Genomic DNA, 112,284 nt, shown 5'->3' with positions numbered 1-112,284 from the left:
CACCGACTACGTGGGTGCTTCGGGGCTTAAGCACCCACAGAAAAAGTTATGTGGGTGCATCGCACCCACAGAATTTTCCGGTTGATATTTGTCTATTTAGGTCTTTTTTCTCGATAGTTACTAAACACGAAGAAATTTAGATGTATTTTTTTACTTTACTCACACGAAATGGCAGGAAAGATTTCTATAAATATTTTCCGTACGGCGTACAGACTACAGTAGTTGTTGAATTTGAATGTGACTACATTTGTAGAATCTGTACAGATCGTACAGCATTTTTATGATATCGAATTATCACATATAATTGCACAAGAGGTTTGTATTTTACCGAGTAAATTTGGGTTGTTTAGGTAATGAAAATCTGTTGCCTAGCAATTAGACGAGAAAAACTGTCAACTAATAAAAATGCGACACCGAAGGTGGAGCATTTTTAGGTTGACAGTTTTTCGAGTTCAATTGCTAAAAGGCAACAGATTTGAATTGCAACAACACAAATTTACTCGGTTTAAATACAAACCTCGAGTGTAATTCGGCAGGACAATTTAACGAACAAGAAATTCACATAACTAATCAATTACTGACAGACGTCAAACTAGTCATATGGGAAAGGATAATGCGATAATTGGTTCGAAAATGAATAAGTGAAAAAACCACTAGTGCATTTGTCGCTGGAAAAGTTGCAGGTAACTTTTGCCGCTGTCAAAGTGACAATTCACTGCGGCTTATGCGATTTTTTTATACATGAGTTGAATTGTCGAAATGAAATTACATCCGTCATCCGTTACATACATCGTCGATCGCCATCGTTAATTCTTATGAAAAATGAAATAATAGGTACCTATGTATTCGGTACATGAAGTTTTCAAAGCCGCAGTCCCAGGCCAGGTCCCAGTCCGGGGTTCCCAACGTGGGCGATTTATCGCAAAATGGGCGATACAACATTCATAATTGCTCCTATTTTTTCACATTTACGATATATCGCAAATTGGGCGATTTTGAAAACGCTTATGCGACTTCTTAAATTTAATTCCTTAGTTTATTTTTAATGACAAAGATTAACAGTACCTACCTACCTATAACTACACACATTTAATAATTGTCATGTGTAGGTATAGTACTACCTATTGTAAAACAGAGGATATGAAAACTGAGAAGCTGTTGCAAATTAAGATTAACGGTATCAAATGCTTGACGCATCAACGAAGGTGTCGCATGCATATGCAGATTATTTTTTGCTTACTCGCTTACGTTCCCCTTTTTTTCTCTTATGTAATAGAAATTTGATTTTATTTTGTCGTTTTATTTGCGATTTTGGTCGATTTTAAGCAGCCGCAATTATTGCGATTTTGGGCGATTTTCAGGGCCAGTAGACGCAGCAGATATTCGCATCTGTGGACATAATATGTGAGGCTTCTGGCTTGGTGAGCACCCACATAAATTTTGATAAGTCGGCGCCCCTGATTAATGATGTACGTTCTGACTCACTTAAAGTTACACGGGGAGTCCCACAAGGTTCCGTATTAGGGCCGACGTTATTTCTACTCTACATAAACGATTTGGTTTGTAAACTGACTGTCTCTAACACAATCTTGTATGCGGACGACACAACTCTGATATCCAAGGAAATTCATCATGAACGTCTGGTCCAAGTAATGGCTTCAACTTTAAAAGACATGGAAGATTGGCTCAATCTAAATAAAATAAAGCTAAATAATTCAAAAACCAAGACCCTCCATTTTCATGTTCGTAACAAAACATGTTTGTCGGATAAATCAGCAACCAATGCTCCGGTCAAATTCCTCGGAGTGTACATAGATGAAAATTTAAACTGGGATAAACAAATGCAATATGTGTCACATAAAATATCGAAGAACATTTATTTAATAAGAAACTTAAAACAATACGTCTCTAACAAAGTGGTCTGGACCTGCTACCATAGTCTGATTGCAACGCACATGTCATATGCGATTACAGCTTGGGGTTTTTCTAGTAATGCCAAATTACTCTTCAAACTTCAACGAAGGATTATTAGAATTATCACTGGCCTCGGGTATACAGAAAACGTACGGCAGAAGTTTATTGAACATAACTTATTGACACTTCCGTGTATTTACATCTACCATGCACTAATACAAGTTAAAACCGACATCGATGCCTATATAACTCAAGAAGAGACACAACCACAATACCCGTAATAAATATTTATTAAATTTAAAACGTTTACGTCTAAACAAGAGTCGAAACACCATGAACTACTACGGACCTAAAATGTATAATCACCTCCCTCTGTGTCTCAGAATTGCACCTTTGAATGAATTCAAGAAAAAACTCAAACCAGTATTGATTAGCAAAGCGTTTTACTCAATTGAAGAATTCATGTCTTTCAATCATTTTAATATGTAATTGTAAGTGTGTTTTTAAATGTTTTTGTTTTGACAAGTGTAAAATACTACCTGTATTACAAACACGAAATACATATTATTATTATTATTATTATTATAAATCTAATTTGAAATAAAATAGGTGATACACAAATAAGACGTTCAATCTGCAATAGAGTCGAGATGAGGGTATACTCAAATGGCAAAGGAGATGAAAGAATCCAGCACGTCACTAAAGTTTTTGGGCATCAACCTCCCCAAGTAGTACGTGAGAAACAAATATAACGTTATTTTAATAAGCTAGTAGAATATCCGGTAATTCGTTACCAACTGTAATGATTGAAAATATACTGTAGGTAATAAGACATGCAAGCAGACGATACCAGAAGAGGATTCAAGGGCGCTCGCTACAATCCCTCCTAAGAATGTTATATGTAGCAATAACAATAACAGTGGGCAAACGCATCAATAGCTATTTATATAAAAGTTAGGAAAATGACCCATTTCTGGCGAGGAAATATTGAAGTACGAGGCCACCTTGGGGCCGAATACTTTAATTTTCGAGTCAAGTAGTAGTGTCTTATTACTGACGAGTTTTGTATTAAATTTTACCAGAAATCGTATTTTAATATAGCTCTAACTTTGACTACAAGGGTCCTGGGTTCAAATCCCAGGTGAGGCATGGCTGTTTGTGACTGTATAGTGGGTTGAGTGTGAAGAGAAGCAAATTGCTAACACTCCGCCCACTATAAAATAAAGACAATAAAAAAAATATAGGCATATAACGTTTCAATTTTCATACAGGACTTTTGATTAATATCAATCTGCCAGTGATGACAGGAGTCGATTATAAACATGTAGCACAGCCGTCTATAATTGCAAGACATACTGAGAAGTTTGGCAACGTTGTCCGAAAGTCAATCGTAAGGCCGATCAAAGTTTTAATGGCGTCTTGTTGCTCTTGAAAAATGGCATTTTTCCTCTTTTCTGTGTTTCGCCTTGGTGGTTTTAATACCGAAGAAAGATACTTAGGCAGCTTACAATTGTACATACAGGGTGTTTTTTTAAGATGGGCCATACGACAATTTAAAGGCTCCGTTGATGCAGTTTGAAGGATTGAGGTCGAGAACTGTCAGTGCGCAAGGAATTGAGAACAATTTGCGCAATGTAAATTTCCCTGTGGCCCATTTTAAATAACCCAACGCCTTTACATTGCGTTATGTTAGGTGTGTACTTTCTATGCCCCATCTTTAAAAAAACACCCTAGATATTTTCATTTCATTTACAAAAATTAATAATATTTTTATTTTACTTTAAAATGCCGAACGCTGTAAATTGGTAACTGCATCCTAATGTGTTTTCCGAGATCTCAGAAACTGGTGAACTTCTGTCGAAAGAGTTCGAGGTGAAGCACACGCTTGGGCAGTAGTTGTTTGGGGCTATACCTATGCCTTAAATTATAGTAATAATTGTAGGCCGTTACTAACTACACATTACTTGGCTGTGCAACAGAAACATTAACATAAATAAAAACTTATGTAGAGTGTTCCCAATCGCTTAATGAGCTCGAAAGGTATGGATATTCTTTGAACTTGTAAAGAAAGCGTTGGGGTAGGTAGTCAAGTAAACCCTTGAAAATGTGCAACTTACACGAGCAACTTACTTAGTAAAAGAGTGCAATTTGGTGGTTCAACAAGAGTTACTAAACATGTATTCAATGGATGAAATTGAATCGTAGAAGTGAAATGTGAAATGTAATCAGACATCGGTAATTATATTCACTTTGAACCCATTATAGGAATACTGCAAAGGTAATACTTATCTTCTCATGGATAATGAATAATTTTATACGAAAGTTAATATCGCTTTTGTTTATAAATCGCGAAACTTAGTGGTTTAATTGCCTCGAAATGGTAAAAATTGCCGCCAATGGGAGCATGGTTCGACAACTGACTTAATTAAATTTAACGTCGAAATTATGAATTGTACTTAATTATGACCCATATTTCTAACTGTAATGAAGTATGGGCAAAATGAGGCAAACACCAGTATATCGCTTATTTAATACCTGGTGCAATAAAAAGTAGTAATGAATGCAGAAAAAATAAAAACGCTCGTTTGGCTTAAAACGATATGATACTGGATAGGACATGTATTAAGAAGCATCTATTTGGAGAAGGAAGTAGTCGAGGGAACTGTTACTGTTCAGAGAGAAAGGAAGAGGAGACGAAGAAGGGAATTGCTTGACGACCTGAAGAGGAGAGAAGAATGATATGAAGGAGTAAAGAAAAGAGCAGAGGATAGAGAGTCGTGAAGAAGAGTCACTAGGGATCTGCATCAGCAGAGAACTACTGTACCTACACTAATACTTTTCCTTCCTTTCACCATCTGTTATGAGGAAATTCTGTTTTTGCTTAATAAACAGCCCTTTGTTTTGTACTGTTCTCGCGAGCCTAACAATCTACATATTACGCAAATGTACAGTCAAATTGTGCCAAAGCGCCACAACTCTTCGTATGCTTTTTCTGTTTCTTTCAAAAAAAATCCTTTGTATATTTGATGGGCTTGAATTTCATATTTTAAAATTGGTCTTCTTTATCTTTTTCCTAATTTCTATAAAGGTTTCAATACACCACCTTACACTTTGCAGCACGCCGCCCTATTTTGTTTGGAGATCGTTAGTGTTTCATAATGGACTTAAAGCCGCGTAGGTATTTCTACGTTAAATCACACTCAACGATAATGTATGCATTTGTTTATTTTGACCAACATTGCAATATTCACTTTACTCAATTACAATATGGCTTCATTGTTACCAGTAATCTCTTTTTGTTTCTTAATTATTTTCGTTTAACCGTGGATAATCTCACAACCATTCCGTCCGATGCCTTCCAAAGGAAGGGCTGGACAGTACACCCGTTTCGTTGCCCGAAAATGCTTGATTTCGTTCCACGATATATGAATTCTGAGTGAAGATACAGAAGGGGTCGAATATTCCTATGAAAGGTAAATGCTTTAGTTAGACAATAACGCCGGGATTTCTTAAAATGTTTTCAAATAATCTTTTTTTTAGGGGTAACGTCGAGGGCTGTTAGGGTCGAGGTTAGGGTGCCATATTTTGTAAAAGAAAAAAGGAAACAAATTTTCCTGACGTTGTTGCCTAGATATTAACCTTACGAGCTTATAGCAATTTTGGAAATTGTTCTAACTTCATTTATAGATAAGTTATCTTGGAAAAATGACTAAAAGTTTACCTCGAGAGAGCGAAAATATAGATTCCGCCGCGCGACTTGTTTTATACAGATAGGAAATTTGCATCAGGTATAATTGGACTAAGTTTTATGTTTCTACTATCGAACACAAATTAATATTATACCAAATTTGGGGATTGACAATAGGCAGCTTTACATACTCCGTTCTGTATGTACTGTCCAGCCTTAATGGCACCTAATCCAGTTCGTATCGTCCCTCTGCACTAACCAACCCCTTATAAGGACGACGACTGCCGATGTACGAAATCTGTTTCTATAAATAAACTGTAACCATTGCTAATTGTACGAGTACGTCCGAAATTATAGCTACAATCGCGACCCAAAGGGCAAAGTCCTTTCCTCGGAATACGTATCTTATCACTACAATGATATTTCAAGTCATGTAGATATTTTTCACACTCCTTTACCTATCATTCTTAATTGTATTACTTAGTTATTATTTTTTTTTACGATTTAGTTACTTCATTAATTTTTACTCGCTCACTTCTAATTTTGTCCTATTCTAGGGTTTCGTTATTACACATCTTTGGACAATAAAGATTATTATTATTATTATTTTTTAGGTTTTCTATTAACCGAGCGGAGGCGGCGTCTACAACGCAGGTAATTGGCTCACCACCACTAAGTTTGTAAGTATTATTTTATAATGTTTACTAATATTTAGTACATTTCACACTATATTTCTTTGTATAGGTTTGTATCTCTCAGGAATTTTATAATATTTTATATTATTTAATTTATTATTATGGTCGGTGTTTCTTGTGAGAACTCAGGTCTAGCCTGGTTAACTAATCGCACGGATTAAAATCAAGTAACGATTAGTGTCCGTGTCTGTGTCTGGTGAATTTATGTAGGGTTCTAAAGAAAAATAAAAATAAAAATAAAATAAATATTCACACACTCACATTGGAAATCTAGGGATAGTATGTAATTCATACTTACCAACATAGCTATTAATGGCCACAATAGTCAACGCTATCAGGAAAGAAGAAAACAAAACAAAAATATCATTATAATAATTCCTGTAATTTTATTACATAGAGTTTATTGTGTAAGTGTTTCTTTGGCTTTGCGTTTGGGTTGAATACGAGTGGGTTGTGATAACGTGGTGTGTTTATGTGAAGAAGGAGTTTTGTGTTTTTTAACTGTGCTAGGACGTGTAACTTTATTGGGTGGACCTGTCTTTGTAGTGCATGTTGCGTTACTTGTATTTATGGTGTTTCTTTGTTCTTGAGGTTGTATTTGTGTGGTTGCTTGGGTTTTTGGTGGAGATATTGCAGTATTTTGTGAGCCTGTGGTGCTGTTAAGGTTTTTGCGCTTCGGTTGTATACGAGTGGGTTGTTTCTGAGAAGGAGTATTGCGTTTTTTAACCGTGCTAGGACGTGTAACTTTATTGGGTGGACCTGTCTTTGTAGTGCATGTTGCGTTACTTTATTTATTATTATTATTATTATGCGAGATTTCTTTTATTTTTTTCCGTGTTGGGACAAAGTTCGGGTTTGGGCCCCTCCCTTTACCAAATCCTGGGACCGCCACTGTAGGCGACCCACATAGATTTCATTTATGGAGCGTTGGGAAAGCGTTTACCTATGAACCAAACAAATTTTAAGTTTATTTTTAATTTGTGTAAGTCGAATGGTTGACTGTATGACTGTAATAATAAATTAAATTTTAATTTAAAATCTAGTCTCTGTGGGCTTTTGAAGTCATTTTCCGTGACGAATTATGGGCTGGCTCATTTATTTTGGTAATCAGTAACCCTGAAATTCTACGTGACATTTTAATATTTTGTACTTTTGTGTTGGTCATACTGGCAGCCAGGTGAATTACACAGCAATTATATCTCTATTTCTTATAAATACAACATTTGTTGGTGTAAAGCTACAAGTAAAAAATAAAATGAGAGAACCTTGCATTAAAAGGGGACTTGACGGAAATGAACAAAAAGGCAGTTATAAAATTGCGAGAAGAGTGAGGAGAAACGCGTCATTATTGGCTGACATCGTCCCTTCTGTTTTATGATAAGTCAAGTCGACATAACTGACCAGCGCAAAGGAAGTGATATTTTAACGACTTCCGTCGCGTGTTATGCTATTTCCCACCACCGTTATATTCTCTCCTCTTATTTTTTACTCGTAGGTGTAAAGTAATAATTAAGCTCTTAATGGTGCCCTTCAAGTTCTCCTTCAACCTATAGTTGAAGTATTGAAAGATTTTTACATGTTCCATTACCACTAAAACCTACGAGTCAATGTATATCGCATACATTTTCCTAAATTTATCCGAAAGTTCAAGCTCTCCTCGTTGAAGTAATTCCTATGTCGTTAGTACAAATCGAGTAACAGCTAACTTTGTAAAATTGTGAAAACATGTTCATTTTCGTAAAACATCAAGACAATCTTTCATAAATCAAATAGAACTTATCTTCACCCTTGCATCTATCAAGCGTCAACGATTGAAGCAAGCGATCCTCGAACTTGTGCATAACCACGCACTTTCTGCACGTTGCATAGAAGGGATGTCGATAGCAAATCAGTTCGCATTTAAGCTGAAACTGGTTACTGATGATATGAACTTCATTCCGAAGTGTTTTTCACGTAATTGTGCCGCTAAACCTCTTATCAACTATCACACCACACGACTATACGAGCTGCATTTGTGTGTTCCCCCACCTAACCAACTGGAAACAACGCGCCTCACCTCGTTTGTCAAAATTCTACTAATTCCAGTCCAGTTAGGGAGTGTGTAGTGTGCGGACTCTTATTTATAGGTACATTGCATAATCTAATCAGCTGGCGATTCGTTGTTAAGACGTGAACTCACAGATCTATTAATAATCATACAAATAACATTAACCGTGTGTTTTCGTCACATGGACCGTTGGAAAGGAAAGGTAGCCGTTGTAACGGGTGCAAGTTCAGGAATCGGACATGCGATAACTAAGTCTTTAGTAGAAAAAGGTCTATTGGTAACACATCCCAAATTTTTAATTAAGTGCACCTGAAATGCATTTTTAGGTGGTTGGATTGGCGCGCCGCAAAGAAAAGGTGGATGAATTAAGTAATGAGTTACGAAATGCACCTGGGAAACTATATGGTGTGCGTGCCGATGTTACTAACGAAACAGATATAATCGACGCTTTTAACTGGATAAAAGATAATGTTGGCATTGTTCACATATTAATAAATAACGCCGGTATATTGAGAATGACGAATCTGATAGAAGGTCAAACAGCACTATGGCAAAATATGATCGACACCAACGTGCTTGGGTTGTGTATTGCTACCAGGGAAGCTGTGAAGCAGATGCGTGCCCATAATGTAGATGGCCATATAGTTCACATAAACAGTATCTCTGGGCACAAAGTCGTGTATCATCCCCTCATGAATTTATATCCAGCCACAAAACATGCGGTGACGGCTTTAACCGAAACTTTGCGACAAGAATTGAATTCCTTGCGAAGTAGAATAAAGATTAGCGTAGGTTGACCCTCAACTTTTCGCCTTAAATAGCTACTCGTTTGTCGTTTATTGCAGAGTGTCAGCCCAGGATTCGTCGAAACCAACATTGGCGCAGCTGCAGCCGTTGGTAGCGGAAATCCCGAACGAACTACTGAAATGGAAAACGCCATTAGATGCGATGCTGCTTTGCAACCTTCGGATGTTGCAGATGCAGTGATGTATGTCTTGTCTACTCCGGCGCATGTACAGGTAACCGATTCCGATTAATGCACAAGCGTAGGTTTGAGAAGCAAATATGGTTACATCATGGTAAAATATACTTCATATTCCTAACTCGCGATGGAATGTAACCGGCGGTCAAAAATGAGCTGCGCTCGAGTCGCCTTTAGAAGTTCAAATCTAAACAAAAATTCTAAAGGTGACTCGACGGCAACTCATTTTGATCACATAGTATCCCAAAAAAATCACCCTCTTTGGGGAAAACGGTAATAGTAAAAGGGGGCTGATTGGTCGAATATGGTGGCAGTAGGATACACACAGAAATTCTGAGACACGGGAAATAAATAGCATTCTCACCATTGATTTACCAATTGGAGTTCAATAAAAAATGGTTGTTAAATCAACCATTATCAAGTCAAAGTATCCTCGCAAATCTGGTCTGATTTCTCATACTACTAGTACTGATTTTTCTTAAATTATCAAAGAGAAACCTAGATAAACCAATGTCGAAATATTGGTTACTTAAACATGTAGTTTCATTCAAAATAATTATTTGTTCTCTGCACCTGCAAATTACGTTAAACCAACGACATTTTAAGCTGTGGAAAGGAGTATGTAGGTATGCCATTTTGGCTCATTTATAGAAGCGTTACCAGTGTCTTTCATTATCTCAAGAAAGGGTGTAGCATGTATGGTGTATGTTTTTTATACACCATGGCAACATGTTACTAGATTTTTTTGGTTTCAGGTTCATGAATTGATGCTAAAACCTCTACATGAAACATTTTGACGCCTGAGAAATAGCATATTTACGTCTGGAGGTTTGACATTATTTACTAAAGTGTTCTTCATTGTATGGAAATACGAGTAAATAAACAAAATAAATCGTAATGCTTCATGTTGTACCTATCATTTTTTAGACAAAAGCTTGTAATGTACTCAAATGTAATTTGAAACAAAATAGGTGATACACAAGACGTTCAATCTGCAATAGAGTCGAAATGAGGGTAAGTACATGAAGGTATACTCAAAAGACAAAGGAGATAAAACAATCCAGCATGTCACTAAAGTTTTCGGGCATAAACCTCCCCAAGTACGCCGCGCCGTGAGAAACAAATATAACGTTAGCTATTAGAATATCCGGTAATTCGTTTACAACTGTAATGATTGAAAATATACTGTAGGTAATAAGACATGCAAGCAAAGGATACCAGAAGAGGATCCAAGGGCGCTCGCTACAATCCCTCCTAAGAATGTTATATGTAGCAATAACAATAACAGTGGGCAAACGCATTAATAGATATTTATATAAAAGTTTCCAGTCAAGTAGTAGTGTCTTATTACTGACGAGTTTTGTATTAAATTTTACCAGAAATTGTATTTTAATATAGCTCTAACTTTGACTATACAAGGGTCCTGGGTCCCAGGTAAGGCATGGCTGTTTGTGATTGTATAGTGGGTTGAGTGGGAAGAGTAGCAAATTGCTAACACCCCGCCCACTATAAAATAAAGACCATAAAAAAATAGATACCTATGTAACGTTTCAATTTTCATATAGTAGATTAATATCAATCTGCCAGTGATGACAGGAGTCGATTATAGACATTTAGCACAGCCGTCTATAATTGCAAGCCATACTGAGAAGTTTGGCAACGTTGTCCGAAAGTCAATCGTAAGGCCGATAAAAGTTTTAATGGCGTCTTGTTTCTCTTGAAGAATGGCATTTTTCCCCTTTTCTGTGTTTCGCCTTGGTGGTTTTAATACCGAAGAAAGATACTTAGGCAGCTTACAATTGTACATACAGGGTGTTTTTTTAAGATGGGCCATCCGACAATGTAAAGGCTCCGTTGATGCAGTTTGAAGGATTGAGATCGAGAACTGTCCGTGAAATAACTAAGCGCAAGGCCAAGAATTGAGAACAATTTGCGCAATGTAAATTTCCCTGTCGCCCATTTTAAATAACCCAACACCTTTACATTGCGTTATGCTGGGTGTGTACTTTCTATGCCCCATCTTTAAAAAAACACCCTGTATATTTTCATTTCATTTACAAAAATTGATAATATTTTTATTGTTCTAAAATGCGGAACGCTGTAAATTGGTAACTGCATCCTAATGTGTTTTCCGAGATCTCAGAAACTGGTGAACTTCTGTCGAAAGAGTTCGAGGTGAAGCACACGCTTGGGCAGTGGTTGTTTGGGGCTATACCTATATAGTAATAATTGTAGGGCGTTACTAACTACACATTAATTGGTTGTGCAACAGAAACATTAACAGAAATAAAAACTTACGTAGAGTGTTCCCAATCGCTTAATGAGCTCGAAAGGTATAGATATTCTTTGAACTTGTAAAGAAAGCGTTCGGGTAGGTAAACCCTTGAAAATGTGCAACTTACACGAGCAACTTACTTAGTAAAAGAGTGCAATTTGATGGTTCAGCAAGAGTTACTAAATATGTATTCAATGGATGAAATTGAATCGTAGAAGTGAAATGTAATCAGACATTTGTTAATTATATTCAGTTTAAACCCATTATAGGAATACTGCAAAGGTAATCTTCTCATTTATAATGAAGAATATAATTTTATACGTAATTTAATATCGCTTTTTGTTTATAAATCGCGAAACGTAGTGGTTTAATTGCCTCGAAATGGTGGAAAAATGGGAGCATGGTTCGACGACTAGACTTAATTAAGTTTAACGTCGAAATTATGCATTGTAGTTAATTATGATTAATTACAATTTAGCCCATATTTCTAACTGTAATGAAGTTTGCCACTTCTGGTAAGTAGAAGTTATAAATAAAATTACGACTATGGGCAAAATGAGGCAAACACCAGTATATCGCTTATTTAATACCTGGTGTAATAATAGTATATTAAGTATGGAGAACGGTAAGGGATTTTTACCGTTCGAAGACAATTGTTTGGAGGAGGAGCGAAGCGACGACTCCAATTATTGTCTGAGAACGGTAACCCTTAACGTTCGACGTGCTTATAACATTTTTTGCGCGATCGAAATTAAAATTATGCAACCAATATAAATATGCACTAAGAAATTAACGAACAGAATAAACCGAAATGATCGAAGTGGTATGGTGTACATCACTAGGTAACCAGTTTATTTGTCAAAATTGAAATTAATAATTTCATAAAACTGTGCATGTGTCTGATGTAGTTTACTAGCTTTGCACTTCCTTTATGACTTTATGAGCGTCTTGCTATAGGAAACAACAGCACAAATTGCACGTTTAATGTACCTAACAATAATTAAAGATTAAATGTAATGTAAGACTGTTGATTTTTAAAAAGGCGTCGGTAAGTATTTTTGCTGTTCTGTTTTTAGATCGGTAAGTAATTTTGACGTCGTCGTAATCATAGCAACTGGTAAATTCTACGTACTGTCATGGAAACACCCATGGTAAATAGTCAGAAATGATCGATCGCGCAAAAAAAGTATTTAGTCATGAATGCAGAGAAAACAAAAACGGTCGTTTGGCTTAAATCGGTATGATACTGGATTGGCCATGGATTAAGAAGGATCTATTTGTGGAAGGAAGTAGTCGAGGGAACTGTTACTGTTCAGAGAGAAAAGAAGAGAGGACGAAGAAGGGAATTGCTTGAAGACCTGAAGGAGAGAAAAGAAAGATATGAAGGAGTAAAGAAAAGAGCAGGGCATAGAGAGTCGTGGAGAAGAGTCACCAGTGATCTGCATTAGCAGAGAACTACCGATGATTCTTTCTGTGCCTACACTAAGACGTTTCCTTCCTTTCATCATCTGTTATGAGGAATCCTGTTTCTGCTTAATAAACAGCCCTTTGTTTTGTACTGTTCTCGTGAGCCTAACAATCTACATATTACGCAAATGTAAAGTCAAATTGTGCCAAAGCGGCCACAACTGTTAAGATATGCTTTTCTTTTTCTTTCAAAGAAAATTTCCTTCGTATTTCGTGGGCTTGAATTTCAGATTTTAAAATTGGTCTTCTTTGTCCTTTTCCTAATTTCTATAAAGGTTTCGATACACCATCTTACACTTTGCAGCACGCTCCCCTATTTTATTTGGAGATCGTTGTGTTGAATAATGGACTTACAGCCGCGTAGGTTAAATCGTTGAGTGAGCTCCACGATAATCCTTCCCTCAACGGTTAAATTGAGGAAGAGTTGTATGCACAGCATTTGTTTATTTTGGTCAACATTGCAATATTCACTTTACTCAATTACAATATCGCTTGTTACCACTAATCTCTTTTTGTTTCTTAATTATTTTTTTGGATATTTTCGTTTAACCGTGGGTAATCTCACAACCATTCCTCCAAAGGAAGCTTTAATCCAGTTTGTATCGTACCCTCTGCACTAACCAACCCCTTAGTAAGGACGACGACTGCCGATGTACGAAATCCGTTTCTGTAAATAAACTGTCACCAGTGCTAATTGTACGCGTACTTTCGAAATTATTGCTACATACCTACATAAAAACCGAACGCGACCCAAAGGGCAAAGCACTTTCCTAGGAATACTTAAGACTTACTGCTGGCTCACTTTGTTGGACAAGTTATGTATGGTAATATATTCTCTGGATTTAGAGAAGGTATTTGAGAAAACTAGGATTTGATTAAATAGTTACAGGGTTTACATCTGAAAGAGCTTCTCAACTGAACAAATTTAAATCTCTTAATGGTAAAGGTAAAATTTGCATAGGTTTGTTGTTAACCCAAAATGGCGGTAAGTAGATACGCCACCCGTCAATTATGCTTGCCATAAAACGCTGTAAACTTCCTTACATGTACTTTCTAACTTTATTATTCCTATTTACAATCAAAAGCTCTATGACTATCAGTCTACATTATTTAAGTAGGTTCCTAAATTAGGAAGGCAGTCATTTGAGCTTTCTATATTAGTAATTAAATCTGTAGGAAATACCTAGCGTCTGTGTACAGTGTTTCTACATAAACGTTCGGCATTTGTGAATAGGTAGGTACATGTTATGACATTGCGCTGAGTTTCTATGACACGAATAGAATATAATCAAGCGAAGCATAACTTGAAAACGTTATAACGAATAATTACATTACCTATAATAGATTTTGTCCCATGTTACACCTTCTATACATAATAATTTTGTCATATTTTCAATTACGTTTTACTATACGACTTTTAATTAAAAGTTGCTTTGAAAACTGCGTTCCAAAAATGCATAATTGCTCTGACGCTCACTCAAGATTAATTGCACAACGTTGTGCATGCAAACTGAACATATTACCTTACATTTTCCGGAATAGATTAGTACAACTACATGCTTTTTAATGTGTAGGAATGTAAGTTATTTCTCGCCCGTGCATGGTGACTTTTGTGTTAGTTCAGTTGCCAAACGCTACAAATGCTATACAATACAGAATAAGTACCTTTTTTAAACTCCAAATGTCTATAGTTGTCTCTATGAACGGAAGCAATATAATATAACGTAAATTTAATTACGTCGTTTATTTATTTACAAATAATTAGCAAAATAGATTTATAACAATCTTAAAATAGGTTAATTTATAACAGTAATTATTATTTATAACATAAGTCAAACGCGTCGACGGGACTGATTGAAATACGCTACGATTTGCTTGTATAGTAAACGACAATTGTTTTAGAACGTTTCGGAATGTTCTACAATAAACACGTCATTTTTCCCGGAAGGACTGCAGGGCGTAGAGAAAATTATAGTGCGGAAGGACTAACGAAAAATAAGAGCAAACAATAAGTAAAAAAATTATCAAAGTACTCGTGTGAGATCGAAGGGACTTCAGCGCATTTTTGTGTGGCAGATCAGTATTCTATTAGCCACTTTTGACTCAACCATCAATAAAAGATCTTGTCGAAGGCTACTACATTCCCTTTGACGGTACCCACTTTCCGCGTGCACCCGCAATTCGCGTTTAAAGTGTTGACTCCACCCTCAATAAAATCTTGTCGGGGGCTACCATATTCCCTTTGTCGGTATCCACTTACGATGTCCCGTTCCCTTCCAATGCGCGTTTGAAGATTTGACTTGACTCCACCATCAGTAAGATCGTGTCGCGGGCTACCACATTCCCTTTTTCGGTGCATACTTATATTACACTCACATTTTGGTGGATTTCGCTAAAAACGTTCCACAAGATAGTACTTATTTTTGGGGCACTTCTCATTGTTCGAGCTTCTATTGGCGACACGAGAAAGGGAGACAGCGATTCGAGATTTACGAAATGTTAAACCGCGTGACAAAATTCGCAACGGAACGTAAAAGGCGCCCGAAGTAGACTACCTCTCGAAGACGCGCGCGCGCGCGCGCCTTGCAAAAGGTCGTTAATTTCGCGCCTAGGACAAAAAACAAAATTCCGCCACACAGGAGTTGTGCGCGTTTACATCTTTCCGACGACACCAAATTGAAAAGAATCGGACCAAAACTGTAGTAGAAGATAGGAAAAAACTGAAAAACCTTCACGTTAGTAAACTACGCTCGAGGATGACGTCCAAAAGTCGCCAACCCCACATCATGTAGCCCCGTCCCTAACGTTGACAAGTTATACGGCCTTGTAGATGCACGTACACCCGTTTAAAAGCTACTTTTTACAAATAAATTTGCAAAAATGTGCTAAAAAAATTTTGTACATTCATTACGATAGCCATCCGTATTTTAAGTAGTAGCTAATAAGGTAAGATAAATTTATTTAAAATCTTAACGAGAGCGAAGATATGAAGTTCATTTTTAGTCGAATGTTCTCATTCTTATCTTACAATAACGCAGAATCCTGAATCGCAGCACTTGAACCTGCGGTAGTTTGCTAGGGAGTTAGGTACATTTTGTCGAACAAGGAGTTAGCAACGTTCTGTCTACTTTCCGATATTTACCATTTTCAGTACAGGGCCAGCTGTAGAGTAGAAGGCATTTCCGATTCACGAAGACAGATATTATGACTCGGAATCACATTTGCCACCCCACCACGTAGTTATTAATCTTTGGTAGTGGCACAGACAACATATACTATGTCTGTGGTAGTGGTTATTAACAACTTCCATTTATAAATAGTTTGTTTTGAAAAACAAGGTAAATTCTTTAAACTACGGAGGATTAGTATAACGGCATTTTGTAATTTGCAAAACCAAAAGATATGCACGGACTCCTTGGACCGAGCCCTTTCAAATGAGCCCCATATCGCCCAAATCGGTTCAGTGGTGTAGAAGGAGTATGTGTCGGACGCACGGACGAACGAACAGACGGACGAACGAACGAACGGACCGACGGACGAACGGACGGACGACAAAGTGCAACCAATAGCGATTTTTCACTTTGAGGAAAATATGTACGCTAAAAACAATAACCGAAGCATTTTAGCGTCCAACTTCCGTTGCAACAGGAAAGTACGGGGCGGGTTTTAAAAAGGAAAAGTAAGAGAAGAAGAAGCGCGAGAGGGGGCGATGGGGGAAAGACGTGGAAGAAGGATGGGACGGAAATGGAGAATAGAGGAAAGGAAAAAATGGACACAACAGAGAAAAAAGACAAAAATTTATATTTCGGAATGTAACGGAGGGTCGCAAGCAACGATATTGCAAAGGTCCTTTTTTTTTTGTTAAGGTTGCCCCTTACATGGAGGACACCGTCTTCCTATGCAACTACTTACAAGTTGTAAATATTTTAAATCGGACGAAATTGTTATCAAGATTTCACACAGAAGCAAAAAGTATTCTTGTATATGAAGCCTAAGTTTTTTCCTCTATGGTTTTACGAACAGAAATGTCAGTGTAAGACAATGTGAGGTGAAAAAACTTGTACTTGAACATATTTTAACATAAAATTTATATTCAACGCTCAACAAGTAGGTAACTATAATGAACGTAACGCCTTCATGCTCTGTCGACTCAAAATGTAATTACTTCTTGCCACATTTAGACATTGTCTGTTGGAATGTATCTTCAAAGCAAGAACCATAGACTACTGTTTAAAAAAATGACCACACAAATTGTTATCCATGAATGATTGTCTTAAGACTATAGAAGTGAAAGTGCCGCGTTCATACACCCTTTGGAAACGTAGACTTTCGCGTTTTCCCTTCTTAATCAATACGTAGGGCTTGTTTAATTGAGTTAAATAGATCCTCTAATATCGTGCAACCGAGTGATTTCAAACTAAATGTAAATCGTCCATTCCCAAAATTGTAACTGCCATTTTCAATACCTACTCTTCTTTAATAAATTACCACATGTGGAATGTTACAATAGGAACAGCTCTGAGCGTCACCATTGATTACATGGCTCATTTGCATGGTGACTTATACGATTTATGTTAGCACTAAATTTCCCGTCCAAAATAGCAACCTCTTGCTACATGAAATGAAACCAAATTGCATGTATTCTGTTCTAATGTGCTTACCTTTCGGCTTCCTCTACTTAAAATTTTAAATTTGGCAGCTTATATATAGGTACCTACATTTTTAAATTAGCTAACATTTTGAGTGTTCGATTAGGTAACTATAGTTTTAAAAAAAATCGAAATGGATTAGATCTAAAACGCTTTCAGTAAATGACAATCATTCCAAATGTAAAAGGCGAGGTAAAAGGTGAGCGACCTACTTGCAATTCAAAAGCTAATCGAATTATACTTTATAATTTTTTTATTATTGAAAGATTTCTTTCACCGCCATCTAAAAATCTTTGAACTAAACCCTTCGGCGATTTCTTTGTAAATGGCTTCCAATCAAAACTATCTTATTTAGTTTTACAGTACGAGTGTAAAAGTTTAGAACTATCGCAATAAATCCTTTAGGAGGTAAACGTTTTCGAAAAAATCCTCGAACACGTCCATTTTTCCACATTTTGCTGTAATTGTCACTTAATGATGGTTTTTTGTCATTCGAGATTTGACATAAGTGATAATTTTTTAAATAGAAATCCTATATTTTATTCTGAATTTGGAAAGAGCATGAAATTCTAAGACCAAATACCCAACTGATGTTGAAGGACCTTCGCAATTTCTTGGTTGTACGACCCCGTTATTAAGTCGTCTATGTAGAAGTCCCGTTTCACTATTGCCGATGCTTCTGGAATTGTAGGATGATTCGCCCTCGAAAATTCGCCCCGGTAAATTCGCCCCTGAAAATTCGCCCCCGGACTATTTGCCTCCGTAAGATTCGCCCCGGAAAATTCGCTCTCGACAAGTTCGCCCCCCGATAAATTCGTTTTGGAAGATTCGCCCCCGGTGATTCCGCTCCCGTAGGATTCGCTCCATAAGATTTACTAATTCTCGGAGGTAAAAGGGCCAGCAGTTCATAAAATGAATTTTGTTTAATTTTAATTTTTTTTGTAATGACCGTGTACCTACATACTTAAAGGAGGTAGAATAAAATAGCACTCAAATACCTGTTAACTAAAATATGAATAGGTAATTAGGATAAGGTTGAATAAAGTAGTAAAGGGTGATTTGTAAAGGATTTGACATCCAAAGTGTGATAAATGTAGGTAGGTACCTGTATACGTTATCATTATCATGTACATAGGTGGGTATCCTTGAATATAGAAATATAAAGGCAGTATGCAAATAGAGCGCAATCCGATGAGTTTTATTTCCTCCAAGTTACAACAGTGGCGACGAGGATTAAAGTAAATTAAATATCCTAAATTAAATTAAGGTAAACACGTTTGATAAATACCTAAAAGTAAATTAATATTAAATCCAAATAAATATACCTATTAAAATAAAATGGCCGCGCTTCTCGGTAGAATTCAAGAATACAAAATCGAAGATAAAAACTGGTCGTCATATATCGCGCGATTAAAACAGTATTTTAAGGTGAACGAAATTGAGGCTAGCAAGCATACGCCAATATTAATTACCGTCATCAGAGGGGAAGCGTTTGACTTAATGGTGGATTTGTGCAACCCCGCCAATCCAGAAGATAATAAGTTTGAAGATCTAGTCAAGCTGATGCAAAACCATCTCCAGCCGCAACCATCCGAAATAGCGGAAAGATATAAATTTCGCCAACGCAAGCAGGACGTTGGGAAGTCAGTGGCAGTGTACATGGCTAATTTAAAAAAATTAGCTAAAGATTGCAAATTTGGAGAAAAATTGGAGGAAAATCTGCGAGACCAATTAGTCTTCGGGCTCAAGAGTGAAACCACCCGACAGCGATTGTTCGTGGAGAAGTCACTCACGTTCCAAAAAGCACAGGAAATTGCTGTGGGGATGGAAGCAGCAGAGACCAACTCCCATTTGATCGCCGGAACTTCGTCAGTAGCGGCGGTTCATAAATTGCAGGCGACGAGGAGAAGGGTAGCGTGCAAGGAAAAGTCCAAAGAAAAGGGTCAGCGCAGTGGATACCGAAGGAGCAGGTGCAATCACTGTGGTAAATCTAATCATGTAGACGATAGTTGTTTTTTTCGTAATGCGCAGTGCCATCTGTGCCAAAAAAAGGGACACATCGCTTCATTTTGTAAGGGTAAATCACGAGCGAATAGCAATTATCATAAATATGTTAATGATTCATTAGAGGAGTCGGATTTAGATTTAAATGATTTAAACATTTTCACGATTGCCTCGATAAATAACCAGCCTATAAAAATGTGCATACAGGTAAATAATAAATCAATCACAATGGAAGTTGACACAGGGTCAGGAATTTCGGCGATTTCTGATAAATTTTATTTGCAACATTTTTCGCAATGTAATCTTATAAATTCAGATATCCATTTAAGGCTGGGATTGCCTGAAAAGAGAAGTACCCATAGTAAAGGACAAAGTTTTTTTCGTTAAAATGTGCTGGTACCTAATAATGAATAGCGTAACTACAGCAGTTTTCTATACAAATATTTAAATAATTATACTCTCTTTAAGTGGGCCCCAAACAACACAGAGGGTGCTTTAAAAAAAATGCAATTTGATTTGCATAACCACACGACAGTCGACAAGAAGCATTGAATTTAAATTCAATGGTATGATTTTTAAATTTTATTCTATTGTTTTTTGGCCACTTAGCTGCCATCTAGTAACGCTACATTCGATCATATTTGTACTGCACTTTCCTGTATATAATCTAGGATAGTTTCCTATAATATACGTTGAAAGATACCTAACACAGTTGATTGCGTTAGTTTTTTGTATTTGGTCTATGGTTTTTTACAGTGTACTGACAGACTGACTACATTATACAGATCTCTGTGTACAGATCTGGGCAGATCACATACACCAAAGACCATTCTTTGCATACACGAAGGCGAAGTGTTTGCCGTTGTCGCTACTGCATAATATGAAATGAATCAATTGAATTTGAAATGAAAAGGTGTTTTGAAAATCCCACTATACATTATTTGTGAATAATTGTACACTTTTTGTAAGCCGTCGTAATTTACCATTGCTCTATGCGCTGCGCATTTAAATTACGTTACCCATTCTGCTTTTCGCCCGATTTCCATATACCTAGCTACCTACTTTAACTTTTGAGGTCAAGCCACTTATCTCGTAAAAAGTAATGAGTAAAAACATCTTCTTGCACGTAAATATTCTTCCTGAATATGTAATTATTTGAAACCAAATTGACGTAAAATTACGAGTGGTACTACGAGAGATAGCCATTCGCACTCGGTAATTTATTACGTCCATCGCAACACTTTTGGTCAAAGTACGTAAATGTGTCCATTTAGATCGTGTTAACGTAAAAACATGAGTGCATGAAGAATCCATTTCATCGCCTACGTTTTTTTTTAGTTGTTCAATTACAATTTTTGACTAAAATGAAGGTGTACTATAAAGGTTAGTTTTAGGTTATGTGGTGCAGTAGTGCTGGTGTGGTGCTTCTTCGTATCACAAGCACCTTTAAGTGCTCACGTTGCCCGCTCAGGCAGACAAAAGTGCTCTTAATTTCACACATTATAAAAGTCTATAATTTATGCAGCACTATTCTTTGACTTGGTTTATGTTTATAACTTAAGGTCAGGGTCAAAGCAATAGTAAGTAAGCTAAAAATGTTCTCTTATATTCTTGAATTATCGCACTGGTTAAATGTTATCTTAAAGTCATCCTTATGGTAATGTTTTTCATTTCTTTGTAGAAAGATGTGTTTGTAATGGCTCCGAGAACTTTTAAAAATCGTGTCCGAAAACAATCAAAAATGGCTGAATCTGCGATGGGAGAGGTTGTGAATGGTTTTCCGGCCGAAACTGAAAGTGGAACTCGTAAGTTTGTCAATTTTCATTCATTAGTATTGAAATCTACCACGGACATAAATTTGATGTGTGAAAACATGTGAAAGGCAGAAAATCCATAGTAAGTCTCGAGGTATCGTAGAATATATAGACTATTGCTTTCCAAGGTGGGCTCGCAAATTGGAGTGCCTGAAGTTATCAAAATCAAATTGTTTCCACCATATAGTTCTACAGTTCTAGGTGGAAATTAGCAAAAGTTACGTTTATTTACTCGAAATAATCTCAGTTTAAAGTATCAACATCATGACCGAAGGCTAAGACTTTCGGACCTTCCCGTAGATCAATTTCAAAATTTTTCATTTAATCAAGAAATAAAATTTTAAGGCACACAGTGTCAACTTCGAAACGAGCTTCGAAATGCACCTCACTTCCATAATTCGAAAGTTTCCTCGCTATAAACTATTTTTCAGCGAATAAAAAGTAACAAATAAGGTAAGTACATGGTATTCCATTGCGAGACTTTTATAAGGTACCTCCGAGGGTACCTCTGTAATTGTTAGTGCTATAAAAAAAGTGATATACCTAGGCGTCATGTGCCTTTTTTGGGTCAAACTTAAAATACTTAGTAAAGTAAAAATTTGAAAGTAAGTATTCTCTCGCTTAAAAGATATGGTGGGAAATGAAAAAATTGTCAATTTCAGAAGTACCCTATATTTTATTAGTTGAAAAGTACAGAAAAATGCTTCTTACAAATGTTTCTTTACCGTCTACCGTCGTTTTGTTAGCAAATGCCGTGTAATTTTTTTTGCTTGATTCTTGTGAGAATGTAGTTAGGGTTGTTTTGTAAGTATCGCTGGAAAATAAATTTGATTCGGCTCAAAAAAGCACCAGTATATGGATAGTCTCTATTTTAGTCAATCTCATTGTATATGTATAGGTTGATAAAAATGCCCCGCATTTTAAAACTTCACTAGCGTGGATTTATTTCGCACAAATTCCACAGAAAATGGAGTGTCTTCATTTTTTAGGTGTAATCTATTTTAGGTTCAATACGATTATTTGCACTTTTATTGTGTTCGCTTTTATTAGAGAAACCTACCATAAAAATTGCAATCAAATTGGTCCACAAATAAGAAAGTTAACTATTGCGCATGCGTAGTACGATTTTTTACCACATTTATCGATGTTAGATTAGATCGGATCCGTCGTAAGGTTAGGTCGAGACCTTTTCGAAGACATTCATGAACCCTATCTACGACGTACCGTTCTTGAGATATCGCGGTTTAAGTGTTTGCAGTAGGTGTCAAATTTCAAATCGCTATATCTCCGTTGCTTATGGTCCAATTTCGTCCAAATTTGATATTCAGAAGTGTGAGTACGCGGGGCATCCGTTCCCACTTTCTGGGCTTCTATCTCAATTCCGACCCTCCCATTGGTTAGATTAGGTCGAGACCTTTCCATAGACACCCATGAACCCCTCCCTATGACACATCGTTCTCGAGATATCGCGGCATAAGTCTGCGCTGCGGTGAGTATTTGGGCCTGTTACCTTCGTTCCAAAAATCCTATCGTGTCTGCGGTTAGGTTAGGTCGAGACCGATGTTAAGTTAGATCAAGACCGCGTTTAAGTTAGTTCGAAACCGCGGTTAAGTGGAGATGCGCCGTTGGTCGAGATAGGGTTGGGAATATTTCAGTTTTGACCGATTCTGAAATTTTCTTGAAATTTATGAAATTTATAAAAAAAATTTGAAATTTATGAAAAGGAGGGAAGAATGTGAATTTTTCATTGAAATTTATGATTGATGACAATATATGAAATTTTCACTGAAATTTATAAAAATTTGAGAACATTTCAAATGAAATTTCGTAATGAAAATTTCACTTGAAATGTATGAATATGTCACTGAAATTTCAGTTTTGGGTTACAATGAAATATTTCGCATTTGAAAATTTCAAAAGCGAAAATTTTCATTAAAATTTTCAAGAGGAACAACACTAGGTCGAGACCGCGGTTAGGTTGGGTCGTGATGCGCTGTTAGGTTAGATCGAGATGCGCTGTTGGGTTAGATAGCGGTTAGGTTGGGTCGAAATGCGCAGTTAGGTTACGTCAACATGCGCAGTTAGGTTAGATTGCGGTTAGCTTCTTGTGGGAAGAGTTTTAGTTTGAAATATCATTAGTAGGCTTTTCGTTCCAGTGTATTACAATGTTGCATCAAGGTTAATGACATTTCCCAAATTGCCTACCTTTACCTACTTTATTGTACAGGAATGTACTATTTTTGAAACTTCTATATGGTACTTACTATCGTAATTGTTAGTGCCGTCAAAAAAGTAATAAATATATGCTGTATGTGCTCTTTATGTCTTAATTTAAGAATGACCAAAATGTTTATTATGACACTTTTTTTATAACGACTTTTTTACTATTCTGCCATTTTCAAAATAAGATAATATGGAGTCAGGTGAAAAAGTTATTTTTTTAAATAGAACACCCATGTGCATTTTAATCAACAAAGATAACATATTAAATACTCTTTGAAAAATATAACACACCAAGGACATTCTAAAAAGATTCAAGTTAATTTTTTTTAGCTTTTTGAATCTTTTGAACCAAAAAATTTTTCATTTCAAAAAATGAGGTTAGGTCCGATAACTTTTTATATTAAAGTGTCGAAAATGGAACACCCTGTACACAAGTAACCACGAATTCTATTTTTCTTTTTGAACTAATCACTCATTTCTTAATTTGGTTGTTTCCAGTGAAAATGGTTGTTTCTAAAAAAAAATTTTGCAGAAAGATTTCTAGAATTAAGCATGTCATATAAGTCTTGAAATATAATGATAAACTATGCACTAGGTTTTGCATTTAAAAGGTAGGTATATAAAACGGTCTAAAACACTACTTGCTTAATGCAATTTAAACCCTCATCTTTTCTGTGGTCCAAGCTAATAATGTTTTTATTTTTGTTGCTGTACGTAATCCTTATCTGACATCTGAAATAATTTTGTTGGTCATCTGATACAATATACCTTGCAATATACCCTAACTTTGTTTCGAGGTCAAAAAATAAACTTCTGTTAACGACCGATGGTTGCTCAGAGTTTAAACCTGTGAAGTTAAATTTGATAACAAATTATTATCAGTGTGTGATAAACATGAAAGATATATATTTTATATGGGAGTTTTTTAACAACTTATTTCCTAAATATCGGCGAAAAGGAATTAGCTAAATAATGTTTGTTTCATGCAAATGTCAGAACATTATAGAATGAATGCTATTTCAACCAAAAATTTGTATTCAAAAGGCAGTAATTATGGAAACAAATATTTTTCAATGTAAACGCCACCTTAAGCGAATTGTTTATTTTTAGAGCATTCACATTAATACCAGAATTGACATTAGTTTCTGGATGGATTAACTTTAATTTGTTTGTTGTTAACATTGTTACAAACCTTAATTCCTATCTCAGCAGTAGACAGTAACGGTAAGAATTTTTAGACATTGTAACTACCAATTATGTAGTGTTTTACGTTTATAGTAGTTGCTGAAATCTCAGCGTTGCTGGAAATTTGCTAAATGCAACGAACTGTTATGAAACTTACGACAATGCGTACATGTAATATCTTCTTTTAGTACTGAATACTAATGCATTTTACGTTTTACTTATTACTTAGATAAACCACATATACAGGCTGATTCAAATTCGAGGGTCACAATGGGGATCTCTGGAACTGCAAGCATCAAAATACGCAACTTTACCAAATTTAAACTACCCTCGAAACTACCTAAGTGCCTATCTCTTACAGTTCCCGAGATCCCCATGGTGGCCCTTGAATTTGAATCAGTCTGTACAGTACAGTTAAATTGGACATCAAAATGCTAAATGGTTGCAAAAGGTCCGGTAGAAGACTTTATTTTTCCCACTTGTTTGAATGGTGAAGAGAGAGAAAAAATCAAGTTTGCCAATGCGACAAACGTCGGGAGAAACTATGTTTTATTCATAATTGTAGAGTGCAAAAGTACTTTTCATGTGATATTTTATTTGGTCCTCTGGCGTCTATAGTTTAGCTTTAGGAGATACAAAAATTTAAAATTTCGTGTTTTTATAAATTTATGAAAATAATGCCATCTGTAAGATGATGCAAAACCTAGAGAAGATAAGATGTTTATGAGGTGTGTGGAGCCAAACTGTTTGTATAGATACGCTCCAACTCTCAACAAAATAGGTGATAAGAAACTCTAGAAAAGATTTAAGTATGAACTACTAAGCTCTGAAAGGCTTTACAAACCTCCTGAAGTAAGATAAAAATCTTTAAAAAAGATAGTGCCAGCTTTTGGAGTGTTATACCAAAAATCTCATAAGGACAGACTCTTCCTGTATATATGACCGACGCAGATCGAAATTTCACTCTAACCTCACATTTTTTAAAATTAAAAAATGGGAACAAACAATAAAAGAACAATATACGTTGGTGGTTTAGCCGAAGAAGTCGATGAAAAAATTTTAAACGCCGCCTTTATACCGTTCGGCGATGTGGTCGACATTCAAATTCCCTTGGACTACGAAACCGAAAAGCATCGTGGCTTCGCGTTCATCGAATTCGAATGCGCAGAGGACGCCGCCGCCGCAATCGACAATATGGTAAGGGCTCCCGTACTCAGTTTCGATTTTAATTAATTGTGTCCAGAACGATTCCGAATTGTTCGGGCGTACCATACGTGTTAACTTGGCGAAACCACAACGCATTAAGGAGGGATCGACTCGACCAGTTTGGGCCGAAGACACTTGGTTACAGCAGCACGCCGGTGAGACTCTGAAGGGTTCGGAGACAGAAGGAGGGACAACCGAAACGGTAGGTCTGTTCTCTGGTCCTTGCCTCTCTTAATGTTCTTGTAGAATTCCATCGAGAAAACCAGGGAGCAGAAGAAGCTTAAAAATCCTCAGGTTTACTTTGATATTAATATTGGCAAAACTGAGGTGGGCCGTATAACGATGATGCTACGGGTGGATGTTGTGCCACGTACTGCAGAAAATTTTCGGTGCCTTTGCACACACGAGAAGGGCTACGGGTTTCAAGGCAGTACATTTCACCGCGTTATTCCAGACTTTGTACGTTTTTCCTTGATTTATAACTAAATTTGCTGTTGTTAAAATTACTTAATTAGTTGATCCTATATCTACACATGAATGCGTCATATTAATCTCATTGGGTCATCAAGGTATTAATTAGTAATCACCTATGGGTAATTGCAGTGTGAATAATTAAAAAGATAAATTTTTCTTATGGGAATTGCCCCTAATTATACTTTTAGTACCTAAAATAATTATTTTATTGCACTGCAATTTAAGACAATGTTGTCATTTTGTTGTACGTAAAAATCCCGCCTATTTAGGTATATAAACATTACTATAGTCAATTTTTAGATGTGCCAGGGAGGTGATTTCACACACCACAATGGGACTGGCGGAAAATCGATTTACGGTCGGAAGTTTTCTGATGAAAATTTCATTTTGAAGCACACAAGCGCCGGGACATTGTCGATGGCCAATTCCGGAGCAAACACTAACGGTTCCCAGTTTTTTATTTGTACAGCGAAGACAGACTGGTTAGATGGAAAGCATGTGGTCTTCGGGCACGTAATTAGCGGAATGGATGTTGTGAGACGGATTGAACGTTGTGGTACAAAATCTGGAACTCCCACTGAGAAGATTACGATAGCAGCGTGTGGGGAGATTCAATAAACTTTAATTGTGTAGAGCAAATTTATTGCGATATGTGGAATATAATCATTTTTTTTATTCTTTTGTTTCAATTACCAATGCAGTTCTACCATTTATGTGGATGTTCAATGTGGATATTATAAACATTATTTTTATTATTAAATAAATACTGGAGGGGGAAGGTGGGCTCAAGTGATACATACAAACACATATTTAGATATATGTATTGTTTAGTAAGAGTATATAGTAACTACAAATATATAAAAATGAATCTACTTCAAAGAGAAGTCCCGCAATTCGTCCAGCAGTCTAGCCATTTGATCATCCACATTGTCGACAGAATCTATCGATAATTTCATCATTTGTAAATCGTTTACTTTGTCACTTGCATTACGTCTCCACAACGAAATCATCATATTGACAACCTACAAGAAAAACAAGCACCGTTTACAAATTAAATTACCCCCTATATACTTGTTGTAGTTGCTCTCTGAGATTTGTCATCTCGATGGTGCGGGATTTCCAACTGTGTCTCAATATATGCAATTTGCTCTCGGCAAGCTGGCGTGGATTTCGACCGTGCATGTCCAACGAGTTTATATCGGCGCCTGCATTTAGTAAATGAGTAATAATTTGTAAATTACTCGTGCAGGCCGCTAAGTGTAAAGGTGTGTTTCCCAGAATATCCTGACTATTTACATCGGCCCCATTTTGTAAAAGTAAACAAACGCACTCCGTATAACCACGACTAACTGCTATGTGTAAGGCACTTCGGTTATGATTGTCTTTGCTATTCGGATTGTGATTTCCTGACAGCATTTCCTGCAATCTTTCAGTATTATTTGTACTAACAGCAGTGATCAATTTCCGTTCGTTTATATCGGGCATATGCAGGTGTAATTTTTGCGCAACTCTTTTTTCCTGGCGTTCTTTCGCTTTCAGTGTAACATGGAGAGATACAGCCTTTTTTATTTTATTTTTTAATTCCATTTTCTTCAGCTCGCTGTCACTATAAGAAGACATTTTTTTCCAAAACAAAACAGGTGTTTCTGTAAAAATAAACAAATAATTGACACCTAACTTCATAAACCGGTTTATTTATGCCTAACTTCATGTCAGTATACCACTCCCCTCCACGGTGAACAAAGTCCATTTTGTAATCATCGAAGGTGTCTTTTTTTTGCAGAGGGAGTTACGTAACGACCGAACTTCCAAGCACCTTGTATGAACCTGTCAACTTTGAACACGTGGGTTTGACGTTAAACATAACCTCACTTGTTTGCTTTTTGATTACGAAATTCTTGCTTTAACTTTCTTTAAAATGTCTAAAAATATGTTAATTATTGGCATTAGCGGCGTAACTTGCGGTGGCAAGACAACTCTGGCCACTAAGCTTAAAAAATCCATTCCTTCCACTTTGCTAATATCGCAAGACACCTACTTTCTTGCAGAGGATGATCCAAAGCACACATGGATTCCGGAGTTAAATCACATTAATTATGACATACTTTCGAGTTTAGATATGGAGCAAATGTATCGAGACACAATTAAAGTTACGGATCACTACAACACCAATTTACGTAACACGCAAATGACGAAATCGAGTTCGCTGGGCGATTCCGAATTATTACAATACATCAACACAAAACTGAAAGATACTCAGACGAAAGTACTCATCTTAGAAGGATTTTGTATATTTAATTATAAACCTGTTTCCAATTTATGTTTGTTGAAGTATTATCTGACGTTGGACAGGGAGGAGTGCTTTGAGCGACGAAAACTTAGAATTTATGATCCACCCGATTGTCCAGGATACTTTGAGAAATGCGCCTGGCCGGAATATTTAAATCTGAGAAGCTATGTAGAAGAAAATGTTGCGGATGTAAATTACTTTACCGCAGATCAAAACCCATTTCGGAAAATTTTGGCAGACATACATAATGTTTTATGTAATGTTAATTAGTACAATGTAACTGGAATTTTTAAAACAAGCTTCAGCTTTAATTTATTGTTAGATTTTTGTGGATTTTGCTGTTGTGTTTGGTGTATCAAATAGGGGATAGACAATCAGTATTTTACCAACTATGTATGCACTTTAGTTCCTTTTATTATAGTACTTAAGAACTTACATCTAGAGCTTATAAAAATTGAAATTGTTCACATCAATTTTGTCTTAATAAAGTTGTTAATTGTTGCTTATTATGTACACTCTACTTGAGATATTGGTAATACTGGGTGAGTTGATACACTCGTTATATAAATTTAAAATACTATTGTACTTATTTGTGTGTGCAAAGTTGAACTGAAAACAGGAGACACTTGTATTTCTTCATAATAAACAAGAAATTCAGATCTAATACCTTATGGTTGATACGATGCTGAAGTGCTTTGAAGATAGGTGTAGGTAAGTTTTAGTAGCCTTTCAGAAAAAAAATTTAGAGACCTTCAAAATAGATTGTACTTCAGCCACTTCAGGAGGTATGTTAATATCACCAAACTTTGCAACAATGTAAGAATGACGCAAGATTTTTATAATTGTTTAATACCTTTCCTAAACGTTAGGTTAGTTGCATTTAGCGTTGAGCTTCATAGATGCAACTTCTTGATCCTGTGTAATAAGGACTACACCAACCAATACCGAACTTAATCCAGTCCACCAAAGTAAAGATGTTATCTCCCCAAATACAATATAGCCCAAAATAGCCTGAAAGTGATTTATAATAACAAATACACAAAATAATAAGTCTACCGATAAAAGATAGTTTACTGCTGAACTTAAAACGGTCGCAGTTAGTGTGGAATTTGTCGACTGTAATGCTTTTACGTATAGTGTCCAGACAGATCCGTTGCACAACAACATTAAACCAAAAAACACGACCCTTACAATAAAGAAACCCTAAAAAAATTTTTTAATGCTCAAATTGAAAATACTCCGAGCTAACCTGAAAGATAGGCAACCCACACAACTTGCCAAAGAAACTGGCACCAGCAGCCGACGTCCCAGACAAAATTGAGTAATAATTCACTTTACTCATTGCAGGCCTTTACATTTTATTGTTGATAAAATAGAAAAATATACTATGCAATTTTTGGTTAGAATGTATGAACACTGCTTTCAAGTTCGGATCACCCATGCTATACAGGGCGTTTATTTCAGGTTACCATCCACATCTCTGCTCTGTCACTTTGTCCCTACAACTGATTCAATATTCAATTTGTTTATTTTCTACCTCAGAGTAAGAAATATACTCTTAAGTTTTACGTACGCCAAAGGGGTTAATCATTTTTTGTCCCTATAGGAAATGTATCTCAATTCTAAAGTTAAGGAACACAAATCAATATTGGCAACGTCGCACGTGTATCTGCTTTGTTTATCTGATGTACAGCAGTACCTATTCGATGGTTTACATGGCGAAAAATTGAGTATTTTCCATATATATGGTATTTTCTAGGGAAGACATTTATAAATAATTAATAATGACGTCTTTAGAAAATTTGGAAACTCAATTAGAATTGTTTATAGAAAACGTTCGCCAAATACACATTATTGTTAGCGACTTTCAACCACAAAGTCAAACTGTACTAAATCAAAAACTGTAAGTAAAAGAAATCAATTTTCTTTTATAATTTGTAATTGTCCTCAGGCAATCGCTCGTGCACGGTCTACAGGAGGTAGATAAACTGAAATCGCAAGTGCAAGATGTTCACGTTCCCCTAGAAGTATTTGAGTAAGTCACTGTTAGGGAGAGGGTCAACATTAATAGATTATTTTTCCAGTTACATCGACCAAGGCCGTAATCCACAACTGTACACTAAAGACTGCATCGAAAAGGCACTGGCCAAGAATGAACAGGTGAAAGGAAAAATTGATGCGTATCGTAAATTCAAAACAAACATCTTAGTTGAGCTTAGCCGTATATTTCCGACTGAACTTAGTAAATATCGTGCGTTACGGGGTGAGGAATGACAATTGTATAAATAAATCAATTGTATTTTCAATACAGTAAAAATAATTGTTATTTTAAACGGCTTAAGTTGCCAACGAATCTGTAAAAGTATTAATAAAGTCGATGTGTCCTCTGTTGTTCAATCATCCCTTTGTCCGCAGCCTTAAGACATCCCCAGGGTTTGATCCTGCACCTGGAGATTATAGTGGAAGCAGACCCAGGTCCCAGGAGAATTTCTATGGCCGTGATGGGTTAGGTACGCTTCTCATTTAAATAACTGTAACCTTTGTTTATTCATTTATAAACAATGTATAACGTATAAGAACGAACACTACACTCTATTAGTGTAGACACAGATATACGTATCTGTGGTGTATCATCGTAGATTACAGTGACTCAATTTAGTGTAGTGGAGATAACAGGGTATCTCGTTTTTGATTGGTCGTTGGTTCCGGTCGCCATATTGGGGCTAAATTTCAAACTGGCCAATAGAAAGCACCCAAAACGACGCGATACACACCGTACTATAATTTATACTGTTTGGACATTTCACGCAATTTGCTTTGTTTTAAATTTTCCGTCTCCAGTTTTTATATACATACTCGTATTTTTCAAGACGCATATAGCATGGATTTCTATGAAAATTATCAATAGCCACCGCTGGGCTACTCCACCGCCGCCACCTACTCGTTCAAAAGCAATAATTTTCGCTCGCGCGCGACCTACACTTTTGAAATAATTATTTTCGTATTCCTCCCTCCTTCATTCGTTGCCTCACCTTCATCCTTTAACTACATTTTGATCGTGGACTGAATCGCCCCAAAATTTACGAAATATTGATCAACTTCTGTTATACGAATTTTTAGTTTATATTTTTTCTATAAGAGATCGCGGCGGTGATTATCAAAATCATTAAGGTATGCAAGGAATCTGATTAAAATTTAAAAAAATGCAAACCAATGCACACAATGGTGAATGCAAACAGAAAAGAAAAACGATACCAGGCGCACTTACCCCTCTTCAGTTATCTGAATGTAGCAAACGCCATCGCCATGAAGAAAAACGCCAATTATCAAAAATATGTTATATCCACCATCCACGTCTTGGGTAAGCAACCATATAGTCTTCTGTAAATTACCCCGGCTCGAAGGACCAGTTGTTTAATCAGATTACTGGGTTTATTAACAAATAGTATGCTGTGGTGCTCCTCAAACAATTAACAATGTAAGCACTATAGCCAAACTGGCCAATAGGCAACACAATACAATTCGATAAACAATACAAAACGGAGAAATCAGCGCACACAGAAGGTAACCAAACCAAAATGAGCATACATAGTCCATTTGTTAATCAATACTAACATATGGAACCCTAAACTAAATACCATTAAATTCTACATTTTACGAAACTGGTAATGGAAGAATTAGTAGTAGAAGACAGAAGGTTATTCACTATTAACATATAAATAAAATAAATCAAATTGTTTTACAAATTATATTTTTAATACAATTAAAGATTGTTATACTAAAACTCTTGAGTTCCCCAACGAATCTGTAAAGTATGATCACAATAAAAAGGTGCAGCAACACTAAATTACACTTACATCATTACGAGCCTTAAGTTTCCTGTCTATTAATCCCACAAGCGTCTCCGACCTTACGGCTAACGAATCGATTTTCTCGATTAGTTGTTGATAGGGTGAAAGAGGTTGCGCCCCCATCACCACGTGACCAAGTTTGGAATCGATTTTGGCATCCAAACGCGCATTTCTGATCAAATTGACAATCCAGCACTCGGCCTCGTCGGGATTCATATTTAACTTCTCCGCCAGCATTCCGATACTAATGCATTGGTGAATGCGACAGAAAGTTTCGAAAATCATAAGACGGGCGTTCTCCACAAACTCCTCCAGGCAGGATATTAAAAAGAAATCGTTAAATAGAACTGTGTGGCACTCGTGCAGCTTTTGTCGAGCGCCGTCAAAATCGAAGTTGACGTACAAGTGCTCTAAGAACTCAGTGATCGGATCACGATACGTATAACTTTCCTGCTGTATAACCTTCACCAAGTCTTTCAGTGCAGATCTGCGTCCGCGATTTATGATAACAGCTGTCGCGAGATACCTTAAAATATGTGGGCACATCGTTTGTATCGCGTTCAAATAGTGAGGACGATACAAGAACATCTCGATGATTAACTCGCGTCCCATTGCGTGATTAAAGAAGACGAACAGTGACCAATGTATCAGCCATGTTCTCTGCTGCAGCAATTGCAAGCTATTCCCGCCGAAATGATTCGGACTCGAATCAATGTACTCGCGTAACTTATTTAGATCCTCCAGGGCTGACTCCCAATTTTGTACTAAAATTTCAGAAGCCAACTTGCCCCAGAGAACACTGAGGTAGCTTTTGTCGCTCGGTGGAAGTACCAGCATGCAGAAGTACAAGTAGGAGGTGGACACTGAATAATTTCCACACTCATAACGATACTTGGCTAGTTTGTGTAGACTTTCGATCATATCAATTTCGAACTGTAACAGAAATTGCAACGTTTTATTTTTTGCCGAAGAGATTTAAGTCTCTCATTAACTACAATATTAAAAGGTTTGACAATTAGGAAAGGAATCCGTAATGTACCTACCTATCGGTTCTACACTTATGGCTTGTATGATTTTTCAAAAAATTAATTGGGGTACTAATTTGAAGGGTCAACCTGGACAAGAGAATTAAGACAGCAGAGAATGAAAAAATTTAACCCCCCACCAAACTCTGCAATAATTGTATAAACCCAAAATGCCAAACTTAAGTATCTTAGGAGTCAGATTGGTTTCTTACGTTATAATCTTTCGACAGGAAGTTTATGAGCGTTTTTGAATCCCTCATATTCTCCATCGTTTTCATAACTTCATCGTTGCCCATCACTTTTGTAATCGGTTCAACTTCCTGCTGCAGTTCTTGTAGTTGGGCCACGACATGCACACGCCTTTGCTTTAATTCCTGCAAAAATTGTTACAGATTTGTAAAAAAAACCACCCAGCACATACCTCTGGTACTTCCTCATTGGGATACAACTGCCGCCTGATGTCTATAGCGTAGTCTACCATGTTAGTTTTGCTGAGAATGTCGAGCTTGGCTTTCAGTAGTTCGGTTTCATCATAAATCTGGTACAAACATTATGAAAGCTGTTAACATAACCTATACGTACTTCTTTCGCCGATAGAAACTCCAACAGCGGGAATACTAAATGCCTATCCAAATACTGTCCCATACGTGATGTTAAATCAAATTTCGCCATTTTTGTTATACGTTTAAAATTGTTTAAATAAAAATTCGTAACTTTAACGTGTTAATCACTGAATGATATGAAGTTGGCCGCACACCCACTCAGAGAACAAGGGTGGCAACATTAATTATTTACTTGGCCGATGTATTTATCAATATTTTCATATTTCCAATCGCTCTCTTTAACAAATTCAAGTTCTTTGCGTAGTGATTTTAATCTATTTTGATGTAACTCTTGTAAACTTTGAGAGGAATGCACTTGAACCGTTTCACCAAATTTAGCGCACGATTTCACCGATGACAAGGTATTATCTTCGTTATTTTTATTTTGACCTGGCGAATTTAACACAGATTTTGATAAATTTGTTGTTGCCATTGAGGAATATTCAAAAATTAGATGGAAAAAGTTTTCGGGGAAAAAGTGTGAAATGAACGTCTGTTTTCCGGCAAACTTCGCACAATACAAACCACGTTGCCACACTGTCAAACATACCGGAGATCCCGCAAAATGACTTAATTTGTCTCTTTCGTTCCACGCAAAACATTTGACCTGCTTTTATCCTTTTAAAAGATATTCGAAAGATTCTGACATGGCGTTGAGAAAAGCCTACATATCGCTAGTAAACACGCAAAAATAGCTGGAGCGAGGTTCTGAAGAACACCTGTCACCTACCTATGCATATTATACCAGTAGTGGAGCTTTCGGAACAGAATCTGTTTTTCCGTGGAAAACTATTGTAGGAACTCGAATGACAGGATCTGTTGTGGTCCAAACAGGAAACGTGGTATATGTGTTAGGAACTTTGTCTCCCGGAAGAAGTTTTCAATCTAGTTTCTGGATAAAAACTGCCAATCATTGTAATGTCTGCTTTGTCAGTCATTCAAATTTTCCCGAGCATATTTAACTCGGTAGTGCTATTTGCTGGAAAAGCCAAAGCTGTAATTTCGCTTAGCTGTTTCTACCTTTATTGGAGGCGTACGCTGTTGCCACATCCTGGGACCATATCTCTATAGATTGACAACCATTGGCAGTACTGCAGATATTTTACGAAGAAGTTGACAGCAAATAGCAAATGCACTTGTCAAAAAATCAACAAAGAACCAAATGCCGGTTTCCTTATTATTTTTATTTGTAGTTTACTAATTTTGTGGTCAAAGTACAAATGGCTTCCGCTTTGGAGCAGTTTGTAAATACTGTCAGGACCCTATCGTCTCAAGGTGATATTCTGACTTGTTTAGACATTGTAACCTACAGTTCACATTTTCAGGCAACTACAGAGACTTATGTGACTATCTAAGTAAAAGCAATGAAATTTTAATAAAAAATGGCCAACACTTGGACAATGTGCTCGAAACGTTAGATATTCAGCAACACTCTTTGGGGGTGCTTGCTGTTCTAAATGCGAAATACAATACACCTCTAGTGAATGCGACGAACGAAAATAGATTTAAACAAGTGAAGGATTTCATTTTTAATTGTAACGGCGAACAAATTAGATTAGCACCAGACCTGTGTATGTAAATTACCATGATCTTGCATAATTTAAATCGAATTTAGTTGCAGAACTCTGTCATTTAGTTACGGCAAATTTAACTGAACAAAAGCAACCGATTAAAGGCATTTCTCTGCTACAGAAAGCGATTTCGAAACTTCAACTGTACGACTCCCAGCTAACATCCATACATGCCGATTTATGTCAATTATGCTTACTCTCGAAATGCTTCAAGCCCGCTTTAGAAATATTAGATATCGATATTACGGGAATATGTCAAGAGAATGTGCAAGGTCAAAGTGGGTCGCATTTCGATGCCAAGTACTTTCTTTTGTATTATTATTATGGGGGTATGATTTACTTAGCTCTGCGTAATTTGGACCGTGCACTTTATTTTTTGGAAGTTGCCATTACGACTCCTGCACAGGAAGTTTCTCATATTATGTTAGAATCGTATAAGAAATACATCCTTGTCTCGCTGCTATTGCATGGAAAGGTATGGCACTTGTCGCACCTGCACGAAAAAAATCCTACCTATTAAAAAAAATACTGATTTGTTCTTGCTGATATGTAGGATTTTTGTTGCTTGTATGGCCGACTTAAGGAACATTTATTTTAATGAAGCGTTTAGATTTTAGTTATACCTAAGTACACATCAAGGGTAGTTAATCGTTTCATAAAACCGCTCTCTCAGCCCTACCACGAACTAACAAACGGATTTGCGTCAAATAATTCGGCCGAATTAAATATGATTGTTAATAAACACAATGAGGTTCGTTATATATTTGTTTTGGAGCAGTAATTAAACGTAAACATTGTAGGTATTTGCTCGAGATCACAATTTAGGACTAGTTAAGCAGGTGGTGTCTGTGTTGTATAAGAAAAATATTCAGCGCCTTACGAAAACTTTTTTAACACTCAGCTTGTCGGACGTCGCCAGTCGAGTGGGGCTTGCCAGTCCAAACGACGCTGAAAACTACATATTGCACATGATCGAGGATAAGCAGATTTACGCGACGATCAACCAAAAGGACGGTATGGTTATATTTCGCGATGAGCCTGATAAATACGGCGGGCCGGAGGTGCTGAAGGGTTTAGAAACGCAATTGCAACAGTGCATGGAGTTGGACAAGCAAATTTTGGCGATGGATGAGGAGATTCAGGTTAACCCTCAGTATGTGAAAAAGGCGACCGGTTTACAGGAGGACGAGCAGCCTAGCAAAAGCGCTTACGCCATATGAAAATGTACCGTTGTTTATTTGCTTTATTTCTTCATCTTTGTACCTGTTTAAGTTTGAAACCATTACAGCTGCATTGCCCAATTTGAGTGAAAGAGTTTAACTTTGTACTAATAAAATCACACAGAAATTACACTTTCAGTGTTTTTTGTAGTTCTCTCGGTCACATAAACACCCACAAAATAGTTTCTAAACCTACGATTTTCTTTAACATGGCGAGTGGACCACCTTAACACTGTCCATTTGGCTCTCAGACTAAATGACTAATGCACATCCATTTGTATTTGGCCATGTCTTCTATTTGCACATTTCTGTCTGAGCATCCAGTATCTATTTTACAACTTGACCAAAAAGCCCTCTTCCTATAGGACCCAAAATACGTTACTAATAATATATTATTTATTTATTGATGTGAGGACTGTGGTCTGATGCAACCCATGGACTTCCCTGACTGATGATGAAAGATTACCTGTGAATTTTTTGCAGTAGGTAGCCTATACCTTGATGGTGTGCCAGATGGCCATCAAAGTTCGCTGTCTAAAAGGGGGGCCCCCCCTCCACGAATTATTTTCTGGGATGCTGTTTTTCAAAGTAAAACGTGCATAACTTTTACATACGACAACCAATTGGTCTCAGATTTTGCATACGAATGCCTTTAGTCTAAGCCTTTAGTGGTGCCAAGTTAAACTTTAGAGGGGGGGGGGGTGAACACATGTTCTACCCTTCATGGTATTCTAATGAAAGGTCTCATCGAAATAAAATATTTGTACAAACTATAACTTTCCCGTGCAACTTTTTTTCGAGATAAGTTCTAGAGTGAAGGAGAGTGTTACGTATACCAATAAAAAAATATGCCGCCACCAATGAAATGAACACACGGTATCGTAATTTGAGCGCTGTCTTTTTGTATGGCTAACTTCACTCGTAATGCAAGTACAGCTGTCAACTTTAAACATGTCGCTTCCGTATAATAGAAAGTTTAATTCACCGGTAGTTTTTTAATAAATAAACCCTAATTTAATACAATTCATTATCGAAATGTGACCTGGATATATAGTAAATATTTTGTACAAATTTACAAACGCATTCCTAACCTATAATCACGTAAATTTAACTCGTAAAATGATGTGAAATCAAATGCAAAAATTAGTTAATTACAAATCCAAGTTGAAATAAAGGTAAGATGAATTAATTGTTACTCTTGGTTAATTAGAATAATCGTGTTGAGAAGGTGCAGGGTGGTTGTTATGGTGTATGTTGCCTGGTTACGCTTGAATTATTACCATTTCCTCCCAAATGTTGAGAATGGAATCGAATTTAATCTGCAATTCTTTGTGGGTCACTTGTGGAAACTGGGTCATAAAGATGAAGATCATTTGGTTCATAAGATCTCTCTTTTGTTTTGTTTGTACCTAAATTAACCCCTGACGGTTTTGAAAGATATGCTTGTAATTTGCAGGTAGTTAATTAACACTTATAGTTTTTCAATTTCTAAAAATAAATATTACACATGCTCAAGGAAAACTTTGTGTCAAGAGAGGTGGTTTGTTGGTAGATCTAGATTTAATGTAAATAATTTGAATACTTTCGCCACCCTAATTTGGCGCACTTGAATTTTTTCCTATCCAGTAGTGGGTACAAATGTCAATGGTAACTTATCAAACAGGAAGAGGCTTTTTACTCAAGGCCAGCTTTGAGGAAATTGTGAAGGTCAGCTTCTTTTACTTATACCAAGAAGAACCACTTGTATCACTTTCTTCATAAATGAACCACTTTCTAGACCGACCACATACTAATTCCCTTAAGATTATAAGCAAATACAGTCCTCAGGTGTTAATGAATGTATAAATATTAGATAACACAATTCCTTGTAGATACATCTCATTTAATCACAGAGTTATTTTGAAATAGATAAGATAATGTCACCTACTTAAAAAAATTACATTGTATGTTGTGCACAATACTCCTATAACTGAATAATTCGCAGATTCAAAAATGGATCATTCCGATTTAATACAAGAAATGCCTCAAATCGAGCAGTTACCGACACAAGATCGTTTGGCACTGGCCCGAAGACGTAGGGCTCATCAGTTAAAGATATGGATACAGAAGGAAAAGGAGTACCATCGCAAAGCAGTCAAGGCGTACAAGTCCGCTAAGCCCAACATACAATTTAGAGATAGCGTCGTGCTATTGGAGGCAGCGGCCCGGAATGATATCGACGAGGTCCGCAATTTGCTGGTGAGAGAGGTTAGCCCCGACTCGTGTAATGAGGACGGGTTAACCGCTTTGCACCAATGTTGTATAGACGACAACGAGGCCATGCTACTGCTACTACTCGAATATGGTGCTAACGTAAATGCGGAGGACAGCGAGAAGTGGACACCCCTGCACGCTGCTGCCACCTGTGGGCACCTAAGATTAGTTAGGTACCGTATCTCACACTCGCAACGAAACGATCTCATTGTAATTGTTCTAGTATATTAATAGCTCACGGAGCAAATTTACTAGCAGTCAACGCCGATGGTAATATGCCTTATGATATCTGTGAGGATGAGGCCGCTCTTGACTATATCGAAGGTGAAATGGCCAACAGAGGGGTGACCCAGCAGTTGATCGACGATACACGAGCTCTAACCGAAAAACAAATGCTCATCGACCTGCAGAAGGTAGCGGTCGCAGGCGGGGACTTGGAAAAATACGACAGTCAAGGTGCTACCCCCGTAAGCTACCATTTTTATTCTGATATTAGTGTAAATGCCGACTTTTCAGCTTCACATAGCGTCGGCCAATGGCTATACGTCTGTAGTCGAATTTCTGCTCGATCACAACGTGCATACGGACGTTAGAGATCGAGATGACTGGCAACCGGCGCATGCTGCCGCCTGCTGGGGTCATGTAAGCTCACCCATGTACTTTAAGCGATAGTGTAAGGAATAGAAGAGTGAGACAGTCGAGGAGTGTAATTTCTGGCTTAATTTTAAGTAACTTAAGTAACATAAAGGTAAATGATGACTATATACAGGGTGACAATTTGAAAACTTACCACCCCCCATATCTTAGTAAATAAACGAGATATTTAAAAAAATCAAAATCCGTTTCGGTAATTTGGAGGGGGAATCACAATGACATAGTTGGCGACGCACCCCCTCCAACCCCCTGCGCCCCAGCCACCCCAACTTTTAAATCTTAAATAGTGACCCCCCATGTGTGATACGTCGTTGGAAAGCTCTGAAAAAATGCTTTCCAACCATACCAAATAGCATTACATTTAGGTTAGTAATTATCGTGCAAATCAAAAAATAAACTAATATGATACATTTGAAATCTGTCGTATTTAAAACGCAACCGGCGAACATAGACGAACTAAGACAGAGAATAATTCAAGAATGTCGAAATATTGCAAAACCAACATTTGAAAAGGTTCGACAAGAGTTTGAGAATAGATTATAACTGGCGATCAAAAATGAGTTGCTGTCAAGTCGGCTTTGGAAGTTGAAGTTAAATACGATTTTCCATGCTTATTTTTTGATTTGCACGATAATTACTAACCTAAATGTAATGCTATTTGGTATGGTTGGAAAGCATTTTTTCAGAGCTTTCCAACGACGTATCACACATGGGGGGTCACTATTTAAGATTTAAAAGTTGGGTGGCTGGGGCGCAGGGGGTTGGAGGGGGTGCGTCGCCAACTATGTCATTGTGATTCCCCCTCCGAATTACCGAAACGGATTTTGATTTTTTTAAATATCTCGTTTATTTACTAAGATATGAGGGGTGGTAAGTTTTCAAATTGTCACCCTGTATAGTCAAACAAAAAGAAAATAAGTTCCCTTTCCTTAGCAGTTTTGTTTAAGTTTAGTGTATCCGAAACAACTCCCTCACTTTCATTAGTACACAACTTAAAAAATATTTAAAGAGGTGGCGCTAGTTTCTAGCATTTCAATTGTCCACTCTTTACCTTACAGTATTTATCGTTCGTGCATTGCAGCAGAAGTGTTAATAAAACATAACTTTGCGATTATTTGTTTAAAAAGGCAATTAACAGGTAAGTGTGGTGCATAATTTAGCACTTTTGTTAATAATATTAGTAATAGTCATATTGCAATTATAAGTACCAAATTCGAAAAATGTTTCAAAATTCAAAGTTTTATTGCTGCTCTGGCTATTGTCACAGCCGTGTAGCGATTATTGGTATTTGTTGCGAATTTTAAATCTTTTGTTAATCTCACTTATTTTACCTACATTAACAAAAGTGAAAACTGTAGTACTAAGGGTCACTGGTTCGAATCCGGGTTCGGGCATGGATATTTGTAAATGTATAGTGTGTTGGGTTGTTAGAGCAGCCTTGGCTGAAACCCCGCCCGCTCAAAAACAAAGACCTAAAATAAGACAAATAAATGAAATAAAATATATAAATGTTCCAAACTAGATGTCATAAAAAATGCTATCGTACCAAAGATGTCAATATTTGGTAGGACAAATATTTGCAAAAATAATAGAAAATGTCCTAAATTCTGTCTCAATCCTGCGCGCAAATGTGTGCTGTGTCTCGCAAGTCGCACTCGCCCCCGACATGTTCCGTGGTCCCCCTGGGGGTCACAATCCACCGGTTGAGAACCGCTGTTCTACGCAATAATTGCCATTCTGTTACCCAGAGCCTTGTGAAAAATACTATCACTGCCCCTTAGTGAGCTGCATATGTTACTTGCAATGTTTAAACAATGATGATAATATACAGGGTCACTATTGACGAGCGTCAGTTAGAAAGATATGGAAAACCTTTGAAAATGAAGATAAACTGATAAGTTCTTTAAGGGTTTTGGCACATGATGAATTGAACTAAAATATTTTCAAGATGGCGCCATTTCCGGAAATACCGGAAGTAGCCATCAATTTTGTTATTTTAAATAGGAACCCCCTATTTTTTCTACATTTTCTGTTTCTACGTCAAATTTGGAATGCAACGATACCCCATAGTTGACCCTTTGCTCCAAGGGCTTCGCCGATATTCAAGTTTTTATGTCAAAAATTGAATTTGCGGGGGTAATTTTAAAAATTTATTATTCGAAAACGGTGAGAGATATTGCAACACAATTTTCACTGATTTATTAAAGAAAGATCGAATTTTTCTATGGTATGCGTAACAGTCTAAAAAAGTGAGACTACAACACTTTTTCAAAGCTCTCAACTTTTAAATATCCGTAACTCCATTTTTTCAAATGGCACCCCCCATTTTGTTCTTCACCGTTGTTTTATTTTTTCCCAGAGCTTTAATTTGGTACAAAATGTCAAAAGCTGCTTCAAACGGTTTCCGAGATATTCCATGTTTTAGTTACTTCTTGGGGCAAATTGATAAAAAAATTAAGTCGCTTGATGTTGTTATTCTTTTGTTTTTTGATAATGTTTAAACGTCAAATTTTCGCTGCTTTCAATTTTTTACATAAAAACTTGAATATCGGCGAACCCCTTGGAGCAAAGGGTCAACTATGGGGGGTGCCATTTGAAAAAATGGAGTTACGGATATTTAAAAGTTTAAAAGTTGAGAGCTTTGAAAAAGTGTTGTAGTCTCACTTTTTTAGACTGTTACGCATACCATAGAAAAATTCGATCTTTCTTTAATAAATCAGTGAAAATTGTGTTGCAATATCTCTCACCGTTTTCGAATAATAAATTTTTAAAATTACCCCTGCAAATTCAATTTTTGACAAAAACTTGAATATCGGCGAAGACCTTGGAGCAAAGGGTCAACTATGGGGTATCGTTGTACTCCTAATTCGATGTAGAAACCGAAAATGTAGAAAAAATAGGGGGTTCCTATTTAAAATACCAAAGTTGATGGCTACTTCCGGTATTTCCGGAAGTGGCGCCATCTTGAAAATATTTTAGTTCAATTCATCATGTACCAAAACCCTTAAAAAACTTATCAGTTTATCTTCATTTTCAAAGGTTTTCCATATCTTTCTAACTGACGCTAGTCAAGAATGACCCTGTATGTGGTCTGTCTCACTCTTCCATTCTTTACACTATATTTAAGGCGCTGTAAGTATAACGATCGTTTTCAGTTGGAGGTCCTCGAAATTCTCGCCCAGTACGGCGCCGATCTCAACGCGAAAAACAAAAACGAGGAGACGCCCGCCGGTTAGTTGTCGGTAAATTAGTTTACTGTGGTGCTCACTCTTTCCGACAGATATCTGCGAGGATCCGGAATTGAAAGATCGAATACTGCAGTTGCGGACGGAGCAGGAGAACAAGAGACTGGCGGAGAACAAGAGGCAGAGAGTTCGGAGGTCGCAGAGCAATACGAGGGCGCAGTCCGTACGGCGGACGTCGTTGCGCGATAAGGGGCTCACCGCGCGAAGGGACGCGGTGGAGGAGGCGCGGTTGCGGATGCAAGCGGAAAATAAAAAGGTAATTTCGTGTGGTGTTCGCTTTTAATTGCTGTGGAGTATGTGTCACGATTTCGTTTGCACCATCTAAAAACAAAAGAAAAGTGCAAAAGCAATCTGTACATACTTTCTAATGGGCGCTGCGTTTGCTTTCATTTAAATCCCCTAATAGTAGGGGAGCTAACACGAAATCCACTGAACGAGAATGATCAAAATTTTAACCGATGGAGTTCCATTTTGCCCTATCAGAGTATGCTAAACTCGATCGTCTGCCGCCTCAGGTCATACGACTTAAGGCGCTGCGGGTACTTCTTGCGGTACCAATTCTGAAAGGTTGTTTTTCGAAAAAATAAGTTATACACCAAATGAAAACGTTGATAATAGCTCTTAAAAAAATATTTAAAAAAATCGCGCGCATTTGATAACTCCGTAAAAAAACAATTCATAGTCGGTTTTTCACGAACTTTCTACGGATATAACTAGGTTACGGTTGGACGAATGAAGCTGATTTTTTTTACAGACTGATGATAGGTACTACTAATGACTTAACGGTGTTTCGTTTTTACATTTTTTTTCTAATTACAAGATTATCTTATTATCTTAACATTATAAGATATCTTATAATTAGAGAAAAAATTTAAAAAAGAACCACTATCATAGTCATTGGCTGTACCTATGATTAGTCTGTAAAAAAATCAGCTTCATTCTTCCAACGGTAACCTAGTTATATCCGTAGAAAGTTCGTGAAAAACCGACTAAGAATTGTTTTTTTACGGTGTTATCAAATGTGCGCGATTTTTTTAAATATTTTTTTAAGAGCTATTATCAACGTTTTCATTTGGTGTATAACTTATTTTCTCGAAAAACAACCTTTCAGAATTGGTAGCACAAGAAGTACCCGCAGCGCCTTAAGTCGTATGACCTGAGGCGGCAGACGATCGATTTTAGCATACTCTGATAGGGCAAAATGGAACTCCATCGGTTAAAATTTTGATCATTCTCGTTCAGTGGATTTCGTGCTAGCTCCCCTACTATAAGGGTAGATAAAGGCTACAACCGACATGGTCTTGGTTTTGTATGTGGGTTGCCTGTGCACTTGTCAAAAATTGGTAGACCTCGGTCGAAACCTTGACTGCTTTGATTAGATGCAGTTATCTTTGTCAAGATGATACTTGATTCTGCGCGTGCGCATTAAGTTTTCTTGGAAACGCGCATGGCTAACATTTAAGATGTCTGTGACCAGTGCTTAAAATTGTTTGGTTGTATTTCTATATTTGACTAGAGAGGTGGTCAAATTCCACAGATTGTAGGTATAAAGTAAATAGTATTTATGATGTTAGATAAAAGTGAAAATTTGTAACCAAAACAGACTATTTGAGTATGCATTAGGTACGTACTAATCTTCAATTGCTAGTTTCTTATATGGTATAAAGGATTCAGCTTGACCTTGTACCTTGGAAACATAAATGATGTTGAATAATAAACATGATTACGAATTCAAAAGATTTGAAACAATTGGGAATTTTGCAGATGCACCACGATTAATAAACGAAACTCGTGACACATACTAAATTTTTGCATGTTGTTCGGCGTAGTAAATGTTCTTGGTTTGTGCGACATGCATCTATAGTTGTTGTTGTTGTAATAAAATGTGGAGTGAAGAAAATGAATGCACATCATATTACAGTATAACAACAAAAAGTGCTTGTTTGGATATAGTGTGATGACTTAAACAAATTGACAATAGTTCAAAATTACTCCACATTTTATTTGCACTGTGTTAAGCATCTGTATAATTTAACAACTATTTCAATGGGCTAATTTTAATGCATCTTCATACTATTGACACTTTGTTGGAAAGATTCTAGAAGGAAAAGTAAGTATATTTTACTATTACTCTCGCCAGGAAAGATTGCCGGTCACAGCACACCTTGTGTCGATCTACAATCTATGTTTTTCTTAAGATGCGAGCGACTTCCAGAATAGGATCGTGCACGATACTACCCCGGAAGTCGCTCGCGTCTTAAGAAAAACGTAGATTGTAGACCGGGGTCAGGTGTTCTGTGACCGGCAATCTTTTCTGGCGAGAGGTTTACAATTGATATTATTTTATCCCTCATTGCGAGACAGAATGGATAGTGTAGCTGTAGAGCATGATCAATGACTTTCCCTTATTATAATTCATTTTGTTGGCATTCCAAAAGACAACAGGTGCGTCATCCGTAATTAAGGGGGGTGGGGGGGCTAAGCATGAAGGATATAACCAACAATGATTGGACATATCAAGTTTGGGTTCAAGGGGGCATTTTTTAAGGTCATAGTCCCTAAAATTTTGGAGATGGACAAGTGACAGACTGAATTTGGGCCTGTTATGCAGTTATGTTAAGTTAAGCCTTTATTTCCTGATCATTTGATTTATTTTTGGCCATAATTAGAAGATTTTTAATGATTTCGAAAAATTCCTCCTGACCGAACTTAATTGGGAATCCAAAATAATTGCTGTTTAACTATTTAACAAATTGAAGCATTTCACCATAAAAAGCGACTCCCACTGAAGAAAAACAAGTAACCAAAACCACTACTACCTGGGTATTGCCAACGCAACACATTCTAAAGGCAGACGGACAGACTACCTTAATTAATTAATCAAATAATAAATAATAATAATATAATACGTAAACTCAAATTCAGAGAAATATCTTATAAAAACCAACAAAAATGATAAGAACGAATTTGTCGTAATTATATACAGGGTGACAATTTGAAAACTTACCACCCCCCATATCTTAGTAAATAAACGAGATATTTAAAAAAATCAAAATCCGTTTCGGTAATTCGGAGGGGGAATCACAATGACATAGTTGGCGACGCACCCCCTCCAACCCCCTGCGCCCCAGCCACCCCAACTTTTAAATCTTAAATAGTGACCCCCATGTGTGATATGTCGTTGGAAAGCTCTGAAAAAATGCTTTCCAACCATACCAAATAGCATTACATTTAGGTTAGTAATTATCGTGCAAATCAAAAAATAAACTAATATGATACATTTGAAATCTGTCGTATTTAAAACGCAACCGGCGAACATAGACGAACTAAGACAGAGAATAATTCAAGAATGTCGAAATATTGCAAAACCAACATTGGAAAGGTTCGACAAGAGTTTGAGAATAGATTATAACTGACGATCAAAAATGAGTTGCTGTCGAGTCGGCTTTGGAAGTTCAAGTTAAATACGATTTTCCATGTTTATGTGGTAAGTTTTCAAATTGTCACCCTGTATGTCCCAAATAAGATAATGGATCACTTGCTACATTATAACTAAAAGAATAGTTAAAAAACTGTTGAACAACTGGATTGATTGATTTAAATTGTTTCTTTTTTTTCACTACTGTAATAATGAGTGGTCTGTCTTCTAGAGTGTCTCAGATCGTGACATTTTAGCACTGGATTTACAACTGGGTGGAACTGGCAACAACACACAGGGGCGCTAGCAATTCAGGATCATTTGATATTGAGTTGAACCTAGGCCTACGATACTTACAGGCCGGAGCGCTCGAAAAAGTCACGTGACGTTAGGAGTCATATGAAATACATTGCGGCTTATGGAAAATCCGTGCGCGGCTCCACTATTTATTTTTTTACTCCGGACCCGTTCAACATAGAGCCACGAAATTTCAATGAGAGCTTCTCGATAGTACACACAATCAAATTATGGTGTTCCTTAATTTTTAATAACACTAAAAATAATTAATTTTTAGGTTTAAAGTATTGAAAATAAAACGATGTTAGTAAATTCGCGTTTTTCTATCTTTACATCATCATATTTCTTTTTCTAGGAACTATATCATTATCATCCTTTCGGTGCCTTAAACTAGAATGATATGCACCTCCAATTATGCGTATATAATGCCTTATCTGGTATTAGTATAGTTTTAACAGGCCCTACAAAATCGCGCATTTATTATTCGCGCAGAGAAAAATTCACCATGCGAGAAACTTTTTTGTTACTGCTATAATTGTATCACATATATCGAATGAATTGTGGCCAAAGGACACATAAATGTTCTTCAGAAGGAAATTTTAAGAAATGGTCTCTTGTTTCCTTTTTTCAGCAGCTGAAGTAAATAGCGCGATTTCAAGAATAAGTGAACGCGCAAAGGAATTATGTTCCAAATAATTGTTAGTAATCGATTTTCAAATTGTATTTGTGAAATTCAAATTTACATTAAACTTATAAAAATTAAAGATATCAGTACATAAAGTATTTTAGTTATACCTACTCGTGTGAAAGTGAAATGGGAAATTTGTCTTGTCCGCTTATGAGCCCTGGTAAGTACCGTAGGCTTTCATCTTCATTCTATGAATAAATAAAAATAACCTTTTGAATAAGTAAGTTTTAAAAAATAACTTTTTCTATCCAACTTACAGCAGTTTTAGTAAAAAGTACAGCTTGTAAGGAATAGGCAGTGCCGGACTGGCCCAGGCCGCTAGATTAGATTTCAATAAACACTACCAATATAAAATTAATAATATATTTTAAGAATATAGACACAGTCATATTTTAAAATCCAACAATCAACTCTTAATTTAATATAAAACTGCCTATTTGACTGACATCAGTTTCTTCAATTTTTGTTGTCCTAGTCTTGTCCCTTAAATTGTTATTCTTACATTTTGAATAATTATTTAGTAGGATGTTGGCAAATGTTTGCAAACTTTTTGAAATGTAGTATTTAAAACTATTCTGACATTGGTCGCAAATTTCATCGTCTACTTCTAAATTCTTCAAAAATATTTTTATTAATAATAATTTTCGCTTACCGCATGACAAAAAATCTTTTTCGTATCTTTCAGAAATAAGTTGTTTAAAAATATTATAGGCTATTATTAAAAAATTCAGGAAACTATCAGTGGGATATCTCAAACCACCTCTATCTAAACATCTTATGTATTCTAATTTCGTTGTTTTACTGGAATCATCAATTTCCAGTGGTCTTTCAGTAGCAAATTTACTTTGACATTGACACCTAGAACAGGTGCATATCTTCCAAACAGTTTTTGTATGATATATTCTCCAATAAATATGAGTAACTATTTTGTCGTTTTCTAAATCTTAGAATATTTCAATACTTATATTTAACATCGCCTCATCTGCTAAAATACACGACGAAACAAAATCTTTGATGAAAAATAATCCTAATATTTTTCATTTTATAAGTTTAATGTAAATTTAAATCTCACAAACACAATTTGAAAATCGATTACCTACCTACTAACAATTATTTGAAACATAATAATTCCTTTGGGCATTCACTTATTCTTAAGATCGCGCTATTTACTTCAGCTGCTGAAAAAAAGGAAACAAGAGACCATTTCTCAAAATTTCCTTCTGAAGAACATTTTTGTGTCCTTTGGCCACAATTCATTCGATATATGTGATACAATTATAGCAGTAACAAAAAAGTTTCTCGCATGGTGAATTTTTCTCTGCGCGGATAATTAATACGCGATTTTGTAGGGCCTGTTAAAACTATACTAATACTAGGTAAGGCATAATATACGAAAGGATTATAATGATATAGTTCCTAGAAAAAGAAATATGATGATGTAAAGATAGAAAAACGCGGATTTGCTAACATCGTTTTATTTTCAATACTTTAAACCTAAAAATGAATTATTTTTAGCGTTATTAAAAATTAACGAACACCATAAGTTGATTGTGTGTACTATTGACAAGCTCTCAGTGAAATTTCGTGGGTCTATGTTGAACGGATCCGGATCCATAAGCCGTAATGTACATATGACTCCTAACGTCACGTGACTTTTACGAGCGCTCCGGCCTGTAAGTATCGTAGGCCTCGGTTGAACTGTGTATAAACCACATGTCACATGTGACGTTCATGGATACAACAATATGTATCTTGCAGCTACTTTCTTAATTTTTGTTAAATTTCTTGAATTTTTTCCGTACGACTTTTTGAAATTTGTTTTGTATTTTTAAAATGTTTTTCTGAGCCTCTATGTCTATCCTTTCAATTAAAACCAATTAAACTTCTATCACCTACCATATGGTAAAATTGTTTATTTGTTCCGCCAATTTCTCAAGTTACATTTTATAAATTGTTTATTTAAACACATGTCGCTAGTGCAAATGTTCTCACAAATTCCACTCTTTTACCTGTTGTTATGTGGGGAAGAGCTGTGAAACTATTAGATAACAAGGCTTATTAGAAAAGAAATTATGAATTTTAATTTAATGAATTTCAAATGAAATGCGCATAATATTTGTAATAATGAAAGAAACTGCAACAAGCAATTATTTCCAATCAATGAGTAAGTGGAGTGGCTTAAATAAAAAGTGATTGGATTGGTTTTTGACTCTTACACTTAACAAGCGCGCTTCATTCCGCGGGGAAACTCTAATTGCTAAACACTTTCGTTATCATTCTCATGAAAGTTCGCAATGAGATTTCGAAAAAAACACAACGTCGTTTGCGTGTCGTATAAAGTGTGTGATTGCGCTCTTTTTGAGATGATTTTTAACTGTAGTTCTTATAGGGTATCGACAACATCGACAGCATTGTACAAAACACAAAGTTTAACGATATCGGTCGCGGCGAAGGTTACGAAAACGGAAATGCATTGGCGGTAGCAGTCCTCGAAAGTAGAAAGGGTCCAGAGGGGAAAGATAACGACTCGTTGGAGAACGGCGAACTGATCGATACCAAGAACGAAACTACCTATACGACCGATGTTAATGGTAAAGTTACAGTGGTGCATGTAGTTGTTACAATTAATGGTAATGGAACTTTAGCAGATCTAAAAAAACAAAGAATGCAAATTAGAAATAGTTCGAGCGATGTCAATAGCTTGACATCACCAGTTAGTGGTCTTCCCGATAACGAATCCATTCCTACGTCTAGTTCCAATGATATTCATAGATTTACGGGTCATACGGACGAAATTGTAGGTTATTCTAAGTCAAAACGTTGCTGCGTTATACAATAATCGATCACTCATTGCTCATATCCCGTTTTTTTAAACACTGTTCTATTAAGAGAACTCCGAAACCGGTTCTAGTTTTCCCAGAAAAAAAACACTGCCAACTAATAGATCAGAGTTTTTGCGTTTATTTACATTCCCCCTATCATCCGTCCATCTCTCATCACTTTTAAGGCCTATATCATTAGTATTAGCGTAGTAGAATTGTTAGCCGTTAGATCGTTTATTTATTAAAAGGGTCTATTGACATTCCATTTTTATGATAATCAAATGAAAAAGCGCATCACTAAGAGGTAAGTCAAATCGTTTTAGCTTACTTAGTTTCTTTGACGCACAAAAATCAAAATTTTCAATTGGAATTTTCAGTTTTCAATGTGAAAGCTAATTAATTCACTCGCATTGCCATTGTTTATTATCGCGAAAGAAGTCGTCGTTCCAATTCAACCAAGCTGCCAGTGTCCCTTTTTTTCCGCTCATTGCTGGGTTACTAATTCTTTTCACAGTTCTAGGAACAGAAAAATTGTCAGCAGAACTGATGATGTTGAAACATGTTAAAATGTGATCAGATTGTCAGATTTTTCTAAATTGTCTTCCTTACCAAAGAAACAAGTCTAATTCACACTTCAAAATTTCACTGTTCCTCAGATATGCCGGTTGATTTGGAACAGGGTGGCCACTTTGTTTTCGCTACTCTTTTCGCCACATCCTTTGTTTTGCTAGGACCTGATCATTAGTCTGCGAGCTACAATATTCTTCAGTGTACCTCATAAATAAGTCATCCTGCTATAATAACTTCTTGCTTCCATTTTCAGTATTACGTAATCGTGTAGGAGTTAAGTTTTTGTCTTTTCGTACAGCGCGAAATGCTTTACAAATACAAATTATTGTTTGTTACTACTTTTAAGTGCCTGTTTTTTATTATCGTTACACAGAGGCCTTATAAAATTTGCCTCTCTTTCAATAAATTCTATTAAAATTGATATCGTAAATGAATTAATATAGCAGTGTTATCGTAAACATCACATTCCAATACATTTCACTATGTACCTTCTTATGTACTTAAGCTTATTTGTCAAGTATCGGTTGATAATGCGCACACACACACACATACACCCCCTCATGCAATATCTACTTACGTCAATTAAGTATATTTAATAGTATTTGTCTCACTTGCCATTACATCATCCATTTATTTACCGACATAGCAATAATTTCTCTATAAGGCTGAATGTTACGTGCTTCTAAACTATTTTTTTTTATTTCCCTAATGTTTTAAAGTGTAAAATATGTAATTTTGTACATAATTTGCTCTTATCATTGCCATTTTTAGGTTAGGTTGAGGTTCGTTAGTATTATTTTTTTTACAAACGGGAAGAAGTGAAATTGAATTCCGTTGTGTTGGCTGTTGTCTGAGTTATATATTTTTATTTATTAATTATTGTATGATTTGTAAAAACATATTGTGAACGATACGATGTTAACATTTGAAAAACTTAATTGTTAAGAAACACAACAGTTGTTAAATTTTTATAAAAATAAAGTTCATAGCAAAGTTATGCAGGTTTATTATATCAAATGCAGTATTGTGACTGTGTTACAGTGGAAGACTGAACCAAACACCAAACCTCCCCTCGGCGATTTGGTTAGCCTGGTCGTTTTCCTCAATACCGAAATCTAGCAGCCTCCCTTGAGGTCCTGCACGGCTATGTGGAATAGACACCAGTAGCCCCGCATGACCGCCGCCAGGTCGTAAGAGGTTCCCCCATGATCCAGATGGCAGCCTTGTGGAGCCTAGGAGGGGGGCAGTCGTTCTTGTAACCATTAGAGATATACTGGATATCATACCGAGTCATTTTTTAGAGATATTTTGTTTCTTTCTATAGCATTTTTTGATTCGCTGGTTTAGTTTTGCTATCATCTAAAGCCTCTATTCTCGTTTTTTCATTTTTTTAATTATTAAGGACCATTTCCCTTAGGGGGTTTTCGCTTCCAACGTACGTACGCTTCCGGAAAATAGGTCGAAGTTTACTTAACCGTTAGCCAAAGTGTAGGACACTCGCTTTACCTTAACCTGCGGTTAAATTTGAAGCTATTTTAGAAAAAAGAGCAACAAAAGAGTTGTTCTACAACATGGGACATTATCCTAACTTGGGATAGTGTGCCACGTTAATAACACATATTACTTTGTTAATTACATAATTAAAAAAACTATTTGGAGGAAATATAAAGAAATCAATGGGTTATGTACTTTGTTCAATTGGAATTACCGTAGCAAACAGCACAGGAGGAAAGTGTTCGAGCCATTATAGAAATTGTGAAAGTTTGGCCCATATTTATTAATGACATATCTAAGGTTTCCCGGTAAAGGTACCTTTACTACACTATAATATATCTCACATGATTTTTTATATGATATATGATATTTACTACCGACATATTTTTCGTATGAGTTTTAATGCTTTACTTTACACTTGACAGGTTTTTTATATGACTTTAATACAAGAAGTTACGAAACCTATATAACTTCTCTAAATTAAAATGTTCCAAGTTCCAAGATTGGGCTACTATAATAGTTCAAAAGTTACAGCCCTTTGAATTTTCTTTCGAAATTGGTTTCTAGTCTATAACTTTTGATTGAGAAGTCTGATCGAAAAAGTACGAATTGTTTTGGATTCTACGCACCAAAATTAATACGAAAAAGTGTTTTCCCGAGAAATTTTGGTGCAGTCGATTTTTGGAAAAAAGGAAGGTTATACACTGCCTTTTTTTTGCCCCGAAAAAAAAATTGTCTCAGATCGACCCGGAAAAAAATTTTTCTTATAGAACGTGGCCTGTAGAATCCATAATTTCAAACAGTTCCAAGATTGGGCTACTAGTTCAAAAGTTACAGCTAGGGAATGCAATCCCGCAGCAAAATCTCAATCCCGGTATTTGCGGGATCGTTAGATGTTAATCCCGCAGGAACCCGGTATTTGCGGGATCCCGCAAAATTTTAAATAAATTGGCAAATAAGCAATTTTGTGCGATTAACTTCTGTATTAAAATAAATCGCTAATTATCACAATAAGTATTCAACAAAAAAGTACCTTCAGGCTAGGTAACTTAGAACTCAAAAAAATTACCTGTAAAGCACAAATAGGTGAACTTCTAAAGTGCCTCAAAAATCATAGTACATTTTTAACGAAAAAAGTTAACAATTATTTTAAAAATAATTTCTCCGTTATGCGTTTCATTAACAAAGCAAACAGAGTCGTTCCCTTGGTCGACATTAAGGATGAGTGTACCCTTATTTGAAAGATTACCCCAAACATTTGAAGGGTTAATTACCAATCAAGACACTATTTGACAATGTGTGTCTGAAAACACCACTACAACCAGACAACCAAATACCAATATACTCTTAAATATTTATTGCTCGATTTATTGTTTATGTAATTTATTCTTTCATTAGTAACTAATATACCTATAATCATTGATTATATGTACACACCTATAATCAATGATATAATCAAAAGTTTACTGGTTTACTCAAGTATTCAGCTTTTTCAGATAAGTACAACAGCAAAATGCGAAAAGTAACCATAAAAGGGCGGGATCACTGGGATATTTAAAATAAGTCATGTCATTTGTCATGCAGAAATAGAAACATCCCCATTCCACGATTTACGTATTATTTCCTTATGATTTGTCTTATGACAGCCATAATACCAAAAATAGTATAGTGTAAACACAAATCTAAATGCTTGTTACTTATCACATGACAAATCACATGAGAAGTATTGATAGTGTAAAGGTACCTTACTAGTTACGCCACTGGTGTAGGCTTTTAATATTGTATTAGTTGGTATGACTGTAGCGTTGCAATTTGGCAAGTTTGATGTTGTGGTAGCTCTGTAAGCGTCTTTATCCAACAAAACAAGACCATAAACACGGCGAATATTTAAATATTAAACACATTTAATTCAGAATTAAATTGATAGTACATTAGCCGGAAAATGTATCGCAGCGATAAACAGTTCATGAAAAATCCCGCTACAGCATCTTCAAGAATATATATAGGAAACTTAATGGAACAGGTCACCACTATCGACTTGGAAGAGCGATTTAAAACTTACGGTACGATATTGGGTTTAGTTCTGCAGCGCGGTTTCGGCTTCATCCAGTATGAAAGTGACATTCAAGCACAAACCGCCATAAAAAACGAGCACGGCGCATTGTTTTTCGGTCGCAAACTGAATGTCCGGCAAGCAGTTGATAAGTCACGGCTCAATCAACCCCACCACAATATGACACCGGTGCATGTCCCACCGCCACCGAAAGTGCAACAGCTACAAAATCAAATGATGGAGTCTCCACCGCCACCTCCCTCAACTCAGCAGGGGCCACCTTCGCATAATACACCGAAACCCTTAATGGACAGCATGGTGACCGTGCCCAAGCAAGAACCAATCGAAAAAATGGATGTTTCCAAGGAAGAACCGATTGATAAAAAGGAGGAACCCACGGGTCAGGGTCGACTTTCTGACGTCGGTTCGGATAATTCAGATAGAAAACGTTCTCTTAGTGGCAATCGGCAGGATGGAAACAGGCGAGAGATCGATAGGTTCCGTAATGAGGACTTCCCGTAAGTTATCAACACTTCATTATACATTGGTGGTGCAATCATTTTTTAGTACGAGAGATATTCCGATGCGAGACATTGGACCACCGCGGGACATTGGGCCGCCACGAGACATTGGACCGCAGCGAGACATTGGACCGCAGCGAGACATTGGACCGCAGCGAGACATTGGACCGCCACGAGACATTGGACCTCCACGTGATTTAAGAGGTATGCCACCTCGAGATTTAGTGGTCGTACGTGATCCGTTTTATGGTAGAGGGGAGGATTCCTTTCGTGGCCCGTCCTTTATACCTCCTCCGCTTATGGATAGACCGGATCGCAATGACTGTGAAATAATTGTGGTTTCACGACTGTTAACGTAAGTATCCTTGCGAAATAGGAATGGGGCTGAGAAATAGCTTCAACGTGATTTTTAATGTCCCACCTGTGATCGTTATTATTATTATTTTATTAAAACGTTATGTCTGCACTACTACAAATATGAGGGTTGGTTAAAAGCTGCACACGATAGCGTGCTCAAAAACTTGTTATTTTTTAGACATAAGTATGTTGTGTTGCCTAATTTATCACAACAGTGACATGACATAAAAAATAATGCAGCGTTTCCTTATTGATACTTATCGTTTTTTTCTACTTACACCCAAATTATAATGGCTGATTTATGAAGATAATGAAGAGTATTTAAAGCTTCCCATACTATGCGATTGCTATAAAAGCTGCTCTTTACGCAATCTGACACGATTAGTTTACCCACGACTACAGCGCCCTCTATCCGTGCCAATTTTGTATGGAAAATATAGGACTAATAGCAGTCATATTACTGTAATGTAATAGATAGTATATTACGTCATAAGGTTGTAATAGTGCTATTACAAGTGAGTAGAAAAATTGCACACAATGCCATAAAAGGAAAATTCAATGACCCTCTCCCTACAATACCCCTCCCTAAGTGGTACGTCCACTGGCTTCTTACCCGAAATCTGTAATGAAATTCGTGAAGCAGACGGTCATGGGGGGATTGAAACAGTGGGGGGTACAGCACCCCCCAGTAAAGGAGAATTCAATTACCCATACCATATTCCATATCCACCAGATTCCATAAAAGCAATTTACAGGGAATATGCGGAGTACATTGAGAAACGTCTGAAAAGTATAGGTTTAATGGTTGACTTACTGTTTCCAAATGAGGACGTACCTATTGGTCGGGTACTTGCAAATATATCCAGCAGAGGTTGTCTGTATGCAATTTTAGTGATGCCCCAAAATGAGGAGTTTCACAGTTTGACCTTAACCATTTTGCATGGCATTCCCCAAGGTAATTGCAAAAACTCCCATCAATTCGATTCGCTATTGTGTTTCCTTGCAGAGCATCGCAATATGCCCATTGAAGATGCTATTACACTAATCGGTCGAAATTTTGAAGCGTACATGCGAGGTGAAAAGCCTGTTTCACTAGGAACTGGAGCTTCGCTTATGAGTCGACATCCGGAAAATATTCAAGTATGTAGGTAGAATGGTTTAATTTCTAACTCCAACTACTCGTTTCAGATGATATTAAATCTTCTAGCAGAAAATCGACAAATGACGGCAACTCAGTATGACCGTATCATAAAGTATCTTCAAGATCGCAGCGATCTTCAGCGCCAATTCGAAGCAACAGAAGGTGGCGGTGATAATGATGGCGAACCACAGCCGAATAGCAAACAGGCCGAACTACAGAGCCGTATAATGAACATTTTGAATAAGTCGACTGACGAAATGCCCAAGCCAGTTGAACCGCCACAAACTCCTGCTAACTCTACGCCGTTGTTAAATGATCCTACAGTGCAAAGAGCTCTAGATAGTCTTTTATCTGGTGATATGTTCAAAAGCATAGCATCCGGAATGTAATTATTTTTAATTGTGAATTTTGGCGTCTTAATTCGATATCATTAAATGAGTGTGTTGAGTATTTATACAAGATGTAATTTTATTCCTTTTATTGAATGAATGTGTCAATTTAATTTTAATATCCGTTAACTGAATATTAATATGCAAAAATGTGCAGTGTAAAACTTGAAATAGAAAGTTTTTTTAGTATATAACTTGTTATTCTCTATTAGTGTATACAATCCTTGGGAGAATTCTTGTGATTTGTATCGGTACCTACCCATGTACAGAAAAAAGAAAACGATCACTAAAATAAAACGTCTTCATTTTGCTAAAATTATATTTGGTCAGTACATAACAGAACACGAGTATTTAAAAAAAAAAGGGAGTGGACTCCTTTCATGCTGCCAGATACTCGCCTTTTTTTGAAATATTTCTGGCCTCGATAATGCAACCTGCTTTAACAACTCTGACGGTTTTCCACCGGACCCTGGCACTTTCTTTTTGAGCATTCGTCACTTTTTCTTGTACAGCTATCTGTGGAGGGGTTACCTCATCGCTCCACTTTGTAGAGGCTGTCAGTGGGAAGCGAATTTCGATTTTGTTGTTTGCCTCAGAGTCTGTTCTGACATTGACCTTCTTTCAAATTTCTGTGCAGCTACTTAATACGCTCTCTCCCACGGGTCTTTGTGTAGCTCTTCACGCAGCTTCCTCCAGCATTCCCTCTTCATTCTGTCGATAGCTTTCCTCGTGGTATTACGCTCATTTCTCAGGCTATCCATCTGTCTCTTGAGTTCCTCCGGATTTGAATTTTCTCTTCTGGCTTTAACTATCCTGCTCGTGTCCAAGCGATTTTCAGCCATTTCCTTGTTCCACCAGTACACCTCATTCTTTCCTATACATTTCCTTTTGGGCATTGTCTTCCCGCCAGATTGGTTAGCATCTTCATCAGTTATTGTGGTGTGGTAGGTATGGCAGTTACCTTTGTTAATTCTTCATTCAGTAGGGATTTATTTAATTTGTCCGCATTCCAGGCGAGTGGCTGTTCTTCTGTCTGTATGCTATGGCCTGTTGTTCCTTCTACCTCCCACGTGATGTATCTGGGACTAGGATGGCCTGCTGCCTTGCACGTCTCCTGGTAGCCGAAGCAGTACCCTCGCTTTCGCTGATTATTTTAACCGCTATTACTGGCTACCGCCTATAAAATATTTGATATTATAATAATTGCTCGGACGGGTTTTTTGTGAACCCAGCGGGGTAGGGGCCACTCCATTCTCTTAAACCCCCTCCTGATGGATGATCTCTAATATGATTTAATTGACCATCGGAAAGTAATTTAAAAATTAATTACCTGCGTTGAAAGTAGGTCACAATCAACATTTTAGATAAGTTGGTAAAACTCGAGCCGCTTGAAATGCTGAAGAGAATTCATTCGACGCAGAATTTAATGTTCATTAAAAAAGGTGGTGTATTAGTTGTATGGGTTGCATCGTTTAGGAGTTATAACCGAAAAAATGGTTCCAAAATTTAGGGTTTTTTTTACCATCATGTCTAAAGCTCCATCTAGAATTTGTCACATCAGAAGCGCGACCTTTTTTGGTCTAATTTGCGTAGGCTGTATGTACTTTTTTATATGTTTTCATTTAGCATCATCAGTTATTCCAATGAAACATAGACGGTCGACGTCACACCTATATACGTACATACATATTGTAGGGAAAATTCTAGAAATCCTGATAGACATCGAGGCGCCATAAAAGATTAGTCATCGGCGATAAGAAGTGAAAGCGGATGTGACGCATTCTTTCCGGGAAATATGTCGTGTCTTGTTCGAGAGCGTTCGAGAACTTTCCAGAAAGATGGGCGTTTGCTGTATAAGCAAATTAGTTTGTGCTCGTGTTATGTACGTTGTAACGTTGACCTGTACAGGAGGTTGCTCTTATGGATGCCACCCCTTCTCGAGACTGAAGGAATAATAAGTTTTTCCGAAAGTCAATTGTTTTGCCCTTATATATTTGCGGATTCTGGAATGGAATATATACGAATATTGTTGCTCTCTTTTAGCAGCTTACTATTTTTGGCTCCATTTTCTGATACTTTACCTATATATTCTTATTACCTGCTTCTATAGTCCTTTCCTTTTAATTTTTTATACTCAGGCGACAGGCTTACGAAACTCTTTGGAAGCACCTCTATCTTGCAATTGCATTCTATTATATCTATTCTTTCGGGATGTTGCAATCTTGCATTCTAACACACATTTGGTACTTATCCTTCTCCCCTGATTGCCTTCCGTTGTTGGTTTATTGCACCTTTTCTTATAATACTATTATACCTACTTTTGTCATTCCGTTAATCTATAGGTATATTTAACTCTCTTGTTTATTATTGATTCTGCATCTTTTATTCCCTATTACTATAGTTAAAAAAGGTTTAAATCATCGTAGGTATGAGATTATGGTTTACAAATTTTTTTGGATAAGTGGATTATGTTTATTGAAGTCAAAGATTCACAATAGATAGGTATTAAGGGTTAACGGCGAGTAGTTTCACAGAACCGATTTTACCTTATTTGTGCGTGGTCTGTGAACGAAATCGGTGATCGCAGTTAAATAATTTGTGTTCTCGTAGTAAAAGGGAAGTAGTTCCGCATTTTTAATCCATCGAATTACATTTGGATATTTCTGCACATCGATTGCCATTAGTAGATGGTGCGCGAGCGTGATATTTGGAATTAAACTCAAATCGGCTAAAGTTACACTGTTTCCAGCTACCCAGTCAGCATTTTTAATGAAATTGTTCAATGTTTCGTACATGTCGCATAATCTCGTTATGTTTCTTTCTGGAAGGTCTCGTCTTTGAACACGCAGTCGCTGAAAGCAGTTTGGAATTAACCTTTGCACGAACCATGTGGACATACTTGACATTTTTGAACAAGAGGAAATGCCATCGATGCGTCAAAGAACAATCTTTGGTTAATCAGTGCACGCTTTGCGTGATCTTCTGGATATAAATTCTGATTTGTTCCATAATTTTCGCACAAGTAGATGTTAATGGCATGACTGTCCCAAATGACCGTACCATCCTCTTCTACCAAAATTGGCACTGTATGTTGGGAATTGAGCTATAATTCCTTTTGTGCAAAATACAATTGCAAATGGATTATTACCCACCTTTAATATTTCTGGGGATAATTGTTCATTTTTAAATAAGTTGACTTGTATTCGTTTATAATTCAACCCTAACGCTGCCTATGTTAGGTAAACGGCAACACAAGGGCCGCTCATGTCAAACGCATATAGAGACATCGTGAGTGTTGTTTTTGACTAGTGCAAGTATTATTTTGTTTTGCAAAGCACGTAATATATATTATTATTATTATTATTATGACTGCTCCTCCCATATCCCTCAAGCTGCCAAATATCGTTATCGTAAAGAGGTCGCTGCAGGATTGCTCCAAATACATTGAAAAAAAAAAAGATCACTTGCGGGTTATCTCCACATCAATAATAAATTTCGCAAACTTTGATTTTGAAAAATAATAATTATTCGTTATCGACAGTTTAAAAAAACGAGCGCGGAGAGAAGGTTAAGGTTAAGGAAATTTAGAACACAGAAACGAAGTTGCTTCACTGTTAAGCATTTTCGCAAGCACCTAGACCTAGATAGATTAAGTAAAATTGATAATTAACTTATTGCCACATGCTACTCGCCTCCCTAACAACAAATCTTACATTCCTCAGAACATTCTACCGATTTTAAACACTCAAATCAGTAATTGTTCAGTCGCCTCTTACGACCCGCAGTGCCATGCAAACGTAGGGCAACAACAGTAACAACGGTACAGTAGCGTACAAATGGATGTCTTCTTTATATATAAAATTCTTCTGTACGTGTTTTTGTGACTGAACTGCTCGTAAGCGGCTGGACGGATTTTGATCAGTTTTTTTTGTGTCTGTGTCGGATGGTTGGGACTCACAATTGGGCCCAATCGGAATATAGGATTTTTTAAAACTTAGTTTTTCCGTTGATCTCGCACTCTGCCATTTCGGGTACCGATCGATACATGCGCCAAGTCAGCGAACGCACGTACGTTCATTTTACAGAAATGAGTTCCTCATCCTCATTCAATTTTCACAGAACTTCGTTTGAATTAAGAACTCACCAAACCCGACAAACGAGCTACCTAACTCTTTCACGAGATGGTTAGTTTTCTTTTATCGTCGTGTGTAATACAAAACAGCAGAAGCCATATTAATCATTGTAAAGTTTCTGATAATTTTGATTTTAATTTAGACGTCAAAAATAGCCAAGTTCTGCCGTCGCAGTCCGTTCCATCGAAACAGCGTTGTCATACGAGTATGTTCTGAACGTCATTTTATATCGTGCGCCGCGTCCCATTTGAAAGAAGAATGACAGATGTCATTAGATTGTTTCACTGTATCTACCTTTGCGGTTAAAGTGATCACTCTATCTACCCTTACGGTTAAAGAGCGATTTTGCCTACTCATTCATACCTATTAAAATGTCACTTTGACACATAATAGTTATTTATATAGGGCATAAAAGCAATGTTTCTATTTCTCGAGGGCGACGAGTTAAAACCATGGGAAACGACTGTAATGTGGTAAATCATGGCGAATGTAGGTATAATGTTGTCACGTCTCCGACGATCACGTGCTTTTGCAGAAAATGTCACCTAAGGTAATCTGCAATGCAAGGCTATAGGGCCATTATCATTTCTTATATACAGTAAAATGCGACGTTTATCGATTGTTTGAAACCATTTTAATATTGGAGCGACGCTTTTTAGACAGCGATATTGAGAAAATTATTTTTATTATAATTATATCAGTGTTGTTTATCTATAAAAAATTTCAAGGTTTGTAAATGTATAAGTATATTCAACGTTCCAATAGCAAGGGATTTCCTAATCTTAAATATATCGTTGAGTGCATATTTCTACTTTAAAAACAGGTTCGTAACGCTTTGCCTTGAATTGACGAAGGCCTCATCTCTGTAATTATAGGTACCTACTAGCTGATCTGTTAGTTTCAACTTATAAATTTTATATCAAAGACGTAGTACGATCTGTTACGCAATAAAACAATCATTCAATTGCCTAGTGAGTTAGGTACATTATGGCACCGAAATTATATATGGCGGAAGGTAGCGCAGTTGTGCGATCTGTTTTGTTAACCGAAGCTGCCATCGGCATCTCTTTGGATTATATTCATGTCGATCTGGAGAAAGGTCAACATTTAACTTCCGAATTCCTGAAGGTAGTTTTCTTTTTCTTTCAAATGTGCCAAATCTGGTATGTTTCAGCTGAACCCATTGCACACAATACCTACTCTAGTCGACGATGATAAGGCAATTTTTGAAAGTGCCGCAATTAACATCTACTTGGTGGAGAAGTACGCGAAGGACAAGTCGTTTTATCCAAGCGACCCCTACGAAAAGGCGCTGGTTAACGAAATACTATTCTTCTGCTCGAACAAGTTCTTTCCAACGGCAGCGACGATCATTGTGAGAGAAATTTGGGGACGTGAAATTTTTAATTACGCACATTTTGCAGAGACCAATTATGCTAATGGGCGCTACGACCATCAATCCTGAAGACGTGGATAGACTGATTGAGGTTTATGGGTTGTTAGAAACATTGCTGAAAGGGCGGGTTTGGGCGGCGGGTGATAAGGTTACTTTAGCTGATTTTGCCTTAATCCCGCTTGTATCAGGAAGCGAGGTGGTTGCCGAGTATGACAGGAAACAATTTCCCAATATTATACGTTACTTGGGAAAAGCAAAGAGCCTACCTTACTATAACCGTAACCAAAAGGGGGATGAGATGTTTAAGACCGAAGTCTTAAGGAGACTTAACCGTTCATAAGGTAAATGGATGGAAATTTTTATTAGTGGTCGTTATTTCTCGACAAAGTATAATGCTTAATATACGTTGAAATCAAACTTTCTTGTATTTTATTTCCCAACTGATCGACTCCTTTTTGTATTACGTCTTGGTAATGCGGTAGCGCGCTACAGCGTTGTATATAGTTGAATAAACGAGGCTTTGCTTCTCTAACCGGTATGAGGTAATCCAAGACGCTGATCGAGGAACAACAGCAGAGATCTGCAATCGTTACGTTATTTCCGGCAAGCCAGTCGGACCTTTTCAGAAACTCTTCGAGCGTCAGATAAGTACGTTCGACTTTTTTTCGAGTAAATTTGGATATATCCGATTTGCCACGAAACAGCAAGGGGAACTACAATAGACGGCCGTAGATGACATTTTCATTGCAATGGGTGACCTACCACCGTTTCGTGAACGCAGGGGAATAGATGTTCCGTGTCAAAGTGTAGTTTTTGATCAACTTGCGCCCGTCTTTTACTATCTTTGGGATACAGTCGATCGTCCTGGCCATATTGTCCTACCAAATAACCGGCGATTGCATGACTGTCCCAGATTGAAAAGCCTCCATCGACAAGTGTAGGTATGGTATGTTGCGGATTTACCTGAAATTTATCTGCAACTCTTCAGAATATCACCCAGTCTTACCTCTAACAAATCTTGTGTCAGATAATCCTTCGTTAGCATATTCACATTTTTCAAATTTACCTCTACATTTAGCGTTTTGGCGACCATCAATGCGGATAGGGCAGGAGGGCTTATGCTTGAGTAGTATAGGGTAGGTGCCGATTTGGAATTTAACTGAGATACAAATCCCTTGATCATGTCTTTGAATGTCACTCTAAATTTAGGTAGAATTTCAAAATTTTTAAAGACCGACATGTTTTAAATGTCATTTGATAACCAATGGAGACACGATGTCAATATGACAGAAACTCAATTCAAAAATTCAAGATTTATTTTGGGTTTTGATTATTATCTTATTATCATGTTCTCAGACCATGTCTAATGACCAAGGACATTGAATCTAAGGTGCTTATTCAATGCCAAGGACTAATTATGTAAACAAGTTTATCGAAAAGCTGTACAATATTTGACTGGAGATGCACAAATACCTATTTCTGTTACCGTTGAATAAATTACTTACTCAATGCATTTACTGCATTTTTCTGACACCTTCTGTAAATTACCTAGTTTTCACGTAATTAGTGGACTAGATTAGCGTTGTTTGTTATAACATTTTTTAATTACCCCCTTTATTTCTTGTGATTTGTTCTAATCATTTTTACTGATTTATAGATTTTTATAGTTATTAGGTACATGTGCATGAATGAATTCACTTAGGTATGGTAGATCCTAAAAAAACCGGTTTCTATCGCTACATAGTATTGGAAATTTGAAAAAAATTCGCCCCAAGTTGATGTGAAGTTTATGGGAATCAATCAAAAGGTATCTCAAACCGAAAGATAAATAGTCGAATTTTTTTAAAAGTTCAAGAATTTTTTTATATCCACCACTTTCACTAACTTGACTTTCCATGAGCAAAACAGTGACACTTTGTTTTAAATAAAATTGTCAGTGTCGGCCATTAGTTATCGTATCCCGCTTAGGAATTTAACTAAAAACGGGAATTGTGTTTATATCGGTAGTGTTTCTTTTATATAACATACCACGACGTTTCCTATGTTTATGTTCCGCTAATTAGTGAAAAAATGCCTATGTGTCATTTGTTATCTATTGGGCGCAACTTTATGGAAAGCAAAGGGCATGTGCATCTTTTGCTTTTGGTCGCATTTCTCGAAATAGATAATTTTCACGAAGACTTACTTTTAGTCCAGCATGCAGATAATTTTGACCTGCAAAAGGTGGTGTAAAAGATTTTATTGTTTTAAATGGTTCATTTGGGTCCAAATAACATGTATTTGAAGAGTACGCACACATTTTTTCCGGCCCAACTTTTGGCAGCCAAAAAACCTCAAAATTTTGGGCATTTTTTTAGTTTTTCGCTTAAATCCCGAAAACGGTCCATATTTTATGAATAACACTTCTTTATAAAACTAAAGAAAACAAAATTATGCGCCAATAAAAAAACAAACAAAATCGGTCCAATAGAAAAATTTTTACAAGCGATCAAAAAACGCCCATTTTTCCCAACGAATTTCAAAAATTGGTCCAATTTTAAATTGTTGGTACTTTTTGAACTCTCTGATTGATGTTCTACAATCTTTAGGGAGGAGGAGTAGTGGATTTTATCGTTCCTTTAGGAGCCACAACGCATTAAAAAAAGGTTAACTCAGTTCTTTAGAAAAGTTGTAAAAAATGGGCGTTTTTTGATCGCCTGTAAAAATTTTTCTATTGGACCGATTTTGTTTGTTTTTTTATCGACGCAGAATTTTGTTTTGTTTAATTTACTAAAGAAGTGTTATTCATAAAATATGGACCGTTTTCGAGTTTTAAGCGAAAAACTGAAAAAAGTCCGAACGTTTTGAGGCTTTTTGGCTGCCAAAAGTTGCGCCGGGAAAAAATTGGTGTGCACTCTTCAAATAAATGTTATTTGGACACAAATGGGCCATTTAAAACGTTAAAAACGTTTATTTTATACTAAATCGTTATAGTAACAATAACTCCTTAGCGACGGGTTATGTTAAGGTACATTTAACAACACTAGTGCTGTAAAAAATTTCTTAACAACACTTTTTTTATTGGCCAACAATGAAGTATAGAATATAATTCATGGAACACATTAACTACTAAAAATAACGGTGCATTTTCTTCGGTTTTAGACTTATCACTGATTGTCACATTAATTGTACACTTTTGTACGTTTTCAAATTTTACTCCACCTGAAGAAACGGTACCCGAGAAAGACTGTCCAAGGCTGACATTTCTTCAAGGAAACATCGGCGGTGTTCGTAGGTACCAGTGTCGTTAATCATTCTTGTTTTGGAGAACATGCTGCACTATTGGTCTTCATAAAGGATTTATCTATTTCACAGGAAGAAACGTCCACATTTTCCTGTGTGTTAAACATTTTTTTGAACATGGAGATTTTCGTCCATACAGAAGAAGCTTCAAATTTCTTGGACTAACAAAAAAACTTTCACTTATATGAATCAATAACAGAGAATGACTTACCAGTTCAGAAACGTATGTCAACATGACATCTAAGTTAGTTTGGTCAACATTTAAAGAAATCAGATTCATTTTTATACCTATCCGCAGACTTGTTTGGTATTAATTTGCAGCGAGCTGCATCTACTTTTTCTTTAATACGTTACTCTCGTACATTTCGTGGAAATTTTCTCGAATGAACAAAATGGGTAAATAAACCCTGATTGTCATAGATACCCTTAGATACCTTACGCATGGCCGACTGTAAAAGTCCCTGGTTTAACATTCTACCTATAATGAATGTCGTATAAGGAACATGAATGAGGAATGAGGATAAAATAAAACGTGTTACGTAATTAGTAGTAAGAATTTTATTAGTGTAGTATAGTAGCATTGAATAAAAACCACATGGTTTTTATTCAATGATAGTAGTGAGAAAAATTACGCTACTTTGGTTACATGAAGATATAGGTACATACAGTGAAAAAACTACCAAAACAAGCAGCACAGGCTGTAGCCTTTGTCTCTAAAGTTAATCCATGCTTCGCTCCCTAAAAATCCCCGCTGAGTTTTCGGCTTAAAAAAAGTTATGTAATCTTGTTTGGGTCCTTCCTCATACATATAATTATACGCTCTCCTGTGTTTGCCCCTCATTTGCATAAATTACAAAAAAATTACTTATATGAAAAGGTTAAGTAAACTACCAAAAAGTATAGGTATAGCCATATATAGCAAAGACATGATTATAAGCTTTTACCAAACCACATTAACCGGGTGGTTCTCATTGACCCAATAACACTTTATTATTGATTCATTGTAAATACTTTACTTGACCCACGACATTAGCCATGAATTGTTAAAGTCATAAAATCAATATGGAAAAATCGAAGAGTACACGTGGACCTTTCTTGTCCTACACCAAAAAAGATTTGCTAACCGATTTGCACGCATAGGAACTTTTCGCTAAATTTATTGACTTCATCGCCTCAATTTCTCCAAGTTGACCTAATAACTTGATAATTACCACCTCTTGTGGAATGTTGTCGTTGATCACGTCTCTAAGCGACGTCGTGGGAATATATCGAGTTTCCATAATTACCTTGTCTAGTCTGGCGTTTTCTCTCCGAGAGCTCAGACCATGGCACCGAAAGTGTACTTGAAATTTATGAGCCCACCCTGTCGGGCTGTACTAACTGTTGCGCGAGCTCTGCAGCTCGAACTAGAAATTGTTGAAGTTGACGACGAATTTATGCAGGGACCAGATATACTAAAGGTAGGTTATTCATCATGTATCTGCCCTTTGGGTCATTTTACACTTTATTAGTTAAATCCTCAACATACCATACCGATTTTGGAAGATGACGATTTCATCGTTTGGGAGAGCCACGCGATTAACGCTTACTTAGTTACGACCTACGGCAGCGACGACTCTCTTTACCCAGCGGACCCCAAGCAGCGAGCCGTGGTCGATCAAAGACTTCACTTTGAAAGCGGAGTTCTTTTTCCAAGATTCGTGGACGCCTTTGTAAGCCCAGCAGGATGCGTATTTCAAAATTTAACAACTTTCTTGCAGGTTCCTGTGCTGAGGGGTTTGACCACTCAAATTACGGATAAATGCTTCGAGAAGATTGACGAAGCTTGCGGTTTTCTAGACTCGTTCCTCGAGGACCGTACGTGGCTGTGCGGAGACGAAATTACGATAGCCGACGCCAGTATTCTTTGCACGATGACAGCGATAGAAATGGCAATTCCAATTGATCCCGAAAAGTTTCCAAGGCTGGCCGATTGGTTACAACGTGGAAAAGAATTGGAGTTCTTCAAGGAGGCCAACGACGAGATTTTAGAGAAAATGGCCGCGTACGTTAGGGACAAGTTGGGATTATAAATTGTGTTTTTTTTCCATATTGTAACCACGGTTTTAAAGAGTTAGTACTATTAGCACCTTTAGGAGTACAAACGAAATTAATTGGTTCCCCCCTTTGTAGCAATAAAATACTGACAACAAGTAATTTTAGATATTACTAATTCAAGTTTACTAGACATTGATTAGCCGTTCAAAGAATAGGACGACTTTGGGCGGTCTACCTAGGATTCCTAGGAAAAGATCGTAATAATCGCATGTCGATGTTCTATGTCCGTAGATCGTTTTTTGAACTTTAGGACGTATCGCGTGTGTGGGTGGCACTCCCTAGGTACAGACGTTTTCAGATCGCATCAACAGTATCGTCTGTGTGACTTAACGACAGTCGTGACCGGCACCGCCAGCTGTACATCCCCTCCGAAGCATGGTAGTTAGGAGATGTTTTGTACCACTAAAAACTGGCAAGTTGTGGGATGCGAACTCACAACCGATGGTTATATGGTAAACGAACTGAGCTCTGATGGCATCGTCGTAAGATGGTAGCCCACTTCTACTTTCTAAAACCTACATTTCATGAAAGTATCCCAAAATAATCATCTCGCTTTCGTATAGTTCCTTTTGCGTCCAATAGATCGAGACATATCGAAGAGTGCGTGCATAGGTAATATCATTGTTTAAATAGGTACTCTAGATACAATGGTAATATGTAGGAAATGTACGTAGAGCTAAAAATTGGATTCGCCAAATTTCATTGAAATATTAAAGTGAAAATATCAACGAAACTTAGTTCATATCAATACTCATGTTTACAAATTACAATTATTCACAAGATTAAATTCCATTATATCTCTATCCCCCTCCACCTGTACGTCACACTCATGTCTTTTATTGTGCTTTTTCCACACGCTCTTCATGCGTTTTCATTGCAACACTGTTATGTATGACTTCTTCACACTCACTTCCCCCTAAAGCACTGATGATCACTGACATTGCATCATGTAAATGCTTCCTTAAAGTTTTCAAATTCATATCGTCCACGTTTTCTTGATAATTCTTTTTTGGTTTAATAATAGAACATTTTAAATCTCTCACGCACCTTCATCCTCTGTCTCCCTTCCACCACCAACATTCCCCGTTCATGTTTTACATCACCATAAATTCCTATTCCTCTGCTACGTGATTTTTGACCTCTCCTTCGTGCGCTTTTTCACGTTTTCTTTCACTCCTCGTACCCTATATTTAGTCTTTTCCCCTACATACTCTTCAACTGCCACTCCTACACGTGCATTTCATATATGCTACATTCAAACGCTTCCTTTACTTTACCCATACATTAAGATTCTTCTGACCATGAAGGGAACAAAACTGTAAAACTTCCCCTTCCAAATGAAACCACGTTCAGCCCCCCCAGATAACCGTTAGGCGGAACGGCGATTATTTCAAATACGGAAGTTATGTTGCCCCACCCTGTATTTATTTGAAATACACTTCTATTGGAACATCCTATATGCATCAGTTGTTATTCGATATAAATCACAAATTCGATGTAGCGCACCGACTATTCGATATTCGACATACGCGGTTTAAAGTCGATGTAAACATTTTGGTTTTTTAGTCAAAATTTGAGCTGTGATTTTCTTTGGATTCAAAAAGGTAAACAAACAATTATTTAATTTCTTGGTTGCAGCTGAAAATGCTAGCACGAAAGACACTCTTCCAATCATTATGTACCAATGAACGACTTAACCTCAAAAGCCTCACACGATTCAAATTTTAACGTTGATTTCAGGGCTTCACGATGCAGGGCGAAAATTGTTACACGCAAAAGAAGAAGAGAATGTCATGCGGCCTCGAAGTAGAATGCCCTAAATGCATAAGAAGTGCAGTGCACGACGCTGCTAACGACGGTTTTCATTTCCTAGTAACCTACACCATTCACCCTCAATACGCGCGTGATTTAACCGGCGACAACCCCCCCTCTTTGATTAGTCGAACTGATCGTCTTCTGCCTAGCGCGGACTGGAGCAGATTAATCGTGGGGAAGGTTAATGACGATGCCCTCGACGTTGATAGCGAAATTCCACATATTGCCGAGAAAAGTAAGGCACTGCTGGAGCAGGAGCTCGGTTTCGGCGCTCATTTAGGTTTACCGGCCACTCTGATGAAGTTACCTCTAGGCAAAAATGCAAATCTAGCCGCAATTCTGTATAATAAACTGCAAACGGGTGCCCATCAAATTTGGGTGTATCTACACATGGTCCACCCGTCTAGGTATTCGCCAATCTGTTTGGATGAAGACGATACGTGGGAGAGATGGAACAATTTCCGAACTTACTGCTGCTATGATAGACGGCTTGGTTTAGCGCTGAATTTACCTGATGTTAATCATTTGCCTACAGAGCTAGAGATCGACAGGTGGGTTGGTGAACCTATCAAAGCACTGATTATACACACATCCCAATTTCTCAAAAACCAACATGAGCAATTTGTACTTGCAAAACCCCATCAGGATATTATTAGGAAATTTATGAATCTGGACGTACAGTATGTAATACGCGGACCACACCCTAGAGGAAGCGACTATAAGAAGTATACGGCCTACATTAATTTTCTGGGTAAAAAGTTATTCGAAAGTAATGTTACCACGGAGTACATTCAAGGGTAAACTCGGGTTTTACTCTTAACAGATCAATTATCGCAATTATTTTGTAGCTGTGAAGACTATTTGCAGAGCCCCCTTCAACCTTTGACCGAAAATTTGGAGAGCATGATTTATGAAGTTTTCGAGAAGGACCAGATCAAGTACATTGAGTATCAGCGAGCAATTCACTTGGCTTTGACCGATTTACCGATGTCTGATGAACTTCCTGTGGTGATTGTTGTTGGTGCGGGGCGTGGGCCTTTGGTGCAGGCCGCTTTGAACGCCTCCTACTTGTTAAATAGGCCAATAAAGCTCTACGCTTTGGAGAAAAATCCGTATGCCATCAATACTTTGGAGGATAGAGTTTTAAATGAATGGCAGGGGAAGGTTACATTGGTAAAGGGGGATATGCGATACATGGAGTTACCTGAAAAGGCAGATATACTTGTTTCTGAGCTTTTAGGTTTGTATTCTGTGGGCTGATAATTTGAAATTAAAAAAAGTCTGAACAATTTGGCTTTTGGGCAAGCAATTTACTGCTTTGTAAATTGGGGAAAATGTTTTTAGAAACGATTTTTTTGGATTTTTTTTAGTCACTTGAATATTTTTGAATAGGGACCATGGTGTGTTATATTTTTGAAAAGAGAATTTAATATGCTCTTGGCTCTTTAGATTAAAATACACAGGGCGTTCCATTTAAAAAATGAGAATAGCTCTGAAAATTTTTTTTACAGGACCCTGTATACTTTCTATAGGAAAACGTTTATTTTGCTACTTTTTCCAATTTTCTATATTCACCAGGGTGTTACTGTATGTATACCTCAAGGAGTAGCCTTTTTTTTCATGTTTTGTTAGCTCCATCTAATAAAGCATAACTATAGCTTATCAATAACACTGCTTGTCTTCCTCCAGGATCATTTGGCGATAATGAATTATCACCCGAATGCTTAGATGGCGCCCAACGTTTCCTGAAACCCAAAGGAATCTCCATACCAGCATCGTACACATCCTACCTAGCTCCCTTGCAGAGCACAAAAATTTACAACGAAATCCTCAGCAACCGCCCCCACGAAAAATCAATTCAAAACATATTCGAAACGCCTTACATTGTTCACTTAGTTAATTATTACCAAATCGCTACGTCGCAGGTAGGTTTATTTACATTTCACTAAACCATCAATCGTCATTGTCCAACTTGCAGGAGGTGTACACATTTAATCACCCCAACTGGAATAAGAGAATCGATAACGATCGTTTCGCGCGTCTGGAATTCTCAGCCTCGCAAAACTGCCTCCTAACCGGATTTATAGGATACTTCGAAACAGTGCTTTATAAAAATGTGATGTTAAGTATTAACCCGCAAACCTACTCCGAGGGAATGGTTAGCTGGTTTCCGATTATTTTCTCTCTTTTAGTAAGTCTATATGTGGCGTTTATTGTGTTGCTTTATTTATTTTTGCAGGAGCCGGTATATGTCAAGGAAGGTGATAAGATACAGGTGTGTTTTTGGCGAATGCATTCCGAAGATAAAGTGTGGTACGAGTGGTGTCTCGAGTCACCTGTTCGAACCGCTATTATGAATCCAAGTGGGCGTTCATTTTTTATCAAAACTCATTAATTCGCTTAAATTTGTGGTTTTTTAATTCGCTGTGAAACTGCCCGGTTATTTTCAAGCAGGGTAAAAGTGACGTTGTAAATTATAATTTTCTAAAGAAAAGTTTTGTTCAACAGTTTCTTTGTTTTTGTATAGACCCAGTTTAAAGTTTGTTTTAATACCTGCCATGAAGTCCATCTGTGCGTCTAGTGGTTTGCGATCTCTGGACCCGAGACTTTGATTTTTGTTTTTCTTAACAGGTTTTGCATAAATGCATTTAAAGATTGAGTGCAAATATATGTATACATTTTTAGTAAACGTATATGGTGCAATCATCCTATAGGTATATTTTACAAAGGAAAAAGTGGATGATTTCTTACAATGTTAATGCCTTACCAATCCTTAAAAAGCACTTTTTAGAAGCTTCCTATTCTTCTATTTTTTGCAACGTTAAATTTTAGGTAATGTTATTCAATTATTCTTCCTAGCTTGAGCTATATGGTTTTTGCGATCACCGTTTTTGTCAAAATTTCATCAAATGTGACCGTTTTAGATCATTTGAAGCAACTTTTAAAGAATACAATTTTATTGCGTCTTTTACTATATTGGTCATTTGTAATGTCCAGCCACAGATCTACACATACACAGATTGCTAACCTTATGCATTTTTTGGGAATCAAATTTAGGTATACTTAAAAGCGCCCTCTATTGTGGAGCAGTATAAACATGTATCGTTTAGAACTGTAATATGACGCTTATGGATTTATGCGTTAGATGTCGCTGAAACAAAATTAAAGCGCTAAAGTTTGCACAATTCGAATTCCTTAATATTCGTATTATTACAGTGATATGATATGATAGGAGGTACGCTGAGCCATCTAATTTAACACTGGAGCTACTCATTCGTCGTAAAGGAGTTATTAAAAGCGGGTACCTGTAGTCAGATACACACGAACATAGGGCAGGTTCTTAAAAAATCTTGAAGGTTTTTGGAAGTTGGCGGAAATTATTTGCAGCTTTAAAGGTCTTGACATATTGCTAACCGCAAAGGTATACTTAAAAACTATATGTATATCTCTGCCATAATTAACGTTACACTCTTTACCACGCCCATAAGATTTGGAATACGCATGTAAGTATACATATATGATATCTTGAATACGTGTCTATAAACAAATCACAAAATAAATTCACCGATTACAAATATCAAATGCCAAAAATAACGAATAACGAATTCGAATTATGCATACTTTACCGCTTTACATTTTTTGCAGCGACATCTAATGCATAAATCCATAACAATTTTATTGCGTCTTTTACTATATTGGTCATTTGTAATGTCCAGCCACAGATCTACACATACACAGATTGCTAACCTTATGCATTTTTTGGGAATCAAATTTAGGTATACTTAAAAGCGCCCTCTATTGTGGAGCAGTATAAACATGTATCGTTTAGAACTGTAATATGACGCTTATGGATTTATGCGTTAGATGTCGCTGAAACAAAATTAAAGCGCTAAAGTTTGCACAATTCGAATTCCTTAATATTCGTATTATTACAGTGATATGATATGATAGGAGGTACGCTGAGCCATCTAATTTAACACTGGAGCTACTCATTCGTCGTAAAGGAGTTATTAAAAGCGGGTACCTGTAGTCAGATACACACGAACATAGGGCAGGTTCTTAAAAAATCTTGAAGGTTTTTGGAAGTTGGCGGAAATTATTTGCAGCTTTAAAGGTCTTGACAGATTGCTAACCGCAAAGGTATACTTAAAAACTATATGTATATCTCTGCCATAATTAACGTTACACTCTTTACCACGCCCATAAGATTTGGAATACGCATGTAAGTATACATATATGATATCTTGAATACGTGTCTATAAACAAATCACAAAATAAATTCACCGATTACAAATATCAAATGCCAAAAATAACGAATAACGAATTCGAATTATGCATACTTTACCGCTTTACATTTTTTGCAGCGACATCTAATGCATAAATCCATAAGCGTTATATTACAGTTTTAAACGGTACATGTTTGTACTGCTCCGCAATAGAGGGCGCTTTTAAGTATACCTAAATTTGTTTTAAAAAAATGCATAAGATTGGCAATCGGAGTATGTGTAGATCTGTTCGTTAGGCAACCAACATACCACCTTCCCGAAGATAGCTGAATGTATTTGCAAAGAAGTACCTGCGGAAAGGGATTATAATAAATTGCATATTGGGTTTTTGTAATAGCGTTGCAAATAGAAGTATCATCGCCCGCGGGGCGCGGAGGTCTGGTTGTTAGTCATTACCTGCTTTTTGTTTTTGTAGACACAAAAACTAAAAATTTACCGGCGTTCCCATTCTACTTTTTCAAGAATATATAGACATACGAGGGTTATCCGTAAATTAAATTGCTTTTTTTATATCATTTTACTGCAACCAATTACAAATTCTGAAACGTCCACTTTTAGCTAAGTATCTTTTTTAACAAATGGGAACATGCGAATGTGTGGATGGAATACAATTCTGTATTTCTTCTTTCGCATTCACATACAGAGCCGTCTGCCATCATAGAAATAAAACAAGATAGGAAGAATCGCATACCATTTTCAGTAGGGGAATTTCTTAGCCACTCAACTGACACTCGGAATCCGGCAAATATTCAATTGCACGGATCCTTGGAAGTTGTAGAACGCGAAGGTTTGACATCGCTCTCTTTTTGTTCTCGAGCAGGAACCCAAGGGGATTATTTTTCGAAAAATTCCCCTGAAAAGAATGATAGAATTCCGCACGTAACAGATATACCAATGGATTGTTTTCTTGGGGAAAATTCATTGGAGCCGAATTTTTGTAAAGATTAATTACCTAGCGGTGGGCAAGTTCTCACTGGGGGTGAGCTTTCGTGGATTTTTTGTAAGTGCGCTTCCTTAAAGAGCAATATTTCGGGGCTTGTTTATTTAGGGAACCATTCCGCATACCAAATATTCTAGAAGCGATTTTAGTTTTAGTAAATAGCGCAACTTCCGGGAATATATGCGAACGCGCATTGCGCAAAGGAAATTCTTATTTTTCAAATAATTATTACTAATAAGCAGAGCTGGGCAGTATTCGATTTTGTAAATAGGTACTTTTTAGTATTCAAATCTTTTAAAGTATTCAAATACTTTGTAATTAAATACTTTTATGGAAGCAGTATTTGTATTTGTAACTCAAATACTTTCACAAATATTTAGTATTCGAATACTTCGCAAGGTATTTGAATACTTTGAGAAGTATTCGAATGCTTCGTATAGTATTTGAATACTTAACCTTCCTTTTTTTTTTTTACCAAAAATCGACTACTCCAAAATTTCTCGGGAAAACACTTTTTCTTATTAATTTTGGTGCGTAGAATCCAAAACAATTCGTAATTTTTCGATCAGACTTCTCAATCAAAAGTTATAGACTAGAAACCAATTTCGAAAGAAAATTCAAAGGGCTGTAACTTTTGAACTAGTAGCCCAATCTTGGAACTGTTTGAAATTATGGATTCTACAGGCCACATTCTATAAGAAAAATTTTTTCCGGGTCGATCTGAGACAATTTTTTTTGCGTGCCTCAGAAAAAGGCAGTGTATAACCTTCTTTTTTTACCAAAAATCGACTACACCAAAATTTCTCGGGAAAACACTTTTTGTTATTAATGTTGGTGCGTAGAATCCAAAACAATTCGTACTTTTTCGATCAGACTTCTCAATCAAAAGTTATAGACTAGAAACCAATTTCGAAAGAAAATTCAAAGGGCTGTAACTTTTGAACTAGTAGCCCAATCTTGGAACTGTTTGAAATTATGGATTCTACAGGCCACATTCTATAAGAAAATTTTTTTTCCGGGTCGATCTGAGACAATTTTTTTTTCGGGGCTCAAAAAAAGGCAGTGTATAACCTTCCTTTTTTACCAAAAATCGACTGCACCAAAATTTCTCGGGAAAACACTTTTTCTTATTAATTTTGGTGCGTAGAATCCAAAACAATTCGTACTTTTTCGATCAGACTTCTCAATCAAAAGTTATAGACTAGAAACCAATTTCGAAAAAAATTCAAAGGGCTGTAACTTTTGAACTAGTAGCCCAATCTTGGAACTGTTTGAAATTATGGATTCTACAGGCCACATTCTATAAGAAAATTTTTTTCCGGGTCGATCTGAGACAATTTTTTTTCGGGCCTCAAAAAAAGGCAGTGTATAACCTTCCTTTTTTACCAAAAATCGACTGCACCAAAATTTCTCGGGAAAACACTTTTTCTTATTAATTTTGGTGCGTAGAATCCAAAACAATTCGTACTTTTTCGATCAGACTTCTCAATCAAAAGTTATAGACTAGAAACCAATTTCGAAAGAAAATTCAAAGGGCTGTAACTTTTGAACTAGTAGCCCAATCTTGGAACTGTTTGAAATTATGGATTCTACAGGCCACATTCTATAAGAAAATTTTTTTCCGGGTCGATCTGAGACAATTTTTTTTCGGGCCTCAAAAAAAGGCAGTGTATAACCTTCCTTTTTTACCAAAAATCGACTGCACCAAAATTTCTCGGGAAAACACTTTTTCTTATTAATTTTGGTGCGTAGAATCCAAAACAATTCGTACTTTTTCGATCAGACTTCTCAATCAAAAGTTATAGACTAGAAACCAATTTCGAAAAAAAATTCAAAGGGCTGTAACTTTTGAACTAGTAGCCCAATCTTGGAACTGTTTGAAATTATGGATTCTACAGGCCACATTCTATAAGAAAATTTTTTTTCCGGGTCGATCTGAGACAATTTTTTTTCGAGCCTCAAAAAAAGGCAGTGTATAACCTTCCTTTTTTACCAAAAATCGACTGCACCAAAATTTCTCGGGAAAACACTTTTTCTTATTAATTTTGGTGCGTAGAATCCAAAACAATTCGTACTTTTTCGATCAGACTTCTCAATCAAAAGTTATAGACTAGAAACCAATTTCGAAAGAAAATTCAAAGGGCTGTAACTTTTGAACTAGTAGCCCAATCTTGGAACTGTTTGAAATTATGGATTCTACAGGCCACATTCTATAAGAAATTTTTTTTCCGGGTATTAAAAATGGTTATAACTTAACAACTGGTGTAGGTATATTTAATAAATTGAATTGTGGGTACCAAAAGTATATATCTAAAAAAGAAAAAAACGTGATTCGAAAATGCTATGTACAAGAAAGAATGAATCATTATTTACCAACTTCTAGTGCCGTTACATCTTGCAATTGGAATATCCATTTCTTGATGCAATTGCGAATATTGCTCACAAACCCTAGGTAGAGAAGCATTTTAGCTGATACACCTCCCACAAACAAGAATTTAAAAAAATGCAATTAATAAAGTATGTGGGTACTAATTTATATAACTACGAAAGGCAAGTTTAAATTAGGTATATGAAAACTCTAATTTTACTTGTTAATCTGTTTTTCTTAGTGCTTGTTCACAATGGATATAAGAGTTACAAAAACATAACCGATACATAAAACATAATATTGACATAAGACATAATTTTACGCAGGTGGAGAAAGTGTTCACAGTGACCGTAAGATTATAATTATCTGCGTAGGCGCAAATCCAAAATTTAAACTCTGCAAAACGTCAAGAACATAGCTATATTATTTGTGGTGTATATGTGTGTGTCACTGAGATGGATGGAAATTTCAACAGTTTTATTGCTTTTACTGTTAAGAAGACAGAGAAGAGAGACAAAGTTGTTACAAAACAAAAACGGCGTTGGTGGGTCAGACCTATAAATCGAGACCGAGAGAAAAGGGGAGAATTTAAGCATTTAAGCGTGTCTAGAAATGAAGCTGCATGATGAAGAATGGTTTTTTTCATACACCAGGATTATTCGATCACCTATTAACCTTATATCTTTTGTCCCCTTTATTAAACAATTAGGGTTTTAATTGCACCAAACTAATTAATAATTCGACGTCTATACGTTTTCCATGTCGTGTTGGATACCTATAATCAAAGAATAACACACGAAGGACCAAACCACACCAAACTATGAAATAATGCGCCAAAAACTATGTACCAATTTAAAAATAACCAGATTGTGTTGGCAGAAGAGATGTCATCGACGTTAGACGTAGTAACTGAAATGTCAAACCAACAGCGCAGTGCTGCGTCTTTGTACCCAACAGAAATACACCTAATTCCACTAGATTTTTCATAAAACCTACGTAAAGTTGAAACCGACCCAACTTTATGTATTTTTTATGTACCCTTTCGGTAGGACATAAAACATACGCAAACATTTACAACAAAATAAAAATTATGTAATCATTGTGAACACATACGTTGGTTTGCTACTATTCAACATTATGAATTATGTATCTGTTATGTTTTTGTTACGCTTATGTCCATTGTGAACAAGCACTAATAGTAGGTTGTCTACCACGATGGGCGATGGTTGGTTTACCCCTCTGGTCAGCGAATAGGATCTCCAACTTTAACCTTCTTTAATTCAAGGCTTTCCACTACATTTGATACTTAAGAATTTCCATTTCTGACCAATTAGACTTTCCCGAAATTCCCTTTCTCTAACCATAGTCCTTATTTAATATATTTTTCTACTTTTAGGATTTTCACCACATATTATACTTGGAATACTCATCTGTTGATCCAATTCGATCTCGCCCACAAGTCCTATAGGTAGAGATGCATCACCTGAAACATTTTACACTCTCAATAAATTTAAAAAAAATTACATAAGTAAATTGCTAACTATATAAGGACGAGGGGTTAGTATAAATTAAATTAAAACTCTATTTTACCTATAAATTAATCTGTTTTTCTATTCTTAAGGTGTTTGCCACATCTGGATGCCTGGAATACTTTTCTCTTGAGCCGATCGGAGCTCTCCCATCACCGTCTATTGATCCAATTGGATTTCACCTACACGTATGTAGAGGGACATGGGTTGAAACATCACGCACTCTAAAAAAAAGTTAAAAAAATTAAATAAATAACTCGCTATTTATACGTATAACAGCCAAGAGTAATTTTAAATTAGATTAAAACTTTAATTTGACCCTTAATTTAATCTGTTTTTTTTTTCTATTTATAGGGTGTCTACCATATCTGATGCTTGGAATACCTTGAGCCCCAATTTAACATATTCTTCTATGTTTAGGCTTTCCGCTTGATCTGATGCTTGTTCATCTTTTGATCCAAATGGATCTCGCCCTCAAGCTTTGGGTAGAGGAGCGACAGCTGAAATATCTCACATTCAATAAATTAAAAAAAATCAAATAAATGAGTTGCTAATTATATAAGGACGTATAGGGTAAGCTTAAATAATTTTGATTTTACCTGTAATTTAATTTTTTTTGTATTTCTAGGGTTTTTCTGTAACTTGTAACTAATTTAATATATTTTTTCAGGGTTTCCTCCACATCTGATAGGTACTGTTATATTTAGGAGTTACTCCACAGGTGATACCTAGAATACCCATGCATTTGCCGATCCAATTAGATCTCTCCCATCATACGCTTTAGGTAAAGGAGCATCAACTGAAAGAAATATTAAATAAATAAGTTGCTAATTATATAAGAACGATGGGTAAGTTTAAATTAAATTAACTTTAGCTTTAATTTAACTTATTCTTCTAGTTCTAGGGGTTCCGCCACTTCTGATGATGGGAGTTCATTTCTAGAGTCATTCACGTAGTGCATTTTCGGTTGGAGGCCATCGTGTTTGCAGAAAAATTCTGAGTAAGTAGTGGGCACTTCCGATTACGATGGTTTTGGTGTTTTGAATGTCCGCAAATCAGAATGTAGACACTCCATGTTTTCAATGAAAAGATAAGTTCTGATGATTTGTGAAACTGCCTATAGTATAGGCTGTGGTGTTTTTTTTTGAAGACATTGTATTTTTCATTAAATGCGTTATTTCTGATTTAATGTACGAGTATGTATGAATACTGGCGTCCAACCCCGCACAAAGCTTTTTAGGCAAATCCTATGCTTTTTTAATTTCACACTAATGTCGATTATGTAAGTTCTTGTGTCTTTTAATGTAGGGCTGTTCGTTTATTTACCTCAAGCTTGAAATTGTGTTTTTTGGGAACAGGCACCCAGACCAAAGTTTAATTGGTCTTTTTCCGCATCTACCTCAAGTTCTGGACTTCGGTGTTTCAGGAATAGACAAAATTGCAGTTTAAAACTGCGAGTTTTATGTTTTTTTTTTAATTATTTCAAACGGCCCTAGCAACACAGTTCCGTATAAAAAGCGTTTATGGTAAACTAAAACCCTATATATATAATACGCATAAATGTCCAGCGGATGTTGCTCTATTCTTGTCGGAATATTATGCGTTTATTATTTCCCGTTGATATACCGATTATATTAAAGTGGTGTTATATACGTTTATAAAACGATTGCTAAGAAACGGTTATTTACATACGTATTATCAACGTAGAAAGTGAACTCTATGATTTATATGAATAAAAATCGTATTTTAAACGTAGGTATAAAATCGGTCTACACAAAAACGTATACCATACTACCAATACCGAATTTATCCTTTCAAAACGCTTTAAAACAGTTTTTAAACGTAAAGTGTGTTTGCTGGGGGCTTTTAGTTTGCGGCCATTGATTGCCATAAAGACGTGTGTTTATTTCGTCTTCACTTGACGCAGAACTTCTTTCAAAACGGTTAAAATGTTACATCAAATGCATAATACACGCCTGTACCATTGTTTAAAAAGTATTTAAACAATGCCTGTATACCTACCTTAAAATGGTATTGGCAAAAGTTATAAAAGGCGTTATTTAGAATGAATTTAGAGATTAAAATTTTACCTCTGGTAGTGTTTTAACCCTGGTTTTAACCAGCTGTTAAGTTTGCATTGAACAACCACCACAGTGTACCTATTTTAACTAAAAGAAGAACCGCATAGGTCGACTGGTCTCTATACCTTCATTTTAAAGGATAAATAAAATAAATGTACCCAATCCACAATGTTCCATTTGTTTCCATGATTATTATTGATGCTGGGTTTCTGTTGAGGTAAAAGTTACCAATCCCCACATATTACCTTTAATTTCCTTAATTCTGGAACTGGAAAACTTGGAAAATGGATTAAGCAGTATCTACAAATTCAGTTACAAAACTAAGCTTCAGTTTATCCAACTTCTGTAAAACTTAACTGACAGTTAATTTCCATGGAGACAATGGTATTCACATAGGTGTTATCTGGTAGTTAAATTTAACGGAGGGATGATATACTGCTCCTAAGAAATTTCAAATTTGTACGCATTCTAAATTTTTGTTTGCAGAAACCTAAATACCTTTTGCCTTCAAAATTATTTTCGAAGCCAATATTTTAACATTCATTTCGGTCTCGCCGTTTCGGTCCCGTCGTTTCGGTCCCGATCATTTGGGTTTCGGTCATTTTGGTTCTACAATTTATTCTTTCTAAAACGGGTACTGACGTACTCTGTCAAAACACGTAAGTACCCAAGTATTTTCCTGAGGGGATTTTTCGGCAATTTTTTCTGAAATCATGTTGTGTAAAATTGTTCCAAAAACATTTATCAATTATACTGACGTTTGGTAACGTTAACATCAGTCAACTAGGACAATATAGCTGCTATAGTCCGTGGGACGTCAATCTTTTTGAAACTTGATCGCCATACTTTCTGTGGGGCTTCATTTTAACGAGTCTCCCAAGTATTTGATGTACGAAAACTAGTGTAAACTCGGCGCTTTGTCCGCATCACAAAAGACGCGCTAAAATGAAATCGCTACAGTGGTAGTCAAGTTTCAAAAGGATTGATGTCCCGCGGAATATTATAGTGTAGCGAACATTCCAGAAATTTCGATAGACATTGAGGTACAATGAATCGGGGATAAATAACGAAGGCGAATGTGACGTAATCTTTCCGAGAAATATGACGTGTTTGTTCGAGAATATTCTAGAATAGTCGGATGATCATAAATTGTTCGCGCTGTTATAAATTGTGTATCCGTGAGATGTAAACAATATTTTACTGTTATAAATCGATTCGTTTTAAGACTGTTATAAATTTATTGTCAATTATAAATAAATAAAGGACGTAATTAAATTTGTTACAATAGTTTTGTGAAGTAATCAGTGGTCACTGGTGCAATTTTCGAGCTGCTTTTTAGGAGAGAAAATAGTTGGTCAATGCCGGTTTTAGAAATATTAAATTGTGGGATCAAAACGACTGGGCCGAAACGGTGGGTCCATAATAGTAGAACGCAAATGTCATGCTTCGTTTCTCGGTGCCGTCAATTTGAATTATGACGTCATCGATACCTGTTGAAATAAAACACCCTGTATAGTATTAGTCTATTTATTTATAAGTAAGATCTTTGACATGGTGGCATATGTTCTTCGATAAGATTACATCGTGTTTTTTCGAAAGTTATTTGTCTGAATTTATACAGAGGGTTCCTAAATATGAAGCAAATAGGGAAGGGGCTAATTCATTGGCTTATTTTATGACTAAAACTTCATATAAACATAGGTCCGTAAACGCTTTGTTACCGGTTTTTACTTTACAATTTAAGCCTTTAATTTATAAACATATGCAAACAAAAGATACAATTTTCAATGCCAACTAATAAAAGCAAGATATAATCCAAATAAATCCAGGGCCTACTGGACCATTTTAAAAATTATACTTTTATTTAGCTATCGTTGATTTTTATTTTTTTTCTCGATAACGGTCGGAAATAGGGAAAAATTACAAGGGGTCAAAAAGTTTCCAAACAAATCGGAAAACCAAATTCCTATTTTAGAATGTACCAGTGGCGCACCAAAAAAAGGTAGGTAGAGGGGTAGGTGGAGGGGTAGAAAGTGGAACATGTCCTCTGAAAATACAACACCCTGTAGATTCTCATTCCTTTGACAAGACCAATGATGTAAGCCCTTCAGCACAACTTATACTTATTGCAAATTTGAGCTAAATATCTCAAAAACTGCAGGAAATAAAGAAAAAACTAGAAACTTTAACACGCTCTAGATCAGTAACGAAGCGTTTGCGGGCCTATATTTATATGAACTTTTAGTCAGAAAATAAGCCAGCGAATTAGCCCCTTCCGTATGTATCTGCATCATATTTAAAAACACCCTTATTTAGAAACACACATGTATGCCAGGCACGTCAGGATTAAGAGCAGGCAGGTGTTTTTCTAGGTGGAGCTTATGAAAAAGGAAACAAAAATTTTTGGTACCTAAATATATGTTTGTTTATTGTTTAATAAGAATAGTAAATGAAACCTAGACTTTAACATAACAATTCGTCTACTGTAAATTTTGTGGTACTTCATAGGTACATATTTGTTTGCTTGTTTGATTTTACTTAATGGATAGGTATGGATATCCACAAACCCAGCATCCCCGTTCCATAAATTATAATTTTTATTTAAACTCACTTGCATACACTGTGTCCAAGATTAGGATGTCTATAACATAACATAAAAGATGCGCAATTAGAGTTATTATCATGCTATAAAGGGTAGACTAACGCTTCCAGGGAAAACAATGGTGCGAATGTACAAAAATGATGTAAACGGTACAGAGGGCAAAAAGTATAAATTAATGTTGTCTCTACTGTTAAGTGAGCACAAGTGTAAAACCAGAAATTCTGAATACTTTCGAAGAACCGAAATTTGCCCATTTGGTTTTTATTTTTTTCTGGTGCTATTTGAACAGACAAAAATAAAAACATCATCATTAATTTTATTTTTTATATAGCTCGCAAATGAAGTACACTTTGTATTGAGTAGTAGTTTTTATTACGAATACAACGATGTATGACACAAAAAAAACAATTTTGTTGGTTTCAACGGGATGGTGCATCAACATACAACACCATATTCGCCCCTAATCCCATTTTCCAGGAAATTTGTCCGATAGGTACATATTCTCACACGATTATAAGGTGTGGGTAGGTGCACCATCTTGTTGAAACCAACGAGTTTCCAACTTCCGATTTTTCTTGTACACCGAATGTTTTTTGTTTCCTTGTTTGATTTTTTTTTTCGTAATTTTTTATGTTTCGTATCTCGTAAAGGAAATATTAATCGTAATTTTCCAAGGTGGCAAGACCATGTTCTGTGTTAGGCGAACCCCCTGGTTACCCTTTGGCTATGGGTCTGGTGTATGTAGTGAATACTACTGATTTATTTAGTCAATTCGAAGACTACTAAGAGATTCGAGAGTGCATTTCTCTGATTACTTCTGCATAGCTCGAATGTTATAATAGGTAGGTAATAATACCACAGTGTATTATATTCTTACACTGTGATAATACAGAAGCAAAGGACCTAGGCTTTAATTTTAAATCAATAATTGTATTGCACGTTTATTTGGCCTTAAACTTTTATCCCCACTTTTAGTGTTTACCAAACCTCAACAATTAAAAACGGAAGTGCCTTCGCATTTCTATTAAAAATTATGTTTTGTTTAAAACGGTATTGTACTTTCCGAAATTGAAATCACGGCATATGATTTCCCATTAAAAAAACGCAATAATAGCAACATTTATCACACTTTTACAAAGCAGCAATAAATCAACAGTAGGTACATGGTAGGAGTTACTAATTTTAATTTATAATTTTACACAATGTACAGGATGTTCCAAAGGATATCTGAAACTACGAAACGTTACTCTAGCGTAACTGCCGACAACCTACCTGCGATACGATCTAACTATCGAATACCTACTTGGTGTAAATATGCGAGGGTGACTCTTGCACCGCATTGTTGTGCTTTCACCGGAGAACGCAGACAAAAAGTTGCATGGTTAATGAGCAAATAATTAGTTGCATATTATGTACTGCAGCACAATTAGTATTAATTTACACGTGTAATGCTCAGATGCACGCATCGAACGTATTATATGGACCGTATCGACAATATCTGTAAACAGTTAGGCAGGGGTTGGCAATCATTTTGCGTTTAGCTCCACCTATTAATAGTGGAAGGGGAATGGATGTGGGGTAACGCCTAGCGTCGGGACGCTTCAGTCCCCTTACTTATATGACCGGCCATTACGAGGGTGAAGGTTGATGTAAGGGTGCGCTCTACCAGAGGGTAGAGTCGCGTCTCTCTATACTCAATTATTAACAGATTTTATTGGTAGATTTTTCCGCTCGAAGCCTTACATTTTTTTCGATATGTAAATTGATTGGGTAGGTACATAAAAAATATAGCATGAGGATAATTTATTGACTCTAGAATAATGACATGCCCGGTTAAGTATGTGCATTCGTTAATTTTTTTTTGTGAAGTTATTTATGTGGTATAACCAATGTCCACCTTAACTTACATAATAAATTTCGGTGGTTCCGAATGCTTATAATTTGTGGGTACCTTATACCCAATATAAAGATAAACGTTACAGCAATATGTCAACGGGATAAAAAGTGGATTTTATTAACCGTCAGTTTAGGGTGCATTATTTTACAATGAAACTGTTGGTCTTGGTATACAATTGACTAAACATGCTTTCAGGTACTTGTAATTCGTGTTTGATTTATTGAAACTGGGTAGCATCGCACCTTGCATGATTTTTTTCACGCTAATATCGCTGTATTGAAGGAATAGTATAATAATATGCACAGAAATATTAAATAAGTTGCAAGAGAAGAAAATGTCATGGGGTGTTCGTATTTGTTATCGTGTTTTTTTCAAAGCACCATTGAAATAATTATAGCCAATTATAGCACTACATTATGGATACACATTTTGATTAGAACGAGCAAACGGTCTAGAGTACCTATGGCAAGATGCAGTATTTTGCCTAAGCATAACCATGGCACCCTGTATGCAACTTTCTTTGGTGTGGTATGAGAAAGAGGCCAGCTTCATAACTCGTCCATTGCTATCTCCGCGTTACCTATTTATTTTATTTATTGTAATTTGCAATATTTTATTTTTTGTGTCACGTTTTGCAAGAATCACCTTTCACAAATATATAAGTAGGTACACAATTTAATTTCTCTAGTGACGAAACTATAGAAAGAATTGTCTAGAAAAAATTTGAATTTAAATTTTTTGTATTTACAAAATCGGAAAGGGCATCCCAAAAATCGTGTTTCCATTCTCGTTTTTTCTGTAATGTATATTTCAGGACTTTTGGAGAAGTACTTAATTTCCAAACGAAATATTTTTGGTCACTTTAATTGCAATAAACGTTTATCACGGTCCCCTTTACGGCCTAATTTTTTGATATACCTAGAGTGCTACTTATTAAGAGGTAGACATATGGATTTAAGTGTATTGTTTTCTCGACATCTACTTTTCAAACACAAAATCTCTTCTGAAGGGCGCCTAATTTTATGCAACCAAAATTACTTTTTGAAACAAAGATTTGGATGTCATATATTAATTAATTTGAATATTGTTGTTTTGAGCTTTGACAATATTAACTTTTTCTTCAGTTGAATACATCGCACATGAAATAAAAATTTAATGTAGTCAGCAAGAGATATACTAAGCGATCAAAAAAGAGTTGTCGAATCAGCTTTGGAATTTTTATTTGGGAAATCATAATTATTTAACTTGAACAAGGCGATGTTGATCCTTTTTTTGATCACCTGTAGATATTTTGTTAAGAAATGAATGTGAAGCATTTGATTTTAAAACTTTTCTTGTAAATTTATGTAAAAGTATACACTGTGACACGTCATCATTTTTCTTTTTTGGTCCTCTATCTCATTCTGTAAAAATACAATATGACGCCCATAAGAAATAAGAAAGTAATAACTTGTAGCTTCTACATCTAGCCGCTAGCGGGTTATGATAATTCTGATAAGAGATTCAGATTCTCAGAAAAAAAAGTCATCATAGAAGGTGGTAACGGGAACTCTCAATTTCTAACCGTTTAAGGTAGGGAAAATGAAAATGATATTTGACATTTTCAGTTTTTCAGTGATATCTCAGTTATTTTCAAAGATTTTTCAAAAATTTCAAATGAGGTTTTTGGTCACAAATATGGGCAACTTTATCCCTCATAGTTAGTGAATGGTGAGCCACGAATTCAAACACCATGTACATGATTGGTTGGCCATAAAAAAACTCGTTATCGATGACGTACACTTCGAAGCTAAAAGCTCAGGTCCAGACTCAGAATAGTCAGGAAAGCACAGGCTTTCAGGTAATTTCCATCCGCAAATTTGATTTCGCCATTTATTTAGTTTCAATCAGTTCACCTGTTTAGCAGGAAATGGGAGTTTGACACACTTGCGCATGGGCCCATGCGCGACTTCGGCCCAAAAGTCCTCCTTTTTATGTCTAAGAACAATTTGGTTCTAATCGGTTCAGCCGTATGTGAGAGTACAGACGACAGACAGACCGACATAATCAAGATGTCCTGGTATTTCAAACCGTGTATTTCCGTAAAAAAAAGGGGGGGGTCAGTTTATTTATTCCAATGTAATCCTTTACGTGCGGGTGGTAAAATGGGTAATCCCTACGCAACACAAAAATCTATAAGGAAAAAAATTCGTTAAGCCGCTTGTGAGCAAGAGGCGTGGAGTGCACTTTCAAATTTGTTTTTTCCGATTTCATTATCTCTAATCTTGTTGTGAGCCCTCAACAGGCTTGTGCCCAATTACAGAGTGACCCGCATGAGGCTTTTTAGAGGTGCCTCTGCGAAGGTCTTATAAGTTGTTCTATACTACTCTGATGGTATTTACCTTACGAATTAGGAAAAGTGCAGGAAAACCTAATTCGGAGTAGCCGGTAGAATGCTCGGAACTGGTGTAAGGTAATTTCCATCTCCGCCACAGATGAAAAATTCACCTCAATCCAGGTTCGAACACCCGACCTCCGGATTTATAGCCCAACGCTCTACAATTGAACCACAAAGTCGGTATTAATAGCCCTTATGAACATTGCATGCCTTCACGAGAATACAAACATGAAATAATTTCTGTAAGTGGTGTAGTTCCGGAGCTTTTGTGACTCAGACAGACAGACAGATATCAAGAGCGAAAAAGTGCATTTTTAAAAGTAAAAATATCTCTATAAGTAAGACACGCTTACCTTCAGAGGATCAAACGGAGCTTCCTGATAAACATGCGGATATTCAACAACTCCTAGTTTTGGGAATTGTCGTATCCACTAAGGTGAAACCAAGCCTCATCGGAGAAATAAATTTTGTCTAATAAGTTCTCGTCTCGTGGAGTTTCATTAAACCAATTTCAATAATTTACACGTTTTTCAAAGTCGGGACGAGGAAGTTCTTGTAGCACGATTACTTTGTAGGGATAGAAATGCAACTGTATGGGCGTTATTTTCTGACACGTTCCGCAGACAAATCGGTTTGTTGGGATAGCTGGCTTTTTGCGGGTTTTGTTCAAGACGAGCATGCCCATCTTCTACTACCGCCTAGTTAGCAACTGGCGACCAGGGGATTTTTCACATACAACACCTCCTGTATCGTCAAATCGCTTAAGTACACGAAGAATGTGGCGGCGTAATGTTCAGGATATGCCTTTCAAAATTCCTTCATACAAAGGCGACTCGATTACGTCCAAACTCCGTTTCCGTCTTTAATATTTATATATGTAGATCAAAGGTTGTGGAAAGAAATTGATCAAACTGGAAGTGACAGGACGATTAGCTTTAGAGGTTATTTATTTATTTATTTATTTATTACCCCTCTTGTTATGTTTAGTATTGGTTCAGCATCACACGCGTTGCGGCAAATGGTTACTAAAATCGTGTTTCATAAGACAATGATTAATGATCGCACTGTATTTCCAGAAATAAGAAAGTTGGCATTGCGTAATCTGCGCATGCGCACATATGATTTTTAATTATAAGGTACCAGATACGGAATGCAATTTTAAATAAATTGGCAAATAAGCAATTCTGTGCGGTTAACTTCTGTATTAAAATAAATCGCTAATTATCACTATATTTAACAAAAAAGTACCTTAATTCAGCCTAACTAACTCAAAAAAAAGCTCACCTGTAAAGCACAAAAAGGTGAACTTCTAAAGTGCTTCAAAAATCATAGTACATTTTTAACGAAAAAAGTTTAACAATTATTTAAAAAATAACTTCTCCGTTATGCGTTTCATTAACAAAGTAAACAGACTCGTCCCCTTGGTAGACAAATACCTCAGCCCCGCAAATCCCGCGGGATCCCGCTCCATTTATGTGCGGGATTAATCCCGCAAAAATGCTGCGGAATCCCGGTATTTCGGGATCCTGCGATCCCGGTATTGCATTCCCTAGTACCAGATTTCTCCTCCTAGACTTCGTACACTCGATATTTACGGATATATGATAACGGTACGGTTTGAGGCAAGTGACTTGGCGCATGTATCAATTGGTACGCGAAATAGCAAAGTGAGACATTAACGAAAAAAGAATTTAAAAAAAAATCCTATAATCCATTCGGACCCATCATACGGCGACACAAAAACATAAAAAAATTGTTGTCAAAATACGTTCAGTCACAAACACATATACAGAAGAATTTTATAAACAAAGAAGATATGAATAGCTACATAATAATGTGGTGGTATCGTTTCGTATGCGCCCAATTGGCCGCACTCAGTTGCCCAGATTGAAAAATTGCCGTGAACAGTCTTCTTTTTCTCAGCAGGTGTAATGTCCCCTTAGAACTCCATTAGCACTTTTTTGTCGACAATTATCAAAGGCGGTAAGTGCCAATAAAAGTGGGTGGCAATTATGTTTAATAGCCAAAACATTATAACAAATTTTGATGGTATTGTCATCCCTTCGTACTTCCTTGTTGTAAAATGGTATTTATTTGCAATTTCATGTAAATCTAATCCAGCATCAGAGCGGTTTTGCAAAATCGTATTGCACAGTTATTTACGTCCATACAAGTTGCGTTTAGTTTTTTTCCGAACAGTTTGCTAATATTACAATAAAAGCCAAAGCCATTAAAACCAGTTAAAAAACTGACTGTGACACGTGCAATTTTTTTCTTTATTTTAGCGGCCGACTGTGAAAGTGACCAATATGCAAATAATGGACATTAGGTTCATAAAAATAATATGCAAGCCATTAAGAGGGCCATAATTATTAAATAATTTGTAGAATAGGTTAATTAAACTAAAAACTTAATTAAAATTTCGAACAAATTGAATGGAATACGTCCTTTCGATCATCATACGTTTATAAATTTAAATGAACTACCACTTTAAATAAGTGGAGTTATAAATTTTGAATCTAAAAATTTTAAAAAATAATATTGGTGACAGGCATGTCCTTTCCACATATGTTAAATGTAGCAGCTGTTCTGACCACACGAGACGGACGGACACTGGATTTGGTATAAGAAACTGTTTACTTCTTAATGCCATATATGGAAGGCAGCTTTTGAGGTTACAAGTGCAAGGTGTTATACTGAATTTTAATTAAACGACAATGCAATTTACCATAAATACATTTGTAATCGCCATTTTATGTTTGAAACTCAATTAAATGTATATAAATAAATTTTATATCAAAGTTGAAACTCAATTTAGGGCTTAAAGTGACATTGTAGAAATACGCGAGCGAAGTAATTAATATTCCAATTTTAATAAAATATGGTAACGAAATTAAATTTTCTTTCCAAAGCAAATATAGAATTAAATTTTCAAACAAAACGAGGGATATGAAAAGTATAAGGAAAATATATTAATCCGGAACTTTGATGTTTTCTCTACGAAATTAAAATAAAAAAAGCGTTTAATGAAAAAAATAAAGAACGCCCTCCAAGACTTAACAAGACTGGAATTTGATGGACGATAAAAGCATCAAGACGGGAAATAAGGATAATTAAAATTGGAGGACGACTAGAAAACTATCTCACGATGCGCCGAAAAAATCCTCGTTGTAAATTAAGCGCGCCTTTATAGGGAAATTATTTCACATCGGTCTTGAGCTTGTCCCAGTGCAAGTTGAAAACATTTTCAATCTTCCACTCCACTTTTCCTCAATTTTAAATTTGCATTTTAATCGAAGCTCGATTGATTCTTATTAAAAAGTAAAATGACAGAAGCGAAATAAAAATTCTGCGGATGCCCTCCAATTGTGTGAAGCAATAATGGAAGGTTGATTGAAAATTAAGTCTTAAACGTCGCAGAATGTTGCGTAATTACGGCAAAGAACTCTCGCAGAAGGGAGGAAAAAATATCAAGAAAATTACATATTGAAGGCGAACATGCAGTACGAGTAGCTTTAGAGAAAATTTCAAAGCGCTTCCTACTTGTAACGACGGTGTAAAGAATGATAATAAAAGCTCGAAAGGGTTGCCTCATTATTGATCAAAGACACTAGGAGGGTAAATAAGGGGTCGGGGGCGAAAAGAGTTGAAAGAAGAGCAAGTTCTGATGATATTCCGGCAGAATTCACAATAAAAAATCTTTTTCGTATATATAAAGGGAAAACTTTTCAAAGGTTTATTATCTACGTTCTTTGAAAATCGTTCCCTCTTCACCTTTGCCTGCAAGTTTACGTAAGTGAAATATTTCGAATTCAAATTTAATTAAATAAATTTTGTACAGCGAGAACATTTTTACGTTCGACGTTTCTCATGTTTCAGACAGATGGTTTTTCGCTACTTGCAGATTTTCTGTCACTCTCTTGATACAAGTCGCCCTATAGGTATATGTCACGTAATACTTGCGTAATATAGTTATTATCACGTTCTTTTGTATAGTTCTACCTATTATTTTAAATGACTCCCTGGGAATTTCCTTAATTCTTCGAAATTAGTCATCGGTGTGACAATAAGAAATGTTGAAGCGGGCCATTCCTTCCTTGAAACGTTCTAGATCTTTCAAAATCGTTTTTGCAAACCTTTTTTTTTACTGGAATGTTACTCACTATTATAAGCAAATTGTAACGTATTTGAGTTCAGTTCCTACATCCATGCGTTCTTGTTATGTTATAAATTGTAAGTGATAAGTTGTAATTACCGTTATAAACTAATCCATTTTTGGTGCCGAATTTGGGTTTCTTAGGTGATCCAGTTGAAGAACTCGAAACTCTTAGTTTTGAGTTTTAGATTTTCAACATAATTTGCTTTTGAGAACGGTTTTAAATGTCTCAATCTTGGACTGACAGGTATTCTGAACATTTCAAAATCTTCTTACTTTTAAATATTTAATTTTTAAAATCCATCTCATAACGGTCATAGATTCGCCGTATTAAAATCACGAACGACTTTAGTTTTTACTTCTTTATTACAATTCAATGATAATAATTGATTTAGTGTTATCGCTTATTATATTTCAATTTTAATAAAAAGTGGTTATCGATTACACATAAAGTTTTAGAAAACCTGTGTGTTTTGATCTCGATATTCTGAATTTAAGTTTTCTTATCGAAATGTTAAGTGTATACCAGTATATACCGACATATAGTTTAAGAATGAGAGAATTTTGTTTTTGAGTTTTCAAAACCGACCAAAAGTCTATGGAGAATTTCCAAAATATGCATCTTTAAAACGTTTTATTTCTATATTTAGGTATGTGCCTCTTATAAAGAAGACAGTTTCGCTAATTAAATTTGGATGGCTGAAATTACGAATTTTTAGTCTTTCAATTTTCTAATTTTTAAAATACCAAACTTTTTGCAACCTTATTATGTTAAACGAATTGCTATGTACGTGGTGGCCAAATCAAAATGGGGCGAGTATTTGATAGTAATAAAGATAAAGCTTTAGTGAGATGTTAGAGAAATAAATCTGTAAAGAAATTTTGCTGTTAGGGGTTAGTTTAAGCAATTATTGAAGTCCAATGGGGCAACTAAATAAAACTCAAAATTGTTTGGATTTGGTGAAAGAAGGCAAAACTTTTATTTTTTTAATTTGGGAGAAAACTGACCAATTTGTGGGCTAGTTATAAAAGACACTTTTGTGTAAAGAAAAACACTCAATCTTTGTAAAATACGTTTTGAAAATAAATAATTAATCAATGGCAAATATTTTGAGTGGCACATCTCAGTAACAGTAAAAGATATTGCTATGATGTACCTACTACAAGTAGATAATCCTTCCTTCTTTCCATGTTTTGTAAAATCATAGAAGAATTTCATGATTTTCAATACCGTTTTCTATATATCCTTTTATTCCAAATTTTATAAAAAATCTCGTTTCTGTTTGAAAGAAGGCGCTAGCAGTTATCGTGGGAAACTAAAATTATTTTCCAGCATTTTCGATTTGACACATTTGACCGTCCGGTGCATTTACTCTATTTGTATATTAACTTTAGGTATAACAGAGGAGTGGAAATTTTTGGAGAATTGTGAATTTATTCTATGAAGCCTTGGCCACACACTGGACAGTTACAGTTTATAACTCGACACCAACTTTATCCTGCAATATTAAAATATTTGAATGGATCCCTTCCTGTTTTTAGCGCATTTTTTAAGAATTAAAAAAAAAGTGCTATTGTTTGTGTTTTGTCCGTCCGCCCGCCCGTCCGTCCGTTCTGCCGTTTCGAACTACTTCTAGGGGAATGGTCCTAGAGTCCTGGAATTTTTTGCAGTAGGTAGCCTACACCTTGAAGGTGTGCCAGACGGCTATCAAATTTCGCCAAGTTAAACTTTAGCAAATGGGGGGGGGGGGGGGTTAAACCACATGTTCTACCCTTCATGGTATTCTAATGAAAGGTCTCATCGAAATAAATTGGTATGTACAAACTATAACTTCCCCGTGCGACTCTTTTTCGAGATCAGAGAGCGACGGAGCCTGAGGGGGGGAGGGGGGTTAAAAATTAATTTTATCTCTCACTGTATTCTAATTAAAGCTCTCAACGAAAGGAACCGTTTTCTACCAACTACTGCCCTTCTTCCTGTCCTCTTGTCAAAGTACGGGGCGGAAGGGGGGGTGGAAATAGTTTTATCCTTCATGGTACTCTAATGAAAGGTCTCAACGAAAGGAATTAATTTCTACCATCCATAGCCCTCCTCCTCGACCTCTTATCGTGATCGGGTATATTCCCTTATACCTCAAGAACGGATTGTCGGAAGAGAGTATTCACAAAGGGCGATTGAGACGTCTGCAAGAAATATATCCATTGGTGATGTTAAAACAAAAGCTATTTCGGTTAAAAAATGCGCTTTATCTGCTCAACAGTTGTGCACAATTTATACTTGTTTTAATTTCTTTAGATTTTACCGTTTCTTAGGATCCTTCAGATCCTTGAGATTGTTATATTAATAAAACAAGGAATAAATATTGTACCTACCATAGTCTTAATTTTTGTTCCCAAATTCGTTCATAGTACGTTGGCTTCACCTCGGCACTCACTAGTAAATTAAATAAGGGAGGATTAAGATGTCGTATTTTCTTTTACAGCAATCACTTCATCCATGCCAATTTTAATGCTGTCAGGTAATAGCTATTTATTTCATAAGGATATTACCGTTGCCATAATTAACGAGGATGTTGCGTAGCGTTTATTTAGGTTTTGCGCATTAAAGTTTTTTTTAATGTTCCCAGCGTTCCTACCACTGGAAAGTGCAAACCCTAAACGAGGTTTTCAAATTTTAAAAAAAATCAGCGAATATTACCCTCCACCTTGACTGTTAATAAAATGGAAACTTGGTCCCACAATTGAGGATCCTGCCATTTTAAATTATTGCAACTACTGCACCAAACAAAACCACCAAAGTCCAACGAAATTTTTGGCTTTATGTGTCTTAAACAGTTTATTTATGCAACGAGTTATCTTAAATGGTCCTACCCCAATGGTCAATGCAATACTTTCCACTACACGTAATGAGCTCTATAAGAAAACGTACACGGAGAAAAATGGATTGTTAAAATCATATATAGTAAAAATTATATTGTAATCAGTACGAGAAGCTATTATTAAATCAAACAAACCTTGACACACGCTGTACAATATGAATATGTCTAATCAAAATTATTCTCACTATAATAATGATATTGTTATACTAAATATGATCTTAGATATTTAAATATATCCAAGAGCAAATAGATAATAAACATTAAAATATAGTTTATATAACGAAATGGGTTTATTATTTGTGTATAATACAGTTTAGTATATAACGCATTCTTAAATGAAAACATTGCGGTTGAAAGGGGTCCGTTAACTTGGCCCCCCCACTGAGAGATTTGATAGTCGTATTATTTTGAAATGAATGCGCTCGGTATGCCCTCATATGCGCCACCGATAATAACTCTTGCGCCATTATCGTTTTTTAGAAATCCGAAAAAACATTTGGGGGGGCAAGTGAACGTAGCCCCCCCCCTCCCCAGTACGTATTTTGTTCCTTGTAACTAGGTCACCTGATACATTTGGTTATGCGCTCAATTGCGCCACTTGAATTAAAGCTAGCGCCATTACGGTTAAGTCGTGACAAATTTTCAAAAAGTGGGGGGGGCCAACTTAACGTTTTTAAAAGTTACTTTTTTTTTAACATCTTTTCATACGAATTTGTACTCTCAGGTATGCGCTGAAATGCGCCGTAAAAAGATATCTTTGCGCCATTAGATGTTAAAAAAAAGTAACTTTTAAAAACGTTAAGTTGGCCCCCCCCACTTTTTGAAAATTTGTCACGGCTTAACCGTAATGGCGCTAGCTTTAATTCAAGTGGCGCAATTGAGCGCATAACCAAATGTATCAGGTGACCTAGTTACAAGGGACAAAATACGTACTGGGGGGGCTACGTTCACTTGGCCCCCCCCCAAATGTTTTTTCGGATTTCTAAAAAACGATAATGGCGCAAGAGTTATTATCGGTGGCGCATATGAGCGCATAACGAGCGCATTCATTTCAAAATAATACGACTATGAAATCTCTCAGTGGGGGGGGGCCAAGTTAACGGACCCGGTTGAAAGATTGTTAGTTTAACAACCCATATAATAATTTTTAACATATGATGTAATTGTAATGATGCCGAATCTGCAAGATCAGCATAAGCTTATTTTGAGAACAACCGTTGCAAAGGTTGCAGTAAATTATTAAAAGCTCTGTATTGTATATTGTATATTTGTATGCGGTTTTTGTTCAGTCGACAGTCAGTTCAGTGCGTATGTGTATGTGGCTCGCAATTATAATCATGAGTGATGTTCCAGAGATTTTGAGGGTTGGGCCAAAACAATATGGCAGTATAAGTACAACAAAACTGTATTATATTGATTATTATACCTTATTGTTGCAAATATATCATGATTTTTGAACTTATAATTTTATATATTCGAAACCAATATGTGTGTATCCTGATTTTTGGTAAAAAAGGAAGGTTATACATTGCCTTTTTCAAACAGTTCCAAGATTGGGCTACTAGTTCAAAAGTTACAGCCCTTTGAATTTTCTTTCAAAATTGGTTTCTAGTCTATAACTTTTGATTGAGAAGTCTGATCGAAAAAGTACGAATTGTTTTGGATTCTACGCACCAAAATTAATACGAAAAAGTGTTTTCCCGAGAAATTTTGGTGCAGTCGATTTTTGGTAAAAAAGGAAGGTTACACTGCCTTTTTTTGAGCCCCGAAAAAAAAATTGTCTCAGATCGACCCGGAAAAAAAATTTTCTTATAGAATGTGGCCTGTAGAATCCATAATTTCAAACAGTTCCAAGATTGGGCTACTAGTTCAAAAGTTACAGCCCTTTGAATTTTCTTTCGAAATTGGTTTCTAGTCTATAACTTTTGATTGAGAAGTCTGATCGAAAAAGTACGAATTGTTTTGGATTCTACGCACCAAAATTAATAAGAAAAAGTGTTTTCCCGAGAAATTTTGGTGCAGTCGATTTTTGGTAAAAAAGGAAGGTTATACACTGCCTTTTTTTGAGCCCCGAAAAAAAATTGTCTCAGATCGACCCAGAAAAAAAAATTTCTTATAGAATGTGGCCTGTAGAATCCATAATTTCAAACAGTTCCAAGATTGGGCTACTAGTTCAAAAGTTACAGCCCTTTGAATTTGCTTTCGAAATTGGTTTCTAGTCTATAACTTTTGATTGAGAAATCTGATCGAAAAAGTACGAATTGTTTTGGATTCTACGCACCAAAATTAATACGAAACAGTGTTTTCCCGAGAAATTTTGGTGCAGTCGATTTTTCTAAAAAAAGGGAAAGTTATACGCTGCCTTTTTTTAACCCCGAAAAAAAAATTGTCTCAGATCGACCCGGAGAAAAAATTTTCTTATAGAATGTGGCCTGTAGAATCTATAATTTCAAACAGTTCCAAGATTGGGCTACTAGTTCAAAAGTTACAGCCCTTTGAATTTTCTTTCGAAATTGGTTTCTAGTCTATAACTTTTGATTGAGAAGTCTGATCGAAAAAGTACGAATTGTTTTGGATTCTACGCACCAAAATTAATAAGAAAAAGTGTTTTCCCGAGAAATTTTGGTGTAGTCGATTTTTGCCTTTTTTTGAGCCCCGAAAAAAAAATTGTCTCAGATCGACCCAGAAAAAAAATTTTCTTATAGAATGTGGCCTGTAGAATCCAGGCAGGGTGTGTATATTAGTTGCAATAATCTAAGTTCTTCATAGCTATCCCTATACGTATTATATTTTTTGATAGCTATTATTATATTTTTAATTACCTTTAACATACATTTTTCTCCGTGTATTTAGGCGACTGTTAAAGCAGAGGGTGTAAATAAAATACCGCGAAAGACCCACACAGTCAAGACAGAAAATGAGCTTGAGCATATGCAAACTACAGGAGTACCTACCTAAGTCCTTTTCACCTCATTGTTAATTGTTTGTCTCATATAATATAGCTCGTTATACCCTTTAACATTCAACTGGCATAAAGGATATCCTTCCATTGTCCACCACACATCTGATAGCAATTACCCAACCTAATCTTTCCTATTTTTATTTTTAGTAATCTCGGTATGCAGATTAAACAAAGGTGAAGCTCGGGTTGTATTCAGGAAACCATAAATAGCCCCCTTTGTACCCTCGTTGACCGTTGCATAAAACGGAAGGGTCGAGGGTCAATAGATGTGGCTTGGACAATGATGATACGTGCATTTAGGCGTGCAACAACTGATATATGTATGTTGTACGTAGGTCGTACACAATTCCAATTTTTCGAGTGTTTTATGCCAGGAAAGTTTTTCCGGTGGCGAAGGCAGCTGTTATTTGAATAAATAGGGAAAAAAAAATCCTATACTTGCGCGATGTGAACGTGGAAACGTATACCAAAGGAATTTTAAATTAGAACCTGTTACGATTATAATTACTTGAGAGGAGACTCTTTTTTCTCCCTATGAAGTGCATAAGGCGACTAAAAGCGTCGCATAAATTAAAAATTTCTCAGGCTCCAGTTTCGCTTACTCGAAGCAAAAACCTGTGCTTAAAAAGAAACCAGTTTATTCTTTTTACAGTTTCAACAAGCGCACCCCTTCATCTCGTCGCTTCTATTATTTTTACCTATTCATTTGCATACCGTGAAATGTTAATTTTTATTTCACGTCCGCATCCAACCTATTTGTTTTTTGTAAAGAGAATGTATACATTTTTATAATATTCCCTTTTTGTTTCGCGACCCTTTTCACCGACGATCTTTCATTATGTTACCAATGCACGGTTAAACAATACGCTCCTTTGGGAGAACAGATTCGACACGTTGTACTAAATGGAAGCTAAGAGTGAAGATATTCCCTTACCCACCGCAACCCTTTCGCTAAACATTACATTTTACCATTATGCTTCCCATAATTAACGCTGCAAAACTTTTCGATTCCTCGCTAATTAGCCATTTTCTATTAAAGGCCTTAAATATTTATTTATGACGGAGAGCGTTACGTTTACTAATTAACAAATTTATGCCATGAGTCAATCTTAATTATTTCGAGATATAAATTGATTAACTTTTAACTTAGTTTGTACGGTATTGGACAACATTCCAGTTTAATTAATTATTTATTGTGCACCTGAAAGTAGCTGAAACTTCGCTGCGATTGGAGCAGCAATTTATTAAGTTCCTATTGCTAATCTTTAAGTCTGATGTGAGATACACTTAATTTACTTAAAAGATTTGAAAAAATCGGAATAATTCAAAGAATTAGAAGCATGCGAGGAATCCAAGTATGAAAACTTGGAAACCTCCTAGAAACGGAAGAATCTAACGAACCTTACAAACTTGGTGCACATGATGAGTGTGAATACCAGAAGAGTCGATCAAATTCGAAGACAAAGGAAGAACCAGACAAAGCTTAAGAATCGAATTTGAAGAATTTCAATACTTAAAGGACCCGAGAAATATAAGAATGCGATGAATCCGAATTTAAACAATTCTGTGAATTTGAGTAATCTGGAGTATCGTAAACGAAATGGAAGAACTCGGTGGTTCTAAGAAAGCGGAAAACTGGAAATATGAAAAGTGTTTGAAAAAGCCGAATTATAAATCTTATAACTCGAAGAAGAATATGACGAATGCGAGATGCTTAATAATCAGAAAAATGCATAGAATCGGAAATTTTAATATCAGAAGTAGAAAACCCAAAGGATCTGAACTCTGAAGGAATGGATGAATCGGATCAGCCTCAATAATTAGAAAATTCGATTCTAGATTCGATTAAGCTAAATGAATCTAACTGCAAGGAAAAGAAAAATTAAAGAAATACCCTAAAACGGAATAATTGAAAGAATGTAAAGAATGTGTGATAAAAATTGAAAAATTCAAGGAATATGAAGTCTGAAGAGTTTGAATTGGTTCAGATGAATCCAACGAATCAAAATGAATCATAAAAATCCAAATGTTGCCGAATAAAAAGAAATAAAACATTCGGAATTTTCTAAGAAAGAAAAATACGAAGATTAGGCCGAATCCATCGAAACCGAAAGAAAAAGAGGAGTTGGATTGAATCTAAAGCATTTAAATTATAGTCATAATGGCGCGAAGAAACTAACGAAACTAAGAAACTCAAGAGCGTGCCGAAGCGTAGGATCTAAGAATCTGAAGAGACTGAAAGGTCTGAAAAATTAAAGAGTCGAAAGGATCTAGAACGGAGGAATCTGAGAATATGTACGAAGAGAATCTGCAGAATTTAGATGCCAATTAATAATTAAAAGTAACGAGTGCGGCTTTATTTTCATTTAGTTCCATTTTATACAAACATTGTTGACTTAAAATATTGGGAAGTAATGTAACGAGGGCGTTAGGTTTCAATTTTTTTTTATTTTTCTCTTAGAAATATGCATAGTAGAAATTTTACGTGCAAAAAATGTCAAGGTTCTTGCAGTGTCATCTCAAACAAATTTTGGTCTCTACGGAAAGGGGGAACTAGGCAGACTAAGAGATCGTTGTTCGGGTCTTGATAAGCCAAAAAAATAAACTAATTGACAGGGTAGAACATAAACAAGAATTGTAAGGTAAATGATCTCAAAGTATTACAAATAAGACACTGTAATACCTCGATCTAAAATGTCAATGTTTGAATTAAAAACAATTTTGGGTTATCAATATTAAAACAGGCTTCCGCAGAAAACAACGACGGAACTACAATTGTTAAATGACTATCAAATTAATGTAGTAATTACAATTCGATTGTATCGAAAACCAGTATGTAATCAAACGTTATATCAAGGAGTCGTCGAAAATCAAACGATTACCTTTGAACGCTGTAACTGCCTTTTGAGCCCAAAAGGGCGCATTTATGCCTTATCTGTAACAGATAGGAACACAAACAAAGAAACAAGAGCGATGGCGCGGCACATAAATATTGAGGTGGCAATATCTAACGTCTGTCACTTGTGTAAATCTAACACTAAAACCGTAATTAATAGTGACCAAAAGCAAAATTTGGACTGGACCACGAATCGTCTATACAAATCGGTGTATAAACTATTTTACGATGCACAAATAACTAAATTTCTATACAGCAAAGGTAATCAAATTGATTCAAAATGTAAATAAACTAACATGAACAAATTCTTCGGAAGGACACAAATAGCATAACTAACAATCGTAGAGATCTGTTTCAGACTAATTCGCGGTAATTTCAAAATAGTAAATTTCGTTATAAGGTTGTAATACTGCGTATTATAGGTGAGTAGAAAAATTGCGCACGATGCCGTGAAGCGACAGAGTGCGGCAATTCTACGAACCTGTAATACGGAAATTACAACCAAACCGTTTTGCCATTAAATGCGACCAGTTGGTAAAAAGAATATTCGCGTTTTTTTGCGTTGCGGTGACTAGATTATTGACGTGGTATCAGAAGAGAGTAACAATTTAAGGTCCCTTTTCAAAAAGTTGAACCGTTTTGACCGGGAATCATAAGTTCCGAAATTTACCGTAGTTCAAAGTTCGTACAGAAAGTTAATTTTTTTTTAATGTCTAAATAAAAGTTTCACCTTTGGCGTTTAAAGTGTGTAATGCAGTTTGGTTAAATTCGTGTCCTAATTTCAACAACCCTCAACGTTTCGCTATTTTCGAAATTTTCCCCGGAGTCTACAAATTTCAGGGAGATTTTAAGGCGTTCGATCCTGCCGACGCTTAATAATCCACGTCCATTCCAAGAAACGTGAATAAAAAAAGGAATTGTGATTATTGTAACTATAAACTGTTCTTTCATTGTTGCAATTTAACAAACTATAAATTTTGAGTTTTTATTCTGAACGGCACTGATTTGGGTAAATTAATTATTGCAAATATTTTAACGTGTTTAAATATGCTGGTACCTATTGACAGGGAGCTAATTTTCTTTTGTGTAATTTACTTTGAAATTTAATTTTTCACTTAATAAAAATTTTGCCTGTGAACGGGCCCTCGATTATTAATTGGTAAATAGCTATTTTTCATGGTGAAAATTACAAGTATTTTGTATATGTTTATTTTATTGCTAGAAAGTAAAAAGAGTTGGGAATCAGAAAGGGTCAGAAAAACGTGAGCATTTTAAAATTTGGCAAAACGAGTTAGTTTTGGAAAGGTTTAATCAAGCCAATCTTAAGGAGAAATTTTGTAAAGGAGTGAAGCTGGATTCAGATTTATCAAAATATTTACATTACTATCACGTTGGAATTGTTATTATTTCATAACTAGAAAATTGTACCCAAACCAAATTCAATTCAAGTTCTATTTCCGTTTTCAGATTTGCAAAATTTGACATGAATTCCTGGGAACCCTGTACACACGAATTAACAATTGTAAATTCGGAAAATAATGGGCATGTCTCTAGTTATTTATAAAAGGCAGTTTATTTAATGTAGGAAGATGTTTGCAAAAAAATTCGATAAAGCTAAAAAACAAGGGAGCCAGGGGTAACATTTGCATAGGCAGTAGGGGGGGTTGCTTCCAGACTAAAGAAAATTAATCAAAGAAACAAAAATATTTGGTGTACTGCAAACCCTTCCAATACACAAATGAAAGTAATAAGTAAAACTCAAAAGTAAGACCGAATTTCCAAAAAAATTTATAATTTCGATACCGCGAGGGATGACATTTCCATAGGCATGGGGGGGGGGGATGTTTGTAGAATATTTAATGAAGATCAACCAAACAAACTGAAACATGTGTTATACTGCAAATGTTACACCCGTCTCAATTACGAAAGTAATCAGCGAAACTTAATTTCCCAAAAAAGTGCCTAATTTCAAAATCGCAAAATCAACCAAAAAATAAAATTATATTTGGTGTACTACAAATGTTACACTTTTCTCGATACATACGAGAATAACTCCGAGGACTGAATTTCCAAACATTTCTTCATTTCGTATGTGCGGGGGGTGAAACCAAATCAATCAAATAAACAGTAGATGGTTCTGAATAATCAGTTAAAACGAATTTTAAAAAATCGTAGTTTTTAAACCGCGAGGGGGACATTTGTAGAATAAAAAATTTGCTATGGCTAGCACAGATAACACCCCCACACCTGCGCATGCGCGTTCTGCAATCTGCCTAAAAGCTTTTCTGCCCTTTCTTTTATGTCTAAGAATATGTGTAATTGTGTAAAAAGTTAGGGGTCGTTTTTTACTCCAACGCAATATCTCCCTTACTAACATATCATTTATATCAAAACGTTACACGAAATTTTGCATAGATTACAAGAAATTAACAAAAATTAAGGCTTCCCATTTAATATTTTAGATATAACGGGATGACGTATGGAGAGATTTTGAGAAATCTATGCGCATTATTGTCCCAAATTTTAATCGCCTCAGTTAGTCTTTGGACGCCCAGTATAATACACGGTTATAATTAAAGTAAGGAAGCAAAGGAAATTCAACTTATTTTGTATTTATGTTACTCATTTTGCTGATGTACCAAGCTCTCTCCAAAATATTGACACAACATTATTTTTCTGGTTAAATTGCAATTTGCAGTATCTACACCTAGGTTTTCCTTTTTTGTTATCGCAAGCTCTTCAAGTTATATAATCTAAGACTACTAAGAGTGCGATCGCACCTTTCAAATCTATAGCTTGTCACATCACATCCTCTTTACTTTTCTTCAAACCAACAATTATTGGATTTTTACCCAAAAAAGTACCTATGTTTAAGTAGGACGATCGAAAGCTTTCTCAAAATACACCACCTTTACCAATAAGACCCTTCGAAAATCCAGAAGTATAAATGAAACAAGTTCCCAAACTAACAATTAAACGTCCTAAATGTGACTATCGTCCCTTTAGAGCAAATGACAACCATTTCAGCCTCGTTTTTTGCTGCACGATGGGTTTCATTTCAATGTAACTGTATACTGCACTCCACCCAGAACGAATGCAAATGAGCTTACCTTTACCGACTGGACATTTTTAATAATTCGCTTTATTGTTTTCGTTCTATCGGAGGGGAACCTAAAAGGTACGGCGAGAGAATTCATCTTACATCAACCCAGCGAAACGTAAATTGAGGATGTCCACCCTTCGCCGTACTTCTTTTTAATCCACCCTTCTTAATTCGCTATGCATGTTATGCAAATCAGATATCGAATAAAACATTTTTTTTTTCGCTGTTATATAACAGATTCTAGTTTTTTATTTATGAAGTTGCGCGATCGTCATTGTTTCTAGACGACGTGCGGCTGCTTTGTAGCAATTTACAGTTGCCGACCGTTACCATTGAAATAAAATATGTGTCCTTTAAACCCTTGACTAAAATTTAAATTGAAACAAAAGCACGCCGCTAATAGAAGGGCTCTAACAATACAAGGTTGGTTTTATATGGCGGAGTTATCCAACGAATCTTTTTCAATGCCATTCTCGAAAAAATTTGAAAGATCGGTTGGTCAGTGTAGGTAGTTTCTGTTCTTAGTTTTCTACTATATAGAACTAAACCAAACATTCTAAGACATCATGTCTCCAACTTGAAGTTTTGGGAAAGGTTCCATGTACTGAAAGAAATTTGAACAATAAAGCCACAGAACTTATGCGAAAAGTCGGTATAATCATTTGTTATTGGTTAATTTCTTGAAGTATAATGTAGGAGAAAAATTAAACTTCAAAAATGGAATATTTTGTAGCACGAGGTTTGAAAAAGGATACTAGTAAAGTGTCTAAAAAGTGCCATAATTTGAGATTTAAACAATCGGTAACACTCCAGAAAAGAATGTAATAAAACGAGTTTTAACACAAACTCAAAATGTTTTATAGTCATTCATTACCTATATCATCCCTCATATACATTTTTTGGCAAATGTACCAATTGTCTCAAAGCTTCTTCATCAGTTTTTCGAACACCAATTTCTGCCTTAAAATTAAACTGATATAATTATTTGTTATGATATCATAACAGCCGTAACATTGCAAAGTCTATCTTGATTCTGCAATCAAACAAATTTTTGAAACTTGAAACTTGACATGTGCCTGGCGTCCCCGCCTCGCCCAGGATTTTTTCCTCAAATTTTGCACGTACCAAGTAAAATTATTTGTTAATTTGTTATATTACAGATATATCCCAATAAAATTTATATTTTCACAAATTATTACAGCGAATTGACAATCTTTCGTGAGAGGTTTTAGTATTTTCAAAGAACAAATCTCGTTTATTTTCCTCAATCTGTTTCTTCATTTTTTTGCCTTTCTTATGTTCATATTTCGGGAAGAGGCTACATACTATTTCGGTGAGTGAATTTGTACCTTTTAGTGATGACTTTTGTATAGATTTCGTAATAAGTCCTGGAGAAGGTTTAATTCTGATGCCACCACGCACCGTAACGATTTCACTTCCTTTAATTACAAGAATATCTTGTGAATATGATTTACTGGGCATTGCCTTTGGGTAACTCCAGGCGGCAGACCAGACCCAGAGGTCAAAAGCCGGAATAGTTTTAAGGCTGTTTAGTTAAGCGGAGGGTACCCCAGCACAGGGGTGTATAACACGGACTCTGGTTTTCTTTAAAACAGAACGTTGCAATGTTCTTCGGGTTTTCAAAAAAGGTCGGCCAGGATTAACCGATACGTCCCTTAAAAGGAATCTTCCAAGCGATTCAAACAATCCACGATCAATCCCCCACATTGATTTCTGGTTGGTTAGTGAGCTCTCGGGAAAAAAGTGTTTTTGTAAAATACTAAATAAAAATAAAATCTTCTACTTTCGTAATGGGTTGCATAATACCTCGTCCGAAATGTTATATCTATTTGAAGCGTTTTCGTATCAAATGGGGGTGAAATTTGACAGCGATCGATCTCGACAAAATTTTGTAATTGAAGGATGTTATTGTTATGATTTATTGTTCAGTTAGATTAGGGACATCTAGAAACAATCAAGTGCTTTTAAAAGTGTATCACACTTAAATCCGGTCTTGCGATAACAAGTTCTGGTTCCGAAAAAACTAATTAATTTGAAGGTGTTCGCCGAAGGGTTTAATTTATAAGACGCATATTTGTTTAATACGAGTGGGACGCCGGTGGTGTTTCTTTCGAAGCTTTGCTGGTGGCTAAATGGAATATGATTTGATTGATGAACGTTGACAAAGTGCGGCATATGCCTCTAGTCTGTAGCATCACATAATACCTTGTTTAATCACTCAACCATGTAAAGCGAATACGCTAATCTGGTTTATAATTTAAATAAAAAAAAATGATAAAGAAAAAATAGAATGGGAAGAGTTATTAAAAAGGCAAAGAGGACGTTCCACAGGTCTTTTTGGCTAATGATAGTCAGTCTTGGTTGTTGTAAAGTTTTTGTAAAATAAAGTTAGATGGTGTAAGTTCGTCGTTATAAAATTGACGGCCGCTATTATAAAGCATACTTAACCATGTTGTCAGGATCTAATAATGTTCTTAGGGCATCACCAAAAAGCCACTTTTACATTTGAAACTCGATTTTTTAATTACAACAAAGCCAGTTTTTTTTAAATCAAGAATTAAGTGAAAGTAAAGAAATAAAGATTCCGAAGTAGTATCAGTTGATGTTTGTTTTGTGTGTCAATTAAATAAACTTGCAGTTATGACCGGATTTTAGGATTAATAACTCAAAGTAATTAGAACTTTCTTTGAAATTTAATTTTTTTCAATAGATGGCATGTGCGTGGTAATTTTTTGTTGACCCTGGGTTTAGATTTTAAAATGAAATTCTTCAATAATTTAAGATCATTATTTTCCCTTTATCGTCGTGGATAATATAAAACTTTATTTTATAGCAGAAACCATTGAAACCATTATAAAACTACTGAAAATTCTGTAGGTATTTAATTAAAACGCCCAAAATAGCAAACTTAGGTTCTCCCGTCGTTTCCATGGAAACAGTTTTGTGTACTGTTCTGAACCTTATTTTATATCGTGCTCCGCGTCTCATTTTTAATAATGACAGATGTCATTGGAATGCGCTATAATGTATTTTACTGTATCTACCCTTACGATGAAAAAGGCACTTACCCTACTCATTCAAACCTATTAAAATGCCAATTTAACATTTGCCATTAAATAAAACGTATTTATTCTTGAAACTACAGGTTGTGGGAGCTTTTTAAAAAAAATTTTTCTCAGATTTTCCTCATATGGAGGCACTTAAGAGGTTTTATAGAGACCTGGTGCGCGCATGAAATTGTGAAATAAAATAGTGGGGGAGGAGGCAGCCGTCCCGATCTCGGATTGCAGAGATTTCCTATCCAAGGATCTAAGGAGAAATCCTTGATAACCTCCGACAAATCACACCAGAATTTCTAAACATTGTCCAAAAATAATTTGCAAATTTTTGAAGGACTTCTAAGTACATCGAGAGGATTTTTGCAGAATCTGGAATAAAAAAAAAGATATGTCTATGGATACCCACATACTGCCTGTCGGAATAAGCAAATAATCTCTGAAATGTCACGGAAGGGACTTATAATATATGTTGAATATTTTCTGAAAAATACTTGAGAAATATTTGAGGAAGAATCTTTCCGAAGAATGTCTAAAAATCTTTTAAAAAATATCTCAAAAATTATTATTAGGAGCTTTAAATAATTTTGACTGAAGTCTAAAAAAAATTTAACATCTTAAGAAGCTCTGGGTGTCTCTGAAAACGAGGGAATAGTCTACGAAAAATATTAAAAAAATCTATCAAGGGTTCATGAAAAAATGTGATTAAAATATGTTAGGGTATAATATCTCGAATCTATTCCACTTTCTTTTTACAACATCACTATCACGTGAAGTTACATTCTAGCCCTATTCTAAAAATTTAATTCGAAAGTCGTAAAACTACAAAATGCGTATGATACTTAACGATGTTTGTGTGATACTGCAAACAATAGTGCAAAATATTGTGCAGAACATTGTTGTATATTCAGGAGTTGGATATTTCAGTATCGGTAGGTACTCCCAACTTCTCCCGAGCAATAACTTTTTGAGGAGAATTTTCTGTAGCTTTATAGGAAAGCACTGCTATAGACATACAGGATACTTTAGTGTCCTTTAGTGGCGCTACCGCCCTTTTGTCATGGGCATTCTTTCCAAATCTAACACTTTTCCATTACGTTATATTCGTGATAGAAATAGGCAATTCTGGGAAGGGAAACCAGAGCCTCAGTAACAGAACAGATGTTGTGAAACGAGTCCAACTATTCTGCTAGCTGTGATGTGGATCAAGGAGCTCAAATATACTCAAGGAAAATAAATTCACAATACGAAATTCCTATTAGGTGGGGTTAAATGTTTATCTTTGTCTATGGATTTTCTGTGAGGTCATCAACAGTTACTACCATGCATAATTCTGAAAGTTAAGTTACTCTGGGAAAATAATTATGTACAAAAAGTGGCTTATTAAAGGAATTGGCTGTAGACATGAAAAGCAAAAAGTGGCAGCTTTTCTCCAGATGAAAAAACAACATGCTGGGATCGTTTTAATTGATCTTAAAAACCAAAACATCGTATTTGACACGATGAGAACTTCTAGTCTTCATGTGAAGTAACGGGAGATCTCCATCCGTACTTTCTGTCATGTAGCATTTTCGAACAATTTATGATACATAAATATCTTATAAATAACGGATCAATGATTTACTGTACAAAGACCAGCAAGTATTTTTCGAGCACAAGCTGTATTAATGTAGTTAAAAAACTAGTTGTGTCGAGACCAGGTTATAAATAACGTACGAGTTACATTTAAATATAATAAAAATTAATATCGTCGTTTAATAATAAAAAGGTGAAAAAATATATTTTCATTTAATAATTAAGAATTACAGATGACACAAATGATATCGGTATTATTTTTTAACCCCCTCCGGCCGAAATGCATTAGCATAATGTACCGCTGGACATCTGGAACTCTGTCCCTTCATCTGCATCTGTCCGAAATCATAAATTTATAACAGTGTTATATCCGAGAGGTGGATGCTGACAGGCCGTTGATTCAATTTTTTGTCGGTTCTACATTTAAAGGGTAGCCAGCGTGATAAGTCCGGCAGTGACTGCTGGACGGGTCATGGTCAAAGTTCAATACACGTTAGAGCGCATCTTCCACCTGGCTTTACCTTTTTGGAGGATTTTCTATTGTTTGTTTTTTGTGTTGTTGGTCCATCTATCGACGGTGCGTGAGTAACGGGAGTTGTACATGGGGTGAAGGATTGTGCGAGTTTGTGTGTGCTTTTCATTAAACGACTAACCCAAGGGGGTACATCGTGTAGACGTATGCTAATGAAGAACGTACAGGTGAAGCTGGATTCAGATTTCATTTCGATCTTAAGCTTCTGCACCAACATCGGTAACCTTCTCTCGAACATGCAATTTCCGCAATCGCTGAAATTTACTTACACGTTATTGAAAGCTTCAATTTTTCTTTTCGAGGTAATCTTATAATATTAAAACTAAGTCGGTTTATAAGTTTTGTCTATAAGTTTTGTACAATGAACATTAGACTAGGATCTTTACCTAGGCTTCTGCACCTATGAATTATTGATGGCGATACCAGGCGTTAGTGTTTATTTCGAATCATCAGGGAGATTTACAACCAATCTTGCAAATCACCAATTCTACCTTTTTGTAGATCTGCATTAGGCCCACAACTGGCGGTTCCAAAAAAAGGTTGCCTGACTTTCCCGTTTTGAGACATACAAACTTTCTTGGGGAGATTCTGACTAGAGTTCTGGACAGTCTCTCTATAGTTCTAGAACTTTCTCTAATGAAGTTTTGTGGTAGGTACACCTCATATTAAAAAAATGTAACTATTTATGTGTACAAATGAAAACAAGTATTTGTTATGGCATAAATATTCTTATAAATAAGAAATTTAGCATTGAACACCTTGCGCATGCATACATCTGATTTTTATAATATGGGATATGCTTGTGTTTAGTAGAAGCATCTGTGGTTAAAATTAAAAAAAAATATTTCCATAAACAAGAAATATGACATTGCGCAGTCTGCTCATGCGCACACTAGTCGTAAAGATTTTTTTTTTGTTGAGGTGCCAGAGCTATAAGCTACCGCATGCAAAAAGAACGAACTAAATATCTTGAAAACTGTAGGAAGAGTTAAGCCTCGGACGGACGGACGGACGGACGGAGAAAGTAGCCATAATAGCACCTTCCAACAAGAGTTAGAAAGAGTTAAAACTAAATTTAAGTATTTGATAACTAAATTACAAAAACAATTTTAATGCGTACAGATATTTGTCTAAGCGGGAACAGTAACTAATCGGATTCGGTAGCGGTTTCTACAGGAAAGCAATTGCAGGATGCGAGATAATCAGCCCTTTGATGTATCAGAAACGCCAAACTTAACGTGTAGGTTATCTGCCAAAAAACGCTATTTTGCGTTATTTTGTTTTTGACAGATAACCTGCATGTTAAGTTTAACGTTAGTGATACATCACAGGGCTGAATATTCCCCCCTCTTTCCCTTATAATTAATGAGACGGAAAGTAGCAAAAAGCGTACCTTGCAATTACCGGAGCGGTAGCAATTACTGTGCGGGAGAAAGCAAAAGCTATAGTTACGGTGTGGTAAACTTAATGCAAAAGGAAGCATTAAACGGTATGAATGGAAAATAAATTTACGGAAAAGCTCAAAATTGAACGTACTTACGACAAGCAACAATTGAAAAAGATGCGGTAGAATTTATTTCAAACAAACCAAAATTGAACGGCACGGATAAAAAATAAATTTACGGAAAAGCTCGAGGGGTAAACCACTGAGCAAAAATGCGTACACCAGAATTCCAAAAGTGCAAAATAATTCCAGAATTCCAAAAAAATTCCATGAGACTTCCAAAACACTGCCAAAACTGCAAAATAATTCTATTAAAGTCCAAAAAATTCCATTAACTTCCAAAGAATTCCAGTAACTTCCAAAAAGAATTCCAATGAATTTCAGTGACCTTCAAAAATAAATTATGCTTCTTTCAAAACGTAAGGTACGGTAACATATTCGTATCCATTCGATTATAGTAAAGAATTATCCGCAACCGACAACATTATGTGGCCATACTATGGGAGACTAATTACATCTTACTATAAATGATTTGTCAACTGATGACAAAATGAATTTTTTGTCTGCCCAAAAGATGTCATCTTAGTTATTTGTGCAACTAGCGATACTTACTTTTCATGAATTTGCCCGAGTTAATCAAGTAAAAAAAGACACTTTGCGCTATTGCAGCTACTTTCTCTGTCCGTCCGTCTGTCGGAGGCCTTAACTACTGCTACTGTTTTCAAGATATTCAGTTCGTTTTTTTTGCATTCGGTAGTGTATAGCTCTGGCACCCGAGCCAAGGAAAATCTTGACGATTAAACTGCGCATGTGCAATGTCCATTTTCTTATTTATGGAGATATTTCTTTGAAATTTTAACCAAAGATGCTTTTAGGAGAAGCAAACGTATCGCATATTGTAAACATCAGATTAATATGCCCATGCGCAGGATGTGCAATATCAACTGTCTTATTGATCGAGATATCTTCGAGGACATCTTTTTGAAATTTTAGTCACAGATGCTTCTGTCGTTAAAAGGCAAACATATCTGATATTTCAAACATTAGGTAGATGTGCGCTTGCGCAGTTAGTGCCAACTACCTTATTTATGAAGATATTTATTTGAATTTAACCATATATGCCTCTAGTAAAGAAAAACACAGCGCACATAGCTATGGCATATTGGGAAGTACTGATCAATTTCTGGAAAATGCTCTGTAGTTACTCGCCTTACGGCGAAAACCTTTTTCCTTGTTTTGTGTAGTGATCCTTAATAACCCGTAAATGAATAATGTCATTGACGTTTTGTTTTATTCTAAGAGAAATGTTAAGTTGATATTAATATTGTTAATACAGAGCACTATACATATAATGATTTATTTTTTTTTGGAATCGTCGACAGAAAGCGAGGAGAAAAGTTTACTTTTATGACTGTGAAGGTCTGTGGCGAAATATTTTAGTTAATTTTGAGTCATACTGTTTGAACGGGACGTGCGAGCTCTATATTTCTTAATTTCCAAAGATTTCCATGAAAAAGTTCATGAATTCTACCAGAATTCCGCCAGAATTCCACAAGAATCCCATGAATTTCACAAGAATTCCATGAATTCCAAAAGAGTTCCATGAATTCCATAAGAATGTAGTTCATGAATTCCAAGAGGTTGTCACCAGAGTCTCACAGTGGTTTGCCCTTTGGAAAAGCGAGATAACTTAGCGTACGACAAATCAAAATGGCAAAAGAACCCGTTTCGTAACGAATTCTCTATTTATCGAAGCGTGTTAAAGTTCAATTT

General features: G+C 36.1%; 13 protein-coding genes and 2 long non-coding RNA genes across 19 annotated transcripts; 11 read left to right on the top strand and 4 right to left on the bottom strand.

The window, feature by feature from the left end:
• The first annotated feature begins 8,387 nt into the window (after positions 1 to 8,387).
• Positions 8,388 to 10,231, top strand: LOC116173919 (farnesol dehydrogenase-like). The gene is made up of 4 exons (XM_031491659.1): positions 8,388 to 8,621; positions 8,671 to 9,132; positions 9,190 to 9,363; positions 10,082 to 10,231. The coding sequence occupies exons 1-4, from the start codon at positions 8,526 to 8,528 to the stop codon at positions 10,121 to 10,123; spliced, it is 774 nt and encodes a 257-aa protein (XP_031347519.1). The 5' UTR covers positions 8,388 to 8,525; the 3' UTR covers positions 10,124 to 10,231.
• Positions 10,232 to 20,736: 10,505 nt separating this feature from the next.
• LOC116173962 lies at positions 20,737 to 21,508 on the top strand. The gene is made up of 2 exons (XR_004146000.1): positions 20,737 to 21,104; positions 21,403 to 21,508. It is a non-coding gene; the product is annotated as an uncharacterized LOC116173962 (long non-coding RNA).
• A 4,378-nt stretch (positions 21,509 to 25,886) lies between these two features.
• LOC116173683 (peptidyl-prolyl cis-trans isomerase E-like) lies at positions 25,887 to 27,298 on the top strand. Its single transcript, XM_031491325.1, has 4 exons — positions 25,887 to 26,140; positions 26,187 to 26,351; positions 26,396 to 26,608; positions 26,924 to 27,298. Exons 1-4 carry the CDS (start codon positions 25,937 to 25,939, stop codon positions 27,239 to 27,241), a joined length of 900 nt encoding a protein of 299 aa, XP_031347185.1. The 5' UTR covers positions 25,887 to 25,936; the 3' UTR covers positions 27,242 to 27,298.
• A 128-nt stretch (positions 27,299 to 27,426) lies between these two features.
• Positions 27,427 to 28,269, bottom strand: LOC116173684 (ankyrin repeat domain-containing protein 54-like). The gene is made up of 2 exons (XM_031491326.1): positions 27,695 to 28,269; positions 27,427 to 27,645 (listed from the first exon to the last, which is right to left on the bottom strand). The coding sequence occupies exons 1-2, from the start codon at positions 28,241 to 28,243 to the stop codon at positions 27,493 to 27,495; spliced, it is 702 nt and encodes a 233-aa protein (XP_031347186.1). The 5' UTR covers positions 28,244 to 28,269; the 3' UTR covers positions 27,427 to 27,492.
• Positions 28,270 to 28,361: 92 nt separating this feature from the next.
• Positions 28,362 to 29,414, top strand: LOC116173685 (nicotinamide riboside kinase 1-like). The gene has a single exon (XM_031491327.1). It carries the CDS (start codon positions 28,542 to 28,544, stop codon positions 29,181 to 29,183), a length of 642 nt encoding a protein of 213 aa, XP_031347187.1. The 5' UTR covers positions 28,362 to 28,541; the 3' UTR covers positions 29,184 to 29,414.
• Positions 29,415 to 30,591: 1,177 nt separating this feature from the next.
• Positions 30,592 to 31,310, top strand: LOC116173468 (mediator of RNA polymerase II transcription subunit 10-like). The gene is made up of 3 exons (XM_031490961.1): positions 30,592 to 30,816; positions 30,865 to 30,948; positions 30,998 to 31,310. The coding sequence occupies exons 1-3, from the start codon at positions 30,698 to 30,700 to the stop codon at positions 31,185 to 31,187; spliced, it is 393 nt and encodes a 130-aa protein (XP_031346821.1). The 5' UTR covers positions 30,592 to 30,697; the 3' UTR covers positions 31,188 to 31,310.
• Positions 31,311 to 32,647: 1,337 nt separating this feature from the next.
• On the bottom strand, positions 32,648 to 34,913 carry LOC116173466 (eukaryotic translation initiation factor 3 subunit E-like). Its single transcript, XM_031490959.1, has 5 exons — positions 34,372 to 34,913; positions 34,211 to 34,327; positions 34,002 to 34,163; positions 32,771 to 33,697; positions 32,648 to 32,718 (listed from the first exon to the last, which is right to left on the bottom strand). Exons 1-5 carry the CDS (start codon positions 34,459 to 34,461, stop codon positions 32,692 to 32,694), a joined length of 1,323 nt encoding a protein of 440 aa, XP_031346819.1. The 5' UTR covers positions 34,462 to 34,913; the 3' UTR covers positions 32,648 to 32,691.
• Positions 34,914 to 35,489: 576 nt separating this feature from the next.
• On the top strand, positions 35,490 to 37,314 carry LOC116173467 (COP9 signalosome complex subunit 3-like). Its single transcript, XM_031490960.1, has 5 exons — positions 35,490 to 35,666; positions 35,717 to 35,962; positions 36,007 to 36,437; positions 36,573 to 36,713; positions 36,763 to 37,314. The coding sequence occupies exons 1-5, from the start codon at positions 35,612 to 35,614 to the stop codon at positions 37,180 to 37,182; spliced, it is 1,293 nt and encodes a 430-aa protein (XP_031346820.1). The 5' UTR covers positions 35,490 to 35,611; the 3' UTR covers positions 37,183 to 37,314.
• A 782-nt stretch (positions 37,315 to 38,096) lies between these two features.
• Positions 38,097 to 52,126, top strand: LOC116173746 (protein phosphatase 1 regulatory inhibitor subunit 16B). 2 transcript variants are annotated; one of them, XM_031491421.1, is made up of 8 exons: positions 38,097 to 38,357; positions 39,167 to 39,608; positions 39,659 to 39,902; positions 39,952 to 40,077; positions 43,245 to 43,320; positions 43,370 to 43,590; positions 50,127 to 50,328; positions 50,383 to 52,126. In XM_031491421.1, exons 2-8 carry the CDS (start codon positions 39,175 to 39,177, stop codon positions 50,574 to 50,576), a joined length of 1,497 nt encoding a protein of 498 aa, XP_031347281.1. In that variant the 5' UTR covers positions 38,097 to 38,357; positions 39,167 to 39,174; the 3' UTR covers positions 50,577 to 52,126. The 2 variants fall into 2 exon arrangements, with proteins under 2 accessions (XP_031347281.1, XP_031347280.1); XM_031491420.1 differs by having other exon boundaries at positions 50,127 to 52,126.
• Positions 52,127 to 54,443: 2,317 nt separating this feature from the next.
• LOC116172952 (nuclear receptor coactivator 5) lies at positions 54,444 to 57,273 on the top strand. The gene is made up of 5 exons (XM_031490236.1): positions 54,444 to 55,194; positions 55,244 to 55,552; positions 56,310 to 56,509; positions 56,561 to 56,694; positions 56,743 to 57,273. Exons 1-5 carry the CDS (start codon positions 54,566 to 54,568, stop codon positions 57,082 to 57,084), a joined length of 1,614 nt encoding a protein of 537 aa, XP_031346096.1. The 5' UTR covers positions 54,444 to 54,565; the 3' UTR covers positions 57,085 to 57,273.
• A 1,614-nt stretch (positions 57,274 to 58,887) lies between these two features.
• Positions 58,888 to 63,891, bottom strand: LOC116174517 (dichloromethane dehalogenase-like). Its single transcript, XM_031492453.1, has 6 exons — positions 63,620 to 63,891; positions 63,376 to 63,576; positions 62,979 to 63,326; positions 60,237 to 60,314; positions 59,984 to 60,187; positions 58,888 to 59,936 (listed from the first exon to the last, which is right to left on the bottom strand). Exons 1-6 carry the CDS (start codon positions 63,851 to 63,853, stop codon positions 59,613 to 59,615), a joined length of 1,389 nt encoding a protein of 462 aa, XP_031348313.1. The 5' UTR covers positions 63,854 to 63,891; the 3' UTR covers positions 58,888 to 59,612.
• Positions 61,894 to 63,030, top strand: LOC116172953 (glutathione S-transferase 1-like). Its single transcript, XM_031490237.1, has 4 exons — positions 61,894 to 62,040; positions 62,093 to 62,345; positions 62,392 to 62,592; positions 62,642 to 63,030. Exons 2-4 carry the CDS (start codon positions 62,205 to 62,207, stop codon positions 62,951 to 62,953), a joined length of 654 nt encoding a protein of 217 aa, XP_031346097.1. The 5' UTR covers positions 61,894 to 62,040; positions 62,093 to 62,204; the 3' UTR covers positions 62,954 to 63,030.
• Positions 63,892 to 65,478: 1,587 nt separating the features above from the next.
• LOC116172954 (glutathione S-transferase 1-like) lies at positions 65,479 to 68,347 on the top strand. Of its 2 annotated transcripts, XM_031490239.1 has the most exons (4): positions 65,479 to 67,355; positions 67,407 to 67,607; positions 67,656 to 68,007; positions 68,068 to 68,347. In XM_031490239.1, the coding sequence occupies exons 1-3, from the start codon at positions 67,221 to 67,223 to the stop codon at positions 67,965 to 67,967; spliced, it is 648 nt and encodes a 215-aa protein (XP_031346099.1). In that variant the 5' UTR covers positions 65,479 to 67,220; the 3' UTR covers positions 67,968 to 68,007; positions 68,068 to 68,347. The 2 variants fall into 2 exon arrangements, with proteins under 2 accessions (XP_031346099.1, XP_031346098.1); XM_031490238.1 differs by having other exon boundaries at positions 67,656 to 68,103.
• Positions 68,348 to 68,483: 136 nt separating this feature from the next.
• On the top strand, positions 68,484 to 72,317 carry LOC116172951 (protein arginine N-methyltransferase 5). Of its 2 annotated transcripts, none has more exons than XM_031490235.1 (6): positions 68,484 to 68,604; positions 69,733 to 70,604; positions 70,656 to 71,047; positions 71,497 to 71,732; positions 71,786 to 71,998; positions 72,047 to 72,317. In XM_031490235.1, the coding sequence occupies exons 2-6, from the start codon at positions 69,742 to 69,744 to the stop codon at positions 72,200 to 72,202; spliced, it is 1,860 nt and encodes a 619-aa protein (XP_031346095.1). In that variant the 5' UTR covers positions 68,484 to 68,604; positions 69,733 to 69,741; the 3' UTR covers positions 72,203 to 72,317. The 2 variants fall into 2 exon arrangements, with proteins under 2 accessions (XP_031346095.1, XP_031346094.1); XM_031490234.1 differs by lacking the exon at positions 68,484 to 68,604 and adding an exon at positions 69,473 to 69,596.
• A 6,207-nt stretch (positions 72,318 to 78,524) lies between these two features.
• On the bottom strand, positions 78,525 to 85,091 carry LOC116172963. Of its 2 annotated transcripts, none has more exons than XR_004145814.1 (5): positions 84,917 to 85,091; positions 79,530 to 79,729; positions 79,294 to 79,430; positions 78,992 to 79,154; positions 78,525 to 78,884 (listed from the first exon to the last, which is right to left on the bottom strand). It is a non-coding gene; the product is annotated as an uncharacterized LOC116172963 (long non-coding RNA). The 2 variants fall into 2 exon arrangements; XR_004145813.1 differs by having other exon boundaries at positions 79,315 to 79,430.
• Positions 85,092 to 112,284: the final 27,193 nt, after the last annotated feature.

Source organism: Photinus pyralis, unplaced genomic scaffold, assembly GCF_008802855.1.
Source record: "Photinus pyralis isolate 1611_PpyrPB1 unplaced genomic scaffold, Ppyr1.3 Ppyr1.4_LG6, whole genome shotgun sequence".
NCBI classification, from domain to species: domain Eukaryota; kingdom Metazoa; phylum Arthropoda; class Insecta; order Coleoptera; family Lampyridae; genus Photinus; species Photinus pyralis.
Note: the sequence above shows the minus strand (reverse complement) of the source record. Positions and strands in the feature narration are given on the sequence as shown.

Bases quoted from the DNA above. Each gene is read 5' to 3' on its own strand.
- LOC116173468 (XM_031490961.1), top strand. From the start codon at position 30,698: ATGACGTCTTTAGAAAATTTGGAAACTCAATTAGAATTGTTTATAGAA. The intron at 30,817-30,864 runs GTAAGTAAAAGA...AATTGTCCTCAG, and splicing joins ACTGTACTAAATCAAAAACT to GCAATCGCTCGTGCACGGTC. The intron at 30,949-30,997 runs GTAAGTCACTGT...TTATTTTTCCAG, and splicing joins GTTCCCCTAGAAGTATTTGA to TTACATCGACCAAGGCCGTA.
- LOC116172954 (XM_031490239.1), top strand. From the start codon at position 67,221: ATGGCACCGAAAGTGTACTTGAAATTTATGAGCCCACCCTGTCGGGCT. The intron at 67,356-67,406 runs GTAGGTTATTCA...ACACTTTATTAG, and splicing joins AGGGACCAGATATACTAAAG to TTAAATCCTCAACATACCAT. The intron at 67,608-67,655 runs GTAAGCCCAGCA...ACTTTCTTGCAG, and splicing joins CAAGATTCGTGGACGCCTTT to GTTCCTGTGCTGAGGGGTTT.
- LOC116173467 (XM_031490960.1), top strand. From the start codon at position 35,612: ATGGCTTCCGCTTTGGAGCAGTTTGTAAATACTGTCAGGACCCTATCG. The intron at 35,963-36,006 runs GTATGTAAATTA...AATCGAATTTAG, and splicing joins TAGATTAGCACCAGACCTGT to TTGCAGAACTCTGTCATTTA. The intron at 36,714-36,762 runs GTTCGTTATATA...TAAACATTGTAG, and splicing joins TTGTTAATAAACACAATGAG to GTATTTGCTCGAGATCACAA.
- LOC116172951 (XM_031490235.1), top strand. From the start codon at position 69,742: ATGCAGGGCGAAAATTGTTACACGCAAAAGAAGAAGAGAATGTCATGC. The intron at 70,605-70,655 runs GTAAACTCGGGT...ATTATTTTGTAG, and splicing joins ACCACGGAGTACATTCAAGG to CTGTGAAGACTATTTGCAGA. The intron at 71,999-72,046 runs GTAAGTCTATAT...TTATTTTTGCAG, and splicing joins CGATTATTTTCTCTCTTTTA to GAGCCGGTATATGTCAAGGA.
- LOC116173466 (XM_031490959.1), bottom strand. From the start codon at position 34,461: ATGGCGAAATTTGATTTAACATCACGTATGGGACAGTATTTGGATAGG. The intron at 33,698-34,001 runs GTAAGAAACCAA...TTTCTGTTACAG, and splicing joins TCCTGTCGAAAGATTATAAC to TTCGAAATTGATATGATCGA. The intron at 32,719-32,770 runs GTAAGTGTAATT...CATACTTTACAG, and splicing joins AACTTAAGGCTCGTAATGAT to ATTCGTTGGGGAACTCAAGA.
- LOC116174517 (XM_031492453.1), bottom strand. From the start codon at position 63,853: ATGTCGGTCTTTAAAAATTTTGAAATTCTACCTAAATTTAGAGTGACA. The intron at 63,327-63,375 runs GTAGGTCACCCA...CGTCTATTGTAG, and splicing joins CCTGCGTTCACGAAACGGTG to TTCCCCTTGCTGTTTCGTGG. The intron at 60,188-60,236 runs GTGGGTAATAAT...AAGGAATTATAG, and splicing joins TATCCCCAGAAATATTAAAG to CTCAATTCCCAACATACAGT.
- LOC116172952 (XM_031490236.1), top strand. From the start codon at position 54,566: ATGTATCGCAGCGATAAACAGTTCATGAAAAATCCCGCTACAGCATCT. The intron at 55,195-55,243 runs GTAAGTTATCAA...ATCATTTTTTAG, and splicing joins TTCCGTAATGAGGACTTCCC to TACGAGAGATATTCCGATGC. The intron at 56,695-56,742 runs GTATGTAGGTAG...TACTCGTTTCAG, and splicing joins GACATCCGGAAAATATTCAA to ATGATATTAAATCTTCTAGC.
- LOC116173683 (XM_031491325.1), top strand. From the start codon at position 25,937: ATGGGAACAAACAATAAAAGAACAATATACGTTGGTGGTTTAGCCGAA. The intron at 26,352-26,395 runs GTAGGTCTGTTC...ATGTTCTTGTAG, and splicing joins AAGGAGGGACAACCGAAACG to AATTCCATCGAGAAAACCAG. The intron at 26,609-26,923 runs GTACGTTTTTCC...GTCAATTTTTAG, and splicing joins ACCGCGTTATTCCAGACTTT to ATGTGCCAGGGAGGTGATTT.
- LOC116173746 (XM_031491420.1), top strand. From the start codon at position 39,175: ATGGATCATTCCGATTTAATACAAGAAATGCCTCAAATCGAGCAGTTA. The intron at 39,903-39,951 runs GTAAGCTACCAT...CCGACTTTTCAG, and splicing joins ACAGTCAAGGTGCTACCCCC to CTTCACATAGCGTCGGCCAA. The intron at 43,591-50,126 runs GTAATTTCGTGT...TAGTTCTTATAG, and splicing joins TGCAAGCGGAAAATAAAAAG to GGTATCGACAACATCGACAG.
- LOC116172953 (XM_031490237.1), top strand. From the start codon at position 62,205: ATGGCACCGAAATTATATATGGCGGAAGGTAGCGCAGTTGTGCGATCT. The intron at 62,346-62,391 runs GTAGTTTTCTTT...GGTATGTTTCAG, and splicing joins TAACTTCCGAATTCCTGAAG to CTGAACCCATTGCACACAAT. The intron at 62,593-62,641 runs GTGAGAGAAATT...CACATTTTGCAG, and splicing joins CAACGGCAGCGACGATCATT to AGACCAATTATGCTAATGGG.
- LOC116173685 (XM_031491327.1), top strand. From the start codon at position 28,542: ATGTCTAAAAATATGTTAATTATTGGCATTAGCGGCGTAACTTGCGGT.
- LOC116173919 (XM_031491659.1), top strand. From the start codon at position 8,526: ATGGACCGTTGGAAAGGAAAGGTAGCCGTTGTAACGGGTGCAAGTTCA. The intron at 8,622-8,670 runs GTAACACATCCC...ATGCATTTTTAG, and splicing joins TAGTAGAAAAAGGTCTATTG to GTGGTTGGATTGGCGCGCCG. The intron at 9,133-9,189 runs GTAGGTTGACCC...CGTTTATTGCAG, and splicing joins GAAGTAGAATAAAGATTAGC to AGTGTCAGCCCAGGATTCGT.
- LOC116173684 (XM_031491326.1), bottom strand. From the start codon at position 28,243: ATGTCTTCTTATAGTGACAGCGAGCTGAAGAAAATGGAATTAAAAAAT. The intron at 27,646-27,694 runs GTATATAGGGGG...TTTTTCTTGTAG, and splicing joins TCAGAGAGCAACTACAACAA to GTTGTCAATATGATGATTTC.